The 144,179-nt window shown below is 37.1% G+C and overlaps 4 protein-coding genes across 5 annotated transcripts in view; 3 read left to right on the top strand and 1 right to left on the bottom strand.

Moving 5' to 3' along the window:
- The first annotated feature begins 11,702 nt into the window (after positions 1-11,702).
- On the top strand, positions 11,703-65,060 carry LOC121728677 (LIM domain only protein 3-like). The gene is made up of 7 exons (XM_042116902.1): positions 11,703-11,997; positions 45,931-46,014; positions 60,285-60,519; positions 60,772-60,897; positions 61,281-61,422; positions 63,327-63,497; positions 63,890-65,060. Exons 2-6 carry the CDS (start codon positions 45,969-45,971, stop codon positions 63,465-63,467), a joined length of 690 nt encoding a protein of 229 aa, XP_041972836.1. The 5' UTR covers positions 11,703-11,997; positions 45,931-45,968; the 3' UTR covers positions 63,468-63,497; positions 63,890-65,060.
- LOC121729065 lies at positions 24,469-28,792 on the top strand. Its single transcript, XM_042117453.1, has 4 exons — positions 24,469-24,903; positions 24,994-25,218; positions 25,724-26,547; positions 28,705-28,792. Exons 1-4 carry the CDS (start codon positions 24,610-24,612, stop codon positions 28,790-28,792), a joined length of 1,431 nt encoding a protein of 476 aa, XP_041973387.1. The 5' UTR covers positions 24,469-24,609.
- Positions 65,061-128,468: 63,408 nt separating the features above from the next.
- Positions 128,469-129,262, bottom strand: LOC121728766 (general odorant-binding protein 28a-like). Its single transcript, XM_042117018.1, has one exon. The coding sequence runs from the start codon at positions 129,096-129,098 to the stop codon at positions 128,571-128,573; it is 528 nt and encodes a 175-aa protein (XP_041972952.1). The 5' UTR covers positions 129,099-129,262; the 3' UTR covers positions 128,469-128,570.
- A 4,769-nt stretch (positions 129,263-134,031) lies between these two features.
- LOC121728884 (ankyrin repeat, SAM and basic leucine zipper domain-containing protein 1) overlaps positions 134,032-144,179 on the top strand; it is a 10,514-nt gene continuing 366 nt past the window's right edge. The window contains exons 1-8 of one of the 2 annotated variants that reach the window (XM_042117206.1): positions 134,032-134,171; positions 134,331-134,445; positions 134,857-134,982; positions 139,591-139,817; positions 141,249-141,502; positions 142,304-142,555; positions 143,070-143,298; positions 143,890-144,179. The exon at positions 143,890-144,179 is cut by the window's right edge and continues 366 nt beyond it. In XM_042117206.1, the coding sequence (XP_041973140.1) occupies positions 134,094-134,171; positions 134,331-134,445; positions 134,857-134,982; positions 139,591-139,817; positions 141,249-141,502; positions 142,304-142,555; positions 143,070-143,298; positions 143,890-144,033 (1,425 nt within the window). In that variant the 5' untranslated portion in view covers positions 134,032-134,093 and the 3' untranslated portion in view covers positions 144,034-144,179. The remainder of the gene's footprint in view (positions 134,172-134,330; positions 134,446-134,856; positions 134,983-139,590; positions 139,818-141,248; positions 141,503-142,303; positions 142,556-143,069; positions 143,299-143,889) is intronic. The other variant, XM_042117207.1, reaches the window with a different exon arrangement.

Below are 144,179 nucleotides of genomic sequence, written 5' to 3' on the forward strand. Positions count from 1 at the left end.
ATAATTAAGGGTTGGTAAGTGTTAAGTCTGGTAACACTGACTTAGCGGACCGGTTCGCAGTTTATCTGAGATAGCTGAGCCGGATTTTATCTAATCATAATCTTAGTGATTATGATAATGTAGAAAAACTGATTTAAATTTGTTAACCGGGATTATCTTAATAGGGCCATTAATCTGCTTAGCCTATGTCTCCAGTTTTAGTGGTGATTAAGGGAGATTACATTTAGTCGAGACTCGAGGACATTATGAGAAGATTCTGAATTTGGTCACGTTACTATTTTCTGGACATCAATGAAGGGTCTAATGACTGCGTCATTACGATACAAATGATGATGAGTTTCAAGCTCGTAGTGTCCATTCCGTTTCCGTTGACTGTGGCATAAAAAGTTATTAAACTTATTAATATAGCCTGGTTTCTGAGATATCTGAGATATTGACTGGCAAATAAACGCCGAAAGATTGAGCAACAAGCAACGCTGTTGAAAAGATAAACTTCTTTTAAAAAAACATCAGAAAACAGGCATATTAATATGTAGAGTGCGCTCTATCTATTTAATTTTATTACATGTGTTATTAATTGTTATTGAACCAAGGATACAACCAGTGTAGAAAGAAATTATACATGCAGCGTGGTTGCTGCAGTATTTATTCTACAAGAACAATGTTGTGGTCTTAATCTTGTATATTATAAATTATAATATTTTATAACATTTGGCATACTTCGTCCCGTAGCCGGCTAATAGATAAATATAAAGTAGAGATAGCTTCGGAATATCTAAGAACCTTAATATTGATCTCAGATATTGATCGAGGGCCTAGACAAGCGGCAAGCGATTATCGTAAACGCCAACGCCACAAAATGTATTGGATTTGACATGAGTATTCGCCAGCGAAGCGATGACTTATTGTTAAATCGTTTGTTAGCGTTTACGATAATCGCTTGCCACTTGTCTACAAGGGCAGGAGTAAGGTTCCTAAGGCTAGCGCCTAGGTACATAAACAACCTGAGCCTTTACGCAAGATTTATAAGAATGACAACTGTCATAGAAACTTCGTAGCAGCCATTATGTTATTTATGGCTTCTGCAGTCTGCTACCAAATGGCATATTGACAAATCCATAACTTTTACAACGATGGCATGATGACCTTCTTCAAGCGTACTCTTGAATTAAGCCATATTTTATACTTTCTTGGATATCACGGTTATAAAACTAAATTACCCGCTTAAAGCAATTATTGACATAACTTTAAGTACATTTCACATTTAATGGCGTTTTGTAAATCTTGAGGCACAGTGCCATACTTTTCTCGAAGCGGTTCGCGGCTATTTCACACCCCCTTTATCTTCGATGTTAACAAAGCTAGGGATTTAGAATTTCGGTCACTAGGAGAAAGTATTAAAACTAGCTTAATCTCCAAATTACACGAAATTTCGATAAATAGTTTAATGGACTATTTATCGAAATTTATAACACTAGGAGAAAGTTACGGATGGTCAAAGTTACTACATTTTGTCACTTACTGACTGACAGATTATCAAAATTCTAAGGTACTTCTAGCAGACTTAGAACCTTGAAATTTGGTAGGTACCCGGATTGCCAAGCAATTATAAAATAAAGAAATCTATTGATACATTTACTGAATGTTGATTTAAATTACAAAATAAGTTGAAGGCTTGGCTTAAATGTAATCTGAAAACTTTTTACGACAGAAGTATTGAATAGCTATGCATTATTTTGCTTGGATCCTTTTACATTTCATGTTATGGTGAGATTGAGTATTATTAAACATAGTATACCCATTACGATGTAAATGATATTTCAATAAATTGTCTCGTAGTCTTATCCCGGCTAGATGGTGCAGTATTTCCAGCACTTAATGACTTGATTACACCTCCTCCAGCCAATTACCCGGCCTATTGATTATTCATCACCATTAATTTATAGTTTCCGTGTAACCCGATTACGATGTAAATATCACATGAAGTGGTATCAGGATGGAAGAAGTTGTTTCAGACGTGTAGAGTCCATAAAGGCCACGGACTGGGCTCGTGCAATTAGTGTTAATCAAAAAACGGGTACAGTCAGGTCGACAAAATGTATGGAATTGACATAAGACGAGTCGAACCGCGAACGTCAACGTCATATTAACGAACGCTTATGTCAATTCCATACACTTTCACTACTACTTTTGGCTCACCCCCGTTCTACATTACGTCGTCGTTTTGAAATGTGTTATAAAATTTTGGAGTTCGACATGGAAAAAACCTTCGAATATTAGTTCGGTTAACTCCATTTACTGGTACTAAATTCATAATAAAAGACGTGAGTAGAAGAACCAGATAAGTGATAACTAACATTTTACAAAATAAGGATATTTTTACAATTTTTTCCCCTATATTAAGACGGCGACTAACCCCAAAAATCAAACATCAAATCCGCTAGGTCGATCTCTCAATGATAGAATTTTATACAATGTGTTAAAATATTAACTTAGTTCAATGCACGGTTATGGCAATAAATGAAAAATTCGTGAAAATTAGATGCATTTTTGTGATTTTTTTCTATCGAGAAAATTTTAAGATATCGTGTTTTTACTCAGATCGAATTCTCGGAAATATAATGTAGTATCTAATTTTAGAAAATGAAACAACTCGCTGCTTATTTTCAAGTACAAAAATGAATTATAAAATCGACACTTTAGGGTTAGTCGCCCCCTTAAACGAACCTTGTAACTTACCTTTTTTTTTGTTTTTTGAGGAGGGGAAATGCATTACGCATCCCCCGCCCCTTCGGGGGAAGGGGCAGGGATATGTCGGACTCCCTCCGCAGAGGTTTACCGACTAAAACCCTCCCATGCCCTCGTCAACGCTACACGCGGAGGAGCGGATCGCTACGCATTCTACCGCGTCCTCCACAGCGCTTGCCGCTTCCGGCATCTCTACGGCTGCTGCAGCCTTTGCCGCCGCCTGTCTGCACCGAGAGGCTCCCCGGGCATCGGGGGAGCCTTTCTCCTCGAGGCCTATGTTGTCCCCCGATCTACCGCCCACAGGCCTAGGCTTCCACCTTCATGGCGGGGGCGGTTTCACTCGTCCCGGCCTTATCGGCTTCAGGCCGCTTACGCGGCCGAGACCTTGTATATTATATAAAACCTACGAATAATAAAAACTAAGGAAAGGTAACTCCGTCAAAAAACATGCTCCACAATACTTGTCAAAAAAGTGTACCTTAGGTACAAATTTCAATACATTTGCAATATTTAGGTGACCTTGAGCGGTACTAGGCTGACATTACATGGCAGATCAAAAAGAATCAAATTTAAAACGGTAATAGTATGGGAGTTACGATTCCTTAGTTTTTATTATTCGTAGTATAAAACCCACATTTTTTTTATTTCAAATCATTTTCCCGGTCCTAAAGCCGTAAATAATTGCCGTTTTTTTTGCATAAATGGAGGCATTTATGCAAAAAAAAAAAACGGCAATTATTTAACTGTTACCTGTTCCATCCAGTCATGTATTCAATTGTTTTACAGAGCAACATAATCTCTTTCGTTTTCTATTTTGATACACATTACTTTGAAATGAAATTTGAAACCAAAATTAAAATGCAAAATGTGCATGTTAATAAGGAATTGTTTGACTCGCGGTTTCACACATAAAATGTAAGTTCGTAACATGATATTATTTAACGTTTATTATTACGGTTTAAGAACACTATTATTTTATTTCTAAAAAGAAAAACAATCTATCCGAACCGCGTTCAGGGTAACAGAACTGGCAAGCAAATTAACAATATTGTTAAATATTTAACTTGCGTTGACGTACTTTACAAAATTTTACTACATCACAACGAATACCATACACAAAAACAGCAATTATGCTGATTTTTAACTTAGCATAACAGCTAGCATTTTAACTAAGAAAAATATCGATTATTCAGAGCGATTTCAAAACTTTATCCAAAAATCCTTGTAACTACGAATAATTTGAATTATATTTTTTAAACTATTTTTTGCTGAATTAACGTTATTATGTTGTTATTATGTTTATCCACCGGAAAGTCACCTAGTTAGTTAACAAACTGTGTAGCAAAATTCAAATACTAATAAGTATAATAGTCAATATTAGATATTAACTATTGGAAAATGCTTATAAATATTCAAAATGTTAATTTGAGTTTTTCATATAATATCATTGAATTTAGTGCTTTTGCATAACTAACTATGCGTGTACGACGTACGTGATTGTTATGTTTTATTGAAAAAAAAAAAATACACCCGTGCCTTTATGTTTTACAAATTACTTAAAATTGTACTTAATTATTTTATGGCAGGATTTAGTAAAAGAGACACATAATTTATGTTATCATACTTTTCAATATTAATATTATTATTATTGTCGCAAAGTTTTTACCAACTGAGCATTATTTTATCACATTGCATTGCCTTAAATCTAAATTAAAAAAAAACACTATTCGAATTTGGAACATTATTCTCAGCAGTATAGTACGGCGCAACTCGTAAGTGGCTACAATAAAGCTCTCGGTACATTAGGTTTCCGCCATCGCCGGCTAACGAGACCCAGTGCCCGCACCACACATAATTTATACCGGCCGAGCTCGTTAAAAACTTATAAAGATGCACATTGTTAGTGAGACCAATATTCGCGCTATCCCGGGATATACGACCGGTGTAACGACTCCCTATGCCGGGAAGATATTTTAATAGGGACACCACTTATCTGGCCAATCGCCGTGTTCTACGATCTACTGACTACACAAATTCTGATATTACTACCTCTTTTTATCAATTCGAAATGTTTTGAGTGGGCGAAGTTATGATTTTGGCAGTCTATGCTCTAGCGCCTAAACTGCCTAACTTATTTTAATAAATCAGCTTATATAATTGTTGTAATATAATATGAGATAATCGATCCGTTTCATCCAATCCGAAACTTGCACTTACAATACAATAAAAAGCTTTACAGCGTAAATGTAGCGAATAATGTACTTTTGGTGTTTTAGTGTTGGCCGTAAAGCCTTTAAAACTTCAAATATCAAAAGTATAAATATGCACAATGAACGTAATGGAAAAGCCGTGTGCTGATCCAATCTACCGGCGGGCTTTTAGGCCGACGATTGGAGGCTTACTTACCTCATGTGAGGGTAATTATAGCCTGCACAAAACACTTTTATTGCATTATCCTATTTTCATTTGCATTGGAGTTTCTACTTAAAAAATACATTGTAAAACAAGGTATACTTTTTGCTTTACTACGGTTTTTGTTTATCTAATTACTGCAGTAATTACCGGTATTTCTACAAATGCACAGGTGTAAAAAAAAAAAACTAAGTAGACGTTCCACGTGGCTTCGCCCGCGTAAATAGCTAAGTATTATAATATTTCAGGGGGCCATATATTTTCACACAAAAAGTAGCGAAATACAAATATAATTTTCACCGTTTTCCGACATTTTCCTCAGATTATTCGGCCCTATTGGTCAATTATGGTTGAGCTGTGCTATTATATTATAGTCTAAAGACTCTAAAGCCTCACTCAATAAATCGACTATCCAACACTAAAATAATAATTTTCCAATTTGAACCAGCAGTTACTGAGATGAGCGCGTTCAAACACACCAACCAACTTTTCAGTTTTATGATAAAAGTATGGATTATGATTTGGAGTCAAGAACGAAAGGAACGAAATATAATAGAGCTGAAATCGAATTATCGAGCCTCGAATCGAATTCGTATCGATGTCAAGTCTGACGTACACTATTGCGATGCGCGAACACAGTAGAGTTAATCTCTACTGTAGTAAGGCAACGTTAATTAATGAATTTATTTATGTATTTAAAGACCAATTAACGGCTAATACAGGATATTTATACAACTATCTAGTTATACCAATAACACATTTTGCATTAAACACACCATGCCGAAGTGCGGCGGAAGTTCGGAATGATTACGTCAGCGATGTCAAACGCATACAATAACGCGACGTAATTTCGGCATGGTGTGTTATCGGTAATTTAAAATACATTGCCGTAATCGTGCTGAACTTCGGCTGCGTTTTTTCGGCCTATTGTATTTAGACACTTTACATTGCTGACGTAATCATGCCGAACTTCGACCGCGTAACTTCGGCATGGTGTGTTTAGACACTAAGAGTTGTGAAATTAAGGGCGACGTTCCCTGTTTAGTGACAGGAATTTTCTGAAACGTTTCATATTTCGGATTATTTCAGTCTAACTTGTTTCTTCTCTGACAAATCTACCAAAGATGACGGCTAAGCAATAAATGTAGGCAAGAAGGTATAAACTATACATTCTGATCATTAGCAGTGAGTTATCTTAAGCTGTGACCTTTAAATAAAATAATCATAAGTCACTTGAATGTTTCTGTTCTAGCAATAATTAATGATGAATAATTGCTTGAACTTTACCTTTAACGGGCAATTATAGACTTAACTCATTGTCTTGCAATGTCTTAGATTTAGTGTTAACACAAAGTAATGTAGTGTTTACGTTTTAGTAAAACGATTTTACATCTACTAGCATATTAAAACAATTTTAAAAATGTCGCATCTTACTCTAAGTCAAGAACTGTAAATGCGAATAGCAAATAAATACCAAAAAGCTGCACTTCAAAATATATTTAAACACGCAAAAATACTTCTGGGGAAGGAATATAAATTAGTGAAATCTGTAAGTCTAGCACCTATTTTAGATAACGTGTTGCTAAGATAGAGAAATAGAGCGCTGTTAGCCGTATCAAAAGCAACTAGCAAGAGCTTTTAAGCACTGCTATACCTACAACTTAAGTACTTGAGTGTTGATTTACCTACTTTAGGACGCTTGCATCACTGCAGGGCTCCAGTGCTGGACCAACAGTATACAGAGTGTAACAAAGCAAAATGATACCTAAATGGTAGAGCGTCTATGACCCTCTGTGCAGAGTTCACTGTGAAAGTAGCAGCGCTGAAAGAGTAACTGTCTATTTCCTTTTGTATGGGCAAATTTAGGAAGCTTAATTGCTTGCAAAATATTACTGTTTCCGCGTTGCTATAATTTTCACAGTGAATTCTATTTACGAAACACATACAAACCCTAAAGTGTAATTATCACTTTGTTTCGTTGTAATTATAGTCTATAACAAACATATTAAGTATTAACTATTATATTTTCAAGCGAGCCCAGTATTAAACTGACCTCACGTTGAACCAGCGCAACTTTTGCTTGCGCCGTGTAAGTCACAGCACTTAACAAATAACTGACATCTTGAAAAATTGGCAATAGCGTATCGCCATTAACATTTTAATTAATAATGATCACCGTCCCAGATAGTCGGGGCGTGGGCCGCGGATCAGACTCAACGCAAATCAACACCGATTCTCCATTTGTTAGACACGGGAATGTAATTATGGCAACACTTGGCGGGAGTGGGGAAACTGCGGGGGGGGGGGGGGGGGGGGGCAGGCCGAACGTCATTCCGGCTTTTAGTTCGACGGTGAACAACGATCGTTACTTTGGACTAAACTATCTTTATACGCCCGATAATTAAATATCAGATTAATTTGGGAGATTTGTATCAGTACTTATTTGAATACAATAATGGAAATTGCTCTAATTGACACATGGAATGCTAACCAATTAACGTATTGTAATTTGTAACGCGCTTTAGAGCCCCCGTAGACTACAGACTTTTAGTCGGCCGATAGTTTGACCAAATTGGAGTTTCAGTACATTATTATCGGCCGATACAAATCGTTTACTGTGCGCGCCCTCATACACCTTCGTTACGATTAAGCTTTCGATCAAACTATCGGCTGACAGACTGCGGGGGCTCTTAGGATGCTGGCTTTATAAGTTTTAATGCGATTAATTACAATTTTATAAATTAAATTATGTTAGTTGTAGTTCTAAATTTACAATTATTGTTAATTGTTATGGAACGCATGAGATATATTACAAATTATAATAAAATACGAAAGGTGGTCTTCTACTACTATTTGAATCATATGCCTGCAATATTATGTACAGTTAAGTTCTTACAATGTAATATTAAGTAATTAATTGTCATAATGTGTGTGACATTTTGTGTCTCGTCGCGTCGCCGTTTGTGGTAGGTATATCACGTGCTAGTTGCTAACTATTAGTAGAGGAGGGGAGGCCAGGGTGCATCTTTTTTAGTCACTCGAGCGTCATGGAGACTTAGTAGGTTTTGTACATTAGATAAAACTGATTAAAAATAATAAGAGCGTTTTTTATTTTAGTGGTGGGTTCAGGAACTGCAGCCATTTTAAAGTTTCGAAAAAGAAAATATATCTAGAAAATTGCTTATTTAAGTCAGTTTTAAATATATTTTAGACAGCAAGGACTAAATCATTTAGTTTAAGTGCAAAATAAAATATATCTGCGAAGCTTAGTTAGGAAAATACGAAGCTTTACTTTTTTATATTTTAAAATGTACCTACAGGCTTACCAAACCTTTGAATCGTCAGTGCTTTATATAAAAATGTGCCATGATGAAAACAGCAAAATTACCTACATCATGCACACAGCAAAATCGACCTCGATCATGGGTAATCAATAATCATAGATGTTATTCATTTATAATATGTCACCTAAAGCGTGCGTAATGTTTATCTGTATTGTGGTAATGGCATGCATATTATTTAGGCCGAACATGAGTAAACATGGTTTATGACAAATTACAGCTGTTCCGTTTTTAATCTATGCGCGCAGCGCGCGGAACCCTAATGAAATGAAATTATGTAACTACAAGAGACTCATTAAGGAGTTGTGTTTAAGCCCCTATTCAGTATTCAGCTATTTACTATTTAGATTACATTCTTAATTCGAAGCCAACGCGAATCGAATACTAATTTGTTATTGCTATTTACATTTAAATACTATGTCACTAAACCGGTTTCGCTTTTAATCAGTCGGTTTAAATTCCAGCGTTCAAACGACGCGAGTTAATAGGCGCTGCATAAGGTTGTATTTAAATTGATTCCATAATCGCTCGCACCGAGATATCGCCTGTCATTTATTACATTATGTCACTTTAATTAAATGAATTTTTCCCTTACGGGTAAAGTAATAAATGTGCGATGTTGTAAATCAGAAAGTACGGCGGGCGCGCGCGGCGTCGCGCGGGGCGCGCGGTGTCGTGACACGACTTAAACTAAATTAATAAACTTGCAGTCTCGGGCTTTATTAAAAAACACTCATTAAGGCGCAGAAAAAGTAGGTAAAGTCGCCGGCGGGGACAGCGCCGCTAATTGCGCGCCTTTATTGCTTAAATAAAGTTTTAGTGGGGGAACACAAGTTTTAATTAAAAATGTGAGAATAGTTTTTAATAAAGGACGGGCTCGGAGCGCGTATATTGCGAAACTTTAAGCGATACGCTTAGCTTACAGGAAGTCCGGTTATATTGCATCTTGTGCCCGCCTCGGACTCCATTCTTTCGTTCTAAACTTGGAGACGGTTCAAATTAATTGAATTTATACGACTGCTTTATGGCAGAGAGGCTAATGATGGCTATAACTACGTACATTGCAGTTATCATCGTTGCCATCTGCAGCGAGCAGAATTCTTTGGGCTATTTGGCTTGTAAATTGCTGGTATCAAATGCACCACTTAAAAAAGCTCCCACTTAACTCTCTCGTCAATACGGAATGACAAACGGCACGCGTAACGCGAGAAACTAATAATGGCCGTGATTTACCTCCTCCCCTGTTATTACGTCGCGAAATGTAATTTCGGCCGTGCACAGGACTGGCGGCGGGCGGCGGCACACACGCGAGCGGCGATGTGTGCAATAGGTTTAATAAAGGAGGGACGCGAGTAAATCCTTCAATTTCGCCGGCACAGCGGCGTTTCTCGTTAACCGTGGCAATAAGTTAAACTGCCGGCCGCCGCTCGCCGCCCGCAGCCCGCTGCAGCGTCGCCAGGAAATTAAAAAGGTCTTGAGCCACTGTTCGACCGCGGGATTTCCTATTAACTAAATTGTTTGCCCACCCTACGCGAGATCGAATCAAATCGTTGTTACGGAAAGTTAGGGGCTTTTCGTTTTCTTTTATCCCGTTTTCAGATCTCGCACTGACGGACTACCCGGGATTCGTTTGTTTGAATAATATTGTTAGGTAATTAGTAATATTATAAGCATAATATTAGCATTGACTTTAGATTGTGCACGTCCTAACTCCTGTTGAATACTTTATAGAACCTGCCCAACGTTTGGTGGTGTAGTAGGTACATGCACCCCCTAATTATGAACTGTAACAACAGTACGTGTCCAGGTATAATAATACAGCTGTAATAAAGTTGCGTCGGCAGCCTCCACTATGTTAACGAGTACTTTATGTCACCGTTACTGAGCTAGTAAGCATCCAATTATGAAGTAATTTCATCGTTATGACTAAGTTACACTAGTGACTAGTTTCTACTGGTATCTGACCTGTAGAAATGCGAAGTAGAAATGCGAAAGTATAGACAAACTGTGGAGATAAACTTAAGGTGAAGTTCCGATCTTTCTTCGTTCCGAAAAATTCAATTAAAATGCCACTTTATGACAGACTATAGTCCTAATAATTCAAATAATATCCTACTTTATGACATATATTGTAGTCTGTCATAAAGTGGCATCTTAATTGAATTTTTGTCGGTCGCGATTAGCCGCGGTAAAGATCGGAACGGACCTTATTATGTCCACAGTTTGTCCATACTTTCGCATTTCTACGGTGGCCGTGGCCCGGCAGGACTATAGGCCTAGTCAGATGTCAGTAGTCACCATAGTGACTAGACCGTAACTGAAATGCAGCTTAATCGTATTACTAATATTTAGTTTGTTTCGACGGAAATCGATGTCTTGGCTTCGAAAAAAAGAAACATATAACATGATGAAAAGTTTTTCATGCTGCTACGTTTAATTTATTGTGACAATAGCCACATACTAACTGTCGGGAAAATACGAGTATGTTTACAATTAGACACAAATTTTAATTTGTGTTTTGGGAATTCCCCGCCCTAAAATAAACTATGTTCGTCACTGTACTCGTTCACATTGGTACGAATTGAGCGAAACGATCTGCGGATCTCACACACTAATTACAGCTGTAAATATCACCGATATAATATGTGCTGTAATATCGGAACAAAGAGCACGCGTTCCCTTGCGGGGCGGGCACGGGCGGGCGGCGGCGGTGCACTTCCAATTAGATGTTCGATGAAAGTGTAATCAGACGGCCGGCGGCCGGATCCGGGACGTAATTAAACGGCGCAGGCGAAGAGTGATTTATTAATAGAAAATCTCCGGCCCTAATGAAATACTGAGCGGACAATGGCGAGGGCGGCCCGCCCGTGGAAATTAAATTCTCAGACTCCGCCGGACGCCGGACGCCGGACTTCCACTTTCTTTGGAGCTATATTGGATTCGCCGAAAACCGATTAATATGGAAAATTAATTCTATACTCTACAACGAGATAACTTACCACGGTCCCACAATAAAAACGTAATGATTGTTTCTAAACAAAGAGAGGCACTGGAAATGTAAGGTAATCTATTAATTACCGCGTTTAATTGTTATCATTTCATTATTATTGTATTAGTGTGGCACCCCGGGGGGCGGGGCGTGGGGGGCGGCGGCGCGGGGTGGGCCGCGGCGGCGGGCGCTCGGCTCACTCCGTCGTGGACCACCGTAGAGTGCACACGCGCCTCTCAGCCCCGCGACCTCGCAAACTTTACACGAACTCCGATCTCTCGATCGGAAATCGAGCGTAAACATAAACGCCAAACAAAACGTTACCCCCGACGCGGCCGTGCACGTGACGATCTCCCTGAACTGATTGCGCCCATTATCCTGTTGAAGTGACAATTGTGGACGAGGATATCTGTTAAGTGTTCCGTTGGAGCTGTGATTGTTTGGATTGAAAAGGACGACCTGCGGGATAGTCGAGTGCAGTTTTTGGCGCGAACGGCAGCTCTACTGGTAAATAAAGTCGCTTGTGCAAAATCGCTTTACACATTTTCTAAACTTTTGTTAGCGCTTTTTTATTACTTTCTTTTAATATTAACACAATTTAGATAAATCAAATATTATAATAAAATTTAAGTAAACAACGCCCGAAAAATCTACGTAAGAAAAGCTCCAAACTTAACTTTTCGTAGGCCGTAGCTCGTAGCATCGTCGTAGCATTTAATTGGATATCGTGTTTTTTTTCTAATTTGCTATTTTGATTTATTTATATCCGATTTCACAAACTATTAATATAGGCGTTCAAATCACAGATAAAACCCGTTTTCATGTCACTTAATTAAATTAATGATGCTATAAAGGTATAGAGGACGTGAGAAATAATAGGAATTTTAATTAATTTCGTTATTTAATTAACTCAGTCAAAACATAATTATGAAGTTCCGAGGTAATTAATTATGTTCATTAATTATAGACACGGAGTTTATTTTATTGTGTCGTCTTCGGGCTTGTTTATGAGCTCGGATCTAGCACACATTTATTTACATCGTCGATCTTTAAGAGGAATATTAAGCGTGAATACGTAAACCGCGTTATGGAAATTGCAAAATAATGTTGGCGATAATAATTAGGTAGGTCGCGTGAATTATTATAATTTTGAGATGACTCTACATTTTTAAAGGATATAGCTACGAATAATAAAAACTATTTTTGTTATGAAATATGGCCATAGGAAAATTTCTTAGAAATTAAGTTTCCTTACCATTATAATATATAGAATATTATTAGTCGAATTACCGAAACATTTACAACACCACTGCTTTCGTTTGTCGAAATGACTACTACCTAATTAAGATCCAACCGTCTCATGTTACTGGAAACCCTAAACCAATTAAGACAATTAAAAACTATGATTTGACAGGTTTCAATAACGTTCAGCTGGCGCTGGCGATGCAATTAAAAAGGCCGTCTATCCCCCGTCTACCCTAAATAGGTTGGACAAAAAAGCTCGTTTCAGCGACGCAGTGATGTATGCGCTCCCATGACCCGGCCGCCTCTACGACGCGCCGCGACGCTTGTTATTTTAATTACATTGTGTCTTAATTAAACCTCGCCTCATCTCCTCTCTCTGTCGCACGGTGACGTCACTCCTCGTTACTTTAATAGCTTATAAAAATATTAGAGCTGTAAAACGTTACATTACTGTAAACGAACTTTAGCAATTAAAATTCTTTGTTTACTTTGAAGTTGGCCAACGATTTCTTGTTACGACTCATTTCATGTGTAAATATAATTAGTCGCTCGCAACCTCTTTACTGTTCCTCCACTTGTACTTGACTCACTTAGCGCGGTTTCATACTTTTTCGCGGAAGAACATCGCGCACGCAAAACAAAAATATCGAAGACTTGAAATAATCAGCCAAGTGCGAGTCGGACTCGCGCACGAAGGGTTCCGTACCATTATAGAGAAAAATTAGGGCAAAATTTGTGTTTTTTGTATGGGAGCCCCTCTTAATTTTTTATTTTATTTTAATATTATTATTAAATATTAAAGTTAACATGAAACCTACGAATAACATAAAACTAAAGATTGTGTGAAAAATTCAAGTACCTACCTGTTGCTATTATTGATATAGAGCAAAAGAGGCCAAAAGAAAACGTTTGTTGTATGGGAGCCCCCCTTAAATATCAATTTTATTTTGTTTTTAGTATTTGTTGTTATAGCGGCAACACACAATCTATGAAAAAATCATAAGTCTAGCTATTGCGGTCCTTGAGATACAGCCTGGAGACAGAGAGACGGACGGACAGACGGACAGACAGACATCGAAGTCTTAGTAATAGGGTCCCGTTTTTACCCTTTGGGTACGGACCCTAAAAAGCTCACTATAATCTCCATTGAATGATACTCATGAAACGACTTAATTTTTAAGCTTTTCATTTGAGTTTTTATTTCTAAGCTCAACTAATCATAAAATATTATTGAAAACGGTTTTTATCGCTAGAAAAGTTTTCAAAGCGGGTAAAATAAAAACATTTTTAATCAGTATTTAATTACTAAGCACGATCAAAGTACGGTCTGGTCGAGTTCTTTCATTAACGTAACCAAGCGTTTAATTAAAAGTTTGCGTCAGATAATATTAATGGTGTACTCGTATTGAAATTAATTATGACGATAACAGTATTATCGGAGTAATTAAAGCATACAATTTATCTGTGAAACAATATCGCTAACTATGTTTAACCGGGTCGCGTAACTATCATGCGAGATTAGTATGTTTGAATTTTTTTAATTTTATGTTCGTAGGAGTCGTTGAGTTGAGTACTGCTTTATTTACTAGGGATTTATGAAAATGTTCAAATATTATGAAACTTGAGTTTGAGTTGGTTTTTTATACATAATTATAGTTATACGAAAGTGATACGTCCGTAATACTCGTATTATACAGGTATACACGGTGATAAGAGAGCTCTACATTTTCTTTGAATGGTGATTGCCAGTATATCCTGTTGTAATAATTATAAGTTGCGGTAAACTTTGCTCCCGTGCAAATGGCAGACCAGCGGTAACTCGAGACTCGAATATGCCAAGAGGTTAGAGAGTTCAACATCATTGTTCCCTAATCGTGATCTCTGGCTCCGCTGTGAATTCATTTTGTGCGGATTAAGTTACGCCCGGTTTAGAGTTATGGTGAAAATTGTTTAATTTTTACAATATGCTCCACGGGATCAACGGTGATGAACTTATGTTTTGTGTACATTTGGGTTTACTTCAACAAAATGTTAGTTAGGCCTGGTTTAAATAACATGGCACATTTTATTAGTAGCACAAAGAGTACCACTTAACCATAGATTTGATATTCGCAAGTCGGCCTCAAAGAGTCAACAATAAGCTGTTTTACCTGAATATTTTTTTTGATATGCAATCGGTATTAATTACCGCGTGTTTAATGCAACACAGTAACTTGCTTGTACACAACTTTAATGAGCCAGCGATGTAAGCGGTATCTCCATCTGCTAATTACGAGTATTGTTGCTGTCGGGCTTCATTACATCGTATCCCAATTATAATGGAGCCAATTAACTAAGCATCGAGTATAATTGAAAGTAGATAGTCTGCATGAAGGGTAAGGTAATTACGAGATCCAATTTAGAACTGCCGACTCTACACGTCGCTAGTTTGAAACAAAGCTTAATTAATTAAGTCGAGAACAATTTAGTTCGCTGCCGTAATATTCTCAGCTATTACGCGAAATTCGATGTATTTTGCTGGCGGTAATTGGCGACGAGCCCCGGATCAGATTGTAAGGTGTAGATCCATGTTACCTATTTTCCTTATGCCCTATCCATATTCCTTTTTTTTTTTGATGCGCAGGGGAAACCCATCATGGGTCCCCCGGGTTGGGGATGTGCCTCAGTTAAGCTGAAGCACCCCGGGGGTATGGAGACTCTTACTCACTAAAACCACCTGCGGTTGCCTTCAGCCGTATACGGAGGGATGTCCTGTATCTTTCTAACACAGGACCACCCCTATCCATATTCCTGCCGTAGTCATCAGCGATCCTACTCTTTTTAACCGACTTCCAAAAAGGAGGAGGTCATATGTTCGTCTGTATATTTTTTTTTTATATAAACATATTTCCAAGTTCCTAAGGTCTCCATCGTTCCTAATTCGTGTGCCGAAAGTTCTAATTCTGTGTTTTTTATACTTAGGTATCTATTTTTCGGTTTCATTGTAAATCTTTTATTAAAAAGGGGCTTCAAAGAACATTAACAGCACGTAAGTGTACGATATTCGGCGCGCTCGGCCGGGGGACCGTACTAAATACTAATACACCATAGTTTTCATTAACTTCACGCCAATACACACAGGCCTAATTGGAAAATCTAATAATTAATTAAAAACCTTCATATTGTTTACGTTACCTGAATTAACGATGTCATTAAAATTGTTTAATTGCAATAAATACATTAGCGTAATTAAAAAATGTTATTGTTCGTATGGCTCTCCAACGTAACGAAATTAATTGTGACTATAAATTATCGTAATTGGGCATAAAGTTTATTGTGTATTGCGAATATTTTTAAATTTATTAATTTTAATGAAAGTTTTCTAATTACCTACCTCCAGGCTCCACTGGCTGTCGAAATATTGTATTATTCACTAGTAACTTACGAGTACTTTAATTAAGGTATCCTTTTACCTTTATTGCAGACTGGGTTAACCTTTTTTAATTATTACTGAATTTTTTTTTATTTAATAAGGGGGAAAACGAGCAAACGGGTCACCTGATGGTAAGCAACTACCGTCGCCCATGGACACTCGCAACATCAGAAGAGCTGCAGGTGCGTTGCCGGCCTTTTAAGAGGGAATACGCTCTTTTCTTGAAGGTTTGCAGGTCGTATTGGTCCGGAAATACTGCTGGTGACAGTTCATTCCAGAGTTTTACAGTGCGCGGCAGAAAGTTACGCGAATAACGCACTGTGGAAGACTGCCACTCATCAAGGTGATGAGGATGGTATGTTTTTCGCGTGGGACCATAGCGAAAAGTTGCAGGTGGTCCAAGCTGTTTGAAATACTATGGCAGTCAACAATTCGAGCAGCCCTTCGTTGGATACGATCCAGAGGGAGCAGTTGGTATTTTGGCGCCCCTGCCCAGAGATGAGAACAATATTCCATATGAGGCCGAACCTGCGCCTTGTAGAGTTGTAGGCGTTGGTCCGGACTGAAGTACTGTCTCGCTCTGTTAAGAACACCAAGCTTCTTACTTATGGTCTATAGACTTATAGTCTATAGGGGAATAATAAGTAAATAATGGATCTTCCTTTAATTATAGCAATTAAAAGTAATCACTTTATTGATTACAACCGCTACCCGTTTAAGGCTACAAGTATGTAGTCACAGGAGGGGAGTATCGACATCGCTACTAGGAATAACATGTAACATTAAGCTTCTTACGGTTGACGGAACGTTTTTCGCGAGCATCGTGAGCTCCATGGAAGGGCATAACTCGTAACGCACGAAGATAGTACCGAATACCGCGAAGTGGGTTTAATTGCTAAGGCACTTACTGGTGTTTGCGAAACCCGCCGAGTCGGAGCTGTTAGGGTGCGTGTGTGAATCGATAGCCGGAGTCGGCGATCCGGCGATCCGGCGCGCGGTGCGGTAACGAGACACATCTCCGGCCGTATCCTTCCAATTAGCGCGGGCTCCGTAGTGCGGGCGGGCGGCGGGGCGGGCCGCCGGACACCGCGGCCCGCGCTCGCCGCTCGGCGCTCGTTACCCGCCCGACTCGTTACGGGAATTGTTTGTTCGAGTATGTAAAAATGTGTTTATTTGCACGTACGCCCCGGGCTAAAAAAATATATGAAAAGACCCTTTTTAAGACTTTTAATGATTTCCCGGCAAAGGGAAATTGGGTTAGTTATTTTCCCCGGGGTTGCCCCTCGTTAAGTTTTAATGGGGTAGCTGGCGACGTAATCAAACGTGCTTATTTAAGTTAACGACGTTTACGGGTCGTCAATGGAGTCGGAAGGAGAGTCGCGTTGCGCCTTTGTCGTCGGCGAGCGCCGCGTCGCGTCGGTGTAAAAAGAGTGAAAGTAGCGAGCGGGCGCGGGGAGCGGCCGCCGGCCGGCCCGCACACCGTTAATTACGGCCCGGGACACCGCCTTACGAATATGTTAATTAGTAACGAGTTAGGAGCACTAGGGTTTCCGCCGCGACCGCTGCGCTCCCTATAAGCTCCGCCTAATTGATCTTCGGCGAAATGTCGGCTCGTTTTTGCCGGGAGCGGGCTCATTAGAGCGACGAGGCACGTTGATTACATTCTGTTGCGCTTATTAGCGCGAATTCTCGTTAGGGGCCACTATTGTTGTAATTATTGTAATTAAACAGCGCGCACGTCGCGTCGAGGAGAGTCGTCCACGCCGAGACGCGGGCGCTAAGACGCCGTAATTGTTCGGATTTAATTAACGATCCGATACTCACAGCGCGAGGGGCTCTAGTGGCGTCCGACATAATTCTATTGTTATCCGGAGAGATAAAAAACAGAAAGTTTGTTTAGAAGTGACTTACACAATTACTGAAGTGTGCTCGGTTCCGGCGGCGGCGGTACGTCGCCGGGTGTGACTTTAATTGGACGAGCGGGGCGCGGGCGGGGAGCGGTCGGGGCGCGGGGGGCGGGGAGGTCTCGTATCTCCCTAACACTTCTAATTGGCTCGCTGGCACTAACAGGCTTTTCTCTAAAATCGTTCCTCATCCCCCATCACTTTGACAACAATCTCGCTGCAAACAGAATAAAACAATGCATCCAAATAATTGTGTACCTGACAGTCGAGGAATGTTTGAGAGGTTTGCGCTTGTTAACGACGTCGTGGTAGCACCCTGGTTAAGGATTTGCAATTGCAGAAGTATGTCAGTCAGCTAAATGTTCAATTTCCATGACTGTGCATACTGTGTTAGAAACTCAGAACGCTCAAGGCCCAGAAGTCCCACATTTTGCAGGACAATAATACATGTAGTCCCTTCTTTAGAATTCGCACCTCACATCTTTGCAAACCGCGTTTTATCTGTGTTAATTTTACTTTCACGATTCTTCACCACACTACGCTTGTACGCTGTACGCATAATGCATATTATGTACCTACTTGACGTAACTAGCATAAGAATATAAGGGGAACTTACAGAAGCGCATGAGTTTTGATAGGTGCGTAAACGTATCGTTATGGCAAATTAATTGTAAATTAACAATTCCCACACATTTGACATAATATAATATCACATAATATTATACGATATTTAATATTAATAACGTGAAGATTACGTGGCCAATAGCTATATTTAGTAAAGCATAATATATTTGTCATTTCCATAAGCTTCGTCCATGACCCAATAAATCATTTTTAGAAAATGTTTTTTTATTCGTGTTTTATCGATATATATAAATATGACTGTTCCTGACATCTATTGGCGAATAATAAAACTATTTCGTGAGCAACTAATTGCTTTAACAACACAACAATAGCTAAAGCTATTCCAGCAGATGGCGTTGTTAAGAGGATACACCGAGGGCTAGAGAAATGAAAAAAAGGTGGTGTAATATGTATAGACTATAGCTGTTTCCCTTACCTCAAGCCTATACCGTAGATCGCGATAGAGACAACTGCAGAAATCAACGATTCGTTGTCCCCTGATTCCTTCTCCAAAACTTAACCGATTTAAGTACTTTTTTCATTAAAGATTAAAGAAAGGCTTGAGCTGTGTTCCTATGTTTTTTTTTTGTATAATCTAGCCAAATCTGTTTTCTTGATGTTTGAACACAGCGGAAAATCTGGCCATTTTTTTGGGTTTTTAAACGTTCATATCTTATTTAATAATTAAATTATGAAAAAAAAGAAACATAGGGACATTGTATTAGTGGCCGTTGATATTCAGGAAAAAAATATAACTCTACTAGCATTATCCAGGGAGGAAACAGGGGACAACGTTTGTATGGAAAAAAGGGCGGTGTGGACTCCTCTTAAGTAACATGAAGTCAATGAGTGTCTGCTATACCGTACCGAGCAAAGCTCCAGGTACTATTATTTAAACTATAAGCCTTAAGTATATTGTAGCTATAACAATATTTTTATATTTATGATGACGAATGCTCCATTTTTTTTTAAATTAAAAATTTGTTCTATTAGCATTTTTTTTTAATTTGATATCTTGTTTTGATACAGTAATAGGTATCGTATATTATGGATATTTAGTCCAAAACATTATGTATATTTTATTCATGTGATTATATGAAACCCCACCTCATAAATTTTAAAATGTTAATATGAACTAATGTTAAATTAAATTATTTTAAATTAAATTGTGGATAGGAAAAGTATATTAATAAAAAATACATAAATGGAAAAATAAAAGAGTCAGATTCTTACGTTTTTAACTGTAATTTAAAATGTTCACACAGCTTCATATAAAGATTTGAATCATTACTTAACTTAAAGTTAGTGAAGAATTGGACATAATCCATATAATTTCTGTCAAACGTTTCATTAAATTAAATTAAGTAATTGTTAAGTTCTCGTATATAAGTACTCTACAATAATAAACGTTTAGCTTTACATAATATGTATAACCTGTAGAGCTATATTATAGTTAAAATGGTTAAATTCTTAATTACTTACTCAAGAAAGGGGTTCTTGGGAAATTGCATTTTTATTTGTTACTAGATGACGCCCGCAACTCCGTCGCGCCAAAATTCGTTTGTCGCGCGGGAACCGTACATTTTTCCGGGATAAAAAGTATACTATGTCCTTTCCCGGGACTCAAAGTATCTCCATACAAAATTTCAGACAAATCGGTTCAGCGGTTCGGGCGTGAAAAGGTAACAGACAGACAGACAGACAGACAGATAGACACACTTTCGCATTTATAATATTAGTATGGATTCTTATATCCTGAGTTATTATCTAGCTACATATTAAATTGTAAGAAAAGCTCCAGTATAACATATTCTACTTAAAAATATATTCTACTTACTACTAATAAAAAAGTAATAAGTAATAACATTCCATATGTTTTGAACTAAAACTTTTTCAATAATAATTGTACTTTCTTACAAGTGTACCTACAAAGTACATGTACGTGAAAAAGTGTTAACCACCACTTAAAACACTCAATGAAAAGGCAATCAGGTGTCGATCGGCCGCCCCCCACCCCCCGCCGCCCGACACGTCTGCCTATTTAATTTCCTCTATCCTAAATGATCATTCAATATTTACGTTTTCATTTAGTACAGTAAATATACTATATTCACATTAAGCGTAATGGAATGACTTTCGTTTTTTTAATGCATGGTCAGCTCCGAACGTGTATAAATAAGTAATTTACGAGAGTTTCCACTTAGTATTTCACGTTATTGACGGAACGTGTTGGTCGCCATAATTGGTCATTAAAAATAGTGACCTATAATACAAGAAACCCTTAATTTCAACGAAAACGAATATTGTATGCTACAAACGTAATCCATACTAAGCGGAAGAGTAGGAACACCGTTGGGGTTTTAGTGGGTATGCCCGGGCGCGGCCCTCCGCCCCCAGGGAGTCCCACATACCCCGGTAGCCCTCCCCAGACTGCCGGGGATGCGGATGCGTAAACGCATTTCCCCAACGAAAAAAAAAAAAAAAAAAGGTATAATATTGTAAATGCGAAAGTGTGTCTGTCTGTCTGTTACCTCTTCACGCTCTAACCGCTGAACCGATTTTGCTGAAATTTGGCATGGAGATAGTTTGAGTCCCGGGAAAGGACATAGGATAGTTTTTATCCCGGAAAAATGTACGGTTCCTGCGCGATAAACTAATTTTGGCGCAACAGAGTTGCGGGCATCATCTAGTGTTGATATAAATCACTTTATTATATTTTATTCTGTTAAAAGATTAGAAAACACATACTAGCAAAGAATTTAAAAAATACTTACAAGAACAAAGAATTCAAAATACAGACTCAACTTGATACAAACATTTTAAAAGCCTATTCCATGTTCATTATGAAACAAGCAGTAAAATACACTTTATAGTGGCGTATCTTGACATTTTCGGATAAAGATTATAAAAACGAAGCGAAATCGATACAAAGTATTCTCGTACGAAAGTTGAAGGTAGTCTTATGTTTTGAGTGACAAATCCAATTTTATTCTCGACTGCCCCTCCCCCCTCCGCGCGGACCGATCAGACCTTATCCAAATTGGATCTTGAATAATAAAGAATCGGGCCGATTGGATTTTATTCCTTAAATTCAATTAGCACACGAGGGTCGTGTGTGACTGCAGACGATAGATAGAGCCACATTATCGTATTAAAAGGGATTGTAGGGTTTATTGTTGCGACGCGGGCTGTGCCTGGGCGCTTAGACGAATTATATTCGATAGTATCGACAGCGAAGTTAGAAAAATGTATTGTGGTTTGATATAGAGCATCGCTAGTGTCGCGCGCTTCTTGTCAAATCCCTTAATATTATAATAGAGTTTAAACTTCGCAGTGAAAGTTATCGAATGAAACTTGACTACAGATCCTGACGCCTCACCCTTACACTAACCCGTGGATTATTCACATTAATGTATTCGGCGAACGTTTCTGTGTTTTCATAGGATCTCTATAATTCTGTGCGTAACGTATTTAAATCTTTTTATCGGATTGAATTATTTGTGGCTTCTGTTTGTTCGCGTTAGATTTATGAATGCTAAATCCTTTAGACGTTTCTTTCCTAGGGTTATATTAGCATTTAAGCAGCTCGATATTTTCGAACTTTTAAGTTACTCGGAAAGGTAATTAAAATAGTTTTCAGGGTTTATTTGTTCGAGTTAAGATTTGGAAATCGATAACATTAACACGATCGCTAACACGAAACTTAAAACGGGGCTATCGTTTTTCGTAGAACTTAGAACATAACAAGTTAATTATATAAACGTGAACCATTATAAAATTGTGGCCATCATGTTATTATGTATATTATTATAATAAATCGGTGTATTATCGCGGGCGCGTTTGACACAAACATCGAAATCTACTTAAAGTAATGGAAACGATTTAATGTGCTCACAACAGCCGGGCCGGCCGCGATAACGCCCGCTCCTACACTATACGCCACAACGCCGGCCATATTTTAATAATGAAATTAGAATATTGAAATTAAATGAATATGTTTTACTCCTAAGTCGGTTAAAAATTAACACTTTTACAACATCTACATGAGGCCTATCCCACCGGTTCAGGAACTAACTTTGCGAGAAGAACCTAAGAAATTGTAATAATATGTTATCTTAATTCTGATTTCGAGTGAGTTCATTAGTATTAATGCAATAAATGTGGAAGTGTATATATCAATCTGTTACTTCCCAACTCTTAAATTACAATTTTACTTTTATACTTTGAGTACCCTCTCCAAAGAATGTCGTCGCATCGAAGACGCGGTCTACAATATGATACATTCAGTATAGTTATAATTAAAATTCTAAATATATTTTATACTAAATCTATAGTCGTTGTATACTATTAAAATCGATATTATACGTAAATGTTTGTTTGATAATGGCCTATTAAATTTAGTTATATCTTAATACTTATTATAGTTCTCGTAATGGGTATAAAATTATCATTCGTATTAAAATAAGTATCATTAGGAGACCTCATCAATTTTAATGTTAGTTTTCAAAATGTTTTACATTTTAAAAACTAACATTAAATATTATAAATTTCGTTTTATTTTCATGATATTTCTGTTTCATGCGAGGGAGGGAAGGCTTTTAAATAATTTAATGTATTATGTTATATTTTTTATTTTTTAAGTAAGTATAATATTATTTATTAGGTCAAAAATATTTCCAGTCAAAAAAAAAAACCGGCCAAGTGCGAGTCGGACTCGCGCACCGAGGGTTCCGTACAAACCTGCGGTTTTAATTCCCTTGCGTGTAGTTGCGAGTTTCAAAATATGCGGTATCAATGGTTGTACTTTTGCGTTTTGCGTTTTTGCGTTGACTTAGAATTTTTTTTTTTTCACGGGTTAAAAGGCAATTAGATCTAAGTATTTGATATGAATTTCAACTTGATAGCTCTACGCGTTCATGAGGAAAAAAGTAATAAGTTTATATTTATTAAAAAATATATATTTTGTAATGTAACTAAAAATTTAAGGTTTTCGGAATTTTTCCTTTATGTGTGCTATAAAACGTTGCTTCATGCCAAATTTCAAGATTCTAGGTCGACTGGAAGTACCCTTTAGGTTTTGATTCCCTTGCGAGTACTTGCGAGTTTCAAAATATGCAGCTTAAATTGCTGTTTCTTTTGATTGCGTTGACATAGAAGTTTGATTTTGTTACAGCTTAAAGGTATTATAGACCTGAGTATTTGGTATGAATTTCAATTTAATACCTCTACGCGTTTATGAGGAAATGGGTAGTAAGTTTAAAATTATTAAAAAAATATATTATGTGATGTAACTAAAAATTTATGGTTTTCGTAATTTTTCCTTTATCTATGCTATAAGACGTTGCTTCGTACCAAATTTCAAGATTCTGAGTTCACGGGAAGCACCCTGTAGGTTTTGATTCCCTTGCAAGTGTCGGGCACTGTCCACTTTCGGCCATCCGTGAACACGATGTTATGAAAAAAGTAAATTAATGGATATTTTTTATTTATTTTTTGTTAATCTTTAGTGACAAACAAATTGTGTAAATAAATACGACAAAAAACACAATATTTGCAAATATTTTCGGGAGCCGGCAAACGGTTCCGGTGTTACCATTATCAAGCGCCGTGAAATGCACTAATTGACATCCTTATTAAAGTCATGCCTCTGTTTTATTATATATTTAGCTATACTACGCAACAAAATATGTTGCTAATAGACTATAGAAATGCGCAAATATTTTGCTGTATTTATTTTAATAGTTTTTTATAGTGAATCTTAAAAAATGTACGTAATTTATTTAAAAAATAAAATATGCAATAACTTTTTATTGTTATGGCAATGCAAATACGATATGTCAATTGTCAATGTATGAAACGTCATTCGCTTTGTTTTCGTGCATCGTGAATGTTGTTTTCGTTTGAGATATTATTGCAATTACTTGGCTTTTTACAATGGATTCCGACTCTTCTTCCCATTCTGACGACCCTGGCACTTCTATGGACACCGATACTGCTCTTCACATTGACACCGGCACACCTATGGGAACCGAATCTCGCTCGAACGATAACCCTGGCATGAATATGGACTCTGAACTTCTCGTGCCTGAAGGCAACTTGTTGGCAGGAGATGAAGCAACAACGCAGCGATGTGTGAATTGTGGGACCGATTTGTTGCAAAGGAGACGTCACACTTTAGTTCTAATCGATGTGCGGTCGATCATACAGCAGTGGATTGCTCCTCGTTTGGTAAGCGATTATTTACACTAAATCCTTTAGGATTAAATTAATAATATAATGTTTTAAACTCTAACAAAGATTTTTTTTTGTTTTGTCTAGATTGAAAACGATACTTTAGTCTGTCACTCATGCTGGACCTTGGCTCTGCATCATTCGAGGACACAAGCATCAAATGACGGATCATCAACTAGTGGTCACCGTCGAAATACCTGCGTCAACTGCGGATGCTCTTTGATGAGAACAAGGTCTCATACACTTAATTCAAACACGGAACGAGAATCTCAAATCCGAGCCATTGTGATGGAACAGATTGCTCCACATCAAGTAAGTATTTTTATATCAGTTACAAAGTGTCAAGGCAGTCATTTTTAGTGAGTTCATAGAGAAATTATAGGCACACAACATAATTATTGCATGAACATAGAAAAAAAAGGCGGACGGAGTCTTATTATACACAGAACTGTGTCTTCAGAGTCGGCCACGCACACATTCTGACGCCTGTCAAATGGTATGGACTAGCGTAATAATGTGTGCGTGCGGACCGTGTACATACAGTCAGCTGGCAGACTCTGAAGTACACAGTTTTGTGTATGGTGGGACTCTGTCCGCCTTTTTTTATAGGTCCATGAATTATTGTAAATCAAATCTTAAAAGTAAATCATTGTAATCGCAACATTGAGTTTTGATGAATATGATCCATTTTATTTTATGTTTTGTCCCACAACTTTTAAATCTGAGGCTAAATAAATGTGCAGTATTGTGAATTATAATAGTGAAATACAAACAAACTAGTTTTTCAAGACTTTTGATATTGATTTTTTCTTTACAGTTACATGGATCTGATAAAATCTGCCATCCATGCTGGCAAAGAATTGACCGAGCTGCTACTCGTTCCACTGAAGTAAGACATCCCAACAATAACCAACCCAGTATAATCTTGCCAATGTACACTAGAGCTTCAGGTTCTCAACAGTTTTGTTTTTATCCTGATTGTCATTCAACCCAAAGACTGGCTGCTCCTAAGTGGCTGAGAATAAAATTATTCACTGATTATAATTTTTATGTACCACAAAACTGTAGGATTTGTTCCTTCCATTTATATAATGATAATTGGGAGGTACTTAGTAATATACAGCAACCGATTCATAGTTTTAATGCAGAACACATTCAGGACTTTGCAACTTTTGTCAATGAAAGACAAATGGTCTTAGATTTTTCTAATATAGAAACATTGTCAAATGAGCTTACTCACTATTGGATTGGATTAAGCAAAGAACAATTTCAGCAACTTTATTTAGAGGTACCAGGGATGCAAGCTGTCCATAGAAATAAATTAGCACTTGCCGCTTATCTCATGAAATTGAGAACTGGTGATAGCGATCAAAGAATTGCAACACTTCTTAATATACCTCGCACCACATTAATGAGACTTATGGGTAAAGCACGTGATGTTTTAGAGAGAGCTTTTGTCCCAAATAACTTGGGAATCAATCATTTAACCCGGACTGAAATATCAGAAAGGAATTTATTAATTCCCAATGGGTTATTTGGAGGAGTGAATAGGCAGCCAATTATTATAATTGATGGAACATATTTGTATGTCCAGAAAAGTTCCAATTACATGTACCAAAAAGATACATATTCTTTGCACAAGTATAAAGCCTACCTTATAAAGCCTTTACTTATAGTGTGCTCGGATGGATACATTGTAGATGTGTTAAGCCCCTATCCAGCTACAACATCAGATGCTAACATAATACTAAATGAATTTAATGAAGAAACTAAACCATTAAGAAGATATTTTCAAGCAGGAGATTTTTTATTCTGGATAGGGGTTTCAGAGATGCTGTTCCATTGCTAAGACAATGTAATTATTCAGCCAACATGCCTGCATCCTTACAGCAAGGTGAAACCCAATTATCAACGCTTGCTGCTAATAAGTCAAGAGCTGTGACTGTTTGTCGATGGGTGGTTGAAATAGTTAATGGCATTTTTAAGCAGTCATTTAAATTGCTTAGGCATGAGTTTTTTAATCGGGCATCCTTACATGCAATGACTGATTTTAGAATAGCAGCAGCGTTGATAAATAGGTTTCATCAACGAGTAAGAGACAGAGAGGATGCAGCGCAAATACTAGAAATAATTAATGAAAATATGTATTTAAATAATAATCTGGCTGATTTTGTTATTGAAAATAATTTAAATAGAAGGCGAACAGACTTTGTGTCAATTAATGTAAACACACACAATGTATCTTTTCCAAGGCTTGAATACAGTGAGCTGATTCTGATTGCATGTGGAACCTATCAACTAAAACAAGCACGCTCTTATTATGGGGAACATATTAGAGGCGATGGTATCTATACAATAGAATTGTGCAGGAATAGTGACAGCAACCTACTGGACGGTTTCCCTCTCCCTATACTAAATTGCAGATTATTGCATTGCAAAATAAAAAGTCGCCATGTAGGCAGAAAAATATATTTTGTTTATATTATTTATGATGAAACTACTGAAGGGAGAGGAGCAATTAAAAATTATTATTGCAATTGCATAGTGGGCCGTAGAACAGTGGGTTGCTGCGCTCATATTATGACCATTTTATGGTTTTTAGGCTGGGCAAGGCATCAAGATCATATTGATCCCCCTGCCCAGTTTCTTGATCATGTATTACTTACTTATGAAGCAGAGTAATAAAATATTAATTAAAAATATGTTGTATTATTTGATTATTTACCTTTTCCAATAACACATAGAAATCTATCTAAATATAAAGTCTGATACAAAACTAGGTTTATATTCTGCTTTTTACAGATCTGAAGTATTTAATTCATATTACATTATTAGCTTAATGAACTGTTCACGAATGGCCAAAGTGTCTATACAAAGTGGGCAATCCCCTTTGCGGCATAAACGGCTGTATCTTTTGATTGCGTTGGCTTAGAAGTTTGATTTTTTCACAGCTTCAAGGGACAGTAGACCTGAGTAATTGATATAAATTTCAGCTTCATACCTCCACGCGTTCCTGAGAAAAAGGGTCTTGACAGACGGACGGACGGACAGACGGACAACAAAGTGATCCTATAAGGGTTCCGTTTTTTCCTTTTGAGGTACGGAACCCTAAAAAGGTCAAGTGCGTCTTGGACCAAGGGTTCCGCTAATTTTTGATAATTTTGTATGGTCCATGAATGTACATATTTTATAACGTTTTTTACACTTCTAACAATATCATCTCAGTTATGTTCAAAGGAATTTGAACGAAAAGTTCCTTTATACTTGACCTTTTTATACGTGCATTAAACTAAGTTAATATTAATTTAACACATTGTAAAAAATTCTATCATTGAGACCTGGCGGATTTTTAAAATGTTGTACATTTATCGAGTTATTAAGAAAAAACTAACTTGGTGATGATTCTGCATCGTCCTTTTTCACCAGGCATATGAAAAACCGGCGTGAGTGTAAAAAGAGAGAAAGACGTTTGATTTTTTGGGTTAGTCGCCCTCACCGTTTAGGTTATTATACGCCTGCTCTACATTGCTCTACAATCTACATTGACATATTCATCCATAAACAAAATAAGTAATAACACTTATGCAATATGCATTATATTGGCTATGATATCGAGGAACTAAAAATAATAATATTATTATTTAAGCGTTTTACAGGTTTAAATCAAATTAAATGAAAAGCTAACTGTCAACTGGGATGGTGTAAAGAAAGATTACATTCGCACATAAATAACATCGAATGAACATTGAATGTAATAATGAATTAAATGAAACAATGCATCACATCACATCGTAATAGGGTGGCGCTGGTATCGCAGGCGCCGGCGGTAGCGTGCGGCGCAACCTTAAAAGCAATATCCGGCACCGCGCGCGCCGGCCGGAAATGAACCGGAAACAGCGGCGTATTAAGCCGCAGGTACGGCCCTTCAATTTATAAACGCCCGCGGCGCTGCAGCCCCCGGTACCCGCGTCCGGATAACTTAATTTGTAACTCACACTATTAACCCGCGGCCCCGCGCCTCGAGGACGTCTGGAATTGCATCCTCGGTCCGGCATACACAAACAAAAGTTTGCAAATCCAATATGATTCGGCGCGTCGGTAAACATCGGCGTCCCGGCGATATCGCGAATAACATTAAACTTTGTATGGATTGAATGTAGAAAACCAATTTCGGTGCGCGGCGAGCGCGAGCCAATAGGATGAGGGTGTCAGAACGCTTTGACAGCTCTCTGATTGAAAAATACGGAAGCTGTTTATGGAGCGAGTGAGCCGAGGCGAGGGGCAGGCGCGCGAGTCGCTCGTCACCTTGCCGTGCCGTGCCGTGTGCCGTCAGCCGTGCCGCCGCCGCTGCATCCGAAATCTATTTACATAGTAACCATATTATTTTATATTCTTTCGCGTTATCGATAGATTGGCGTGGAATTTTCGGTTTAATGTGAACAAAACACGTGCTACGTCAACGTAGCAGTATACGAAGCTTACTACCAATTCTTTTTTTAAGTAAAAGTTAATGTTTGCGATTTTTGCTGTCTTCTTAGTTTTGAAATAATTAGTTATAAACCAATTTCTCTGTTAATCATCGAGGAAAAAGGAAAATTGAGTGCAGCGTTCATATTTTGTCTCCTACGTATTTACTTAGGTCGTAACTTATTATAATAACGTTTTATATAATATCATACATCAAAGGAAAACTTACGAGTAGTCTTATGTTTTGAGTGACAATTTCATTAGCTTCAAGTGATGACTGATGAGGCATTATAATATTAAATTGGATATGATTTTCAGTAACCACATATTTACAAATTAAAATTTATTAAGAATTAAATTAGCTAATTTACATAATACGATCTCATTATTGGGAGAAACCTACGAATAATAAAAACGAAGGAAAAGTAACTTCGTCAAAAGACATGCTCCACAATACTTGTCAAAAAAGTGTACCTTAGGTACACATTTCAATACATTTGCAATATTTAGGTGACCTTGAGCGGTACTAGGCTGACGTTACATGGCAGATCAAATGGAACCAAATTTAAAACGGTACTAGTATGGGAGTTACGATTCCTTAGTTATTATTATTCGTAGGGAGAAACTTTCTCGGTCGGTTCTCATGTGATAGAGCATCAGTTTGTAAGGTGCAAGCTTATTAACGGCAATGTTTCGCCATATCGGATTGGAAACTCGATATTTAAATCTTCGGATAAGATTATTTTTGTCGACAAACTAATGTATTCGACAAGGTAAAACTATTATATAATATCTTTATTCATATATAGGAGAGCCTCATTTACGAAATAATTTCGTAAGCCCATAGTTTTTATTGGCAGATAAAGTATGTATGTAGCCAAAGCTTCTAAATTTAAATTATAGTTTTTTTTTCTGATTGAACAAATGCCTTGAACAAATCATAAGTGCCAGTTTAGAGTCACACACAGCTAATTATTGCAAATAGAGCTCTAATGTATTCGCGGCGATGTTTGTTTTGCACTCAAAAAATTCTCGAGTGCCTGTCAAAAGCCTCCATATTCTTTAAAAGTTTTACATTAGCACTGTCGCGGTCGTAGAAAATTTGTATTATAACATAATTAGCGTCCTCTAACGAAACATGTACAGATGTGAATTGGCTGCGACGCTATTTTGGACAATTTACACCGACCGAATAGGTTTATAGTTTTATCGCTATTACTTTTACATTTGGAGCGAGTTTATATTCAAATTCGTGAATATTTATCATCTAAATTCAATTAACTGTGCATTCAATTTAATGACATTATCTAATGAATAGGCAAATTATTCATCGACCATAATTTAATGTAAATCGGTCAATCTTTTCTATTGTAACATTTTCAAAGAATATCCGCAATTTATTATGTAAATATATTGTAACGTTATTGATCCTAGAGGACGATTTACACGCTATTTATATTTACAATGAAGGCATAAAATATGCATATTACAAATGGAGAAACTCGAAACGAGATATTAGAATCTGGTGTCGATGCGGCGCTGGCTGTGACGAATGACCAACAAATTATGCGCGATATGAAATATCTCATAAACAGGCGCCCTCCGTCGATATATCATGCATTTGGACATCAGCACTCCAGTATTGGAATTCTGCAGATGATTCCCTCAGAATTTATACGGGGAGCGAGCCAATCGCGGATTTGGGGGCCGGGTACGTTACGTACTAGTGTGCTCAGCGATTCATTTAAAACGGCGAAATTAAACGTCTGCGAGATTACAGCGGGACCGTTACGGGATCGCTTGCGGATAACTGAGATGTATTATATCTACATTACATGATACATCGAATCAACGTTACGACTTGTCTCGTGTATTTTTGTGATAATATAAATTACGTATTGTTTACTATAATTGCCATTACTGACGATGATTTCGCCATTTATTATCGAGTAGGCGTATTTTGAGCGCGCGTCATCGGAAGACCCAATTATTCGTTTCTGTCGTGTCAACACTTATCGACGCTCCTAATGATGTTTTCTCTATTTTTTATAGCAATATTAACGAGCACACCGATAGGACTGCATCTAGTCACGCTAATTAGGCTTATCTAATATTTAATTGCTTCGATGTTTTCCTCGAGAACACGAAAACATAGGTACTTTTCCATAATGTTCTGAGTTTTGACTTCTATGTCGGCGCGCGGCGACTCGACGGCTCACAAAGGAGGTTACGAGCCGAAAGCACAGCATTGCGCATTCAATTGCGTCTTAATTACAAAGCGGGTGAATATTTAATTAAAAACTTGGAGCACGCGAGTAATTCCTTATTCCATGTATACGAGATGGAGTCCGCCGGGCGCTCGACGGCGGGCTTTTTTAATTGAACGGCCCATTGTGCTCGTTAAACCGATTCAGAGTTAATCACCGCGTTTTTCGTCGGTAATGGAAGAAAGTAATTATCAATTAACCGTTCGATAATGGATTGTGGCCGCCCGTCCCGGGACCCCCTCCCGCCCGCGCCGCTCCCCGCGCCCGGCTTATCGCTCACCGTAATGACCTTTCCCGCGATTTTATCTTTTTATTAATAAATATTATGTATCCCATCGATCAATCCCGTGTTCAAATACGGGGTAGCATTAATTTGGAAACATAATTACATTTTTGATTAGGGCTTTTTAATTTCAATTTTATTAGGCAACGTAATTTTTAGGATTACTCGGCGGCCCCCGGTTTCGATGTAATCAGTGCACGTACTAGATTTTTGTGGAAATCGTCCTTAAATATACAGTTATTTCACACAAAACGCGTTTAAACAAACGCGCGGCGTCGAGTGAGTGTTGACGTGATATTGCGCCGTGAATTAGCATTGTAAATGCAATCACAGGTGTTATGTTGTCACTGGTGACTGCCACTAGCTCGTCCAATTTATGTGTCTTTACCCGCACCAGGGTTGCCACCTGGAAAAATTCCTCTTCAATCGATAACTTATATTTTATACGCGATCGACGCGCGAGTGCCGACCCTAAAACGACGGTCGCGAACATAAATTGTTTCATTATCTTAAAATTTATCGATACACGTTCGAAATTATACAGTTACAAAATATCGTATTCTATCCATTTGTATTATGCTAAACTGAGCATAGCAATGTTTATTGTTGTGTGATCCCGTTTTGGTAAAGCTTAAATATTTATTCGTATGTGTATTGATTTTGATGAGCGAAATCGAAGCCATAAGGGCGTTTGACAAGAACATTTAAATCATAAGTTGCACAACGCTTTTCTCTTTTATTATTCGTAGGCTTTTCTATTGATATTCTATTGTCAAAATATTGACTCTATTAAATTTGACAGAATTCCTGCGACAGGCTCTGATTAATAAAGTCAAATGAGGACAGACTGGCCATGTCAATTCGACAACAGACTTCAACCATAAATAAAATAGTACGATTCGTGTGTATAGGCTTGTCAATCAAAATCATGTTCATCATCATCAATCAGTTTCCGCATTTTTCATCAAAAGGGATCCAAAGTTTTTCGCTCGCGTGTTAATATATAGATACTGATACAAAAATTTGCAATTTATTCCTAGAATGTACGATGTTACCGAGACAGGCATCCGCATCGGCATACATCGTGGTTTGATAAATTGGCAATCGGCGATTAACCCCTGTTGACCGTAATAAACAAACTCTACAATTTGCATGCACGTAGCAAGTTCGTTGGGTAACGAGAACGCAGGCTGTTTTTCCAGACTTAATGCAAAGCTTTTGAGTATCATTAAACCTAAGCTGTCCCAATCAAGCCCAATAGTTAGTTTTGATACAACAATGAGTTTGAGGAGATCGATATGGAGGATATGTAAAGGGTTTTCCAATAGGGACTTGACAATTTTGAATTTAGTTTGTGGACGCACCCTTTCACTTAATATCGAACTGATACTGTCAGTTTATTCAGTAGACATAACATTTTTATCATGGTGAAGTACACGAACGAACAACGTCTGCAAATCTTAAAAATTTACTACAGAAATTCGGAGGCGGTGGCCGCTACTCCGATTTCCGTTAACTCCGATTTTGCCTTATCTATAGACTTATGTTAATATGTAACCACAAATACTCATGGTATTTTGCTTTGCCAATATAGAAAAATAAAAAAATAATAGTAAAATACATAGCCTGTAAGATTGTGTGTGGGGAAAACCTTAACAAAATTTTAAGTTTTCACTTTAATAACAATATGCGCATAGTGAATACTTTTGCAAATTTCGATATTTGAATATTTAATTATCGACTTGATTATACGCTGAATGGGTAATGAACCTTATTAAGGCTTAATTATAAACGACTATGCATTCCTAATACAACTCTCCTCAAATTACTGCCGATACAACAGCGCGGTAATAAGCCAATTAGCATTCCCTCTTGTAATTAGAGTGCTTCATTACAGCATTTGTAGTAATTACGAGTGGCGTAGCGTTTCAAGGAGTCATTATTCCTATGCAGGAGTACGAAGCAGGAAACGGGCGTTAAAACCGCAAAATTTTAATTGGTCGAACGCCCTGTTTTTCCATACACTCTATAATTTACTTTCGTTACTAATCCATGCTTAATCTATACATATTATAAAACAAAGACGCTTTTTTCCCTCATGTCCCTTTGTTCCCTTTAATCTTTAAAACTACGCAACGGATGTTGATGATTATTTCAGTGTTAGATAGCCCATTTATCGAGGAAGGCTATAAGTTATATTTTATCACGTTAAGACTAATAGGAGCGAAGAAATAGAGGAAAATGTGGAAAAAACGGGGAAAATTATTTGAAAGGGCTAACTTGAACGCGCTAATCTCAAGAACTACTGGTCCGTTTAGAAAAATTATTTAATTGTTAGATAGCCCATTTATTGAAGAAGGCTATAGGCTATATTTTATCACGCTAAGACTAATAGGAGAATGTGGAAAAAACGGGGGAAATTATTTGAAAGGGCTTATCTCGCGAACTACTGGAGCAATTGTTATGTTATTTGGCACAGATAAGAAGTAGACCACGTTAAGGATCATACGCTATCGATTCTAATCATTTTTTCAGTGGCTATATTTTATACCCGTGCGACGCATATATATTTGATAATGTTATAAATATATGTGAAAGTGTTTATGTCTTTCTTTCAGTTCGTCATCTCTATACGCAAGATAACCGGATTTTATTATGTTTGAAGATACTTTGAGGTCTGGAAATATCAGTTTTGTCACGAAAAATACTAAACAGTTCCCGCGTAATCATTAAAATGTATATACGCAACTTAGTTTAAGTTGCGTTATAGTTTAATCAATAAAAAAAACTATTTAACATTTACAATATTATAATAATTTCAATATGTTGATCACATTAAAAATTTAAATGGAGCAATTTACCCAATTATTGTCACTTTAGTCGTAATTATTTTTGTCATTTTGCCTTAATCTGCATGGAATTTTTCAATTTTAATTAAACTTTGAAATGTCAACCGCTGGTAAAGTGGTTTTAAATACATACAGAAAAAATTTAGATTCCTTATTCGTTAACAAATATTTTCTTTTAAAACGTTTTAAAAATTTGTATATATTTTTTTCGTACTATTTCCGTTTCATATGAATGTTTGAACGTACGCAACGCAAATAATGTAAAGTGATCTCTTAAACTTTGTAGTTAAGTAAAACATTGGAATTCCTAAAAAATTTAAATTAAAATAACCACTTTAACCATTAACCACATCGCCTGGTTGGTTTTGGTTGTAATACCAGGTTGCAATAAACTAAATTAATAATTATGTTATAATTACACTTTCTTGAAATTACAATAACTCAATTTTCAGAGGCTGTGTATAATATCAATAACTGGCAATATTATACTCATTAATCATTATCAATAGACTCATTTTGTATGTGTGTTTTAATATCTACTACTACTACGGTACCTCATATCCCGCGAAATGTGGAGAAACAGCCTATTTAAAATAATATAATATATAGGCTACTTTTAGTAGTCAACGAGGAAAAACATTGTCTTTCCTCGTTTTTCCACATTTCCACATACCAGTCGTAGTATGAGGTAAACCTATCTAGTTACTACTTACTAGTAAGTAGTAGATTTTACCATTGAAGTTTTGCGAGTAAGAGCCAGTCCACACGCTGCGTTGCGTCGACGCAGCGCTGCCGTTGCGTTGTTTTACATACAAATAACCAAGGTGTTCACACGGCACGCTGCGTCGTCGCAACGCACACATGACATACATCTCAGCCCCCGAGACGAAGCGGACTGCTATGCTGCGATGACGCAGCGCCCGTGTGGCCGGCTATGCGACAAACGGCAGCGCTGCGTCGACGCAACGCGCCGTGTGGAGGATGTGGTATTATCATATTTATTATTATGTATTCAATATGTACATAACATATTAAAATTTAAAATACATGTCTCAGACGAAGCTGCGGATAAAAATACATCCATTTTGCTAATAGCTATTATGCTCCTTAATTATTATGAGTTGTGCCTTGCGATGATGAGTTTCATGTAATTATTGAATATGTTCCACTCAATTTGTATTCTGTGATGACCGGCTCTGTTTAATAAAGACCTTATCCGTTTTTACGGTCGATATGTTTAAATAAGTGACACATAGCTTTTGAGAATTGTAAGCCGCAGAGCTTCTATTAATTTTAATTTATTTTTTTCGTACATCCTTTTCAATTAACATACTCGATAGATTAGCGGCTTGTGTAACGTCAAAGGATTTATATTTCATGGACTACGAATGAAGTGAGTTCAATTTGTTTTTTATCTCGAAAGAATCTGACACGCCGATTACTCCGAGCATAAAAATATGTAAAGTACCCCGCGAGGCCGGAAGAGCGGCGGCGGAGGGAAACGGGCGCCTAACCTATGTTCCTTATTATAAGTTGACAATATTTAATAAATAGATAGGCGGGCGAACCAATTCGAAATAGATTGAAGCGGGGTACGCCGCCGTCGCGAGGCAATAAAGGTAATGTACCTAGGCAAGATATTCGCCAATATCTTTCTATTGGCCCTCCCGAATATCTCGAGATTGTGTTCTCCCTACATAAAAATTGTTCCGAAATAGAGATACTACCCGGATAAATATTCAATTTCAGTGCGGACGAAAAAGATTTGATACCTTTGCTACGTCTAGCTTTATTGGATGATAGCCCTCGGAATGGCGTAGATAATCATATTCATAGTTTTTCGACTTGACGACTTTTTTCTATTACGTTTCTGCTTTGAATCTGTTAACATGAGAATGTTATAAGCACGGCATCTCATTGTGACTCGTTGAAGCTTACGATTATGTTTGCCGTATGAATCAAGTTAGCTGATTCATCAGTCATCACGCACAACTTTCAGAAAATGAATAACGTAGGTAATGGGAAATAAATAGAACAAAGATATCTTTATAGACTTATGTGGCCATAACGTAGCGAATAATATCAATCCATATATAAATCGTGTAGTTAAGACCGGAATAAAACGTTTAATTCGTTATAAATTTAATAGGCGATATAGATTTCAATTTAGTTAGCGCCGTTGCTAGCCGTTACTTTAACCATATATGAAATTTCACGTCCAGCTTCTATTCTATAGCCCATTACGTAATCAATGGCCATTTCGAATCGGATAAGTCGATTTGATGATATTTTTATTAATATCGCTCTTTGGCGTGTTGAATTCGTTTCAAATCTTCGGTCATTTGCGGCACTTATGCCGGGGATCTCCCTCGACATGTAGATGAAAAGGGCAACTGAAACTAATACAATCGGGAAACCTATATTGACTACTCCCGCCAGGGTTGGCGATATCAGTTTTTAAAACTGATATAACTTTTTAAATTGAACGACAAAGTAGATGTGATTTCGTAATACCGTTATCGAATGAAAGTAAAAAGTGTGATTTAGAATTGGTATTTGTATGCTCTTTCCGAAAGATTCGAGTATATGATGCGCGCCACTGGTTACGCATTTATCAGTACACGAGCTTTTGCCTGCGGCTTTGCTCGCGTTAAGAAGTATTATTATTTATTATATACAAACTTTCATCCCCTATTTAAACCCCTTGGGGTTGGAATTTACCAAAATCCTTTCTTAGCGGATGCTTACGTCATAACATCTACCTGCATGCCAAATTTTAGCCCGATCCGTCCAGTGATTTGGGTTGTGCGTTGATAGATCACCATGTCAGTCAGTCACCTTTGAGTTTTATATAATTATATAGTTAGATTACAATTTCCGAGTAACATAAACAGTTATCTGATTTTTTAAAATTTGTTAAAATTTGTGTAAACTTTAATATTAAGTAAGTACGAAAACAGAAGGAGATTTTAAAGTTACAAAGAAACACAGTCATATTAAGAACGGTAAAGAAAAATAACTTCAACTTCCAAAACACGTACCGATTATTTTAAAGTATTGCCAACCCTACTGGCGGTGATGTGGGAGTCCCAGTCTTGAATGAGATAGCTCTTACATCGGCAAATGGATCACGTAGTGGATGAGACGTCACCGTGTTTCGCTATCGTTTCGGACGACTCTCTGCCTCCTCCTCCTCTTATGTATTATAATATGCTCATATGCATCTCATACGATTGTTTACGATTCATTCAAGAAATCTATGTTGTATGGAATTGGACATAATAAATGTATTAGCACATATAAATCTTTAACCTAACAGAGAGAGAGCAAGTGCTCCCGCCAAAACTCAGACTGGCCCAGAGCCCCGAAGATCATATAATAAATGCCTTCCTCGAGTTCCAGGCAATAATAAGAGCAAACAAGACCATAAAGCTCTTGACCTGCAATAAGATCATGCAGGCCTATCAGCGGAAAAATCAAAAGCTGTTAGAAGTGAGACTCGAGGATGCAAAAGCTGCCATATACGACAATGTCACCTCCACAATAATTGCCGGGGCGATGACAGGGCAGTATATGGCGGCATTAAGTGCCGACTGCGGATTCGTGGTTCTGGACGAGGATGAGACAAAACGCACGGGAACACTCAAATTTATTACAAAATCTGAGGATCCAATAGTGGTAATAGCGGAATGTACCAGAATAATGCTGGAAGACAGGATACTAGAAATGGCAGATATCCTATCTGGGGACCCCGAATCTAGCATGGACTGGGACATATTCGCGAAACCTATCAACTACTCGTGGGTCAATGGAGTTCCTGGATGTGGGAAGACAACTTGGATCATTAATAACTTCAATGAGGAAACAGACGTTATAATAACAACTACAATCGAAGCAGCCGAGGATCTAAAGCAAAGGCTATCGCTACGAACTGGCAACAAAGTTAAAGATAAAGGCCATCTCTTTGCTGGTAAATGGGACAAAAGGAACCTACAAAAGGTTGATAGTTGACGAGGCCCTCATGAACCATTTCGGCTCAATCGTCATGGCGAATCAGTTAACAGGCGCCAACGATGTCATCCTCATTGGAGATATTAACCAACTTCCGTTTATAGAGCGTGAAAACCTTTTTAAACTTAATTACACTCGTCCAAACCTGGTAACCAGCATCACCCAGGAGTTGTCTTGCACACACAGGAGCCCTATGGATGTGGCATACGCCTTAAACATGGTCTATAATAACATCTATTCATCGAAGGAAATTGTGCGGTCCCTAAAGCTAATGAAGTATACAGGAGCGAGAATACCTAAAACCGATCTAAATACCATCTTGTCCACACACAAGAGGTACGGTATCTTGTCCACACACAAGAGGAGAAAGCAGCCCTCACTAATACAGGCTATGGATCGGGAACGGACTCTCGCGTCCTCACAATCCATGAAGCTCAGGGATTAACGAGTCCTTCGGTGATCATCATACAGACCAAGTCCCGAAAGCTGGCAATCCATGACAGCGTTCCTCATGCAGTTGTAGCTATATCCCGGCACACTAACACCTGTGTCTATTACACTGACACTGATGGAGACGCTGTGGCAAGCTTCATAAAAAGAGCCACGGAGGTGTCAACCGAACACATAAAAGATTATAATATAAAAATGGCTATAAAAGACAGGAACGATAAAGTCCTAAGCCACATGGCGGGTAGATTCGACACAGAACGATATCTTTTTAACAACCTAGAAACTCCACCCAGCTTGAGTGACCCCTCTCCACCAAGCCAATGTCACAACATCTAAAGGCAAAGGGTGGAGCAGCATAAAATCTAAGGAAATCGGAAAATGTCGGATCTACTGGCCGCCACACCGACTGGGACCTCACCGTTCAAAACATTAATATTATTATTATGCAATTTATAAAACAATAAATGTATATATTTATTTATTATATGTATAACATATTATACTCTATTCTATTAAATATACAGTGTCCATGGCGTGATGGACCACAATTAATTAAAATTCATAATATTATTTCAATTATCCTTGGTGCGAAAAATCTAAATAATAAAATAACAAAAAAAGGATATGGACGAACAGTCTATAGACGGCCCCAATTTTATAATAAAAAAAAAAAAAAAAAAAAAAAAAAACCTAACCGAGTTATTCTATTGCCTTAAATAAGCTATGAATCTGCGACCCCAGAAATCGGAGTTCATATTATAATCAAATATTATTAGTATCATATTATAATAAAAATACATAATTAAATTCCGATACAATTATTCGAATGATCGTTCAATTATATAAATTCGTTTACAGTGGGTAATTGTTGAAATTCCCGAGTTGATAGCTGGGCGGGCGGCGGGGGCGGGCGGCGATGGACGCTGAAAACAATTTAACGCCAAATCTTAGCTTGTGTTTTCCTATTTCCTTTTATTTATCTTTACGTCTTTTCTTTCCTCGAGAATCAATTTCACGGATGAGTGTTGCGATGATTTCAGTTGAAAGCGCGGGATAGGAGGCGTGTGGGCGCATGTGTGCATAATAATATTATTATTGTTTGTTGCTTTATTTGTGGATGCACTTCTAATACTGAGATATCTACTCTAGTAAAACGAATGGCTTACGAGTTACGACCTTTTTATAGAACAGTTTATTATTTCTCCGTCTTCAGATTCCAGTATATTTTCAAATGTTCAAACATGAGGTATTACATTAATCTTTATTAGTTCAACATTTTTAAATCTACTTATAAAAATAACCCGCAGTGTATCAGATTACTTTGTACTTATTTGGACTTTCAATTTACTTTTTCTGCAATCAAAAGCTTTGAGGCTGCGACAGTGAAAATGAAAAATTGTTTCATTTTAATACTGACGCTTAAACATAATATACGCAAAAAGAGCACTTTAGTTACTGTTCGGTTTGACTAAACAGTAACCGTGATTATTTTGGCCCGTTCCCAGATGGCATATTTCGCTGACAAACAATTTAAAAGGAAATGAATACTGTCTATAGGAGATTACTTTATACAGAAGAAGCACCACGTACGATATCATACCTAGCAGTCAGCACCCGTGTCAACATTTCATTAGTCTTAAAACAATATAGTTAGGAAATTATTTTGTGTAAACTTAATAACTCACATACCGCCGTACTCAGAGACATTAAAATAATATAATTAACCTTCAAATAAATGAAGAGTTAGACAGATAATGTATGGGGCTTATGTCAAAATTTTGAACTACTTAATTACATTTATGCAATTAATGTTCCACTCTGCGTGCGGCAGTAAGATTCATAATTTTAAATTCAAACGTTTTACCTAGTTTTAAATACTTTGCACGCTGTTATCTTCTTTAAGTATTATTAATCAAATCTCACCTACCAGTAACGTTAAATTTATTTTCTAATAATCGTTATTAGAATGCTAGAAACAAAGCCGGTGCGGTATCGGCACATTCGACCCGCTCGGTGCGGGCGGGTCCGTCGGAATTGACAATTTTACGGGCGGTTTGTTTCCGGACACCGAACTTCCTCGCCTGACCCTCCCCCCTTCCCCTCCCCTGAACCCCCACACCGCAAGCATCACTCTTTTCCATCAGATTAACCGACGTCCCATTATTTTCCATATCCACCGTACATACACGGCCGCGACGTATAAATTATACCGTTATAGCTGCGTTCGCGCGAGATCTGTTCCGAAGCAAATCCACTCCTCACCGAGGTGGAACATAAAATTTACATTGTATGTAAGTGTCTTAAGCGAAAGCTTCCCACTTAAAAGCTCTACAAATGCACTGAAAGCTCTTTCGCGCACTAATCCCAAACCTTTTAGCTGCAATCAAAAGCCCCGAGCACTCGGCGCGGCGCGGGCCGACGATGTGATGCTTGTGGAAGCGCCTAGGAATTTAATTTACATTTTTAATTAAGTTAAATTTTGTTCGGAAAGCTTTCACGGAATAGGAGTTTTCTTGATTAGAGTTCAGCTTTGGCTAAAGTTTGAGATTGATTAGTGAAGCTTTAATTGCTCTCTGTCAGTGAATAATGAATACGATCAGTGTCTCCCCCGCGTCCCCGCTCGCGCCCCCACCAATTGTACACAGATTGCTTTTTGTTTATTGTTCATTAAAATTTAGTTTATTAACCGTTCTTCAGTGAATTTCCTTTTGTTATCGATTGCTTACACTACAAACAGTCGTGAACTTAATACCTACCTACACATAATTATGTAATTTTTGTACGTTGTTAACAATTTTAATGAGGTACTTAAGTGATCGGAAATATCGTACAATGAAGTCACAGATGGTGTTTATCTGCGCGTTATCTGTGCGGCGTGTCCACCGCCTCCTTACGTAGTGTCAGTCGACAGCTGCTAAGTAATTGATGGCGAACAAACTCCCCGACAATTATATATAACCGATCGTTATGATACTAACTTTATGTAGAGTACCCTTTTATTATTACTCCGTGACTAACTGGTGTATTAACTTCGAGTAGTAAATGTCCCTTTATAGATAGTAGGTACACAGTGTAAGTGATACAAACAGTAGAACATTTTATATGAGACCACTGAATCGGACGCGCTAATTAGCGTGATTTTAGATAGTATTATGTGAATGTAGCAGAACAAATAACAATGTATTTGGACGTTGTAGTTGTCTTTATTTTCAAGCACAGGAACAGGCAGTTATATGCTACTGTATGATATTTTATCTATAAATTATAATAGATACCTAGCTAATGATGCTGTCATTAGCTGTTTATAGTCGTATACGGTGCAATATCCTATATCCTTATACAGCTAACAGCACCTTTCGTGATGTTTTGGTCTTTGTGTCTAAAGACTTGTTTAATTGCACCGTTAGCTATTAGTTCTATTCCCATTGCGTGAAATTAATAAACTCTATTCAAACTAAGCTAAAGGGAGCACGGAATAATAGAGGCATTTTTACGCGGCGTGCATTCTTAGCAGAATTAGCGGGACAAAGACGTAAGGGCCTGCCCAACCGGCGGAAGGGCACGAGAGTCGTTGATATAAAGGCAAATAAATTTAGGTGAAGCACTCTCATAGAACGAGTCGGAGTCTGACGTACGATTTGACGTGGAATATTTTATTCGCGCCGGGCCCGGCTCCCGGCCATCCATTCCACTTACCCTGTTGAATTTTTGACACGTCGACGGCGCTTTTTGTCTGTCCGGAGCCTTTAAATTCGCATTATGTGGAGCGGACGATCTCCTCTTTGTCGGGATCACTGTGAACCGGTGACTGATCGTCACGGTCCGCCGTTAAGACGACGTGAAATACCGCTTTTATACCCTGAAAGTTGATTAATAAGGATTCTGATAATCCTTTTACAAATGTAACCGTATGAAAGGATGATATGCTTACAATGAGAGAGATTATTTTAGCTTTTGAATGCGTTCACACGTTCGTTTCTTTGCGACACTATTCTACGGAGTTCTTTTGTTGATATACAACAGGAATTCTTAATATATAAAAAATATTTACTCAATAATGCGAGTGCCATTATCCTATCCAATAAAAGTAGCCCATAAATCATGCCACAGCGAGCGGCTGAACGCGCGTGTTTGGCCATTTCGGTAGACGCGTATCGGAGACACATCCATTTCGAACAAAGACGCATCTAAATAAACATCGAATGTATAATTTATTGCGTCTTTATACGGCGGGCGCGATGTAATTAAGCGTATGCGGCGCGAATACCTCATACGTGGAGTCCAATAATTCGCCCGCAGCTGCCTCCCACCTAATCTGCGGGAATCCGGCGCAGCGATCCATATTAGATTCGCCCGTTCTCCCATATTCCGAGATGTTCATATTTTATTGGGGCCAATAAAACGGATTCATGAATATGAGAAATGCATAATATCATATTTATGGATCGAGGATACTTCGATATTATGTCGCCGGTAATTCGATCTTTGTAACAGGTGCGCGGCGGGACGGCCCCAAATTAATAGGATATTGGTGCGCGATAATAAATTCATACAATGGTGACGGTGCCGCGTGTTACGTGTAGCGACTAGAGTAATTACATGATTATTGTTTGTGCTGTCTAATAAACCAACTATATCTAATACACCAGCAAACTCACGTACCTAAGTATACCACGATTTGCGTGGCTATTTTATAATGATCTGTTTTTTATTATCATCAAATTACTATACGCAAAAATAGCTGTGAATAGAATGGTAACGAATAAAAGCATAACGTGTAATTGATAACAGCCAACAAATAACAAAGGAAGCCATACACAATACACCCTTATCTTATCGTCAATAAGCGATTTCTTCCGGGCGAATAGAACGGGGAACAAATCCCATGTAGGGCGCACTTCAAAAGTCGATGTTAATATAAAATACTAGCTGTCCCGGCAAACGTTTCTTTGCCATATTTCGCCCGTATTATTTTATTGAAGTGACTAAATAAGCAGAAATGAGTAAGTCACCAATCACCATGGCAACGTCCATCGCTATCTCGTCGCACAAACAATGGTCGCCGTCAGTCTCGACTCTCGAGTTGTAATAATTTACTATTATTTATTCAACAATTGCACTTATCAATATAAAAAGTACCCAGTAGCTGATTCTCAGACCCACTGAATAAGCGTATAAATTTTTTTTTTAGTCATTGCTGAGATTTTCGTCAGAATTTCGATAACAATGATAACGAAAAACGAAACGGCGTAAAGCACATTTATATCGAATTTTAAGCAAAGTGTAAACTATAAATCAAATATGTGATATGAATTTTGGCAGACACTTAGCACCTCCGTCGGTATTTTTACGCTACTCGCCTCTATTTGAAATTTAACTTTGCGACTTTAAATAAAGAACAAGAAAATTGATAGGAGTTTCTTACGATCCCGTAAAGGAAATTGACTCTTATCTTTCGGGGAGGAGGGCGTATATTCGGAATGGAAGTCGCGGAGAGTATTTTGTCGAAGTAATAAGGTCTCGTACGGAGTGGACATGGGAAAGGATATCGTTTATTCTAATGAGGTTTCACTAGACGCTTGTTACTTATCTTTTATGTCTACCGATACTTTTACAGAATTCAATTGTAGATAATCCTTGTTATTTCAATACGAAGCTTTTGGATACTTTCAAGATTTAATTGCCTTGTATTATGTGTATTACTGCAAATTGGTTGAGTCCAATTGTCTATTCACTTACTAGAAATATCTCATATAAATATTGCATTCTTTAATGCAGTTTTATTGAACTAAAGTAATAAGAAGTAAGTTTTAAAATTAAGTCACATGATTATCTATTACATCTATTACATATACTTAAATAAAATTGGAGTGTCTGTTTGTAATATTAAAATAACCGTTTTTTACTACATGCATATGAATATAGGGTACTTACACCAAAATAACAATTTTTAGAATTTTTGTCTGTCTGTATGCCTGTCTGTTTGTTCCGGCGCGCGGCTAATCTCCGAAATAGCTGAACCGATTTTGACGGGACTTTTATTGGCAGATAGCAGATGTAATAAGGAGTAACTTAGGCTACTTTTTAACCGACTTCCAAAAAGGAGGAGGATATTTTTTTTTACTTTTTTATTTTTTACCTATGTATTTTACATTTGGTTGACGCGGACGAAGTCGCGGGCTAACAGCTAGTTTATTATAAAATTATTCATTATGTCACAAACAAGCTGCATTACTGAATCTTTACTTTATATTATGTTATGAAATTTTGATATTGTAATCGAGTCTCATTCCTGGAAACCACATCAAAGTTATATTTACAATAAAATAACATCTTGATCTGCTGGAGTCATAATATTATACGAGAGAAATATTACGTTTTATTTGATGACTTTTGATAGGTTATTGCATTATGCATAGAACTAAAATGTTACTGAGAGTCGCGAGAGGTACCTAATTGTAATTTCTTAATATGGGGGTGTGATTAGTAATAAATAATTTAATTAACCACACTCAAGGAGATTATAATAAGACTTAGCTAGATCATGTGTTTTCCCTAAAACCCATAAATAATTTCGGCCGTACTCTTAATACTTGCAACCTCTTTAATATAAGACAAGACTGTCAATACCTTAATAAATGTTTAAAATATAAGAGTATTATAGTACAAATATTTTAAATTGTGTGTATTGTTTCAGGTTACATGCCCGCCGTGTGATGCTTCAGTGACCTCAACATGATCCGAGACCCACCGGCGATGCACAAGCCTGACAACGGCACCAGTGAGTCCCACTCATGTAATATTTATAATTCGTTCTGCGAGGAAACCGTACATTTTCCTGAAAAAAAAAGGCCTATATCCTTGCCCGTGTTCCACTATCTGTGCCAAATTACGTACAAATCGGTTTGGTAATTCATTATATTAGCGCGTTTTAACTCTTAAGGTTTATAATATCAGTATACATATAATATCAGTGTACATATATTAAAAATAATTAATTTGTCTGAAAAACGACATGTTAGGTACCTACTCATGGTATTACCATAATATCACTACAGTTTTGTATTACTTAGGTTCTGACCGCGGAAAGCCTTTTCTGCGCAATATACACTAATTAATAAAATACGCCTAAAGTTTGTTTACAAAGACTATTTTGTACTGCAAACGAGCTTTTGCCCGCAGCTTCGCTCGCGTTAAGAAGTATTAGTAAATACAAACTTGCATCCCCTATTTTAACCCCTTGTAGGTAGAATTGATCAAAATCCTTTCTTAGCGGATGCCTACGTCATATCATCTACCTGCATTCCAAATTTCATCCCGATCGGTCCAGTGGTTTGGGCTGTGCGTTGATAGATCACCATGTCAGTCAGTCACCTTTGAGTTTTATATATATAGACATAGCTGGGCATTAACTCGTTAATCCGTTAATCGTTAATTAACGAAGTTAACATTTTGATTAACGGATTAACTTTTAAGTTAACGTTTATAAATATTAACGGACTGGTTAACTTCCGTTAATATGCAGAAGTCCGTTAATCGTTAATCCAATGGCTACTATTTACCGCACGGCACCGCGGCGCGGCGCGAAAACAGGTTCAGACGAAATAAAAACAATACTAGATATACATTTTCAGGCGCATGCGAGTGAGAAGAGATTTGTTTCGTTTCATCATTTCATTACTCAGCGCCGGTGCTTATAGAAAGAGTGATTTGTTTATTGTTATTATAAATCATTTGCATATTGATAAATAAGAGTACAGTATAATTTAGTTACCTAACTAAATAATACTGCACTCTTCTTTAACAAAATACTTCTGTAATTATTGTATTCTACCTAGAATACAATAATTATAGAAGTATTTTGTTTTGTCCCTAACCGGTTAACTTCCAAAACCTTAAACCAACAGGTTTTGTATGTCACTAACGCAATGATATAAGTTACAACAAGGCCATATTACACATATTAACGGATTAACGATTAACGTTAACTTGCGTTAATTCGTCCGAAATGTAACGCTTTAACGTTTAACGAAGCTAACATTTTTTTTTAACGGATTAACAATTAACAAAGTTAATTATTTGATTAACGGTGCCCAGCTATGTATATAGATATCAACATATATAGTTAGCACAATAAATCCTAATTGTAAGTAAATATATATTATATTACGAGGAACCCGTGCCACAGTATAGCAATATATTGCTATACTGTGCCTGTGCGGAATATTTCGTTTCCTCTCAAATTACATCAGGAATTTAATAACATTATGGCGACCGTCAATATACTTTGAAACTTTTCCGCAAAGTTAACGACAATTTTGTATCTAACGTTTAAAGTGGTAATTTGGAGAAGCTAATTTTTTTGAGTTAATTTTCGTTACTTATAATGATACAGAATCAATGTTAGGTTCAAAGCCAGTTTAGCTCAAGCAAAGTAGTAGCAAGAAAAAAATAATTTTCTTGTCATTGACTATATTATATAGCGCTATATAGGTAGCGCTAATATATTTTAATCAACAATTACTATCTTTTAATTCTACCGATAACTATAGAATCTGTTCTTGAAATTGGTAAATGTTCTTATAATTCTCGTAGATCATAGCAAAGTAATTTACGTAGCAAATAATTCTAATGTAGCCCCAGTAGAATGTTATTAAATATGTATCTCAACTGGTTTGGCTGACGTAATTTTTTTATAATATTAGGACAAACAGGTCGTGAACAAAAAGGGTTGCCATAAACCGGAGCGTCCGTCGCGATATTAAAAAAAGGGGACGAACGATATTGCAATATCACATTTATACGAAATGTCCAACATCCAGATCGTATTGATAAAAATAAGCGTTTTTTTATTGTGACCTAATATTATATCCTCCGTTATTTGACGAGAGCCACGATGCTGGGAAAACTAGATAGCGCCACGTATCTGCTTTCGACAGACCCCTCGTATAATCTAAATAGAACCGCCGCCGATCAATCTTCTAAGCCCCCTAGTTTGTATAAGGGTTCTAAAATAATTACATTAATCAACTAGAAAACTAAACAATTTGCAATATTATAGCGAGACTCGATTGCAATCTTTTCGAGTTTATAGCGCATACCTAACGTTGTAAAATAAGAGCGCACTAAATCTCCGGGGTAAAAGTTCAATTTCTTAAATAACGCTACACACATGAGCTTCGAATGCACGAGCAAGTGCGGAAAATTGGGCGAAGTCGGCGCGGGCGGGCGGCAGAGCGGGCGGCAGGGCGGGCGGCAGGGCGGGCGGCCGAACGGCGCGGTGCGGCCGAAGCCGGCGTGCACGCTTCTGATAAAATTTATGGCCACTTCCCCTTTAAAACAATATTGAGGGCTCAGTTGGGATTTATGTCTCGCCGCTGCTGCAGCGACTCAATTTATTCTTCAATTTTTCATACAATAACTCACATACGTATTACGAGTGATGGATGAAAAGGACTAACTTTCGGGCTTTAATAGGAGCCTCCAGATGCGAATCTCCAAATTGGTTGAAGTTTATTGCCCACTTATGTCAGGCTTAACTCGCCCTCGTAGCCTTTCACGAAGTAAATAATTTATGACGTCGATTGTTCTGATTCTGATATTAGAAAATTGTACTCTGTTGAAGTAATTGAAATTTACTAACGTCAGCCATACGCTGCAACACGATATTATAATGTCTTGAGGTCAACAACATTGTTGTAAATGTTAATGTTATACGTATTTAACAATATGCACTGTACAAATTACAATTGAATTCTCTATCCGTACCAAATTACTAATTAGTGTTTAGAATGAGGATAACTGTCTATTTTACTAAAGTCTACCATAGCTGAATGTAGTTTAGTAGAGCTTGGTAGTGTAAATTAAAAAAAAATGTCCATAATAATCTTACTAGTAGAGTACTTAATCTTGTAGAGTTCCCTCCGGGATCAGCTAAGCCGGGTAGGTTTCCAGCCTCACCCGGAGCCCCAATTGCATTGAAATTTGGAGGTTCGCATAATGATGCTTCCCCACTCCCGACGCGGAACAGAGAATAGCTCATTATCTTTGTTACTCTATGGCCTAATGATCGTATGCCTCGTGGCTGCTTTCCTTGCCTTTAAACCTTCCGGAACTCCCACTGCAGGCCATGACGTCCTCTCTGGAACGAAGATGAGCAACTTGGCGAAGACCTTCGTAACCAGCAGTCACGATGGATCTACCGCTAGGGCAGTAGCTGCCGCCTAGGAGACCGTACGGCACCTCCTGGTAACCCTCACTACTACATTGCGAAGAGTAGCTGCCGTCCGGCTAATGGCCGCCTTATTACTACGAAATTAGTAACGAAATCTGCCTATATTGAACCACCGTACAGAGCTAAGCTCCGACAGACTGGATTCTGGCGGCTATACTCTGGAGAGTATAGCTGCTGTGGTCCCTACATTTAAGCGTCGGACTCATTTTGACCTTCGACCCTCTGATAACAAGTGCTCCGGGTGGGGGTGCTTTTCTTCAGGTCCATGGAAGAGCAGGGCTTCAGTATGTGCTTATGTAATATATCAATATTTTTATTTTAAATGATTATTATGATATCTGTCAGATAAAGTTAAAAATCTATGAAAAATTGGGATATCAATTAAAAATTAAGAATAGATAATATTGTTAAATGATTTTGGTAATTAACACGTCATATTTTTGCTAAGCTACAGTGGAACAAAATAAAAAATATTTGATTTTTCTAATTAAAAAATGCAACCTTTTACTAAATTGTTTGATTTCAAAACCGCGTATCTTTAATATAAAGCCTACTTATTTTGTAACTACTTAATACAAAAACGCGTAAGTTTTTGACTTGACTTTACACAAAACCTAAGCCAATTGCGAACAAATTTACGTTACTAACTACTAAAGGAAAGTACAAAGAACTAGCTGTTAAGTTCAGTCGGTAATAGGAGTCAAAATAGCTAAGATATTCAGTTTTTTCTTCCTCCTGTAAAATCATCAAAAAGCAGATACGCGGTATTTACCAACTGCTCATACGCGGTATGGCACGCGCAGCGACGAATTATGTACCTAAGGCCCTATTTTGCATAAGAGCTAAGACAGTCTGGAATGTATCATACAAAAATAATATTCTACTAGGTGTAAAATATAGTAGGAAAGAAGTCAACATAATTTTGGTAATAAATTACACATTACTTATAGGTTTCTTTGTAATATCATATCAATGAATGATAATAAATAGCTTCCAAAGATACATTACGGCGGCAAAGGCAATCGGAAATGGGTTTCGGGAGGGCGAGTCGACGATCGAATACTAAAAAGAAATTGTTTGATTAAAATATGGCGCATCCATACTGCCACTGGAATCTCTGTAATTTATTTATTATTTTCCCTCTTTGATCGAACAAAAATGTTGTCCGAATAAATATGAGCTTAGTAATTACCCCGTGTACGAAACGGATAGGAATTAATTAAAATTTGGATGAAAATATTAAAAACGTAATTAATATTAAACACAGCAATGAAAAGCGATTAAGAAACCGTTCTTTGCTATGAAATAATTGGAATTTTAATTGCTCAAACAGAAAACTCTTTCTTTAGAATTCGTTTACCGCTGCCATTAGGCTTAATTCAAAAATTAATTTAAACTTTCGCAAGGTTGAGCTGGGAAGCGAGCTCCGTAAAGGCAATATCAATTTCATAATTTTAATTAAAAAAACTAAGTTCTCTGATGACAAAGTCTCGTACTTTTTTAATAACGGAAATGTTAACGATGGCGAATTTCGCCGGCGACGGCGCGCGGGACGGCGGCGTCTCGCTACTGTAACGAGCCGGCTTTGACCGTGTTCAGCTGCTGTAAACTTTGTAAATACCTCATCAATTTACTAGCTGTACTTTATCATTAACATTAATATTCATGCTTACCTAGTTTTAAGTATAGTCCGTGCAATTCACGAAGACGCGCCCCACCACTTTTTGGGTGAGCATTTTTCCCTTTGACCGTGACGCTTTTTCTTAATTGGTCTATTTATTGTAGTGTGACCATGCACTCATAGGTAATAAGTGTGTACCGATAACACTCAAACATTGGCGAAAGCTTGCACAGTCATTAGGAGTAATGGGGCGCGTCTTCGTGGATTGCGCGGACTATAATTATATATTAATACAGCATCCGATACTTCGAAAAAGTCACTTGACAGTTGACGAAGCTTTTTTTCATCATGCAAAAATGTTTATTATACCTAATAGGACTTAGGAGTTTTAATTGCGCACGCGCGTTTTCAATTTAGCATCTTTTCAGTCGCTTGTCGTTGCAAATTGCTACATACAGAAACAAGTGAACAATTAGCGAGTAATTGATTTCTGTGTAAAAATGATTAGAACAAAACCCGCATGGCGCGTAATTGCGCCCGTATATCGACGCGCAATCAGCGGCATTGTTTACGGCACACAGCTAAATCATCGGGGACGCCATTTTAATCCGCTAATTCTGTGCCAATTGTTATCTAACAGCTCCCATTAAGCCCTTTCAAATGCCCACGCCTATTTGTACATTTTGTACTGACTAGTCCCACTACGAGCACTTAATGAAGGCGTGAGCAATGCGTCTTGCGACATGTAGACGAGACAAGACGAACAACTTGCGGGCTCTATAAAATGTAGAGAAATGATATAGAGAGGATGAAGAGGATTTTTTGAAATATTTAAGTGCCGTAGGTCTTTCTCTCTTTTATGTCAAAATAATATCATGTCTTTTCTTTCGAAAATAAAATAACGAAGTACCTAGACGTAACAGGTTTCAGGACATATTTTAATCCATGTTTAACACAAACCCACACTGGTAAAAACTACAGCCACAATCGTAATTGAAAATGTATTAATATGCCGTGATTTCTTTTTTAACAATATACATAATTTATAATATTATCATGTCTTGTATAATCGAGAAACCAATGCTTAATCTGATTTTAATTACAGCTAATTCACTTTAAAATAAACGCAAGACTATATAAATAATTGCCCCAGTAAAAACAATAATTGGTGTAACAACAAAAAATGTAATACAATGTTCATGTAAGGTGGCAAAAAAGGGTGAAAATATAATGTTAATTATACTTGGATAAAATGTGCGTAACACATTGACTATTCATCAAGTTATACGCCGGCCGGAGTTAATTGCAAAGCGCAATAACGATTGTAAATTGCACGGAATAGTGATGTGGGTTCATTACAATAACCTGCCGTTTAATTGAATTCGCGGAATGTTGGTAGCTGCGGAGACTGCAGTGGAGACACGCATCGCTCCACGTGGGGCAGGGCTGCCAACATTATGGAGTATTGGACCTAGAAAGCTTTTTACTAATCTGTGTAGAAAATACTAAGAAACTAGGCTGTAAAAAAACAAGGCTACAAGCCTGTCAAAAAATGTTAAAGGGCTTATTTTATTTTTTAATATGCATTTAGTCAAAATCGGTTCTTTCAATGTTACAAACAGACACTCCAATTTTATATTTTATATGTATGTATGTATGTATAGAGTATAGATGTAAGTATTTATTTATGGACTAAATTAATGTAGGTACTATTTGTAGTTTTAACCATCAATTAATCAGGAACTGATAGTAGCTAACATCTTTATAAGCATTTCAAAGCTTAGAATGTTTTTATTGCAACTGGCAACCATTGTAAAGTGATTGCTAATTCATATTACACCTACCACATTTCATAAATAAATTCAATATCGCGTTTCATAAATTCTTCTCGTTCCCTTATAAACCACATAGCACCTGTACAGTTGTAGTGTGGGAACATTTTAAATTAAAATACTCGATAACTAGGAAAACATTTTTTAAATTGTTGTAGTAAATAGCTGATTTACTTGATCTTACATATTCGTTACAAATTTTCATTCTAATATTTTAAATGACTAAAATAATCGCCCAAAATCTCAATCTCAAGTATTGATGAGCCTTATTGCTTGTACCGCTATCACTAAAGTTCTTAACAATAATTTGCGGGAACATTTCCAAAATCAAAATGGTTGAATGCAATTAAAATAACTTCTCGTTAAACTCAAATTACATTCCTAACGAATGAGGTAATCGGAGAACCTGGGTATTGTGTTTAATCATATTTCGTGCTCACTGGAAACCGTACACAATACTCATTAGTCATAATATCGAATAAAGCGCTAAGTAATGAGTGGAAATAATTGAACGACCAATTACTGTTTTGATGTGGCACTCCGCCGTACACCGGCCTCTGCAAGTGTGTAGACTGTTACTATGTATTTCTTAGAATTTCAAATCCACATACGTGAATTTATACTATACGCTATTAACGCACTGTTTAAGTTTTTTTTTTTTTCTCCAAAATCATGCGATCAGTCTTTCAGACTATGAGCAGATGAGTTTAACGAATTGTGGCAGGCGGAGATTGTTCCCCATTGGGCACATCTCTATATTGATTATTTTGGATCTTAATCATCAATCAGTGTGTCTAAGTCCAGGATGTTTCGCCTTTTAAGGCGATTAGTAGTGTCTCTGTGTAGGAGCATTTGAGCCAGCTGATTTGGGTGGTTTTTTAGGCGAAGTTTGTACTTTGTGCTGAGCATTTTAATTTCCTCTTTCACTGTCTGAGGGCCCAAGAATTCGTGTACTTCTGAGTTTTTAATGAACCATGGGGCGTTGCACATCTGTTTAAGTACACAATTTTGAGCTCTTTGGATTATGCTTATATTTGAGGCATTTGCTGAGCCCCACAGTTGTAGGCCGTAGGTCCAGATTGGCTTGATAATTGATTTATATATAAGCAGTTTGTTGTTAATAGCCAGTTTAGATGTTCGTCCAATCAGCCATGAGAGATCTCTTGAGCGGATGTTCCGCTCTTTTCTTTTGGTTTCAATGTGCTTCTTCCAGGTTAGTCGGCTATCAAGATGCATACCCAGGTACTTAACGGTATCACTTTGGGGAAGCTCTCTTTCTCCGAGTTTTACTGATGGACATTTGTCCCGACACAAAGTGAATGTTACTTGGATGGATTTGCTAGCACTAGCATTTATCCTCCATTTTGTGAGCCGTGAGTCAATTTTTGAGAGACTATTTTGCAATTCTAGCGAGGCTATTGTTGGGGATTTATTTGATGCTAGAATGGCTGTATCTTCAGCATATGTTGCGGTTGTAACTCCTTGGGTCTGAGGCATGTCAGATGTAAAGATGGTATAAGGTACTGGACCGAAGACCGGACTCTGTGGTACTCCTGCTAGTATATTATAGAAGCCAGATGCTGTTACCTTCTTTTACTTGAGAAATTCTATCAATGAGGTAAGAGTTAAGCAGATGGTAAAAAGAGTGCGATATGTGTCGTTTGATTTTGCACAGCAGACCTTTGTGCCACACTCTATCAAAGGCTTGTTGAACGTCTAAAAAGACCCCAGCACAATACTCTTTTCGTTCCAGGGCCGCTCTTATGGTGTGACAGACTCTATGTACCTGCTCTACTGTAGCGTGTTCAGCTCTAAATCCAAACTGATGGTCTGGTATAAGGCTTTGACACGAGTCCAGGAGTCTTTTCAAGATTATCTTTTCTAGCAGTTTCGAGAGAATTGACAGTAAGCTGATAGGTCTGTAGGAAGTTACGTCATGCTGTGGTTTTCCCGATTTGTGTATCATTATGACTTGGGAAACCTTCCATATTAACGGATAGTATCCTACTCTAAGTATGCTGTTGAAGAGCATTGTGAGGTACAGCAAACCTCTCTTCGGAAGTTCCATGAGAATCTTTTTGTCTATGAGGTCAGAACCTGGTGCTTTCTTGTCCTCCATCTTTTTTATGATTCTCTTAATCTCTTGTGGATTTGTTGGTTTTAGAGGTAGGTCCATTTGCAGGGGTTGTTTAATAGTATCGTCGATGTCATTTTCAGAAAATGAGTGTTCTGCTTCATTGGGAGTGAATATTTTGGCTAGGTGTTCTGCAAAAATATTAGCTTTTTCTTGAGCTGATCTCGCCCATTTGTTACCTTCCATTCTTATAGGAGGCTTAATAGTTTTTGGCTTCATATTGGATCTGGTTGATTTCCACAGAGAGTAGTTTGTTGTCTTCGTTGCTGTGAGAGATGTTAAGAGTTCTTCAATCGTAGCATTTTTGGCCTCGGCGATGCAATGCTTCAGCTCTCGTGTCGCTCTATTTAGGGCAGTTTTGTCATTGGGATGTCTGCTGTGGTGCCATATCCTTCTTAGTCTTCTTTTTTCTAGAATTTTTTGTCTAATTTCAAGGGAGACCACGTTTTGCCTTGGCTATTATTTGTAACAGGGGGGGGTGCTACTCCAGCATGCCTCTTGGATTACCTCGGTGAGTATTTTAGCTGCGTCTTCTATATCTTCTTCGGTTTTTAAAGCTACTTTTAATCTTAAGTGATCGTCTACAATTCGTCTAAAGTTGTCCCAGTCAGTTATCTTACTGTATAATTTTGACGACTTTTGTGTGTACACAGACGAGCTCACTGTAAGGATTACAGGCACGTGGTTAGAAGGACCGTCAAGGTATGTATCTACTTTATGAAATAATCGAGCTAGTCCTTTCAGCACAAAAAAAGTCTATAATATCTGGAAGCCTATTAGGGTCAGTAGGCCAGTGCGTCGGTTCGGCTGGAGTAATCGTTTTTATTTTGTGTATAAGCACTTCTTGAGCTCCCTACCTCTTGTGGTAGTTAATCTGGAACCCCAGTGTACATGTTTGGAGTTCCAGTCACCTCCAACTATAAATCGAGTCTCTAGTTTTTCAAAGAACTCTGTAAATTGCCTTCAGTAATTTTATGTTTAGGTGGGCAATAAATTGAAGCCACATTAAAGTTTCACATTTTTTGTGTAAATTTTTACCGTGGTTGCTTGTATGTGTTCTGTTTGAAATGGCGGCATTTCATGGTGTTCTAGTGAAGATCTTACTAATACAGCTGTTCCTCCATGTGCCGTGCCGTCCGGATGATTTGTGGTATATATGTTGTAATTTTTTATTTTTATTTTGTTATTAGATGGAAAATGAGTCTCAGATACTAATAATATGTCTATGTCTATATTTGATAAAGATTTCAACTTCTTCTTTGTTTGGGGATAGACCATTGGTGTTCCAAGTTGCTATCTTGAGTGTGTCAATCATTTTGTCAAGGTGTTGACAAGTGTTGTGAGAAGCCCCATTAAGGCTGTTTAAGCACTATTTAAGTAAAAAAAGTAAAAATGTAAGTTAAACAGAAAATATCATTTCATAAAATTAAAAATTTGTACGTTTACTAAGTGCAAAGGAGAGCGTTCACGCGCCGTACTGCGTACAATAATTCTGGTCCAACGAAAAAATGCAATAATATAAAATCAAGCACAAACTCATAAAATGTGGTTTAAGATTATCATATAAGTTATGGTTTATGCTACTTATGACTTAAAAGTAGTGGTGCTGTGTAGCCAATTGTGTATTATAAGTTCATTACCATGGTACGTTTTTCTACCTTAACCCGGTAACGAGGAAAGCGGTTTTTCAAACTGTGTTCAGCAACGCTTTTTCCGTAATCACATTATGCGGACAACATGCATAACCAAAAATGGTTATAACGCACTTAGAGTTTAATGGAGCGTTGGTAGAAAATGTAGATAGTGGTGATGTAAATTACCGTTAACGGTTTTTATGTCGAAGAAATTTACACATGCGTATTCTAGGAACATCGAGAAAGCGACGACAAATCGCTCTCGACTCTCGAGTTCTCGACCTACCGTGGAAATGAAATGACATGCTGTTCTTATATATCGAGCATAGGCGCAATAAAAATTTAAATTGCTTCACACAGTATTGTAACCTAACTAGGCGTTATATTGATTGTGGTAAGGGGACTAGATTTTATCATGGACTAGAGATAGATGATGTAGCCATTGGCTAAAAAAATTGTGTTTTTAAAATACATAAAGAAATCTGAACACCGCTGCTGGGAGCTAATTTTGGTTTGAGCGCTGTTTGGAGAATTTCGCGTCTTAGGTAAAACACGTTCTTAATATTATCATAATATACGTCTTATTATTTAAGTAAAATTATATGTATGCATACTTTGTAAAGGTAGAAACAGTTCTTTATGCTGGAGTAAATTAAAAACATGCGCCATGTACCTAAACATTTTTTTCTACGACGCTGTAATCAACAGTAAAATTAACACGACAAAAACTATAAAGTCAAGGTGTTAATTATATCTTAGAGTACCAAGTACAATCTTGCTAAGCTTGTCCGACTCTTATATTACTATGCAGTGGGCACACGGCTTTATTAACTAGGAATAATTATAAACCCGTGTTAGCAATAAAAAGTTTGCAGTATTTTTACTGCGATTTCATTATTGCTAATTGATGTTAATTTGTAGATTGGCAATTATGATACATAATGTAAAGGTAATCTTACCTTTCCATACTGGTTTATGTGTATATATGTTAGTCAATAAGACTTGCATTGTTCTATACAGCTCACACGCGTTTTTTCACAATGCTTATTAATGAGTAATGACAATTAGAATAATTGCTCACATTTTTCAGTAATAGGAATTCTTTGAACTTTACTGTTCTACGTTTATTATACTACAGAAGGTAATTTATATTGTTACTAGATGACGCCCGCAACTCAGTTGCGCCAAAACTCGTTTATCGCGCGGGAACCGTACATTTTTTCGGAATAAAAAGTATCCTATGTCCTTTCCCGGGACTAAAAGTATCACCATGCCAAATTTCAGCAAAATCGGTTCAGCGGTTTGGGTGTGAAGAGGTAACAGACAGACAGACAGACACACTTTCGCATTTATAATATTAGTATGGATGTTGCATTAGGTTTTAGTGAGCTCTTTCACGCTATCATCTACGGGAGGGTGAAAATGGAAAAATATGAAGGGCCCTTATAAGTCAATTTGAACAGCTCTATCACGCATTTCTATTAACGCCATTAGTTCTTGAAGACTGAATAAGTAGCAATAGTCTCGGTGCAGTGGTCGTGTGCATCATATTTAATGGGCAATGGGCATTAATATAGTCCAATTAAGTGTACTGTCACAATGTATGGCGATGCGCAAGATCGATCGCCCTGAGTTATGTCCACCCCGTTACCCCTTCAATTGCCCTTGATTGGTTTGACGTGTTGTGTATGTTGTAATTCAAAACGGGTCGTTTCATACCCTTTGAGCTTACCCCTATAATTTGAAAATCGTTTATAATTATAAACAATAGAGCTTTTTAGATTATAATAATTGTTAACTGTCGTGTTGTTATGAAGAATATGTGCTCGTTACGTTGGGCCATGAATCTTGGTGACAATTACTTTAATTTTACAATGATTGTCATCAAGATTGTGCAGCTTTCTACAGTATGCACAGTTGACAACGATCATGGGCAATCAAAGACAATCATAATAATATAACCTATAATAATAATAGGTCCCACACCGGTTTCGGTGACGGTGGCCGGTTTCATTGAAACCAGGCCAGCTACGCAGGAGTAATTTTATAGTGCCCAAGTGTGTGCGCAGTACACAAGAGCACTCTCTATTCCTTTACTCTCATAACCCAGTGGGACGGAAGACCGACACGACCGGCGAGAGATCAGGCGCAGGACCGACTTTTTACATGCCCATCCGACGCATGGATCATCTTACTTGTCAGACAATCAGGTGATCAGCCTGCATTGTCCTAACCAAACTTGGAAATAACATGTTTCCAACGCGGGAATCGAACCCACAACCTCCGAGTCAAGAGCCGCGCTCTGTACCACTAGACCACGGGGGCAATATAACCTATACACATTCATGATCATTTGTCCATCTTAGGTCAATACGGAAACGCTAAATCGAAATAAAAAAAAACAATAAAAATTCTCGTAGACACCAACTAAATGAGAAATACTCAAAATTATAATGAGTAAGTATTCATAAACACATTTCTTGCAATAAGAGTAATAACTAATAAGACAAACTAAACAAGTGCAAACAACATGTACTTACTTTGTAAGCAATTCTTATTGTAGCAATACAAAAGAAAGATAACAATGTCTCATGGGAAACTGCGCGGGCGCATGTGACGTCAGTGATTAAGTAGCGTTACGCATCCCGGCGCCGCGCGAATTAATTGCACCAATTACAAAGAAAACAACGCGAATGTCAGCCAAGTATTAGATAATTAACCACCTTGTACCACCACCTGCTACTTAACGATATCATACACTACACTGAAATATGATGTGCTCTTCTGTGATATGGTTACGGCTTCACGCAACATTATTATGAGAAAGTAAAAAATCATTGCAAATGAAAATTCAAACACGACTTACAACAAGGTCTGTGGTGTAGGCTCTTAGCATCGAAAAGGATGTTAGTAATATCAGAAGTATCACAACACACTTCGTTATCCGCCCAGATAAGCTACAGACAGCCTTAAGAGGAGTCCACACCGCCCTTTTTCCCATACAAACGTTGTCCCCTGTTTCCTCCCTGGATAATGCTAGTAGAGTTATAATTTTTTTCCTGAATATCTACGGCCACTAATACAATGTCCCTATGTTTTCTTTTTTTTCATAATTTAATTATTGAAAAAGATATGAACGTTCAAAAACCCAAAAAAATTGCCAGATTTTCCGCTGTGTTCAAACGTCCAGGAAACAGATTTGGCTAGATTATACAAAAAAAGCAAAACATAGGAACACAGCTCAAGCCTTTTTTTAATCTTTAATGAAAAAAGTACTTAAATCGGTTAAGTTTTGGAGAAGGAATCGGGGGACAACGAATCGTTGATTTTCTGGATTTTCTGCAGTTGTCTCTATCTCGTTCTGCGGTATAGGTAAGAGAGACAGCTATAGATATTTCACGTACTTTTTTTTCATTTCTCTAGCCCCTGGTGTATCCTCTTAATATAAGTACTGCTTCTTTAGTTTGTACTGAATAATGTTATATATTATAATGTTATAATATGAATGTTACTGAACTGAAAATCTCAATGCTATTCGAAAGAGTCTTGTAGCGCTCTATCAATAAATCAAACTTCATAGAAATCTTTGTCAACAGATCAGCAGGAGGACAACAAATACGCGCTAAGCAGCACCGTAACCAGCAACCCTGGGGCAAGGCTCTGCGCGCAATGCGGCAAGGTCATCACAGAGAGGTTCCTCCTCAAAGCCATGGAGAGATTCTGGCACGAGGACTGCCTCAAGTGCGGTTGCTGCGACTGCCGGCTCGGAGAAGTCGGCTCCAAACTGTACTACAAAGCTGACTTGATGCTTTGTAAGAGAGACTACCTTAGGTGGGTGCTGGCCTTTGTAGATAGATGTTAATTTTAGAAAAGCCTCTATTAATGATGTTTTAATCGACGCGATGTTGTTATTAATTGAAACAGATTTGTTTCTGTTGAACAAATCAGAGAGAATGAAAAAGTTGAGTTACGTTTTTATTGTTATGAAAGTTTCAGATTCAGAACAATCTCAACATTCCCGGTATATTCTATTTAGACGTTTACGTGAATAGGATGTATTTTTATTTAAAACATTGTCACCAGGTTATTCGGGGCCACGGGCAACTGCGTGGCGTGCAACAAAGTCATTCCCGCCTTCGAAATGGTGATGCGGGCGAAGAGCTTCGTCTACCACTTGGAGTGTTTCGCCTGCCAGCAGTGCAATCACAGGTTACATTTTAACTGTTTCAGTAAAAACGTCCTAAGTATTGAAATTTTGATTTATTTCTTTATTAAAATCACGGCCACAAATCAGAATACAAGTTTTCGCCCTTTCGGAAATTAGTGCATACGTAAATTATACAATTAGAATATTATCCTTCTATTATTTCTAGGATATCTTACATAGCTTGTAGACAAAGTAAGCCATTAATTATTCCATAAATTTTCCACTCAAGCAAAGCCAGCTTGTCTATTTAATGAAGAATTAAATCATTTTAATATTAATCTCGCAGTATCTCCACTCAGTCATGCGATTTCTTCGACTGGCCGCTTCTTATCGCGCAATTTACATTAACGATTGGCAAACGAGTAACACGGTATCTCCTGTGCAGGTTCTGCGTGGGCGACAGATTCTACTTGTGCGATAACAAAATACTGTGCGAGTACGACTACGAGGAGAGGCTGGTTTTTGCCAGCATGGCGGCCAACCCCAGCGGCCTGGCGCACATCAGGAGACAAGTCAGCGGGTTGCAGGTGATTATTAATATACCTGTTATAGGATTGAGCACACTGAGACGGGCCGTGCCGGGACTCAGCGTGCCGGGGCTCATCGCAAAAATCCGCCTCCATACAATTTGTATGGAAGCGGATGCGCGTATCGCACACTGTGTCGGGGCGCAGCGGATTTCCGCTTCCATACAAATTGTATGGAGGCGGATTTTTGCGATGAGCCCCGGCCCCCGGCACGCTGCGGCCCGTCTCAGTGTGCTCACTCCTTTAGAGTTATGACTTAGGACAGATAGTTACGGCTAGCGGCTCCGAGTATACCGGGCGTCATGCGATGTTGCACCATGCGATAGTTACAGTACTCGACGTTATTGAATTTCGTTGTGGAATTTAAAATTGCTAGTAATTTCGCATAAAAGTTTGATGAAATTATTAATGCAGGGTATACCGTAAACGGTCCGTCCAATTTTGCATAGAGGCTATTAATAACAATTTTAATTTCACACACAAACACTTCGAGGAATTGAATAATTGAGTGTGTAATGAAATACACGAAACCCGTATTAACAACGACGTGAATACTTTATCGCGGGTGTCGGTGTATGGAGTAGGTATCATATTGCGAGTTCTCACCACGTGGCGGGCAGACCACACGCCACGTTCGATCAATTAGAGGCTCGCTGCGACGTGGTCGGACGATACCGTGGGAGACCATGGCCGACATCGATCCGACACTTTTTTACTGAAATCTAATAGCCCCGCATCACAATAAAAACGTAAATAACCGTATATTCACGCCACGAATTGTGTATTTACCGATTTATTACGGGCTCGCTTGTTACGTTCGCCGTTTGAGTTTCGAGCGCCATAATTCTCCTGTTTATGGAAGTACGTAATACAAAGGAGTTCTAGGGGCCGATGTAGATAAAAGGTACGCGAAAAAGTAGGCAGCGGAGCGAGTGACTCTCGCAAGGACACTGTTAGTGGAAGATTCTATCTCGAGTTTATTATGTTTCTTTTGTGATCATTAATCTTTCTCGAACGAACGCTTGTCGGAATGCGAATGTGGGGGAATCTATTTCATTTTATGAGCGCGAGTGGAGGAAGCCATTCAGCCGCGCGACACTTCTAATCGACTTTTTGATTGCGCACCCCAAGACCTTGTACTCTAGTCGGGAGATTGATCAAAAACGTTTTTATTCAATTACTCTATCAATTCTAAAACTATATTTACCAACTTTTTAATTTGATGATGTTTCAGTAAAAATATAAAAACGTTTGCTCCATCCGGTTGAAAGTTGATAGGATATAAATTATTATCTAAATTTTTTACAAAATATTTTAATATTTCTAGTTAATAAAGCCACAAATTTTACCAAATGCTGGTCCATCCGCGTGATTATTTCGCTCCAGAAATGAGTACATTAGATGAAGCACTCCGCTATCAATATAAGTAGAGTGCATGATCATTAATCTTTTAACTCCACTTTGCCGGGCAATTACGACGTTTTCCCCATTATGTTATCAAAGGAGCAAGGGAGAGCTTTTATTGTAGCCCTATTCTTTCATTACTTAGGAGTCAATGTAAGAAATTGTAACAAAATCTTTTATATACTAGCTAGCTTTTGTTTGCGACTGCGTGCACGTTTATTGTGTCTGTAAGAAACTGACCGTCCGGCAAGTAGTGCTTTAGATTGTTGACTGACTCAGGTTAGTTTTGTTTAACGTTCTATCCGACTTTTATCAATTGTCTATTACCTCTGATTCTTGCTCTTTATATATAAATACCATAAGTTTTATCTTATTTGCCTCGGTAATTTTCTTTCAACACAATAAAATATGTGCTGAAACTGCCCTTTTGATCCACAGTCTAATCTTCTTACAAAATGTGTCAATCGTCTACACAGAGTCTAATTTCCACGTGTTTCCAGTCCCCTAGCGGCGGTTACGTGGGTGCGTGCGTGGCCGGTCCCCCGCTGGAGAAGGACGCGGGCGGGTGCGCGGGCGCCGACGACGCGTCCTCCGGCTACGGCAGTCCGCCCGACCCCGACGTGTGCGACGCCGCGCGATGACTGCCGACGCCGCGCCGACTGATCGCCTCGGTATGTGAGGCTACTTGGTACTCTTGAATCTTGATACTTGGTACTCAAAATGTGCTCGCTAGTTATGTTACTTGAACTTGGCTGGACATGCTACCGACTGTCTAGATTTGGTGTGTTTTGTAAAAGGTTGAAAAAATTTAAAAAAGAAATGTTCATCGATAAAAACTGCAGATCGCTTCAATAGTCTGATCCAGATCAATAGGATGCAGTTGCTTCCGAACATTGCATTTCAAACTTGTCTAAAGCTCAGGCGAAAGCCGGCACTAGAGTAGAAAATTCGAGTAGAAAACATATTTCTGCCAGCCGGAAAAGTGAAATTGGTTCCTTAACTTTGTGTGTATCTTATCAATGAGCTATGTTTACAATCCATTCACGTATGAAATTTGTTTTAGGTGAAGCCTCACTGAGCGTTGGCGGAGAAGTATATTGGACCCCGTTCGGCTCGGATTTCCGAGGGAGGGGGAGATTCTTACTAAGCGATAATCTTGTTAGAGCGTATTATTTTCATCATCTCACCGAAGTACTGAATCACGCCGCTTTCGTTCATGTAAAATATTTCAACACGACTTAAGTGGATAGTGCAATTTAAATTAGACATTATTGTTGAGAATATTTATGCAAACGGATACCTAAGTGGTATACATCGACGCGTCTGCACCGTCGAGCGCCGCAGCGCACATTAGCGACGGGCCGCGGTTGCGGCACTTTACAAAATGTCCGGACGGGACGCGATAGCGCCCTCAGAACACGATATTCCCATTATGTATACGATTTGAGTCTACTTGTTAAGATAAAGTCTCGTCGGTAAGACGTGAAATCTCGCTTACTCTATCGCGTAGTCGGTGACAAAAATGTGAGTAATGTTTTGTTGATCGATATTTTTTGTTTGAAATTTTTATCATTGACTATAATATTTCGCGCTTAGCAAACTAAACCACTCCGAGTACATATTTGGGATATTTATGAGTCTTATATGTATATTTTATATTTTAAAAATGTATAATAAATTTCATACAACGAGTCAGGTCCGTGTAATATAATATCTATTGATAAAATCGATCTCATTGTTAAAATTTGTATACTCGGGTATAGAATATTGTTATCATACAAGGTATGAACTTATGTATTCTTTTATGCACTACGATTCGGTTAAGTACGATATGTTATGTTTGTACCAAAGACGATTTCATTTACATCTGATAAGTTTTCATTTTGTTTGAGTTTATATTATTATTGTGTAATATTATGCGTTAGGTACTCTGAAGCGGTGCAATGGTTGATGTAATAGTTATTATTAAGTAATTGTACATAAGAAATAATTGTAACTAAGATTTGTAAATTATATTTTTGCGATGCTAATGGCTGTCATAATTTTCCATCTCGAGCTGTTTTTCGCTTTGTTAAAAATAAATTGCAAGTTTCACAAGCATTTTCTCAAAATCCATTCTAATGTGTACATTTTACATCTGTGTAAAACTTCTGATAGAAATCACCTTAAACATTGTAATATAGACTAACCTCGAAAACATCGACGAAACAATATTTCATTTTATGGTTATTATGTAAATAAATATATTTATTTAATAATTATATACGACTTTTATTTAAAACCTATTTTTACCATATAAATGCGAGTAACAACTCACATTAGAATAATTTAAAAAATTGTATTGCTCAATAAAATATTTTTATATGGCAACTGGTAGAGTACATGAATAGATTTAAAGATTAACGTTACTTAGATATTAATTATGATTGAAAACGTCCAACACACCGAAACAAAGTGCCATTACTGTAATGTGCGCTGGCTTTTATTCTGTACATTTGAAAAGCTCTACATTTAGGGCGTAATATCCTAAAGTGAAGTAGTTGTTGTATACTTTATAAAGGCATTATGCAAATAGAGTCATCACAAGTAAAAGCTCGTGTTTTTGTAGACAGAATAATAAATTTTATTAGAGGTAATCACTTAAGTAAATCTAACGAAACAACACCCGTAATATATGGCTATTAACACTTGTTAAAGTGTTGTTAAGGAACCGTTAAAATTATCAAAGAGTGAAACTGTTAACAACAGTATTTAGTTGCGTACAGAACATCCGTATACAGTATGACATCAAATACGATAAATAACGATAAGCCGCTTGTCAGACATCTTAGTTATTTTAGTACTAACGACTTCCACACAAAACATCATTTACGTGAAGCCATTAGCAATATTCTCGCGTTTATTTTAAATATTTGAGATTTTAAATGTGTCCGGGCTTAAGGCCGCCTCTCCTCCCCCCGCGTTCCCCCCCGCGTCTTCCCGCGCCGCGTGATAATTGGCATAAGTGCTCTTTCAATCTTTTGAATCATTTAAAATAACTTTACAAGAGATGTTTTATCATTGTATGGATGTTCCGTTGGATTTGATTTAAATTAAGTAAGTATATTTATGTTACAAAATATACTGACAAATATTATAGTACGAATGTTGATTACTGTGTTTTATGGGAAAAAAGTATTTTATGAAAACCTATAATATGTATTAAGTAAACTTTACCATAATTTATATGGTACTCCTGCTACAGAGTAATATTACTTTTAAAAGCGAGGGTATAAGGTTCTCAAAAATGAAAATATAATACTTAAAGCATTCGCGTACAGCATTTAGTATGAAAAACAAACATCGCTCTACAAACAAGCACACGAGATTCTTATGCTAATGGTATCAAACTAAATAACTAATTAAAGACCCTCAACCCTCGCGCGGCTGCCATATACGGAACTGGCAGCGCATTAGTATTTTAAATGGGACGTCAATCACCAGACGATTGAAAAACAGATAATTCCGCTAAATAGGCCCGCAAAAAACCCCCCAGACGTTATAAAAATGCAACTCTCGCTAAATATTAATTCCAGCGACTCGAACAATGCTGGGATACAATTTCTAAAAGAAGCAATACGTGCAGTTTATTCGTTGTAATTAGGTGGGTAGTAAGTTTTTACGGCGCGCGGGGTATGTCCATAACATTCCCCGCGACGCACCACATTAACGAGCGTCGTTTAGTTGTTTGCTGTTTAAATAAGAGCAGTAATGTAATTTTAATGATCTCACAAAAATGTGTGTAGCGGCTAGCGCCGCGTGTGCTTATCTCGCTACTTTACTACAGATCTCTCACAAATCTCACACAACTCGGCTAGATTCGATCTCACGACTCTCAGAGTCGTATTGTTTCTTGATAGAGTTATAAATAGAGTTGATGGAATTACTTGGCTTTAGTTTTATGCGGCCAATCTATCCTTATTATGTTGTTTCATTACATACTGAAAACAGTGAAAAGAATATTTCTTCCTGTCACGAGTTGTTGCGATATTTTTCAGTATCTGAAAATTATTGAAAATAGTATTTGAATTTTGAGTTCAATGAATGAATAATTTTTGATAGATAAGTATAAAATATAGTATAATTTATTCATTATAATCGACAGACAGATAATATTTAAAATGGAAACGTGAGTTTAACTGATTGTCTGTCTATCACATATTTACGTTTAAACTTTAAATCAATGAAATGATTTTAATGAAATTTAAAAATAGAGATGTTTGATACCTGGGAAATAACATAATAATAACATTGAATAACTGCGTTGCACCGGTTTATTACGGATTTTGCGTAATAAACCGGTGTAACGCAGTCTCGGGTAACATCTAGCGAAACGGTATGTACAGAAATAAATAAACCTACTGGGAAAACAATCTTTTCGACCGGAAAATATGTACAATGATTGATGACCACTGCCGACGCAAGTTTAAAAATTGCCTCGTATAAACAATAGAATCCGCCAAGTTGGAGAACGCTCGTGGCACCCACTTTAACTTTTTTAATTAAATTTGTGATTTTTCCCCGCCACGGACAATCTGCAGGGCTTAGGTAAAATGTTATATTAATTACTCGCTGTTGACGGGGCGGCCACTGCAAATTGATTTTGTACCCACTACTTGTAACCGTCACCGTTGACTTTGTAACGTATTACTTAGTACGGTCTATTGTCCATAGTCCACTAGAATATACTTAAAATGGTTGATTAAGTTCGAATATCATAGACGTGATTTATACTATTCATTTTGAATTCAAATTATTGCAAAGTAATATTATTTTATTATTTTTTGATACAGGAGATCGTGTAGCAATATATTTTACACGCAGTGTGTTGAAGTTAACTGGTACTTGCCACAAGTTTCTGCAGATTTTAATAGAACTAGAGATCGCCCAATGGTAAAAATTCGACCTTACTTGCAACGACATTAGGACTACTACCTATTATATTTTGTAAAAAATATTGACTTCATCATAGTTTTTTTCAATTCATGTCTCTGGGACTCAGCTGATCTCAGACTGGCCGTTTAAGCATTGTCTAATAGTATCTAAAATTAAATAAAAAAAAAACAATAATCCATTTTCAATTTGTCAACTTATTGTCAACAGACTTCAACCATAAATAAAAGAGTATAATTCGTATGTATAGGTTTGTCACTCAAAAATCTGTCATTTTTCCTAGTAGTAGTGTCGTAGTGTGTGTAACGTTTTATTTGTTAAAAATATATATGATAAAAGCATCATTTTAAAATAATATTAGCTCGATGCACTCCTTCACCATATAAACTATAACTGTGCGAAATTTCATGCACCTACGTTTCCCCATTTTGCGTAAAAAGGGTTACAAAGTTTTTCTCTCACGTATTAATATATAGATAAAAATTACTGCTACTACACAATGCAATTATTATTACATTGAGAAAATTGAAAATACAACTATTAGCTATAAGAAAAGGTTCCCTGCTCCTTCCCCCCTCCCTGCTCTACCTAATTGCTTGTTAGTAAATGTAACACAAGACGATCATTAGTTTCTACGTTGTTTATTGATAACTACGTAATAGTTTCGATAAAGAGCTTTTTATAAACTAACATAATAGAGGTACAAGAAAACTTTCCGTCGAATCATTTAAATAAACGAACTCGCATCATTATGTCAGATCTAAGGATCGAACAAATTGCCAATTAGTGGCGCTCCGGCCTCGACTCCGGCCGCCGACGGGCCGGGAGTGCCGGGATGACACCTCCCCTCTCCTCCTTCCCCCGCTTCCCCTCTCCCCCTTTCTCGGACCTCCTCAGTCCCAGGTCCTCATACACAAGTCCACACCACCTCCAGATACTGCGGCTATTAGTGGATTAATTTTCTTAAAAGCAATCTCAAAGAGTTCCCATTCAAAAGTTTCGCGGGGAATTCGCGAAAAGAATATCGAAATCCGTGGAGCCTCATCTGTTTCAGTTTCGTTTCAACGTTACCGGGTTTCACTCTAATGAGGGCTCGGAGCTCGGACCCTGCGACGCGGTTATTATAAAGTCTAGAAAGCTTTTAATAGAATCGAGGGTGGAGTGTTTTGTGTGATCAATTATTAACGGAATCCATTACGGCGGCTCCGCTAGTTTTGTGTGCCACCCGGGGGCGGGCGGGGGCGGGCGGCGGCGTCCAGGCTCTCAGTATTCAGAGTATCGCAAATGTAACTTTCGGTTCTTTTCATGAGTAAAGTATGTTGGCGGCAATCCATAATGGGATCGCCATTATTCTTGCCATTAATTCGTATGGCCCGGCTTCCGTGCATTAGCGGCCGCGCTGCCTGCCAATCCAGAAGGGTCGCCCGACAATATATTCCTCACTCGATATTATAATACATTATGAGAATGCTTTTCCTATTTCGTATAATTTTTATGACTGTTGGATTCATATGTAATTTGCCGCCGTATATGATTTGCCCTATATTCCAGTATTCATAAAATTGTTACCGAACGCAGTAAATGTCCTTTGATATAAAATATAAATAATATCAGTTTGATCACCTTGGTTTACACATTGTTTTAACTATAAAACAATCCATAGATGCAGAAAACTAGATACTGTAGTCAAAAATTAAACTCAGGTGTGAGTTGTGACGGTTTGAATTGCCAAAAAGTTTTCGTATTAAAGTGCCTTCACTCTTTATATGGTAGGGATATTTCACGTCGAATATGGTAATTGGTAGGTAATAAACTTACATTAAAGCGGTATCAATACGCCTTAATTAAAATGTGCAATTAAAACGCGACAGTTACTTCTTAATATGAAAGTGACGACGATACAATATTCAGAAGGCTAGTAGAGTACATTTATTACGAGCACGGAGTTCGTAAAATTAATTAACATCGGGTGGGTATGCAGTAAATAAATCCTTCATTTTCCCGCGCAGATTGCATAAAAATAATCAAATAAGTGGCATGGACATTACTCAAAGCGTCGCAGCTGCACGCGGGAGCGGGACGGCGGATATCGCCCCCTCGCTCGCGCGCCCCCACTTCCCCCCGAACGGAAGAAAAACTCTCGAAAAACTAATTACAAGTTGTAATTGAAATTTTGCGTGTTATATAATCGGATACTTGAGCCGTAAGTAATGTATAAAGGCGATGGCGAGATGAATGGATTACGCGGACGGCCGCCGCCCGCCGCGCCGCGCCTGACCCACCAGATAAAATCCCGCATTCTTTTCGTTTTTAACCCTTGTGGAGCCTGGTGGCGAAAATTACACTGACGTGCCTAATGGGTCTGTCAGACCCGACATTATGAACATGTTTTTTTTTGTTAATCGTATTTGAGATTAAAATTTGCAATTTCTAAAACTAATCAATGTGAAAGTTAAACCACTACAATAGGAAAAAGACCAAAAATACCCAGGTTTCCACGGAGGAAATCATAGACCATGTTGTTTTCCAAGTTACTACTGGTATTTTAGATTATTCAGGTTGATGGATATTATTATATTTGGCGAGGTAGCAGCATTTTCGATTTTCAGTGGTACAGTGACAATTATTTATTAAATATTATAGTCTTTCGGTGTTTGCGAAGTGAAAAATACTTGGGATCATGATAGATATTTAATACTGCGGGCTGAGGACATCGGTGTAGAATAATATTCTGTAGTCAACTTATCGAGGCTACTGAAAACACTGTACAATTGAATAATGGATAAACCACAGACGATCAAGCGCTAGCTCGGGTCTGTAAGACCCACCAGGCTTTCCGAGGGTTAAGTTCCTTACTTCGGTAACAAAATACTACATCAATTTTATCGACATGAATTTGTAAATCCCCTTATTACAAAAAATAAATCTCCTGGATATCTTTTAAGTCAATACGAAATACTTTTTTTATATTTTGCTTTTAAACTGTAAAGTATTTAAGTGAGGATTTAATTAATTTGAATATATTACAGCCTGAGCCGAGCTTCACGATTGAAATACTTTGTATTCCAAATTAAAAGTACGCCACGTAGAGTAATTGAAGGTCGGATAAGTTACTAGTTTTAATTAGTTTCAAGTGTTTAGATGCTTTCAATACCTATTGAAGCAGTTTATTTAAAAATAAAACATTCATTTGGTGCGAACTGCGAATCCAATAAAAATATAAAAAACACTCCTCCGTTTCCTTACAGACTCGAACTATATTTATGGTTGATTGAACTTACCTTAAGTGAACTTCAACCAAAATTATGCGAGTTGCTGCATCCGTAGAGATTTAATAAACCTGTAGTCCGCATTTTGTGGTACTGCATCATCACACGCCATTTAGATATTTATTTAATTTAAAACTGTAAAAAAGACAATCAATTGGTTTTATAGTAATTCCGCCTTGCTTTCCTAGATGGCGGTGTTAGTTCGTCCGTCATTCTTTTTAGAGAGGATAAATCATAACATTTTATCATTCCGCATGTAAAGAATAGGGGCAACAAACTAAGAGAAGTGGGTGGGGTGGGATCTTAAATCTCTACGGATGCAGCAACTCGCATAATTTTGGTTGAAGTTCACTTAAGGTAAGTTCAATCAACCATAAATTATACTTCGTTGCTGCATCCTATGAGATTTAATAAACCTGTAGATGTTCAGAGCGTAATTGTGGAATGATAAAATACCAGATTAATTAAATTCAATTAATTAATTACGGAATTTAACATGATATAACATTATAGACATCATAACAATATTTTATTTTATAAAGTATTGTACTTCTAAATAATAATACTACTTAATTAGTTTGGATATGCTATGAATCAGAATTTACATTAAAAATAGCTTCAGCGAAAGCTCTTTCTTGTGCTAAATCTGGTAAAGGTAAGTTATAAAACTTAGCAAAACAAAGTGATGAGCCGGTCCAACCAGCGCATCGCTTGATGACGTCGATGGAGACTCCCGCGCGGCGCGCCGCCGACGTGGAGGCGTGTCGCGTGCTGTGCGCTGAATAAACTCCAATCTCTATGCCACTGTCCTTGAGGACACTCTTTATCCAGCGACTTATAGATTGGGAACTGGCATTATGAAAAGGCTTTTTAGTTGTTAAAATGAGCTTATCAGTAGCTGGGCCATTTCGCAGCTCTTTTGTCTTATCCAGGTACACAGATAGAGCTTTAGCTGGACAAATACAGGATTTTTCATGAAAAAATGGAATTTTTAATCTAGGATTTGATCTATTCGGAGCAGAAGTTTTAATAATTTCATCTATATTAATATCTATGTCAGTAGAGTTGACATTAATATTACACACCTTAATTAACGACAACGTCTGAACGCGTTGTCCTGTAGACAATGCGAGCAGAGTCACCAGTTTCTTAGTAATCAATTCCAGGTTTAACGATTCATTAGGGTATTGATTAGATAGATAAGCGAACACCGTGTTAGGGTCCCAAGAATTTTGATATTTAGGGAAATTAGGTCGGATTCTAAAAACACCTTTAAGAAACCTTGTGACATAATTATTTGTACAAGTTTCTTTTCCCAAGATCAATGATAATGCTGATCGGATAGAATTTAATGAAGCGAAACTAGAACCATTTTTAAATTGATATGATAAAAACTTAAGTAGCATTGGAACAGGTGCTCTAAAAAAATCTAATTTATTGTCTATACAAAAGCCGAACCATAATTTATAAGCCGAATTATACTGTTGTAAAGTATTCTTGGATAGTGAATGAATCATAATGTCTATTGTATCCTTATCTATTGATTGTTTCTCGTACGCCTTCCGGATAACTTCGCACACGCCAGGGTAAGGCTGGGCCATAAAGGATGAGGCGTTCTGGAAGGCGAAAGCAACATATTTCTATTGGGATGAAAATATAAAGTATTATCGTTAAGGATTTAAAAAGTGGGAACCACGGTTGACTTGGCCAGTAAGGTACGACTAATATGCCGGAAGCTTCATCGTTAATAATTTTACGAATGCACATTAATATTAACGAGAAGGGGGGAAAGGCGTAAAAGAAAAGCTCTTTCCAATTTAAAGTAAACGCGTCAATCTCGTAAGCCTCTGGATCCCGTTTCCTTGATACAAATTTAATGCATTTCCTATTAATTCTGGATGCGAAAAGATCGACCTCAGGATGACCAAACTTATTTACTATATCATCAAAACAAGATTCATGTAACTCCCACTCTGTGTCAATATTTGAAATTCTGGAGGCTTTATCTGCTTCGACATTATCACATGATCGGATGTACGAGGCGAAAATAAAAATATCCCTTTCTTCGCACCACTGCCATATCTGACGAGTTATATCATTCAAATGAGGGAATTGAACTCCACCACTTCAATTGATATATGATATGGCAGTGGTGTTATCAATTCTTAAGAGAATTTCCATTTTTCTCGATCCATCACAAAAACATTTTAAGCCCATAAAGGCAGCTAGCAATTCTAAATAATTAATGTGATTTTCTACTTCTTCCTTTGACCAAAACCCATTCACTGTCTCCCCATTACAAAACGCTCCCCATCCCGAAGGAGAAGCGTATGAAAATATTTCATATTATAAATTACCTAAACGAATAGGATTATCGACATAATTTATAACTTTTTCCCACCATGAGAAATCGTCACGTAACAGCCTTGATCGTATTTCCATTAGAGAGTCATAATCCGAGTTATTTAATAATGCTAAGTATTTTTCCCTCTCAAAACGCTTTGTGTACACCCAGCCGTAAGCTACGGCTGGACAAGCTGCAGTTAAAGTACCTAAAAATTTTGCAAACTCGCGGATTTTTATTGTCTTTTTACGCGATACATTACAGACCAAATCGTAGATTTTTTTACGTTTTTCTTTTGGCAATTCCAATGACATATTTCTTGAATTAAGTTCTATACCTAAAAATTTGCATTTTCTAGTAGGTAAAAAGCAACTTTTTTCGTCATTAATTATAAATCCTAGCTGTTCCAAAAGCTGAGTAACTGCCGTTGTTGTATCGACACACGAATAATAGTCGTCGGCCGTGCACCAAATGTCATCTAAAAACATACTATTTTATGTTGTAAACTGCGTAAGTAGGTCAGCACGGGTTTCATTAACTTCGTGAAAACAAAAGGAGCCGAACACAATCCGAATGGAAGGCATGTAAACTCATATAATTGGTTATCATAGCGGAACCGTAAGTATTTTCTATGAGATGGATGAACGGGAATAAAAAAATAAGCGTCTTTAGGGTCAATTGTCGTCATGTATGAATTATAGTCTATTAATTTAGTTGCAGTTCGGATATCCTCCATTTTAAAATGTTGTTGTTGTATAAACTTGTTAAGTGACTTTAGGTTAAGAATAAATCTATTTGAACTGTTACTTTTAGGTATTAAAAAAATTGGCGATATGAATTGATCTTCACATCCCGCACATAAAACAATTGAACCTATCCGTTTAAGACTTTCAATCGATTCTAACATTTGAGTTTTCGAACACGGTGGATTACTGGGTTCGACAACCTGAACGGGTGTTTGTTCAAACTTTAACTTATATCCGGAAACTATTTCTTAAATTTGAGGATCTGTTGTAATTTGTGACCAAATAAATGAGAAATATTGAAGGCGGCCAGCATGAGGTACCTGGTTTAACGTTGGTGGCCGCGTTGACGGTCCTGGGACTGGTTCCGCGGCGGGGGCGGCGGCGGTGCGCGTCGCGACGTTGGCGGCGGCCTCCTGGAGGCAGCTCGCAGCGATGGAGGGTAGAACCGCGAGGTCGCAGGCTGCGCGCGCGCTGTACTGGGCCCGCTCATCTGACGGGCCGGAGCTCGCAAGTTTCCCGCTTGCCCTGGAGGTTTACGACTTGTAGACGACTGCGGTGAAACCGGTTTCTTAATCTGGAGGCTCGATTTTTCAATCGATTTCGACGTTTTAATATTTTCGCCCAGACTGTCTCCAAATAGATATTCACCACGTTTAACGTTCTGTATAATGTTAATGAAGTTTTTGTCTAACAAAGGCATGGCTATTCTTCTACGGCCCATAGTCTCTTCATGATGAAGGTCGAGTAAAACTTGGTTTACCTCAGATATTCTTTTGATTATTTCCATCTTATCCAGGTCTTTGTTAATTAAATCTGTTGTTAAATTAACTAAACCAGCGATGCCAGAGCCTAGTTGGTTTTGTAGTTTCTCCAGTCTTTTATCTCGATTTTTAGCTGGGTCAGTGAGCACTGATGCCACTTCGGCATTTAGTTTCGGGGTCTTGACTAGCTGAAAATTCTCTGGGATTATCAAGGTCTTGGTGAGCAAGGTTTCCTTCTGTTCCTTTGCTAACCCGTCCAACAGAATATTCCCCAAACGTTCAGAGACTCCCTGCGGGATTTTCTTACCGAAGATTTCTTTAGGTTTCTTTAATTCGCCGAGCACTTCCATAATTTCAGCTGAAATCGTGTCCTCCTCAGGTTGCATGGTCGTTTCAACAGGTATGACCACGGACTGGACACGATTCGGTGGTGAAATACCTTGGAAATAATCGACCGTATTCTCATCCAGTGGGGGTGCGGGCGGATCGACATCGGAAGGCACAGGTCCCGATACGTCACGGTCACGGTCCTCTTCATCAGACGCCCTGGCGACCGGATAGTCGTCGAGCTCCACTTCGTCGCGATAATCGTATGACGAGACGTCGTCGTAATACTCCGCTGAACGACCTATTCATACAAACAAGCTAATTAGCTTTTGATAATTACTTTCTAGATAACATCACGTGTTATCCCTTAAGAAAGTAGTTAATATTATTTCCAGATGACATCACGTGTCACCCCTGAGGAAATAATTAAACTCGTACACAGTACGATAAAAGGGAAATTCGCAAAGAGAGGAATATAACATAAACAAAACACCCACTTTCGCTCTGAGAAAAAGCCGGCGGGGTAGGTCTTTTCCGGGACTCCAATTCTTCTTTTAAACGTTTAATTTTACGTTCGAGTTCTTCTTCTGTCTTGTCCCTGGTTCTTTTACCCATAATTTTGCAAAAAAAAAACTTCATCAAACACTTCACTATAACTTGATTTTAACTAATTTCAATTGAGCGCATGTGAATGATGCAACACACGTAAAAACGAATGACGGACGAACTAACACCGCCATCTAGGAAAGCAAGGCGGAATTACTATAAAACCAATTGATTGTCTTTTTTACAGTTTTAAATTAAATAAATATCTAAATGGCGTGTGATGATGCAGTACCACAAAATGCGGACTACAGGTTTATTAAATCTCATAGGATGCAGCAACGAAGTATAATTTACAATCGAACGCTCTAAAGAGCAAAAACCACTCGAGTCCGTTGTCTAAACGAGCATTTTTAATTAAAGTCCCCTTCAAAACCGCGCCAGCAAAAAACGTTATCACAATAGCAACAATCTAGGAAGCGATCTAACTGTATAAACACGGGCATAATGCGCAATCAAAAGGGCAACCGGAGGACCGAGGGCGGAGGGAGCCAATCCCCATTCTTTTCCACTCTTTACGAGTTAGTTTTAATTACATTTTCACACAATATTTGCGCCGCTACAAGAGTTTTAATTCCGTGGCGATTGTCTGAAGCACGGTGGCGGTCGCGCGCCCTATTGACTCTGAATCGTTTTTTCAGTGCGCTAATTTGGCGCTAAACGTAAAGGTAGACTCACACTGGTAGAGTTTAGGATATTACTTTTTAAAAGTTTACCCTGATTAAATTAAGGTGTTCAGTTCGAAAATAACTCCTCACGTTCAGTGAGAAAATTACTCCTATTTCGTAAATATCATGGCTCTATAATCTCTATATGTATACTTTCATTATTAATAAACTTACTAGATATTTCAAAGGTAAGAAAACTGTTTCTTTCTGTCTGCAGTCAGACGAACAAACAGGAAAATGCACATTCACGATTTTAATATTAGTAAGGGCCGATTTTTCAATCCTCAGATAAACAGACAGATAGTATTTATTCGACAGATAGCAAGATATTGAATTTTTCAATGGTCAGATAGGACTTAACCGTTGAATAACCCCGCTAACAGAGGAATAAATCTATCCGTCGCGTGAACCACCAAATAACCGCTAGACAGATACTTCGACGTTGACATTGGTAAGTGGTATTTGGCTTGAGGTTATAATTTACGTTTATTTAATAACTAACGTTTAATATGGATATTTTCGATGAAATTGATGATCTTGCAATTATTGAAGAAGAGGCCATAATAAACGAATATGAATTTTTTGGAAAGAAAAGAAAGAATCGTCAGATCGAGGCCTGCGGGGCTAAAATGGTCTCTTAGTTGAATCATACAATGAATCATTTACGATTCATTTTTAAACTTCTCTTAACGTGCAATTCATTTAATGATTCGTACTAAGCAATTCATTTGTTTGACATTTTTCTATGAAAAGTCGTAAAAATGGTCCAATAAATCCGAATTGCTTTTCTGTCAAATCTATATTTATAAAAAAATATAGATATTTTAAAAGAGCCAAAAACTAAAAGAGTTAAGAAAGCTTTAATAAATGTCATTTCCGATTAAAATTAATCAGCGACATCTTTGAGAGAATTTTGCAGTTTGTGAACGTGTTTTAAAAATAGTCTACTAGATGGTGCATTTATTTATTGTATTTTTTATTTGTTAGGCTAATTTGATACACTCAACGCCATCTATCGTTCAGATGAGAACTAAAAACTGCAGACACGCTGTTTTTTATGGGATTCAAGAGTCTTATGTATAATTGGTCTGTAGTGTGATGGTAGTGATGATGATGATGATGAATGTAATTTACATAGTAGCATAATTACAAAGTCGGTTTCAAAACTTTGAAGTTTGTATACAAACATGACTAAAGTAAAAAATGTTGCCAGCATATAGCATGGCTTCATAACGTTATCGATTACTAGAAAAATTACCGTTACGTACCGTTATTTTTATAAGGGTTTTCATTTCATAGTTTTTTAGATCGAGACTCGAGTTTGTCAAGCGATAATTAAAAAAAATCTATACCTACCTAATATTATAAACCTGAAGAGTATGTTTGCTTGAACGCGTCAATCTAAGGAACTACAGGTCCGATTTAAAAACTTATCTCAGTGTTAGATAGATCATTTATCGAGTAAGACTATAGGCTTTATTATATTATCACGCTAAGACTAATACGACCGAAGAAACTAAGGAAAATGTGAGAAAAACGGGGGAAATATTTTTTATTGGAAAATGTTTGGTTTATGTAAAATTCCTAATTTACGCGGGCGAAGCCGCGCGGGACATCTAGTACTTATATATTTTTCAAAAACCTCCTAAATAATTTAAAACACTGCTATGTACCTACACCATGACTTATAATTATTAGCTATTAAAAGGTACGAGTATATAAATTATAATATTTGCAGCGTATCATATAATAGCGGTCCTAAATACGGCTTAATCATACATAAGTAACATTTTGGTCAAGCTGTCAGTCAGAGGGGGATGGTATAGTGGCGGGAAATGGAAAAGACATTAACGGATATGTCAGTGCCGTATCAACACAGAGTGCCTGCTTTCTAATGCTGAATAAATACCATCCACCTCCCTGCATTGGGCCAGCCGCACCGACTAATATTTCTTAGCCACGGTTAACTGTAATCTTGGTTGAAATAAATGTTGATTTACGTTATTACACAGTCGTAAAATTTATTTACTTTATTAATTTTAACATAAATTTAGATGTTTCAACATCATAAAAACAATCCGAAGGCAAACTTTATATAAACTGACGATTTGGTGGAATTTCTTTACAGTTCACGCCTAAACGGGTCAACCGATTTTAATGAAATAGACCTAGTCCTAGACCCGAAAAAGAACATAGAAATTTCGGCACAACCGAGTTGGGGGCGACATCTATGACTTTAATAAAATGTTACAAAACCCAAAAACTAAATAAAATAGTTCTAGGTGTCTATACTAATCCTAGTGGTATGGTAGAGACCTAACCTTATATTAAATAAAATAATATACAAGACGATTGTCTACTCCTATTCGTCTCTAGGTAACGTTCGATGTTCAATATGTTGTCGTTAACCGTAGTTTAGGTGGCAGATTGTGTAACCGGGCTCGTCATAAGTGGGCGAGACGTCCCATTTCCCGTTTCTGCGCGGGCACGGATCGGGAATGTTTTAGCCAAATCGACTCCGAGATTAGATGGATATTTTTAAAGCATCGCCTCGCTTGATCCATTAGCGGATTTGAGCACTAAGTACGAGCATTTCATATAAAAGCTAAGCTATAAAGTAAACATTTAATGGAATTATGTACTAAATAAAATGGGTTTGAAAGACTTTTAAGCAAGGGTGAGGTTTTAAATACCTACTACTAAATATTTAAAACATTCACCCTGCCGCTATGATATCCATACTTACAAATCATTATCCTCTATCCTAAATTTACCTACTCCTGAATTATAACGTGATTAGTTATTAAAATTGAATCATTTTGCTTCATCGCATGCAAAGTAAGTAGGTTACTGCGTCATTTTGGTTCGGAATAATTATAAAAATGGCGCTATTAATTCCATTAAGCGCATAATGCTGGTATTTGTGTAATTACTTGAGAACAATATTTCACCGTCAGCGGGAATTTACACAAGAGCCCATACGACAAAGTTATGTTATTAAAACAGGCGCTGTAAGTACGCCATTTCCAGCGCCAGATAGTTTTACAAGTGTTTCGTATATTTTAAATTCAAAATCATAATTTAACACATAGAGAACTATATTCCCGAGTGGAGTTTTTCCATATAAAACCACGATTGACAATATCTGACACTTCTGTTATGATTAACGTAATTCAGTACTTAGTTTATTGTTTTTAAGAATACTAAATTATTGTAACTTAACTATTTTAGACTAAATTAGATGGTAGTTTTAATATTTAAATCTGGCCACACTGACAACGTGCAATCCCAAGGCTACGTTCGCTTTACTTGGAGTGGGGGTTGACGGGTAAAAGTTGTGTATAAATACCCCAAGAGCACAGTATGATGCGAATTTTGACGGAAGAACAATTATTGTAAGAGGAATCTCTGCCCGAAAGTGTACCACTGTATAATATTGTAGAATAAATGTATTTGAAAGTCATCATGCAGTTTCTTATCACTTCATTGTCAATCGCGGTTTATATGGAAAACGAGCTTTTGCCCGCGGCTTCGCTCGCGTTAAGAAGTATTATTATATACAAACTTTCATCCCCTATTTGAACCCCTTGGGGTTGGAATTTATCAAAATCCTTTCTTAGTGGATGCCTATGTCATAACATCTACCTGCATGCCAAATTTCAGCCCGATCCGTCCACTGGTTTGGGCTGTGCGTTGATAGATCACTATATCAATCAGTCAGTCACCTTTGAGTTTTATATATATAGATGACAAGTTTTTGACAGGGAGTCAATGACCGCTAGCGACAAGTTAGCCCGAGTGGAGTATAGTAACACCAAGAAAAAATCAGGGAAGTTAAAACTTTTGTTAATCAATAGTATAAGTATCGTAGGAACCTGCAATAAAATGCGTACCTACATCTGCCGATTTTAGCATTTTAAACTAGGAACTAAGCAAGGGCGTCGCCAGCCGATGGCGCAGGGGGGGGCAAGTTGACTTTACCTACTACAGTCTACAATTCATACTTTACTCACTCTCTATAAATGAGAAAAGTAGGTATGAATTGTAGGTAAAGTCGACAGCACATGAAACTTTTCACTTGTACTACGAGCCTTACATCTATTACCAGATTTTAATATTATAGTGGTCGTTGCTTTTGCATTATATTTGGCAACGTTTTTTAGAGTCTCTAGGGTCTCTGGCGACGCCCTTGGAACTAAGCTAATAGATTGATCATAGAACCACTTCTTTTTGTTGAAAATTATTTACTAATTAAAAGGAAAAACGACTCCGATTAGTTTAATTTCAAGACGTGGATATAAAGAGTTTATTAATTAAGTATTCAATTCAAACACATAAGCTACTGAAACGGTCGATTAATATACTTAAACGACATTTTGAATGGAACATAAATTGACTTGTAAAAAGTCAGTACGTTAGTACTGTGAGATTGTGGCACAAGTAGGAATTGTTTAGTATAATTTATTTTTACGACGAAATAAATCCAATTACACTTCGTGTATTTTCTGTTTTTCACCAACGTGCGCCGTTCATGGTTATGTTATAAAATTTTATATGCGCGGGCGCAGTTTTACCTCATGTAATGGCAGTTTCGAGTAAGGACATTAATACAATTTACTACGGCTGTAGGAGCCGTAGTAAATTGTATTAACATAATTTATAAAGGATCATTTGGCTTCGCTAAATTCTTATTCAGTGCGTACCTACGTTACTTTAAGCAAAGCATGAATATTGGATATATAGAAGTATTTTAATGACTATCAGGGAGAGCGCAGCGAGCCCTAATATATCCCAATACCTGTGGTATACTTCACGAAAAACTATCACGCCTATTGATTTGTGCTTTCACATAATATTTTTTATTTCTCGGCTTTTAGCTAGTATAATATAGAAGTCTGTGTGATAGGTATACTGTTATACCTATCACTGAGTATAACACTTACGAGGCGTGAATTCGTGAGTCTTGAGTCGTGACTCATATTAATATAAAAATCATGATATACACGTCTGACGCCTGTATTCTAATTAAAATGTCCGTACTAAATAATATGCACCTACTACTTATTTTATTACAGGGTAATCATTTGGTAATAAATTAATAAATAACATGTGCCTTCAGCCACGTATCGGGGGCCACTGTAGTGCCCCCACCAAGACGAGCCAAGCAAAGCCCTTGCGGGCACTACCTACCTCTTCACGAAGTGTTTCGTCGTTTTTTGAACCCTCATATGCTAAGTACTCACGTACGGTTTTGCTCGATAGTTTTACTCCAAATCGAGTAATAATAATTACTGTGTGGACCGCAAAACTGACAGCTCGAAGGCTCGCATCGAGCCGGCCGACTCGCACTTGGCAGTTTTTTTATTAATATCAAGCTATTTTATCTCGAAAGTGGTAGCTGTGCACTATATATTGTGTAGCCAGATATAATATTAGCGAGGTGATGAAGTAGGTAGATAATTAACAAGGTTTATCAAATTATAAGGAAAAAAATGAGTAAATATCCGTATGCAGTTCCAAAATGTTGGTTATCGTGTTCTTGCACTCACGTCTTGAATTATCATTTTGTTTGAAAAAATCAGACTAAAATATATTACTCGTAAATAGACTGCAAGCAACACAAGCGATACTTAACATATTTTATTCAGTTGCTAACTAGAAACCAATTAGGATTTGCATTTAAACAAGAAAATGCCGTAAATATATTTATGATTTATTCGAACCCAATTTGAATACAACATATTTATTTTTCAATTCGATTTATATGTAAAATAACCAAAAGTTTAATCCTGTTGACGTTTTTATAAAGGTACAGTGTGGTTAAAATAATTTTACTCTATTAGAGTTAAAGGTCTAATATATAATTAGACCTTTAACCAGCCGAGTCTACAGATAATATTTTGATCAGATAATTACGTCTACCTAGTAATGAACTAATATAACAAAAAAATATCCACAGCCGAATATAATACAACCTCCTGCTTTTCGGAAGTCGGTTAAAATTATATATTCTTTGCGAAAAAAAGCGTATACTTTACTTATTATTATAGTGAAACATTGACAGTTGACTACAATATATTAGTAATAATAATAATTATGAGTAGATTGATGATACCTTGTAAGTTACAGCGCTGATGATATTTATAGAAAAACATTTTTAAGCCATTGGGGTTAAAAATGTTTTTAGGTTCATTGTTTCTTTTTAGTTAGAGGCATACCCTAAACACGAATACAGGAAAAAAATATCAAGAAAGGATCAATTATTAAGAAAAAAATAAATTCGGCCAAGTGCGAGTTGGACTCGCGCACGAAGGGTTCCGTACCATTATATTATAGAGCAAAAATTGGTAAAAAATGTGATTTTTTGTATGGGAGCCCCCTTAATGATTTATTTTATTTAAATTTTATTATTAATAATGGACACTGTTAAGCATATGTGTCCTTAAACACAAAAAAATTACGTGTTGAGTTATGAATGCAGTTACGTTCTTTAGATGATTTAGAACAAGACTGCATTCAAAATTTAACAACAAAAAAATTGTGGGTTAGGACACTAATGCTTAACAGCGACCAATTATTAAATTATAAATAAAACTGAGTATTTTGTGAACATTTCAAGTGTCTACCTATTGCCATTATTAATATCGAGCAAAAATTGCAAAAAAAAAACACGTTTGTTGTATGGGAGCCCCCCTTAAATATGTAATTTATTTTGTTATTAGTATATTTTGTTATAGCGGCAACAGATATACACAATCTGTGAAAATTTCAGAAATCTAGCTATAGTGGTCAAGAACCACAGGCTGTATCTCAAGGAGATACAGCCTGGAAACAGACAGACGGACAGACAGACCTCGAAGTCTTAGTAATAGGGTCTCGTTTTTTACCCTTTGGGTACGGAATCCTAAAAAAACATGTAACATGTTTAAGTCCAGCCGCATGAAGTGTTTTGCCTGTGCGCATTTTCAACGACGTATTACACCACCTTTGACCTAGAAATTGAGCGGGAAAATGCAAGCGCATGCGCATGCCTCGCCTTAATAATTACTTTCTTAACTAATGAATAACTTGTTCCTTATTACTGGGCACGTTCTGCCTCTCGACTTCGCTGAGAACGCAAAAAGAAGAGACTAAAACGTAAGCTAAATACTAAGAAGTGGAAGCCTGAAAGCTGTACTTAAAACAATGTTTAGTGGATGAAACCTACTACACTTTTAATGTATTACAATAAAACGCAAAAAATAAAATTTTGGGCATGTTTTTCCTGAATATTTCGTTCAGCTTTAATTTGAAAAACATTTTCTTAAATGATGAATTGATGTAAAACTGTCTTAGAGTTTCTGATAACATTTTAAAAATTGTTAAAAACAGGTAATTTTGTGATTTTTAGGCTTTTTTTTTTTGGAAAACATGAATTACAGCATGGATGGAGAGAATATAAATACAATAAGCAAGACTTTCACACTAGATTGCCTGAAACGCGCACGTTAGCATGATTTCAGATATTTTAAGTTATCTTAAAACAAAGGAGTATAAATTCGTGCATACTGAGTTATCTACTGTATACGTTGTACTGTGGTGTAAAGGTTCTAAGAAATATAACACGTTTCCATAAAAGTATTGATATAATTGACGCCAGTTTTAGCGTATCTGCTGAAGTGCAGGCGATTTAGCCCGCGAACTTGTCACTCAAGCCTGCACAGTCTTAGGGGGCGTCCATAAATTGCATCAGTCGTGTATGAAAATTTTCGACCCGCATAAGGTCGAATAGTAAAGTAAATTTTAAAACAATAGTCTAAAAATAAGTTTGAAGCTTCTATCTGCAAAAATTGACAAAACTACCGTACAAATCTTCTTCCCCCTTTCTACCCCTTACAACCATTTTTTTATTTACTTAAAAAGTACTTAATCTGTATTCTATTACAAATAATCGCATTATATAATCCGTTGTGTAGTTTTAAAAATTAAAACATATGACTACATGTAGTCTCATTATGTTTTAATGTTTAAACTCGCTTCGAGTTTGTTTTATACTGTAGTGATGATAACACATAAATAAAAATATCGGACAAGTGCGAGTTGGACTCGCGCACGAAGGGTTCCGTTATCCGTACCATTATGGTACGGAACTACTATAATGATTATAGAGGAAAATTAGGTAAATAAAATCGGCGAAGTGCGAGTTGAACTCGCGCACGAAGGGTACCACAATAGAGCAAAAATAGACTGAAAATTGTGTTTTTGTATAGGAATTAGGATCCCCCCTTAATTATTCAATTTTTTTTTTTTATAAATTATTAAAGTACAAATATAACTGAGTATTTTGTAAATATTTCAAGTGCCTATATGTCGCCATTATTGATATTGAGCAAAAATGCCGAAACAATCACGTTTGTTGTATAGGAGCCCCTTTTAAATAATAATTTTATTTTGTTACTAGTATTTGTTGTTATAGCGGCACCAGAAATACATAATCTGTGAAAATTTCAGAAATCTAGCTATAGCAGTTCTTGAGATATAGCCGACATATATACAGACGGACAGACATCGAAGTCTTAGTAATAGGGTACCGTACCGGTATGGTACGTTTTTACCGTTTGGGTACGGGACCCTAAAAACTAACCTACTATGCTAGAATATTATATAATATGCTTGAAAAAAATAAGTAACTTTTTCAGAGAACGGTCCTCTCTCCAATTTTACTCAACCCCTTCCTCCCTCGCGTAATTTATGATAGGCCCCTTATTAATACGGCCGTTTCAACACTCATGTGTCAGAGACCATTACTGTGACCGTATATTGAGTGCGACAGTTTTTGTTAAGCACATCATTACACCGGCCTTTTAAATTGAATTAAGCATAAGCTCAGCTACTAATAGGCATAAGGTAGGCGCTTGTTAAATGTATTAAAAAACCGGCCAAGTGTGTGCGGCGACACAGAGAATAGGATTCCGTAGTCCATAATGGCACGTCGATTGAGATGGCTGATTTTGGTTTTACGCTGACCGTCGCCGCCGACACCGAAATGTAATATCAGCGCAAAACGGCTACGCGTTAATTAATCGAATGCTTTCTAGAATTTCATACATCTCATCATTTTATACATGGGAGAGCCATGCTTCGGCACGAATGGGCCGGCTCGACCGGAGAAATACCACGTTCTCACAGAAAACCGGCGTGAAACAGCGCTCGCGCTGTGTTTCGCCGAGTGAGTGAGTTTACCGTAGGCCCAATCCCCTACCCTATTCCCTTCCCTATCCTCCCCTATTCCCTTCCCTTCCTTACCCTCCCCTATTACCTTATTACCTCTTAAAAGGCCGGCAACGCACTTGCAGCTCTCCGATGGTGCGAGTGTCCATGGGCGACGGAAGTTGCTTTCCATCAGGTGACCCGTTTGCTCGTTTGCCCCCTTATTTCATTAAAAAAAAAACTCTGGCCATCGCGTCGTAATCAGGAAAACGTATTTTAAGGCTGTTATAGTTTCCCATTTTCCAATGTGTGTTTTTCAAACGACAATATTATACTTAGATAATAATAATTAGTAATAAACACTACTCTACATAAATATTATTAAAATTTTGGGTAGAGTTTTTTCTGCAGCGTGTAAATAATAATAATAATAATAATAATAATAAGTAATAATTAAATATACTTATAATTATAAATAGGCGATTAATTAATTTAAAACAAGTACTTGACCTGCCTCAACATTTTAATTTACTGATATATTTACCTTTTTCATTCGAATTATACCAGTACTTGAATGATTATTTTAATTAGTTTCAATATTTACGTAATAAAGATACAAAATGAAGTACTTAATTAAAATTATATAATAGAAATTATAGAACATAAGTACGACGCATGATTCTATGGGCACTATAAAAATTATTAAGCTTTGCGGATATCATTATAAAAATAATAAAAAGTACCGACTCTTTCTAGCAGTAATTAACGATATTTTAATTAAGAGCAATTTAAATAAAAACTAACCAAGCGCAACACGATAAGACACAAACGGGTTCCGTTTTCCTGTATTTGCAAATTGCAACATGCTTGGAAATTTTAAAGGCTCATGACGTGTCCATGAGCCTTAAAAATTTTAAGCCTTAAAAATAAGTTTAATAATTAGATTTTTTAAGGTGTCAAAAAAACAAATAAATAAGCGAGGTTCCAAGGAGTAAAGGCATAATTGAGGCTTAAGAGGATACACCAGGGGCTAGAGAAATGAAAAAAAAGTACGTGTAATATTTATAGCTGTCTCCCTTACCTCAAGCCTATACCGCAGAACGCGATAGAGACAACTGCAGAAAATCCAGAAAATCAACGATTCGTTGTCCCCTGATTCCTTCTCCAAAACTTAACCGATTTAAGTACTTTTTTCATTAAAGATTAAAAAAAGGCTTGAGCTGTGTTTCTATGTTTTGCTTTTTTTGTATAATCTAGCCAAATCTGTTTTCTGGACGTTTGAACACAGCGGAAAATCTGGCCATTTTTTTAGGTTTTTGAACGTTCATATCTTATTTAATAATTAAATTATGAAAAAAAAGAAAACATAGGGACATTGTATTAGTGGCCGTAGATATTCAGGAAAAAAATTATAACTCTACTAGCATTATCCAGGGAGGAAACAGGGGACAACGTTTGTATGGAAAAAATGGCGGTGTGGAATCCTCTTAAGGAGATGCCGTAATTTACCGTTTTAAGAGTCTTATTAACTGAAAGCTATAAAATTATAACAAAAATACAGCAATAATCTTCAGCATATTATTAATTATGAACATTTCTTTCACCGTTATTAATGTCCTGTTTTTGTTTGTTATACACATGATATCAGCTTCCAAAGTAATATCAATCTTTTTAACAACCTAGAAACTCCACCCAGCTTGAGTGACCCCTCTCCACCAAGCCAATGTCACAACATCTAAAGGCAAAGGGTGGAGCAGCATAAAATCTAAGGAAATCGGAAAATGTCGGATCTACTGGCCGCCACACCGACTGGGACCTCTCACCGTTCAAAACATTAATATTGTTATTATGCAATTTATAAAACAATAAATATATATATTTATTTATTATATGTATAACATATTATACTCTATTCTATTAAATATATATATACACATATATATTAAAAAAAAATAATAAAAAAAAAAAATGTCCATGGCGTGATGGACCACAATTAATTAAAATTCATATTATTTCAATTATCCTTGGTGCGAAAAATCTAAATAATAAAATAACAAAAAAAGGATATGGACGAACAGTCCATAGATGGCCCCAATTTTATAATAATAAAAAAAAAGTAATATCAATTTATTTAAATTCAAGATTTTGAACTATAGTAAAAAAATGGATTTTGGTGAAAAAATGAATCTCAGTAACTCGGCAAATGTATGGTCAAGGTCGTTTGCTCAGGGGATGGCCTTAATGCCGCAATACAATGACTTAATCCAAAAAATAATATGTGGCGTGTTTTAAGTGGGTAATAATTATGACCCTGATCGATTAAATAATTATAACAATCCGACTATTGTATTGTATGTAGTGCATAATAAAATCACGCAGGAACTGCGCATTCTCCTACTATAAACAGTAGCATGTTATTATGTCTACTCTGCGCCAATATTCATTAAAATCAAGTATCAACCCAACCGTTTACTCGTGATGCAAAGACCAAAGGAAAAGGGGATTCATAAAGAATATGACCCGTAAACCCTTTGAAACCATAGGAGCCCGTTATACTTTTGGCTACAAAAAAAATAAACAAGCAAGCAGGCAATAACAAACTTTAAATTTTCCTGCCACGGGTGACGGGACCCTAAAACATGCAGAACAGTTTTGTTCATTAATGAGAATAATTACTTTTAAGTTACGCTAGTTTTATGGAGGATACGGCGCGCTGCACTAGCGGCAATTCCGTGTCGGCCCCGAGCTGCTACCTAATTGATAGCAGCCACATGCAAATTAATTACGAACGAGTCTTTGCATCATAATTAAAAGCAAAGAATAATAAATGAACCCATTACTCACCCAAAGAAAACTCCGCTTTAATTAATTTACATTTTCCGTAATCATTATGTTTAATATGGAGCATTAGTACGGGCTACGGCGGATAAAAGTCACTAATCACGGCGTTATTACATAATTAAAGCGAGCTAGTTTTGGCAGAGGAAGCTAATGAGTAATGAGTTATGACACGACATTTTTCAATTTCCACCTCATCACGAGCGTAATTTTGGACTCGTCTCAATAACATTTGACCTACAACTTATGATTTGACAGCAATCTTTATAATATTGTGGCTATCGAAAAGGTAATAATTAACTAATAAGTAATAACATTAATTTGAGGAATCGATGCCCAAACGACCTACAATCGCCTCCGCGCAAGACGCAGTCTATGGGACGCCTTCTAGTTCTATTTTTATCCGTTTCTAACTACGCATATTAACTGTTACACTAATTAGATCGAGATCATCAATTATAGTCAGTTCATAATAATAATTATATTATCAATCTTACTAGTTACTGCAGGTAACTCCTGCTGACTGCTCGTTGTCCGGTGACTTGTGTAAGTTAATTTTAAACTGTAATTTAATTAAATTAGAGATCCGCAGGCAAATGGCCAGGAACACAGGCTGTAACTCTGGAACCCACAAGTGAAGCTGAACCGACTTGCTTGGACGCCGTCCAAACTCTCGGATGGTACCTATGCTGAAACACCCTAATATTTATGCAAGTCATGTTTTAAATATACCAACTCAATTTACAAGATATCTTGTTACGGCGAACTGTAATCGCAAAAATACGAAGAAAAGATTGAATCGGTGACTATCCATTTCAGATAACGTAGTTGTAATATTATCTAGGTCGACAACGGGAAAATTTGCAGTAATGTGCAACGAAAGACATTTGGTGCGCCATGAACCACGGCCCACACCGCGCGGGACGACGCGTAAGATAATTAAATTTAATTAGCAGGTATTCACATAGAATGCCAATTACGAATTTAATTTAAAACATATTGTTTACACTCCACGCGCACGTAAAATTAAGCCAATTAAATTAATAAAGGGCTGGCGCATATTAGTTTTTATGATGGAAAGCCGATCCCGGTCGGTTAGCGGCGCGGGGCCCACCCCCGGCGCCTCCCGGTGTTAATTGGGCCCCCGTAGACAATACTAATAAGGCCCGTCCGCGCCTCTATCTGTCTAATTAAACGAAACTCAGTAGCACCCTCAGCGAGAGGGCCGTTTGTCGAGCCTCCTGAAAGCTGTAATAATACCGACTGAGCGTGTTTGAGGGCCCTCCTTCGGATCTGTAGCGGGCCGTGTTGCCCCGCGTTTAATTAGCAGTATTATGCGTGGAGTGGCTTGGCTTGTTTAATTAAGCCAACTCAGTACCGACCCATTAAACGTATTGTCCAAATTTTGTTACACAGTAAACTGAAAAACCGTGGGAGTCCGGAAAATATTGACACGCGTGAGAGTTGTGACGAGGTTGAGACACACCATTGTAATGCATTGGAAATACTGTAGACTACAGCTATTGTTGGTTTTGCGTTTTTAATTAACAGGTAACTGCCGCACTCAGAGTGGAACATTATTTACTTAAATGTAATTAATTCAAAATTTTGACATAAGCCCCATACATTATCTGTGAAACTCTTCATTAAATTCAAGGTTAATCGTAATTAAATGTCTGTCACAGATCAGTTAAGACAAATAGCAGCATACATATTTTTTTTTTTAATTTAGTGGTAAGTGCCTAAAATAATTAAGGTACTTACTTATTTAATAAAATTGGTGATTGGAAAAATATGAAATCTTGAATAATCAAGGGTATTATCCGTACCGTCATTTTAATAAAATTGTCGGCGTTCGACGATTTAGGAAATTCTATAAATAGCCAGCAATTTAGAACATGATTGTTATAAATAACCTAAGACTAGCTACGTTACATAAATTTATAATTTGTCAAAACATTGTTTAGTATCTACCACAGAGTACTATAATACTGGCGTAATCTACTTTAGCCTTTAGAGTGTTACAATCCCGCCAAAAACATTTCTTGTAAAATGTTGCCGAGATGACCACATTAAAAGGTTTACCCTGTGAAAAAGATATGAGATCTCATGTAGAGTCAAGCGTCTGATCTACACAGCCTAACTCTTCTGACCCTAACTTAAACAAATTCCACATATTACCAGTAAATATACGCATCGTTTTTTGAACCCTCATAGGGTTCAAAAAAACGACGAAACACTTCGAGAAAAGGTAGTTTGTGCCCTTGCGCTTCGCTTGACTCGTCTCGGCGGGTGCACTACCGTGCACTCAGATTTGAGTCATTTCAGAAGGTTATATAAATAATTAAGTCATAACTTAGCTTCTAAGCGACGTTTCAAAATATATTGAGGTGGTTCAATGTTTTATTTTATAACACGTTTACAATCACATTTTCGTGCTTGATTTATAAATAAAAACTGTTTTTAAAATTACATTAAATACTTTTACAACTTGTGCTTGTACACAGTGGTGGTTTTATGATAGTATATATGTATCGTTATTCGGCCAAAATATAGTCGCTCAAGTCACGATCCTAATTACAGATAGCTGGAGATAACGTCCCATCTCGTTTGATTGTCGTAAAGAGTAAAGACTCGGGTGACCCTTTACAGAGTACGGGCACTTGATAGTCACAGAATAATACAAGTTATATTATGTGTAATGTGTGTCACAGTATAGGGAGCCCTAAATGGCTGACATAATATGCTCTGGTATTATTATTATTTTTTTATGAAAGAAGGGGGCAAACGAGCAAACGGGTCACCTGATGGAAAGCAACTTCCGTCGCCCATGGACACTCGCAGCATCAGAAGAGCTGCAGGTGCGTTGCCGGCCTTTTAAGAGGGAATAGGGTAAAAGGGGAGGGTAGGGATGGGAAGGGAAGGGAATAGGGGAGGACAGGGAAGGGAATTGGGCCTCCGGTAAACTCACTCACTCGGCGAAACACAGCGCAAGCGCTGTTTCACGCCGGTTTTCTGTGAGAACGTGGTATTTCTCCGGTCGAGCCGGCCCATTCTTGCCGAAGCATGGCTCTCCCACGTATGAACCTGATGACCTACAGTCGAGTTTTGGAGTTACAAAATATTATAATGACTTTATTGTTTTACGGATAAATGTTCATTGCTAACTGCTAATTACAGTAATAAGTATTTAATAAATAAAATAAGACCAACTGCACATTATCACTTACTCTGGAACCTCGTTACACTTGCGTACCAACAACAACGCCTCCGTGGTCTAGTGGTTAGAGCGTCGCTCCCGACTCCGGAGGTCGTGGGTTCGAATCCCGCGTTGGAAACATGTTATTTCCAAGTTTGGTTAGGACAATGCAGGCTGATCACCTTGATTGTCTGACAAGTAAGATGATCCATGCGTCGGATGGGCATGTAAAAAGTCGGTCCTGCGCCTGATCTCTCGCCGGTCGTGTCGGTCTTCCGTCCCACTGGGTTATGAGAGTAAAGGAATAGAGAGTGCTCTTGTGTACTGCGCACACACTTGGGCACTATAAAATTACTCCTACGTACCTGGTCTGGTTTCAATGAAACCGGCCACCGTCACCGAAACCGGTGTGGGGAGTATTATTACACTTGCGTATAAATCAAGATCCGGGTTGTAAAAACATAATTTACAATGTTAATGTCGCTCCAATCAAAATTTAATTATAGCAAACTTCATTAAAATTTTGACATTCCAAGAAATCGATATCGTGGCGAAACAGAGCGATTATAGCGAGTTAATTAAAGAAAGCTTAAGTACGAACGTGACAGTTTTTACGAGATTCGTTCTTCATGAGCAGTTGCTAGTTGCTGTGAGTTTGGCTCGAGTGAACGGGGCACTTAAACAATACGTATTCGATAATTTCGACAGAGAAATTAAAAATATACGGCATTTGATCATAACATATGGCAAGCGACATACTTAGGAGTCGTTGTGTCAAATCCCACACGGTGTAACTTTGCAGACGAAATTATCGTATACAATTATTGTTTAAGTAACGGCCACACTCAGACTAGTATTATAATGATTACTAAACTTTAATTTAATGACGAATTTAACGTAAACCATTGCCTGTCAAAAACTTCATGAAAAAATAAAGACGAGCTATTTAACGAAAGCTTAATTACGCAACGTAGTGTTCTTCGAGATTCGTTCCATAAGCCAATTGCTGTCAGTCTCGCCTCCGAGCGAACTGATTCCAGTCCGGGAGCCCGCGATTGATTCTAATTAACGATACGAGTATTTATTGGAGCAGCTCGCAGCTAATTGATTTCGCTGCCGATGTCACTGCGACCCGTCTTTGTTTATGGCCCGTTTATTCATATTCATTTAGAAACACGTTCGGGACACTGCCCCGACTCCCGCCGAACGGGTGACATTGATACCTTATACCGCAGATAACTGCAGAAGTAATAACTTGTGTTGTGCTGCTTGTGCATAACTAATAAACCGACAATACCGAATTAGATTACATTTACTTACATTTTAAATCTATTCGCCTCGTTATAATGTGCAAATTATTGCCCATTATAACGAGGCGATTGCATATTGATACTCTTAAAATATACATATTAATTAAAATATCGCCTACCGAATGATTAAAGTGAGGCCGAGTAAGATATTGAATCAATATCAACTCGTTTCTTTTGTTGAAAAATTGAACATTTTAATTAACCTAATTATTAATTAACGAAAACATGAAACAGTATCGCTAACCACATTGTTATTTAACTGTGTAATTATTTTTAATAAAGCAAATTAACTTGTGCAAAAACGGAGGTATTGCAAGTTTGATTTAGCTAGTCGCTAATTGGAAGAGTTAGGTATTCCACGATGAAGACTAATTACTGAGCTCGGGCTCTCGGACTAATTACCCACACGAACAATCGCTTTAATCGCAACATTACTGTTTACTGTTACTAATGGAGTATGCCTAATTGTTTTTATTTTAAATACAGGTTTATAAAGGGATCATTAGTGTGGTGCATTCGTTTAATTATGGGGGTGATGTGATGCTTTTATTAGTGTTGATAATTTGGCCGTAAGATTCCATTTCAAAATGGAACTCACTTCGTTTTATTCATAAAAGTGGTATTAGTCAGGCCGAATCTAATTACCGGGTTATTTCTGTATGAACACAGCACCAACTAGGGCTGTTAAACGATGCGAATGCGGATACGGAATGTATCCGCATTCGCAGAGCCACATTCGCGAAAACCTTTGGATAATTTCTTTAAACGAAATCTCATTGATCTCATTACTCTTCTTATTGACCCGTAAAATTGTCATACTTACCTCCAAATATATTTAAATATACAAGGTACTAGCTGCCCGGCAAACGTTGTTTTGCCATAAAATGATTTTCCCTATTTTCCTGCTTTTCTCTTGAAGTTTTTTCTGATTTTTTTCTATAGACCTCACGGAGCCCGAGATCTTTCCAACGAATGCAAAACCGTGGAAATCGGTCCGTGCGTTCCCTGCCTAGCATACGCCAACGAGATATCTCACTCTCGAGATAATTAAAAACTACTCGTCTCATAATGTCAAAATCTCGACATTATCTCGACAAAACTCTATAAAAATGTGTTATTTCGACGATAGTTCTACGCGAGAAAAAATGTTTGTCATGCTAGGGTCAATAGAGATGAAGAGACAAACCATCAATTATCGAGAAAACATGTAGAGTGAGATATCTCGTCAGCGTATGCTAGGCAAGCAGAGAGTTATAGCGTCAGGAAAGAAAACCCGACTTATTTTTATATATTAGATTATTTAAACTACAGTAGAGTACAGTAGTACAGATTATCATGATTTCGCTGTACAGAAATCAGCACACATATTTAACATAATATGCCTACTTTGATTCAATACGGATGCAGATAAAAATCCCTTAATATGTGCGATACGATTTCGGATGCGGATATCCTTTACACCTTTGGTGCGGGGTGTCGCTGTGCCCGGGCATGTGGTTAGTGTATTCAGGCGTATTAATTAGTAGACAGGTGGATTACCGTGTACTAATTACTGTCTGACGAAATGAGCTGGATGCACTTTGAAGTCTCATTCACATGTGAGTAGTGCTTTAAGCCGCTCGCGTGTTCCGCTTATGTAATCTGCCTCTCAATTTTGGGCTAGATACTCGTATAATATTATATTCTACTGACGATATTATTGTGTCGCTAGCAATCACAGCAAATTAACAAGAACAAAGATACTAATTACTTAGATAAAGATTTATAATTTTATATATTACATTTTTTCCATTTTCCACTAATTTGATTAGGTAACGAACTACTGTCGTTCCTCCTAAATGTAATAATCTGCCTAGGATAAAGCCAGTGTACCACAACACTCCAAATTTTTCATTGCCATCTCACCCATAAATATAATTATTGCGTTCCACTTATTGGCCATAAAAGCAGAGGAGTGCTGCAAAATTGTACAAAAGGAAAGTAATAAGGTAAGCAACTACCCCGCTCATGTTTCGGTGCGGGCTTTCAGATAAATTATTTATCAACAGCTGTATAGCAATTTTCTTTATGACTCCTCCGACGATACTGAGCAATTTACTCACGAAAACGCGTATTTACAAAAAACGCCTAAACTCCTCGACGAATTAAAACTTCGGGGCTCGTTGAAATAATTTTTAAGTAATTTTCTCGACAAGGTTACAAGGTTTTCTCTACAATTATGTTAAAGGCGTTCTTTTTAATAGGTTGGGCGTTACTTATACTTGAGAGTTAATTTTAAGCGACGCTTTAAGTATACATCTTTTACGAATATATCATACTTTAGGCCATTATCATTTTATTTTGAACTTATTAAACGAATCACCTCTTCACGCTTAAATAAATATTTAATAAAACAATAAACGCCGTTAAACAAAGTTTTAAAGTAAATCCCATCAACAAAGTGTGAGGTAATAAGTAAATTCGGTGCAATACATTGGAAAACCCAATCCCCGCTGGCGGGCGGGCGGCGCGGGCGGCGAGGGCGGGCGGCGGTTCCAATTTCCGTAATTGAGAATTCATCAAGGAAATTGACGGGCAGACAACGATCCTAGTCTTTTGCTTTTTGTGTGTTTGTATAGCTTTTCGATAGTGTTGTAGTTCAATCGAATGCTTTTCCATCTAGTCGTGAAACTTCTGTGGTTGAAATCACAATTTGTCAAAAATAGATTTCTGTGGATTTTTGAGGAGAGAAGAGTATTTAAGTTGATGGCATCTGATATAAAAATTTGACATAACCAAGATTGATACAGAGCTCTCGCCCGATAGCAGCTGGTGTAAAGCGTCGAAAATCTTTAATTAGTTTTCAAAACCACAAAGGCGCTTCGTGTGAGTCGGGCCTACCGTCTAAATAATATCACGAACCGCATTACTTTGTGCTTATAATTAGGAACAAGTTAAGCAACATCTATAATTAGCTATTTACAGTGAAAAGAATGGAATAATAGTGAATGGGTATAATCAATTTGCACCTTATTAGCTCCTGGCGGTTCATTAATATATAACAATAATGTACATTTTTAATTGTTCGAGTGCTCGGAACAATGAACAATCAAAAGGAAACAATGCTAATAAAACGTTTGAAATATGCACAATAAATTATTGTTCGACACTCGACGTAGTAGTGTGCGCCCGCGCCGGTTGTCTCTGATTATTCCGTGCCAGGGTGCGGTGATTGAAGGATTGATAGCACTAAAACCGACATTGTATATCGAGACAAGAAGCGGGACTAGAATTATTGGGTCACATCGATGTTGTAGACTGTGGTTGGCCAGTTCATTGCTGTAACTTTTCTTGAATGAAGATTTTTACCAACAAAACATACGCGGTGCCGCGTACTAAAATTCAAAATCATTGAATAAAATAGTTGTGTAATAACGTTCGACCTGCTAGAAGACAATAATAAAATAAAAGCAGAAAGGCTGCATAAACCACGAGGCGAGTCACAAAATTCATAACAAATTTTATATGACTCTTTGTACCTGGTGTTTTACATCATAGTATGCAAAGTTAGATAATTGTTTTATAAACAGCTCTACAAACTTCAAATCATCGCTGAGATTTACTTACGGGCTGTATTGATAACACCACGAAACAGGATAAATAGACAAAAAAGAAACGTGACACCTCAAAGTATACTTCCGGGAACCTCAGTTTGTACCACAAATACTTTGTACTTAAAGTTATTGCTAATAATGTTAATACACCACGCTAAGTCAATAAATAAGAGTGCGACGAGATAATAGATGGCGAGAGGCAATCAAATTAGACGCGGTAATCGGCTGAGAGCCACACCGCTTGTGGGTCGACCGTCGCCAGTCGCCACGAATACGATATTATATGTTACGAGCTTTTGCCCGCGGCTTCGCTCGCGTTAAGAAGTATTATTATATACAAACTTTTTGATAATAATATCTACCTGCATGCCAAATTTCAGCCCGATCGGTCCAGTGGTTTGGGCTGTGCGTTGATAGATCACCATGTCAGTCAGTCACCTTTGAGTTTTATATAATTTATTATATAGATAGTCCGTATAGTATGAAATGGATACCTAATGGACGGTTTACGCAGATAAACTAAGTACCACTTATAATAAATAATTATAATACATAAATAATTATAATACTTATTGTATTGTCTAATGTTAATATTCTATAGTTTTTGAGAGTGCTAGCCATAATATGGAAAAAATAAAGAAAATATTCGGCCAATTGCGAGTCGCACTCGCGCACGAAGGGTTCCGTACCATTATAGAGCAAAATTAGGCCAAAAATTGTGTTTTCTTTGCATGGGAGCCCCCCTTAATTGTTTAATTTATTTTAATATTATTATTAAATATTAATTTACAATATATAATTAAGGACTCTGAGAAAAATTCAAGTATCTACCTGTTGCATATCGATGTAGAGCAAAAAAGGCCAAAAAATATGACGTTTGTTGTATGGGAGCCCCCTTTAAATATTTATTTTATTTTTAGTATTTGTTGTTATAGCAGTAAGAAATATACATAATCTGTGAAAATTTCAACTCTCTAGCTATTACCGTTATTGAGTTACAGCCTGAAGAATACAGACAGACGGACAGACAACGAAGTCTCAGTAATGGACCCCCATGTTTTTACCCTTTGGGTACGGAACCCTAAAAAAGTGACTTTTCAATACCATGGACGCTTAGATCGTAGACGTCTAGGCTTTCAGAAGTCAAACACTAATATATCTAGTATTAGGGAGACGACTCGGTTCTTGGTATAATAAACAAGAATAATTGCGATCACAAATATCAATTAGTCGCATGTAGGGAATGCAATCTCGCGAGATCTCGGCCTTTTTTAGCGAGATTGATCTCGGATGAAAAAAAGGCGAGATCTCGCGAGTTTGACGAGATTGAACTTGAGCATAAAAAGTCTTATTCGAAGCGCGGACTGACACGGACGGAGTTGCAATCACGGAGTAAAAACAAAGTGGAGCTGGCCTAAGCAACTGTGCACTGTGATTTTCAACTAGGTCCTGAGTTTTGACTTCTCGTTGTTTTGTTAGTTACAAAAGAACTGTTTTATTACTAAAAGATTTGTGTTTGATAGTGTGTGCTTTTATAATTCTGGACGTCACGTTATCGTGGACACCGGCTTCCACGATAAAACGTTGGGTACGTTCAATGCCGTTTAGTGCGGTTCAGAAGTGTAGACGTCGTGATGTCCTCTAACGTGCACGTTAAAAACTTGTCGTCGACGGAAAATTAAAAACGTCTTCATATATTTCCATACATTGTATTTCTCTATGTTATCGTTTTACCGCGCTGCCGCACAATTCATAAACGCAGTAAGTACCACTTACTGCGTTTATGGTTCTTTTAGATATTCGAGATGCTGACGTTAAGCTCTATAATAATCAAAAACCCATTTTTTCCTATCGTTATTACAAAAGCCAAACCATATTAACATAAATGCAGTAAAGAGCAGATTTAAGATTTATGTACTTTGTATAACCGCAGTAAGAGTACTCAAAACTTAATTTTACGTGAAAACCCATGCTTACTGAATAAGCAACATAACAAATATGCAGTATGTGCCAATTACGTCATTCTTGTTATATTTCTAAAATTATTAATTTAGTCTTGCACATAGTATACATGCAGTAAGGTCACTTAACCACTAAAACAATTGTTTCCATGGTCAAAACAAATGATTAGTACTTAACATTAATGCAGTACTTTATAATTATACTGCATACATATTAAGGTTCACCGAAGTGTTGTTTTAACTGCAACATGTTACAATCGCACTAAATGACAATAACGGCATTTATAGTATGTGTGCGCATTGGTTTACCTTAAATACGTTTATTATTTTAATGACGTGAACTCAAAAATAACGGACTTAAGTCTATCTTAAATCTAATCTATTTAAGTCTTACTATTTTGAACACAGGTCTTTACACTCTAGTGGCTGTAAAAATATAATAAAAAGCATTTACAAAAGTAAGTTATCAATGTGAGATCAATAAATCAAATACCGTACTTATACCTAAATATTATGTACTTAGTTAAAAAAATGGACAATCCATTCATAATCCTAGTGAAACCCGACGAATTTGACAGATATTGAAACCTGTCCGTTTCTTTGCAGTCGAACTACTGGTAGTTATGTCTATTGTTGTAGATAAGTACTTATGTCAAAGTTTACTACTTAAAAATGATAGACAGATACGTCAAACAATCTGTGATGCATAAAATTCAATTGAAAAAATCCGTGAAAATGAATGTTAATCTTATAATAATGTGATTATTTGCAAAAAACCCACCAAACTGCTAATCTCGCGAGATCTCGAAATTGGCGAGATCTCGCGGTATTGTATTCATAAACTCGCGGGATCTCGCTTGAGCCCCAATCTCGCGAGATTTGCATTCCCTAGTCGCATGTCGGCTTAGCAGAATATAGTGGCAAGGCGCTGCACATCTGACGTCATCGCTGGACGCTGATACGGCACCCGCTGCCCGCTCCCGCTCTCAGCTCCGCTTTTATCATAATTTAAGTTTTCCATTAGCCCTAATTGACGCGAACATCGTTCGTCGCTTACGGCCGCCGGATCGCTGTACGATTGTTATTTTTGGATAGATAAATATTTTCTACTAGCGAGAGGCCTTCTCCTAATTGACAATCACATAAAAGTTTGATGAAACGTGCATTACGCTAATTTGAAATATTCCGGGGCTAATTTCAGTATAATTATCATTGACACGAATTTCACACTAATGGAAAAATAATATAATCTGAAAAATGTCTCCGGCTAAAGGAAAACTTTTTATAATTTTTTTCGCGTTTCGTTTTCGTTTCATTTCGTAATCGGTTTTTGTATAGTATTATAATGGCGGACCGCGGAGGTATGAAATACCTACATATAATAATTAAACTACTCAATGATCAACAGAAACCATTAAACTTCAAAAAATTGCTAGGCACAAAAATTCTGCAGTATACTGAAATTTACAGTGGAGCACGGAGCTAATTATGAAAACGCTATTTAGTGAATTCTCATTTCCTTGCGTTAAGCGGCCGCGGCACTACAATAGAAATGATTAAGAGTGCTCGCGTCACGGGAACGCTTTCAGAAGTAATGAATTAGAAAAGTTGCGCAGCACTCACGCGGATTGAGCGCGGCTCGCTACAACATTACTTTAATTAAATCTATTTGAACAACAAACTTTAATTAAATTTCATCCAGCAGTTAGGCGTCGCGGAGGAATAATCGCGCAATTAGTGCGGCCGTGAGCGTCGCCTTACACCGTACACGCTCCCTGTTAATTAACTCAGTCGGCCGACCCGTCGACACCCGACGACACCCGACGCCCGACGCCGACCTAACACACTGACGGCTAGTATGTTATTGTTTTTTATTAAAGTTGAAACCCTTAGATACATTAAACCTGATATAACGACGAAATTTAAGGACGGGAATCTTTTATCGGTTATAAGAACGACCAAAATAATTATTTATGACCCACATTTCCAAATCTCATTAATGTAAATTCTATGTAGCTCCTTTACGCCTCAATCTTATAGTTTTGTGCACTTAGCTCTCCTTGTTCTGGTTTCACTAACTTTTAAGATACCTAATTAACTTAGTCGGCCCGTTGACAGGGCTGAGTGCTGACATAGGATACGATAGGACGCTGTAACCGACGTAGTATTCAACGTTATTGTTTTATTCAGAATCGAATCTAATAAATATTATCTACTAAGTTAAATGTTATTTTAGTAAGTCGTATCAGCTAAACTTTACTTCTTGGTTTAAGCCCGTCACAGACTTAAGCTATAATATATATTAATATATTTATAGCTAGACATATTTTCTATACTAAATCCACATGCCACAGAAATATAAATATATTATAGCTGAGTGTGTGGTCACGCGAAATTAGTATAGAAAATATATATATTAATATGCCGAGCTATAAATATATAAATATATATTATAGCTAAGTCTGTGACGGGCTTTATAATAGAGAATGGAGTATACAGCTACGGACTCTCACCAGCACCTCAGCACCAAATGTCTCTCTAAAGTATCATGTTTTGATATTTTTTTCAGCAAACGATAAATTCACAATAAAGCTTATAAAATGGAGTAACTTGTGTACATAAAACATCTACCTCATAAATACCAATGCACAAAATACTAACTCTACATTTGGAATGAAGAAGATTAAACATTATATAAGTAAATATTTTTAACGCTCCATTTTTTCTTATAAATATTATTAGCATAATTCGTATGTGTATTGGAAGCTCAGCGATTAATACGTAGTTATTAGTAACTGCTCGGTCCCTGGTCACGCCATGCGATATTAGCGCCGACTTAATGACTGCAATTAGAACCGTTTTAAACCACGCGCTGTAAAGAAATTATTGCCTATGTGCATTCACGTTTTTATACATTTTCTATGTACAAATATGGCCATTGCTTGGAGCCAATACAAAGTATATTAATTGCTTCATGCTCCGACCACGGGATGACATACGGCGCTGGTCCGACTGCGTGGTGTCCGTCGCAATAAGTAAGCTGTAAAGTTCTACCAATTTTACTTTTCTTTGCTTAACGAATGCCACAGGTCGGATACAATTAAGGGCACCTTAGTGCCACAAAGCCGCTTTGAAATGATATAATCGCCCGTTGATTTTAGAGGATCACAATTCACAATTCATCGTAAAATGCTATAGACTGCTGAGCGAAAAACTTGTCGTATTAAACTAATAATATTATGAAATCACTGCAATTTGCAGATTTCAGTTGGCGATCGAGAAAGGTTCTTTATTTATTTACTAATTACCTATTATCATTGATATCAAGTATTCAAAAGTGTTTATAAAATGTAAACTAAATATAATCATAATAATTATTGTATCAAACTTTATTTTTCTTTAACATTAAAATATCTATGGATGCTTCACACCACGTTAGTCTGGCCCCATGGTAACTGGTAAGTACCTGAAGGACTTGTGTTACGGGTACCAGACAACGTATGTTTGAATAATTATTTATCAGGAGTATTGAGCCGTGTGAATTTGATAGAGCTATATTGTAGAGCTAACATCCACTGGAGTTACTCGATTAATACTACGAATAACAAATAACAATGGAACGGACTAGCGTGCAGTGTGTGGCGTTTAATAGAGAAACTTTAATTGTTTTTAGACACAGCTCCGTTTCACTCCAAGTCTAATTAAATTAGTGTTTCGATTCAATAACAACTTATTCACCTCAAGCTTTATGTTAAATGTATGCACAATACATACTTACCTAGGTACTTAAAAAAGAATAATATTATCTTATAAAAATCTTCAATTTAATACTAAAATCACCTACAAATGTTCATTACTATTTGTGATTAGAGTCATAGTACTTAGCGGTAACGTATTACGAACCAATTAAATACGTAAGGGCCTTCGCAGCTCCATTAAACACTATTTACTATTTAGGTGCCGTACGTGCTCGGTCAACTAGGTATATAACAGGAAATTGCTGAAATGATGAAGCTCGGTATGCGAGGAAACACTCGTAAGGTGGTTAACTGCGGTATGCGGGCAACCAACGGCGCAAAAACGTGGTGCAACAATTTTAATCGGTCCATTTATGAGCGCAAACGGGAAAAAATATTGACAGTTATAAATACTAATTACTATTTACTTGTAAACACCGACCGCTGGCTACAAACCCTAGTGTGGCTGTTTTAATTGATAAACGAAACATTTACATCAATTAGTGGCTTCTGTCAGGAATAGACGTGTAAGTGTTGATCAATAAGGATTGACCAACACGGTTGGTTTGAACGACAAAAGGTAAAATTCTAAGGAACACCTCACAAATAACACCGAAAAGAACCGCGTCACGCTATTTGTAAATTTGAGTTTTGACACATTTTGAATTCTATTTTTTATTATTTTTTTGTTTCTGGTATTTTGATTTGTTTCGGTGTAATCTGAAGGGCCAACCCACACGTACTACAACCACACCACTTCACAACGACAAAATGCTGTCAATCAGTGGTTACGTGTGAATAGTGTCGCTGCAGCTTATTGTAGTTGCGTTGTGGTACCGACACAATTTCGACGTGGTTGCGTTGTCGCCCGTAGTTGAGATGTGGTTACGTCGTGTGCAGACACAGTTCGACTCCGGCTTTTATAGCAGAAACACGTGTTGACCAAACTCATGAAAACTTTGTTATTGTTATCCTTGCGAAAGCGCAGGTGGTGGCGTACGCGGTGCGCGCACTGTCGTTGCATCGACACAAGGTTGTGTCTGCGATGTGGTCAGCCACTAGTTCGCTTGTGGTGGCGATGTGGTCGGTATCACACACGCGGTCGACAACGACTGCAAAATGTGGTACGTGTGAACAGTCTTATTCATTTACAATATTAAATTTACGCCCGACCACGTGGTGTGGTTGTAGTTGTGGTACGTGTAGATTGGCCCTAAAGATTGCAGAGTTCTGAAAGGCTTCAGTTGCGAAATCTCCGTATAAATATATACATTGGATGATGGATCGCAATTCGCGCCGCCGCCGCTCCCGCCCCGCTGCCCGCTAATTTTGAGACTGAAGCCTTATAGACACATCTAACAAGTTACAGCTTAGATGTACCTACTTGACTACGTAGTACCGAGTACGGACCCCTCTACATTTTTTTAAAGATGAATACAAATTAAAAACAGGGGAGGTAATGGTAACTTATAACGCTGATTAAATATAATGAAACGGCAAAAACCCGGGTATCTGTGAAATGGGTTATTCGTGCGCCTGCGCAGTATCGCCGCGTCTGTTTTCTAATGAGCAGCGATAAAACATACCTGCGATCATCCGTTATTGCTTCTATGGCAGGAAATGCCTATGTCAATTGTTCTATAATAACCGTCATTTTCTGGAACACTTTTTTACCAAGCATCCTACATCGCAGAATTCTGCAGCTTTGTTCATCCGCGACAGTTTTTAGTAGCGAATTTCATACTAAATGTATAAAATGTAGCTGGTAGGTATTAGATAATATTAAATAATATATTTTTATGTATCTTTGAGTAAATGCCAAAATTTTCTAGCTACAATACATTTAATGAATCCGGGGTAGACAAAAATAATACATAGGATGTAGAATGAGAAACTTTATAAGTTTTCCTCTATGTGCTCATGAGGTAAATCTTACTCGTTTTAAATCAACTGTCCCTCAAGTCTCAACAGTAGAATCTAACGTGAAACTTGATTAGGTACCGTATATCTCCCAATAATAATAAATATAGAACATATTAAAATACTAAAAGAATATATTTCATTGCCTGCTTAAAACGATGCCTCTAAAGGCTGCCGTACCGAAAAAGCGTAATAATAGCTTGCATAAATAAACCTGACCTAACCCAACCATACATCGATGCAGCAAGAAACGAATTAAGAATTCGGTACCTATCGACCGAAACTCCTCGAATCGCTCGTAAAAAGCGCTAAATATATAGAGTGTATTATAATGCAGTTCTCGCGGAGACAGTTCAGCACCAATTAAACGGAGGCCAAGGAAGGCATTGTTTTTGCCGGGCTGCATGGCTGGCACGCTTTGTGCAAGCCGAAGATTTTCGACGACCAAAAATATTTGGCTGCCGTCTTTGCTTGCGCGTGCAATTTTACTCCAAACGCGCTTACTTTTGGTAAAGGGGAAATAAAAAACAAGCGGGATTCTTAGGAGCCCGAGAATTGTTCTAAATGTAAATTAGACTATTCAAGTCTCGGCCAATTTTATAAGCTTACGTTGCGAAATGCGATGCATGTAGCATACTCAATGGCAGCTTTATTATTTGACAACAATGTACTATCAAGAAGTTGATTCCTAGGCAGATGGGGGATCTACGTAATTTGGTCGCATTACGTCAAACAAATCACAATTAACAAATTGACATGATCCGACCAATTAACGTTGGTCTATCAACTGCCTTGGAATTTCGTTTGTCACGCAGTAACTGTACATTTTTCTGCGCTGAAATCAATCCTATATCTTTGACCGAGATGTAATTCTATCGCATTCATTATATTAATTATTAAGGATAAATGCATTTTACTTGCATAACGTAAATCTTATTACACCAACATTTTAAAATTGAAACATAATGGAACCTTTCAATGATATTCAAGCGATGGATTTTTATTATAAAGAGAACATTTTATCTCTTCAACCCTTTACAGCTATCGTATCGTATCCGAAAAGATGATTAAACCGGGATGAAACAGATAAAAATCAAACAAAATATTGCATTAATAAAAATTAAACAACGTTTTGGGGAAGGTAGGAAGGTAAGTGTGGGTGTAATAAGAGGGAAGCGCATGATTAGCGGTGGCCGGCGGGGGAGGTGAGGGGCAGAAGGGGGGACTGATTGCCAGCCCAATTGGGTCTTATCCGCCCGCACATGGGAAATATTTTTAATCAACACCTCCATTGAACTTACGAGCGGTCGTACGTGAGCTCGGCGCGCAGGTCCGGATTTGGCAACACTAAATAAATCATACATCCCAAGAAAATATGTAATGTGAGAATGGCATTACAATAATTATTATAATTCTTGCAGCCTGAACCCTGATAGGCTTTGGTAACACCAACGTAACGATGTATACACACACAATTCAATGATATTCTAAAATAGCACAAAACTATTAATAAACTAATTCAACAATGTCCAACACCTATTCTTACAACAGCAAATATTTTTCTTGTATCAGACAGACAGACAACTGTTATGAAATTAATGGTTTATAGGGAATCCCCCAATCCTATCATCCATCACTAAATGGGTAAAGTGAGCGTTGGTTTACTAACCCAAATAATAATTACCGTAGTTGACATTTTTATAACATCCCAATAACTGTTTTATCCAGTTTTTTTATTTTTTTATATGATAATGTAGACAAAAGAAAAGGACTTTATCGTATGTAACATCCAGTTACAAAACAATCGCGGAAGTCCGTCCCTGGCGAGGGTGGCACAGGAGCGGCGGGGCGGTGCTTGATTGGCCGTATGAATGTGAGTAGATTGCACCGCTTGGCCCCACGCCGCGCCGCGACCACGCGCGACCGTTTCGCGCACCTCAATCGCCTCCAATTACATGCAGAAGTTCGGTCATCATCATCACCCCCCGACCATCATCAACAGACGGGAGTCTTTCACTAATCGCATCTCTGACGTGTACTAAGCTACAGGAACCTGAGGAAATATACAGCACCTACTTATGTCAACAATAACAAGATTTCCAATCTCAAAGAATGACTTTAAATATTTAGTGTATGCGAATTGCGACGCTCATTAAGCCTTTCGAGAAATACACTTTCTTAACTATGTTGTTAAGACTTGAGAACTCGTTAAAAATTTTGCAACAATTTGCGTCATTAGATTTTAAGGGCCCGCGAGTCGCCGCAAGTCGTCTCCTTTTGTCTTCGAGCTCATAGAGGACCGCAATATTCTCGAACTCCTAATAACGACCCCACCGAGTCACAAAATCACTAGCCAGAATTTAATCCGGGTGTTATTATTTTCTTCACATGACCTATATAAACGTATGTCACGTTTTCAATAACCTTCAGTTTTAGCTTCATAATTTCAACCCGTCCTGTTATGAGACTTCATTTTGTTACGAAATTGGCTAACATAATATACTCGCGCTACGTTATAAAAGTTTCATGAAACGGCTGCAAAATGCGACTCACACGCCTTATAGGGTGTGTAATTGTGAGGGGAGAAATGCGGTGCGACAAGGGAGGGGCAGGCGGCAGGCGGCAGGCGGCAGGCGGCAGGCAGCAGGCAGCAGGCAGCAGCCAGCAGCCAGCAGCAGCACGGCTGCCGCAGCCCGCAACTCATCTTGTATTATTATTAACGACGTGTATTGTAATCACGCGGGGCGATCGCCGCCGAAGGTAGGGCGGTATTAAATTCCGACAGCTACGTGATAAATCGAAATTGGAAAAGTTTAATAATGTTCGGTTGCTCCGAAAGCAATAAAACCGTTTATAAACGGGCACAGGCGAACTAGACGGGCAGCGGGGACGCCCGCCTTCGAGCCTTTTAGGGACTCCTGGGCGAGTCCGTTTTGCGTTACGAGCTTTAAATTGATTTCGCTCGTATCTAGATTAAGCGATAATGTGCCTCGAATGGAATTAGCCCGCACAAATAATGCCTTACATGGCCTAATGGAAGTTCGCCAGGTATTGACTTTGTTTCGACATCATCAGCATTGTTCTGTTCGGCTTGTTCCTGGACTTTACTATAACGATGCTGGTGCGCAAGATAAAAATTATCTTGTATATTTAACTTTTGGTAGAGTCGTCTAGTAACCAAAATGGTTATTTTGGTTACCAGACTTTGAATAATATCATACGAGCGAAAGACAAAAACAGCACAAAAGCTCCACAGTTTCCCTGTTCTAAAGCTTATATTGCTCTAAATTCGGCCCTGCGTTCGAAACAGTCTGAGTTTTAAAAAATCCAGCAATCGTTTTCAATATTTTATTATAAAATAAGTGGCATTTATATTTCCTATAAAAATACTACCGAGTCCAAAACTGAGAAATTATAATGGGTTCGCACAGCGAGACCTAATTAGGCGCATGTGAGTTCCCACAAGTTATTATAATAAACACATTGACGTGATACTATCTAATTAAGAGAAACATGCTCATGCTGAAGCCGAGGATGCTGATCGTTAAGGAAACGAAGCCAGTTTTTAAGTGGTTCGAGTTAATTCGAGCGATATATTTACGCCAACAAATATTGTTAATGGCATTACTCACATATCCCCTTCGGGGCGAATAGTTCGTGAGATACATTTTATTAGACGAGATAGAATTATGCCTAACGAGATCGAGTCAATCAAAAGTGATTTATCTATGATCTCTTATTCATGTGTCGCTTCCGGTGATTACCGAGATAGGCGTCATTTGATTATAATAAAATAATAATTTATAATGTAGAGCTACAATTTGAATGAAATAATCACTCAGATTTTGTCGCTGTGTACTTTTCTTAATCCCGACGTTTCGGCTGACCAGTGGCCGTGGTCACGGGTGAAGTGTGAACTGAGGTCAAATCTTATCTTACTATCAAATATAGATATCAAACTTACTGAAGTTGTTCAACTACCCGAAAAATTGACAATTATTATTATTTGTGTTCCGATCTACGCAAAACGCACTAATAGTATCTTGAAGCCGCAGTACGCAATATTTTGAAAATTTTATCGACAATAAGAGATTTTAGATTTTAGTCTCAATCTATGAGATCATTCTGGTCTCTGGATAAAGATTGACAGTCAGTTGACCTGGCACAAATTATGTAGGTACTATCAGAGAAGTTGATTCCTATGCAAATCGGGGGCCTAAGTAGTTTGGTTGCGTTACGTCAAACCCAGCTGACAGATCACAATTAACATTGAATTGACATATTCAATCAATTTCCTCGATGGTACAACCCCTTTTTATATTACTTGTATTTTAGTATACGTATACCACTATGCCCCAAAGATGCTACTTAGAATAGTAAAGTTATCAATAAATAACAGCACTAAATATAATCAAACTAACCAGCTTATATAAATTAATGACGGAAGTAATATTTATGATAATATGTGGTGTATGGGATGGGGTAATAGATTAATTAAACTTAGTGTTCAGTGGAGCGTTTATCATTATTTGCACAGCTAATGGAATAATTACCTCCGGGGATAATTGTAGAGACGAGCGACGTACTGAATCCCAAATCATCCTCGTTCCGTTTGCACAGCTTACATGCCCCCTAAAACGTTTAAAAGGAAAAGAGAGTTACACTAAGTGTGGATTTTTAAGGCTCATCGAAGGCTAATTTCGAACACTGAAGTCGTTATTTACATTCACTGAGTTAAATAAGTACTACTTACTAGTAGTAAGTACTACTTATAACTCATTGTTTACATTTAGATTTTTAAATTGATTTCGTTGGATGTAAAAAGCTTGTTCGTCAAGCAATTTTGAAATGTTTCAGACAGGATCGAAACATTGTATAGTACAACATTTTGGTTCTTTTTATTTGTGGATTTGTGTTAATATAGAAAGATTAGGTATTTATTAATAAATTACTAGGCATAATTTCCCAAACATACACAGTAACAGTATTGGAACAATTTATCCTGCGACGCGACGGTATAAAATATTTAGAATGCAATAATTTTATTCCAAGACCCAAGTTCAACGTATTCGAGAAAAAGTCAATTAAATTTTTTACCCGTAATACGATGGATATTATTTACATATTTAAATTACGTCTATACAAAACTTCTGTTTTTAATTATAAACTTAATTTCGTTATGATAAATCTATGGAAATTTTTACCTCGGGCTCCCTCTGGAACGGTAAGGGTAGAGTAATTACTTCTTTTCTTTGTAATAAAAACGGATTAAACTTTACTTAGGGAGGCCTATTCATTTTGTTTACTATTCAAATGTTAGCGAGAAACTAATTTTCGTCCTTATCTTTTACCTAATTAAAATTTTTCATCCATACTAATATTATAAGTGCGAAAGTGTGTCTGTCTGTCCGTCTGTTACCTCTTCACGCCCAAGCCGCTAAACCGATTTTGCTGAAATTTGGCATGGAGATACTTTGAGTCCCGGTAAAGGACCTAGGATACTTTTCATCCCAGAAAAATGTACGGTTCCCGCGCGATAAATAAATTTTGGCGCAACGGAGTTGCGGGCGTCATCTAATTATTTATTTATTATCTAATCGTTATAATAAGAGATAATACTCAGATTAGTAATAATACTGTTTTGTAACAGTCTGTATAATATTAACCTAATATATTATTTTATTTACGATTGTAAGTAGAATTTATTTGATTATGAATAATTACAGTTTACTATATTTGGTAGGTATACCTTTTAAATACAAAAAATAACTACATTTATGGGACTGTAATTCTCTAGTTAATCCGGTTTCTGACCTCCTAATTAATAGCTATAGTAAATCCCCATAATATTAATTTATTAACAAACAAATTTTCAACGTAGAAAATTGAAATCAAACATTGATATCAATTACAGAGGCGGAGCTAACACACGAATTGTTCCATAAGTCGCTAATCCCGACCCCAGCGAACCACAATTTGTCGAAACGGTTATGTTAGTACGGTCTGTAAGCCGACATGGCGAACAATGTGATTTCTGCTATTTGCTCTGCCCTAATCAACAATAAACCTAATAGAAAACTTATTGTTAACATGCGGAGAAAAAGGTCCGAAATTACCTTTTTATTCGTGCGCGTAAGATTCCACTAGTTTATGATTACGAAGGTTAGACTGGCCGCATACACACGGAATAAATAGGTACAGAAAACGTGTGTACGCGGCCTAAATGCTGCCAGCCTTAAACTTGATGACGTATCAGAGAAATTAATTTAAAAGCAGATGGTAGAATTTAACAAGAATCAATTGGAAAGCTCCTGTGCCTTGGAATTGGTTTGGTGGTCCTTGATACGTTAGATAGTGATAGAAGTCAACTGAAGCACAGTATTACAATATAGGGTAAATATTGTAAATACTGTGACTGAGAGTTGTCATCTTTCACTCTGGAATTGGATAAGTACTCTAAGAACATTATTTCCCACCACCTGCAAAGATGCTCGATCGTATACCGTAGGAAAAATAGTTTTCAATTTTCATACACTTTTTCATATTCACAATACTGAAAACACAGTTTTCAGTGTCAATTTAAGACCTCAGTAACCTTAATATTGTTTTAGTAAACAATCTTAAAATACCTTACAGACTTTTTTTACTTATACCTACCTAATACCTATTATAAATTAAAAATTTCAAACTAACCACATTGTTGGTAGCTTTAATGAAACGAGTGAAACTCATCCGTTTTGTAGCTTCAATGTCAGCAGACTCAATTTGTCCAAACTGTTATTGCACGGACAACCTCCGCAACTAGTTTTGTAGAATCACCCATTACGGACAGCTACGGCCGCTCTATCCGGGAATGGATACTTGATTAAGATACCTACTTTGCTTTGACTCATACGCGGGTAATACCCCGTTAACTCCCTTTATTGCTAATTTGAAGTAAATCTTTTTTATCTTACTGCGAAATGTCGGGCAAAAGGTTTCGTAATGCTCGCGTCGTAAACACCGATACTTATTAATTAATCCAGCGGAGTGAAAGCCGTTTTAGTCGGTAGGTAAATTAAAAATAATTGTCGTTTGCAGCTTATGCTCAGATTTCCTTATTTATATTGTCGGTTGTAATTAAAATACGTCAATTATAATTGAGTTAATGTAAATAGAAGGTAGACGAGTATCTCACTGCCGCTTTACGATATTTTATCACTCTCGTCGTGATCGTGAAGTAATATTGAAGGCTGAAAATATAAATTCATAAATATAGATAACTATGTTATAAATTATAATCCTCAGGTCAGAAATTCTAGTCACAGACCCGATTGAACTTTATAGTATCGGGCGAAAGCTACGAAAACATATTAAATTCCCTGGTTACTTTGATAAGCGTCGATATAACGTAGCAGCAAAAATTTCAATTTTATTGTTTAATAAGCAAACAATATGAGACATGTGGTCGGAAAGTGGATCGAAGATCGTAAGAGGGATTGAAGGATTGTGGGGAGGGTGCGGGAAGAAACGAGGGGGTAGGAGGGAAAAGGGGGGAGCCGGCTACCCACGCACCACGTCCGAACCGTAATGAGTTGAAAGCGGATACTTGTAGCGCACTCAGCGAGCGCGTGTCCGGTTACCCGCCTAATGTTGCCCGGATAAACAATGACGTCCAGCCTTTTAGCGACATTTGTGAACCCACTCAACACTGGACATAAGCCTAAAGAGATTTCGCATTTTTACTCCGTCCTCCTTGGACGGCAAAGAGGAAAACGTGATAAAATCTAGTCGGTCCCTTTTTACAAAACAAGACTTCTAAGTTCTATTGTGCGATACAATACATTAAGGAGCATTATATAATAGGCATGCGTAAATTAGGTGCGCACCTCTGTAACTCAGAATCTGTTTTCAATTCAGTTCCTTAGTCCTAAAAGGCTAGATCTTGATCCATGGCTCAGGTCAAAGGGCGAGAGTGGTTTGCCTGTTTGCCTACTTTCCTGGCTAACACCACTTAGCACGATCAATCCTATTATCATCCGAGTAATTGGCTAACCTAATTACTGGTGGATAATTCAATAATAAGTACATTAAAACCCGTAATACATAACAATATATCATTGCACAATTGTACATGCTACAATGCGATCAGCATTACCCTATAGCTTATAAAGCTGACTTAATGAGTAATATATTTCAGTTCATCAATTTCCAACTCAGGACGTTCCAGGGAAAAGCCATATCCATAATTTCCCAGCTCTCGTGTTTAATGTATGCAAATAGATTAACCTAATACGGAGATTTCCCCGAGGAGAAATCCGTAATTAATTTATTGTATCATAAATGATCATCAGAGTGATTCGTGGGTATCTAGTATTGATAGATGGGTAGTGTGTAAGCCCGGCATTACGTAAGTGCCGCTGTGAAAGCCGCCTAGTCAAATGTAGAGTGACGGACCATCAACGCTAGTCCATTAAGGCTGATTCGCACTTACAAGTTACGATTTTCCTTTTTTCAGTTTTTTTTAACACAATCCTTACTATCTATCTTCTATCTATCTATCTATCTATATATATATATATATAGTCAAAGGTGACTGACTGGCATGGTGATCTATCAACGCACAGCCTAAACCACTGGACCGATCGGGCTGAAATTTGGCATGCACGTAGATGTTATGACGTAGGCATCCGCTAAGAAAGGATTTTGATCAATTCTACCCTCAAGGGGTTAATATAGGGGATGAAAGTTTGTATATAATAATACTTCTTATCGCGAGCGAAGCCGCGGGCAAAAGCTCGTAAACTATAAAGCTTTTTATAATAGCATTGTAAAATGAACTGAAGCTATCGTTACGTGATAATTATGTAACTAAAAAATATTAATAGGTATTTGTTTATGAAATAGGTAACAAAATATTTATAAAACAAGTATTTCATTTGAAATGTTAATGTTAGTAATTTTAAATGGTTAATTATAATTTATATTAATATGGGTCATACAAAATGTAACATGTATTACGCGACAATATGTATGTTATTTTCCTATTTAGTCTGGTACGCAAAAAAGGTAAATTACTAGCTCTTGTACTATCTATTCTGTGCTCTTGTGTGCTATAATCTATTTTGATTTTTCAAAGAAGTGTAGAGACTATATCTAAAATATTTCAAGTCTTTTTTAACTTAAAGTAATATTTAATAATTATTATCTTTAATGTACAGGTGCACCGTGCACTAAAAATAATTACTTATGGTAAGTTCCAACGGAATATCTATAATAAGAAAAGTCAGTAGCCGCGTAGGCGCGAAAACTTTAGTCGAGATCACCGACATATCGTATCGTACTCGGATCGTGTAAGTGGATTGTTTCGATAGCACAGGAATCGCGAGAACGGCGGCGAGGGCGGAGTGGAATGGGAGGTTTGATACGCCATTAGTTCATTATTAGTCTTATGTGGCTGTCATAAGCCGATTATTGCTCGTAGCTTGTGACAATACCTGTCAATTATCGAGTAATAGTAAGATTTTCCCTAGTTCAACACTTTAATTTAAAACTAATATTTGAAAAGGTAAACAAACGTCGCCTTAGTACATTAGGGCTAGTTCACACTGGCTTAATTTTTTTAATTCTTATATTATTTATTCTAAATTAATGTTAGGTAGATCGAGAAAATTCTTCATCTGCAGATGAATGAACAAAAGAAGAAAGTTCTAACTTCTAAAGTTATTTGGTAGGGTTACATCAAGCCCAGCTGACAGATCACGATTAACATCAATTTGGCATAGCTCGACAAGTTCACCATCAGCTTACGAATCAATCTTTCTGACAGTGCGTTGTCAAGTTTTAACATATGTTTCCACCACAAACAATATTCCTAGCTACTACTTCGAATTAGACTTCGACGAGGTTGTCATACGAAGTCGTTTGTGTGTCTCAACTCTCGGCTAAGTAAATTGTACGCCGGGCAGTCCATTATTCTGAGGTGAGGCCGTCAGAAGACAGTCCGAGTTTATGACGTTATCTCTAACAGGTCTCAGGGATGCCCTGCCGGAGCCCGCTGATAATTGCCACTAATGGAAAAGTCTAGTCACTCGTGGAGTGCATTCCGAGTTTTCGCTGTTGAGATATAAGATATTAAATCTTATAGACAACAAACTTATCGCTTTAAACTTAAACAAAGGGCGCTTTTAGAAGTGGCGTGCAAGTTTGAGGTCTACGTTTGTTAAGTATGGAAAAAATGCTTACATAATTGTAAACAATATTATAAGTATTCCATACTAATATTTTAAACGCGAAAGTGTGAATGACTTTCTGTTACCTCTTCACAGTGGACTTAATTTGCTGAAATTTGGTATAGAGATACTTTGAGTCCCGGGAACACAGGATACTTTTTGTCCTGGAAAAATGTACGGTTCCCGCGCGTCAAACTACATTTAGCGCAACGGAGTTGCGGGCGTCTTCTAGTTAATTATATAATATATTATGTTCTACAGCGACTTTTATAAATGTAGAGTCTCATGTCTTTTAAAAAGTAAAAACCTGGGAGGCACAATAATTTTGAATGGGTTTTAAAACGTAACCCACTAATTCTTACAAATAAATATTGTATCAAGTAGCGTATAACAATTTAAGGTTGGCTGTCTTTGTCTTTCCTACGAGTTTTCCATCATCTTAACAACGACATGCATACAGACCGTGTAAAGTTATTTAGACTTCAGAGTATACCTAAATAATATGTATTTTGTAATAATGTGACCTGTGTATTTTTATTTGTAAGAGCCTAAGGGGATAGATAAATAATAATTCATAAAAACAACACTTTTCTTGATTAAAAAATAAAAACAAAACAAAAAAATAATACGAAGAAATGTAGAGCTAGATACATAGACCACGAAGACGTATTACTTATACCAATTCCTTAGCATTAAGTTAATATTCTAAGTTTATATTTGGCAGGATGAAAAAGCAGGCAGAATGTAATACACTTAGAGGCACCTAACAGCGCATACATATTTAACGCGCATATTTACCGATTGGATGGGGAGCTGGTCATTCAATGAGATTGCTTCTTGCCACTCCGAAGTAATGGATCTCGCCGAAATAGACCGACGCTCCGTAATGTACCGCCGATACATTGTCGGTAAGTTGGGTCGGTCATTTGCGAAAGACAGTGTTGCCACACTATTATGAGAGAAAGATGGTGTTGCCACTTGCTACACTATACCACACTATTATAATAGGGAAAACGATAATGTTGCCATGCTATGTAGTTTCGTTTAATAATAATTCAATTAGGTTGTAGTCGTCTAAAGTGTCCAAATTCGTTTACATACCATGTTGCAGCAGACTAGCAGTGCATCGTTAATTAAAATGTAAATAAGTCGGTATCTAATTTGTTTTAATAGCAGTTGAACACGGAACCACCTCCATCTCAATTACGACTCAGTGGGCTTCTGGTTCATTATAATTTGATTATAATTAAAATTTAATCAAAAATAATTACGAGCTGCAACTTTATTACCTTGATAAATGATAATTATAATGGAAATATCGCACGCAGTTTAAATACAGGGTGCAATTTAACCTTCCTGCCAAATTTGGATATATTAAGCTTGTTAAAAATAAAAATACACGTATTTCTTCTTTTATAATCACTCAGTACTAAAATTTTGAGAAATAGCCTCCGAAAGTTATCCTATCAAACACCACAAAATATGGACACATGCGCGGCCCGGCCCCGCCCCGCCCTTCCATTGACATTCTTGCAGTGACGGATTAAGTCGAGTAAAATAAAAAATAAACACTACATTTTTTAACTGATAGTTGTTAAATACCTAATAGAAAACTAATTACCTATTTTAATCTGTATAATCATTTTGTAAAAATCAAAATTGTCTGAAACAAGATGGTTGCCGATAACAGGCATAAATCATAATATTCATCCTACAGCACACATACATACTACATAGTAATTTCAATGTCCATTACTATTACTGAATTCTGATGAATATAATTTGCACATTAACATATACTTTCCGTTCTTAAAACAACGCTGAAACCCCCAAACTTGTATCTATAATGGCGGCTCTCGACATAGGCGAACGCGTTGGCCAACGCGTCTGCAGACGCGTTGGCCCAATGTGTAGAACGGGCGTTCGCGCGTTGGCCGTAGGTATTTAGACGTTGGCCAACGCGCGAACGCCCGTTCTACACATTGGGCCAACGCGTCTGCAGACGCGTTGGCCAACGCGTTCGCCTATGTCGAGAGCCGCCATAAGGAATCAATTCCGTCAGCACCTTCTCAACCTTGATGCAAATCTTACTTTTCGCTTGCGCACGGGGTGGCAACGTCGCGCGCGGCAAATTACCGGTTAATTTTCAATACCAAAACCGAAATTAAAGAAATACCGGTATTCTGCGTTTACCGCTTTTTACCGGTAAAGTGCAACCTTTAACCGAAATCGATTTCGGTTTGGGGTCAATGACCGAAACCGGTTTTGTTCTGCAACCGGTTTCCGAGCCGTGATTGTAACAGACACTAATTAAAGCGCGGGGGCCCGGCCGGGGGCGCCGTGACAAAATAATTACGTGTTATGGCGGCTCTCGACATAGGCGAACGCGTTGGCCAACGCGTCTGCAGACGCGTTGGCCCAATGTGTAGAACGGGCGTTCGCGCGTTGGCCGTAGGTATTTAGACGTTGGCCAACGCGCGAACGCCCGTTCTACACATTGGGCCAACGCGTCTGCAGACGCGTTGGCCAACGCGTTCGCCTATGTCGAAAGCCGCCATTAGCTATACAACTACGCGCGTGGTACTAAACGGTCGCCGGCGACCGGCGCGGCGGGCGGCGGGCCTCCCGCCTCCCACCCCGCGCGTCACCCCCGCTTTACCCCTACGCAGAACCGGTCTCGACTGGATAGCTGTGCGGCGTGATGTACTAGCTCGGTCGCAATATCGCAATTATTATTAACTTATGAAGTGACCATTGTGCATCGATTTTTTTTTTGGGATGAAATATGTTATTGTAAAAAAATTAACACCCTATTTTTTTGGTTTAATGGACTCACCTAATAAAACCTAAGCCCCAAAAAAAATTTGGCAGGTAGGTTTAATTGCACCCTGTACATATAAAATTAAGCAGGTAGGTAAGTTAATTATAAATGACTTTACTCATACATTTGTTACTTCAAACTGCAATAGAGAAATTGCAATATCATAATTTGAAATTAAATGAAATAAAAAATGTGAGTGAAATTAAAATATTTAAGTATGTCTAAATAGAAAATATTAAATTGTAGAACGTCTACATGAGGCCTCGAGGCTTAGAAGCTAGCCCTTTGAGATTCTTCTCACCGACGGCATATATTCGATAGCCGTCGAATATTACAAATTACTAGTATAAAGCATCTACTTACCTACCTATTTAATGTCTAGGGATGATAATTAGTGGCCCAAAGCAGTCTGCGGGCTGGTCCTCAGCATGCACTGTAACAAAAGTTAACTTTACCTTCCAAAAACCTACAATGGTTTAAAATGTTTCCTGATATGACTAACTTATTTAAGCTTACTAACAACTTTAAGGCTCGGGGGTGTAACGTTCAAAAATTCTGCAAATCATGTTTTGTAATAAGTGAAAATATTGATTTTCAATTAAAAATAAGTTTCCATCGGGTTCGAGTTAATTAAGACTTCCAAATTGTAAAAACTAAAATAATATTGCATATGCGAAATCATATCATATTTTGTAACGACAGTCGATATTATAAATATCCTGCCGCAATCAGAGTGGAACATTAATTACTTAACTGTTGCTTCTCAATACATTTTGGATAATGTATTGTATGTTAGAAAGAATTTAACTAAATTTAAAACTAAAAGTGATAGTCACGGTAGAAACACTAGAAATAGGCACAAGCTGGAAATACCAGACTTAGCAAAATAAGTAAATCTTTTAAAGGTCAATGTATACGCCTTTACAATAAAATCCCGGAAAACGTTCAAAATCTATCAATTAATAAATTTAAAAAAGTAATTAAAGAACGTTTGTGTGCCAAAGCCTACTATACGGTCAAAGATTTCCTAAACGATAGCACATCTTGGGAGTAGGATGGCTGCTTGCAAGGCTGCTTCTACATTTATTATATGTGACTTACAATTGTGTATTCATATTGTATAGATTAAGTTATTTACATTGTAAATTTTATTTTTTTAAAAGACAAATTTTCCACTTTTTTACTAAAAAGTGGCCCCGTGCGAGTTTCTTACGCCGGTTCTTCTCGCCGGGTTAGTTCCCGAACCGGTGGTAGGCAACATGTAGTTCAACATTCTGAAAATATTTGATTCAAATTTATTCAGAAATAAAACAATTTTTATTTTATTTTATTTTTATTTTTAACCTAAATGTGATTAATTCAAGAATTTGGCAAAAACATTATCTGTCAAACTCTTAATTAAATTGAAGGTTAATCATCTATATTATAATACTAGCTATTACCCGCGACTTCGTCCGCGTCAACAAAATGTGATAAGTTGCATAACAAAGACAGAAAATTTTCTACGCCATTACAAAGACAGCAGCAGCCTTTCTGTATGTCCGTCTCTAGGCTGTATCTCAAGAACCGCGCTAGCTAGATAGTTGGCATTTTCATAAACTACGTTTTTCTATTGCCACTAAAACTTCATTATAAAGAAAGTAACGTAAATTTTGAATTTGAAGGAATACAATCAATGCCTTTATTCACGGATTTTTATGCACTTTTCACCAATCGACAATGATTCCTCAATGGGAGGTTCAGGCATATTTTTGTCGAGTTTCTATGTGCATTTGAGTAAAAAATATTAACATTTGTCAGTGGTGTCGAAAAAAATTAAGCCATCTTTTGACGAAAACGCTGCCTAAGCCCTATGAGATGTGACATAACAAAATAATACAGGGAGGAAAATATATTCCCCTTTTCTAGATCTACAAAAAAAAACGCTCGCTATTATAGAATACTATTTCTTTCCTTGTGGGTGAACTTTCTATGCTTATTATAGAAAAAATAGAAAAGAAAAAAAAATCCTCCTCCTTTTTGGAAGTCGGTTAAAAAGTAACCTAAGTTACTCCTTATTACATCAGCTATCTGCCAATAAAAGTCCCGTTAAAATCGGTCCACCCATTTCGGAGATTAGCCGGAACAAACAGACAGACATACGGACAGACAAAAATTCTAAAAATTGTTATTTTGGTGTAAGTACCGTCTAAATATTCATATGCATGTAGTAAAAAACGGTTATTTTAATATTACAAACAGACACTCCAATTTTATTTATATGTAAGTATGTATGTATGTATAGATTTCAGAAAATTGGTTATTGTAAATATAATGCGGTAAATTGCACATAGAACTTACGCTGCCGCTGAACTTAGCTGGTACCGAGTACCGACTAAAAAAATATGAAGATTGATCAAAGACATAGTTGAGGTGTCTATGTGTGTCCCAAAAAAGATCCAGGAGTTCCAATCAGATCACCACTTTTGTAAGCATGGTACCAAATTCAGGTTATACCCTAATTACAACAAAAAAAAATTGAAAATCAGTCAACAAACGGAGGAATAATAATAAAGGCACGCGTTTTGAAGTAAAAGTCTATGAGAAATACCGTCAATAAGGCCATAATGTGACGATGCATGGCATAATAATTATAGTGATGATGATGATGTATAATATAATTGATACATCATAATATTAGGTAATATGCTTTTAGTTGTTGAAACAACACCGAAATTCCTGAACATCAGTCTATAAGTATTCAATAGTTCTAAACAGCACCTTCGGAACCAGGGTATACTGAAGTATACCCTGGTTATGTAAATTCTTATTTTTTGGTAGTGTATGCTTGAAGTCCTTCTTAAAAAATTAAAATCATGCTATGTTTCCATATAAATTTCAAGGAGTCCCCTCGATTTCTTATAGATTACATCATCAGATCACCACTTTTATGAACATGGTATCTAATTTGGACCATATCTTATGCAACAACAGAAGAATTTTGAAAATCGGTCCACAAACGGCGGAGAAAAATACATAGGTAAAACATAAAAAAAGTAAAAAATATCCTCCTCCTTTTTGGAAGTCGGTTAAAAAGTAGCCTAAGTTACTCCTTGTTACATCAGCTATCTGCCAATAAAAGTCCCGTTAAAATCGGCCCAGCCATTTCGGAGATTAGCGGGAACAAACAGACAGACATACAGACAGACAAAAATTCTAAAAATTGTTATTTTGGTACCTGTATCGTCTAAATATTCATATGCATGTAGTAAAAAACGGTTATTTCAATATTACAAACAGACACTCCAATTTTATTTATATCTATAATATAAAAATGAGTCGCTGAATGTGTTGCTAAGCGCAAAACTCGAGAACGGTTGGACCGATTTCGCTAATTCTTTTTTTAAAATATTCCTTGAAGTACAAGGATGGTTCTTACGGAGAGAAAAATTCTAAAAAAAAATTAAAATTTTCTGAAAAAGTCTAAAAACAACACTTTTCTATACTCCCATACAAAAGTTGAAGAATCGACTGTTAGGCGATACGAAGTTCGCCGGGTCAGCTAGTTATTCATAATTAAATGTTTCTGAGTACGGCGGAGAGTTACTATACGCTTTTCGTCGACATTAATCATCGTAATGATTTTTTTATATGAAATAACTATTTTAAACATAGAAAAATAAAAGCTTGAGACAAACATCGCTTTGGGGTTAAATAAATACGTCGAGCGGAGCCTACCTCCAGTTTCGAAATATTTGATTTATAGGTATCAATAATATTATGCTCTTATACAGATCAGCTATGCTAGGAGTTTGCGAACTCTAAGTGTATCACAGTTCGATATGGAGTGAGTTATGGCGATGGCGGTGGACGACATGGGGGGAAATGGAAAATGTGTGTCGCCAAGTTCGGCCTAGCTCTACACGATAATGGATAGATCAGATACACCCGTGTTTAACTGTATATGTGGTGTAAATTCTGTATATACAGTATAATATACAGAATTTACACCACCTAAACGGATTGATTTGGCTTTGCTCTATCCAGAGAACTAGAATTGGCTTTGTAAGCTCTACATTGTTGAGGATATCATTATAATTAATATTCTATCGTTTATATTTCTATAATAAACACAAAACAAGATAATTTATTATGTATTTAATAAATAAACATTTTTGGCACTATAAAGTTTTGTATTTGAACTAGTCACGTAGTTTGTACCATGGTAGGATGTTAGTATTATTTTCTGTAGCATACTAAAATAAAAATAACATTAACTCCTGCAAAAAATATTGTTTAACAGACAAAATACATTTGTACCCAAATACACAGTGAATCGTATTTCTTCTACTTATCTAGATTTGCGTTAAGACTTAGGGAGATGTATGTGATGTAGCGCTTAAGATAATATTTTCCGCCTATTTGTATAATTAGGTTAATACAAGTTAATTATACTTAACTGATAAATAGCTACTAATATAGTTTAAGCGGCGATGAGATTGTTAAAAAATTAATAAAAGCTTGCACAACTTAAGAAAACTTAAATATAACGTTACATTAATTTTATGCTTGTGGTTATATTCATTATTTTGATTTTTTTTTAAACCACTAGATGTGTTCCGCAGTAACGTATGCCCATAATGAAATCAATTGAAATCCCACAGAAATCATAATGGAACCACGGATCAATTGCCCCAATATTTGAACCAGATTTCATCGAAATTAGTCCAGTAGTTTCGCAATCTCGTGGACGCAAAGAAGCTAATAAAAAACTTTATCTTTGTAATATTAAGTGTAATATAATTTTAAATACTAAAAAGTTGATTTTATCGACTTAAATAATTATTATTTACTTAAATATTATGTATTAAGTATGTTACAATGCATAACTATATAAATATATAAATTTTACGTATTATTATATTTAAGTACTAAAATATAAATAGACATGTTAATACTATATTTTAATTATAATAAAAAAATTATAATACATATTTGATACTATTTTAATTACGTTTTTTAATTTATAGAAATTTATAAAACGTACTTAATAATTATAATAGTATCAAATATGTATTATATTAACCTAGTAATGATTCATTAGGCTCAGCTAAAAGTACCGTAATCAGCGAGTCCGGGCTGGCGATTATGAATTACAATTTCTTCTCCCTTACAGCATGAAATAATAATCAAGGGGTGGTTTACTAATGACACAGTAATTATTATTATTGTAATAAGCTGTAATTTTTGGGTTAATGTAATTGATTCTTAAGTGAACAATTTAATATTGTAAGTGTAATATTAATATGATTTTTTACAGAAGATGCGGCAACGCTGGGCGACCGCCCAGGGCACCGGATAAAAAGGGGCGCCGCCTTTTTTACCAACCTACCAACGAAGAAATCTCACTCAGGGCGCTGGTAATGCTAAAACCGGCCCCGACTATGATTATAAGACATAACTAGACATCGATTATATGCACGATCAAAGTGCCGAAATATGCATGCAAGTATGCACGATAAATGGCCGAAATATGTACAAAATATGCACAATCAAAAGTCACTTATGTAATATAAAAAAAAAATTATAAGTACATCACCAATAATAATTTTCCGATTGCAATCTTAAAGCCCATGGATGTTTAAGAAATCGGTAACTACTTCATTCAAATTTTTTACTAAATATGCCGTCAACTACAAAGAAAAATTTAGTTTCTAGAAAGATATTGTACCTATCGGGTATATTGCATTCTTTTAATGGTGATGGGGCCACATATTTGAAGTGTTTTGATCTATCCTACATCTGTTTTGTTGACTACGAGAGCATAAAACTACCGAAATATGTACTATCAACGAAAAAATGCCAAAATACGTATCGCCTAAAAAGTGCCATTACTTATATGCATTTGCATATGCAAGTATTCTTATGCATATAATCCGATGTCCAGTCATTACATATCATGGGAAAAGGGTTGTCCAAATTCTTTTTAAATCTTTGTTTTATGTTTTATAATAATATACTTAAGTAATTGTAAATCCTATGGTCCATACGTTAAATATTCCATGAGACAGCACAAACTGTATCAATTGAAGACATACTCGTAAGTAGCTATGAAGTGGGTAACTAACATTTTAAACCATAGGAGCAATTATTATTATCTTTCTTACCTTATAATTTGACCAAACTATAGCTTATAACTTACCTACCTCCACATCTAGCTCAGGGGTTTCCAAACTTATATTGTGTCTCAGAATAAGATATTATTTTTTTGCGCCCAAAATGGTTTTTGTCGCGTAATTTAAAAACCATATATACATTTCATAAAAGCTATGGCCAAACTAAAGTGTATGCTTGAACCAATTTATGTACAAATTTTGGAAGCTTAAATCACTCTCCTCTGTTGGCTCCTCTGTTGGCAAAATAGGAATCCCTTTTTTACAGAGGTCTTTTTGATTGATTATTCTGTGTTATAAAAGTTGACCAATCGTGTTATGCTATGGGTAATTCAAAGACAAAGACATGATGAATACTGACAATGAACTTTAATTTCTTAGCTTTAGTCATTGCTGAGAAAAATCGATATCGCTACAGCCAAATTATCAAGGAGTCGCCTTAAAACCTGAGCACAACAGCGACATCTGCCAATGAGAATGGTTATCCTAAAGCTAAATGAAATTACAAATTACCCCCCAAGCCTCTACACAACGCCCCCATTTTTATCTGGGTCTCTTACTTTTAGGGCCTGTTTCACCACTTTCTTATAAAGTGCCGAATAGGCTATTCACTACTTTTTTGACAGATTCTCCATACTTGATCTGTCAAGTTAATTGTTGGATAGCCTATTCTTCACTTATCAGGAAGTGGTGAAACAGCCTTTAGGCTTATAAGTTATAAGCCTAGTAAGCGCTATAGCGCTTACTAGGCTTAGGGGTGTTATTGCCCACTTTAGTAAAGACTGATCTAGCTAATATATCTAGATATACATAGCATCCACATTTTTTTTATTTCAAACATTTTTCCGGTCCATTTAAGCAAAAACACGTCAGTTATTAAATCTTAAGTTACCCACATTATCCACTCATGTCCTCAATTCACAAGCATAGTTTAATTCTGGCTATATCGCACAGGCCATACAATAAAAGAATCCAGGGAGGCCAGTCGCTAGTTCATTATCCAAATGGAGTACAGCTATTTGATCCACTTATGAGATTGCCTGCGAGCATTATCTCTCCTCCGACGAATGGGAGCCATAAGTCTACCTCGTAACTCGTTCCTTACATTAATACTTGCGAATATGCACATATAAATTGAATATCGAATTTATTGATGATACATTAACGAATACGATATCTTCGAGACTATGTTCTCGAGGACAATACGTAATATAAGTTTATGTTTATTTTCGCAAACTCCCATAGGACTCTTTAGCTGAATTACGCCAAGTATTTTATTGGCGAGGTCGCGAGAGCCGTAGTATTGTGCGTTTATTAAATAAGCGATGGGATCATAACGTTCCTACCGATAGGTATACCATCCGATACAACGATACGATCGATTGAGGTTATTCAGCTAATATAATCCGTTCTAATGTAATCCATCCGTTCTGGTTGTAGGATCTCATTGAATCAATTGCACTATTGAATATAAGTATAGGTAATTAATAACATAATTTATTATAAATTAATGGTACAAAATTGAAGCAAAAGTTTAATAATTCCTAAATATTTTAGCAAAGTGGATGGTAGAGTCTCACTCATGAGTTCATGACTCGTAAGTCGTAATGCCCGGCAGAAGTTAAGTAAGATAGAGATCACAAGGTTAAAGGTGCTGGCTGCCGAGGCTGACTATCATATCACATTTGGCTTAGCTGGTTGAGAGAAGGAATAGAGAGAGTAGAACGCCTTAGCATTCAAATACTACATTATAACAGATATTTTTAATAAGGGAATGCCCTTCAGCTCTAATTTTGTAAAACCGAACATTGTTCTCAGGAACAAACCGAAAAATCCATTACTCTGTTTAAAGTAAGTACAAAACATCAACTGGAGCTTGAGAACATATTGAAACGAGATCTGGCAGACAACTGATACAAGATAATGGTCGAATCCAATCACTTAGCCCTGCAGTGAGTCGCGCTAGCAGCTATTTCTCTAATTTATTTACGACTTTTCTTACACTCCTATCTTTTTCGAGATATTCTTAGTAAAAACGAGCTAGTGTATCGATATCTAATAAAATCGGACCGATTTTAGCCCAGAAATAAACTCAATCAATTAGTCCGAACGGCGGAACAATATAAAGCGAAGTTTGAGTCGAAACAGCTGATTTTATGGTCGCAAGAAGCGGGCGGCGGGTCTCGGGCTCCCGCTAGCTACTACTTAGTACTTACAACGTAATATCAAATCGCTTTCGACTTATTTCGCAATTGCCGTCTTTGAGTTTCGCTTTGTAGGGGCCTCCGACGTCGGTCCGAGGCAACAATAAAATGTATTCGTCTCCGGAATGTTTAATATGGGGAAAAGTTTAATAACGCGTCGGGCGGGCGACTGGTCAGCGGGCAGCGGGCATTACTCGACCCGCTGCGATAAATCAAATCTCATACCTTCAACGTTACACAAAAATCCTTATTACATTTGGAAATATTTCATTGACCATTCTCGAAATACCCTGCGCCGAATGTTTGCTGTTTCTGATTTTATTAAAGTTAGGTTTTCTAAGTGACTATGTAATGTATTGACTGATTTTTATGTATTTTTAAAGTAGGTATTCGTATGTTCTCAAAGAGGTACATGCAGTGATTGTTAAGAAAGCTCTCGTTTGTAATTATTACTTAATAAAAATAATTAATAAATAATATTTATACGTGGGAGAGCCATGCTTCAGCACGAATGGGCCGGCTCACAGAAAACCGGCGTGAAATAAGTAACAACGCTTGCGCTGTGTTTCGCCGAGTAAGTTAGTTTACCAGTCTCCTACCCTATTCCCTTCCCTACCCTATCCTATTCCCCTCCCTTCCCATCCCTACCCTCCCCTATTACCCTGTTCCCTCTTAAAAGGCCGGCAACGCACCTGCAGCTCTTCTGATGCTGCGAGTGTCCATGGGCGACGGAAGTTGCTTTCCATTTCACCAGTTTGCTCATTTGCCCCCTTATTTCATTAAAAAAAATAAAAAAAATATGTATTAAGTATCTACAACTTCCTCGTCGCTGTAAGACACAGTATCATCCACGCAAACTTGTTTAAGTACTTTGTTTTCTAGCTTCACATGAATCTCATAATCCAACGTAAAATAAATGAAGCGCGCCTTTGACAAAAAGGATACTTACAAGAGTACCAATGAGTGTCCTCGTGTCACGCCGAAGGTGCCCTCCGGCATCGCATCATTAGCAAGCGGCACCTGTGAGAGACGCCTACCATAAAAAAATATACGACTCTCGCTCCGCAAGGATTTCCCGCCCCTGTAAATTTATTCGCACATTGCTGCACACGCAAAAAGTGCGACGCGCTGACGAATAATAAAACGGCAATGTAGAGCGCTGCGGCGATTGTTTTTGAGGCTTAGAGAGTGGCGGCCGATGTTTCGGAGCGCTGCGACTTGTGGGCTCATCAAGACGCAACAGACGCAGCGAGCAGCCGGAGGCCGGCGACACAATAGCTCCCTGACGTTAATTAAATGTTAACAAACGCCCTCGTCGTCGCTTAATTGGAACTGGTGCCTATTATCCTTACCTTCCGAACGAGAATGGGTACCACGTATATAATACTTTATTTTTTTAAGGCTCTTTGAATATTTCAAGCATTTTTCTTCCTTTTTTATTAACTTTGTAAACTTTGTTGTTCAAATATTTGACTTACTGCTTACAACAAATATTGCCCCGTTATAATAAATATTTTGTTGGTAAAATCTACCTACGTTGAAATTATGCAAAATATTAGTTCCTTACATAATTTGAAATTGGCATTTTGTTATACAGGCCATAGAATTAGAACGTGGTATTTTGATATCGTTGGTACAGGCCACTTTGATTAAGAATTCCAAATTTAAATTTAAGTATTAAGTATATACTTAATATTAAGTACATTTGAGTTTAGAAAACAGTCATTCATTTGTTTGTTTTATTTTCTTGATTATTTTTTCTTTGGAGTCGTTCATATCGCACAATGGAAAAATTGAAATATCGCTTTATTTACGAATATGAGTTCTACCGTGGCACGAGGGCTGCAGAAACAGCTCGATGAATTAACAATGTGTATGGCGCTGGTGTCGCAAAAGAAAACACGTTACGGTTTTGGTTCCAACGTTTTCGTTCTGGAAATTGCGACCTTCAGAACAAGCCCCGTGGGCCGTGGACGACCCGAGACCAAAATGAATAATGAAGAATTAAAGCTTATTGTGGAAGCGGATTCCATCGCAAACCACTTCAAAGTTAGCAGCAGGCTTCGGTGTAAGTGATGAAACTGCTTTAATCCACTTGAAGCAAATTGGGAAAATAAAAAAACTTGAAAGGTGGGTACCTCATGAATTGAGTGAAGCAAACCAAAAAACACGCGTCGACTGCTGCGTTACATTGCTCAACCGACACAATAATGAAGGTATTTTAAATAGGATCATTACTTGTGATGAAAAATGGATCCTTTACGATAACCGGAAGCGTTCGTCGCAATGGCTGTCCCCTGGAGAATTAACCAAATTCTGCCCCAAGCGAAAATTGACTCAGAAAAAGTTACTTGTGAGTGTTTGGTGGACTAGTGCCGGTGTCATTCTAGTGAACGACACCGGCACTAGTCCACGATACATCGCTAGACCAGACACTGCACAACAGACAGGAAGAGCTGCAATTGGAATGTCTGCGACATCCACCTTACTCCCCGGACCGAGCTCCGAAAGATTACCATTTTTTTCGGAATTTGGATAACTTCCTACAAGGAAAAAAAATCAACTCTAATGTGGCAGTCCAAACCGCATTCAAAGAATTTATTGACTCTCGTTTCTCCGTTTTTTTTAGTAAATTGATCAACGAACTACCCTTAAGATGGCAAAAATCTACGAAATGCAGAAATAACAATGAATGATACTTTGACTACATTTTGATTAATTAAATATAGTTAATATACAAAAAAAACGACTTTATGTATTCCTCCCATACAAAACGCCAATTTCATATGTAAGGACCTAATAAATTATATAATATTATATTTTAATTGGAGACCTACATCTAATAACACACTAAAAGTGGATTTAAGATTTTTTTTTATTTAAATCGTACAGAACTTGCAAAATCATTATCAAGTTAAAGAATTTAATATGAGTCAAAAATCAACGTTTCCCTTCCGCTCTAAAGTAGATCTGGTGATATGCGATGGTACGGCATGACTTTCAGCAACTCATTAGCTATTTCCTCGGGGAATCTGAACTCTCTCATATTGTCGTTCAGGCAGTCGTTGTACTTCGAGCCGAATTCACACTGGTCTTTGTAAACTTCTTTCGTAACGACTCTAAGGCACTCCCTGGAGGCGTAGCTCAGGCTTTGTACCACGCGAGAGTTCCTTCCGTTGATGAGACTGGCGAGCTCGACCAGCATATCCGTGTCTACCCTTCCCCTGTCGAGGACGTCACTGGACTCCAGCATGCAGGCCACGAAGCACTTACCCCTGTGGGTAGTCGCGGGGGAGTTGGTAAGGTAGGCCCTGACGTCCGACGGCGGTGGCTTGGTTTTGACCACGCAGGAAACTCCCATACGTGCCAGAGACTCTATGTGCGCCAGTACCCTTGGATTGGTAAAATCGACCAGGGTGCCTCGTAACGTGCCACCAGCTCCGGCGTGTACTGAGCTCAGAAGACATACGCAGAGTAGCAGCAACATGATATTTTTGGTGTTAATTCAAAACAGGATGACATCGACACGAATCGCGGTCGGTCGGACGGTGTTTGAATATACTGTAATTTAGCTGCAGCGCTTATAAAATACAATCGCAGCGTCAACCGAAACCCATTGTATTAAGGTAATCTTATTTTGTTTTTAGCAGCTGCCTATAAACGTGGACTTTTTGCGATGGTTGTATTATATAAGCAATAGCCGAAACGTGCACTACTGGATAGTATCTTAATTCAGTTCCAAGTGAATACTAATTTCAAAAATAATCTTTGTAACATCGAGGAAACATCTTAAACTTTTAAAAGAGCAATTCTTATTATACCTATAGCCTAGTAAAGGAATGATTCTGCTTGGAAAAGTCGAAAGCAGAAATTTTGACTTTGGTACCTTGTTTAGACTAGTTAGGAGATAAACATACAAGAAGTCCTGACCCCATCCGAGGTGAGCCCGATGGAGGGGGGGGGGGGCAAAGAAGGTCCCGTTTTTTAGTTTTTGCTTACTCATCATAAACGGTGCTTCGTACGAAATTTTCTTGTACTACATAATAAAAGCTAAATAAATTCTCTACAACTTTGTCCTTTACACTTTGTATCTATATCCAATTATTGCCTCGCTACGAGCTTCTACAATTGGCCGAGTGTGTGTTTTTAGGGTTTCGTACCCAAAGGGTAAAAACGGGACCCTATACTGAGACTTTAATGTGTGTCCGTCTTCCTGACCATCTCTGTCTGTAAATCTGTCTGTTTCTCCGTCTGTCTGTCCGTCTGTCTGTCCTTCTGTCTGTCCTTCTGTCTGTCCGTCTGTCTGTCCTTCTGTCTGTCCTTCTGTCTGTCCTTCTTTCTGTCCTTCTGTCTGTCCTTCTGTCTGTCCTTCTGTCTGTCCTTCTGTCTGTCCTTCTGTCTGTCCTTCTGTCTGTCCTTGTCTGTCCTTCTGTCTGTCCTTCTGTCTGTCCTTCTGTCTGTCCTTCTGTCTGTCCTTCTGTCTGTCCTTCTGTCTGTCCTTCTGTCTGTCCGTCTGTCTGTCTCCGGCTTTAACTCAAGAACGATAATAGCTAGAGAGTTGAAATTTTCAGAGATTATGTATTTCTGTAGCCGCTATAACAATAAATACTAAAAACAAAAGAAATTAAATATTTTAGGGGGCTCTCATACAACAAACTTCATTTTTTTTGCAATTTTTTGCTCGATATCTATCATGGCATAAGGTAGGCTGAAATGTTCACAAAATACTTAGTTATATTTGGACGCTGTTAAGCATTCGTGTACTAGCCCACACAAAAATTACGTATTGAGTTATGAATGCAGTTATGTTCTGTAAATGATTTAGAACAAGACTGCATTCAAAATTTAACAACAAAAAAAATTGTGGGTTAGGACGCTAATGCTTAACAGCGACCATTTATACTTTAATAATTAAAAACAAAATTTAAATAAAATAAATAATTAAGTAATAATTATTTTTTATAGAAAGAGGGGCATATCCTCCAAACTAATGTAGCACTTTGAGACATACGCCAAATGAAAGGGCTTGAAAAGTTGAACATTTTATTGTATGACGAAAAATCTCTAAACCACGGGAGAAAAAAGTTAATGAGGGTAGAAGGTAAGAAAAAAATCACATAAAAACACCCTATATTATTGCACCAATTTATAGTGTTGTTGGTAAGGAATGACTTCTGGAAAGCAATCGTATATGGCAAACTTGAGGAAAGTGTTGTATTGTAGTTTATTGTTTCTTATTTTTAAGAAACGTATGGGAAAACAATAAAACCTTAAAAAGTAAGTTTTTGTGATGTTTAAGTTAAAAAAAAGCATTTTAATGAATTAAATAATTACTGATTTGCTTTTATATAATTTTAGAGTTCATATTGTACGTGCTGAGATACATAAATTTTAAGGTGTCATGTAAAACTACCGACTTTTACCTGCCCAAAGTGAGTGTAGTGTCGGTCACGTTTTGGGCTGTAGTGTCGGTCACAATTTCTTTTGCTAATAAATATTTTTTTAAATAACTTACAGAATATAAGTAACCATTTTATAATAGTTTGTTTCATGCACTTTCCATAAAAATACAAAGTAGAGTTATTTAGCACATAGAGAGGAAGATTATTGGTGTTTACAAACACTCTCGGAAACGACTTCCTTTTGCATGTAGTGTCGGTCACGTTTATGTTTGACTAAATAAAAGCTATTTGAAAACAACAGCGTATACCATTTTTTCTGCATAAGTTAGCTTGTTTAATCTGCTACAAAGCCATCTTAAAATTGATATTAACAACATGATAGTAACCATAATATATTACAAAATAAAACGCAAGTCGTATCAAATGTAGAGTCAGTCACATATGGAATTCCCATATGAGGTGGTGAACTATTCACAAGAATTGAAGAATTTTGAATACTTAAATAAGATTACTGTTTTGTAAGCGTGTAGTTACTACACGTAGTATCGACTAGAAGAATGTTATTTTTGTTAAAAATAAACCTAATAATTTACAATTATATTTTTATTTCAAAATCATCTCTTGTTTAATGGAAACAGTGTCCATATCATTCTACCGCCAGACGGGCATAGGGCATATAATTACCACTTACTTAGGATAATGATTTTTCCCAAAATGAATTTTTTGGTAAAAAATTTTTAGCTTCATACGAAAGATACAAATTTAATATTGGTAATCAAAAAAAGGTTTTTTGAATTAAAAAAAAAGACAAAGATCACTATTAAACTTTAATTACCTAGGTGGTTGATAAATCGTACTATGCCTGATTAAGGGTTAATTTATTAGTTGTACTTAGTTTATCACAATTATTTTCATGGCAATTCTTAACCTAATAAAAGTTGTAAGTACTAAAATATGACAAAAAATAAGTTGTACTAAAAAATAAATAAAATATAATATTATTACTAGAGATGAGCCGACTAGTCGCCGACTAGTCGGTGAAGCCGACTATCCGGCCACTTTTGTAGTCGGCGAACAGTCGGCAAAAAGCGCCGACTAATCGGCTTTTTACTTTATTTGCTATTATTGAAATTACGTTAAAGAAAAACCTTGATTATTATATTTTATAATGTGTTTAAGTATATCACACTCGATCAGTGTTACACATTTTAAAATTAAATGAAGTGTTTCTGAAAGTACTTGTTAGTAAAGAAATTATTTTTGTAAATATAACCTTAACAACAAATTAAGTATGTATTATTAAATCGGGATTTCATGTACATGAAATAGGTATTTAATGAAGATCATCAACTGTATCATCGAAACAAAATAAAGTAACGTACACGAAGTACCTAAACATAACACGATTCGACACGTTTGCAGGCGGCATGTGCGACGCGAAACAGCAGTAAAAAAGCGTTACGGAAACTTCCGAAACCATGATCGGCTTGGCCGACTAATCAGCCGATTAGTCGGCTTCTTTGCAGCCAACTAATCGGCTAGTCGGCTAGTCGGCCAAAGTCATGATCGGCACATCTCTAATTATTACTCAAAGAAAACCTGATCTCAATTATTTTAGTCATAAATTAGTACAACTTTTATTAGGTTAAAAATTGAAAAATTCTTGTGATAAAAAAGTACAACTAATAAAAGCAATAATGTACCGGTTCATGGTTTGCTATGCATCTATATTTTAAAGGTGTTTTCTTTTATGTTCGGTTACAAAAAAAATGAATGTGAGCTGATCTTATCATTCTTTGCTAGTAATATTGAACGTACAGTTCGACAAGGCTTTAAATGAATGTGTCAATGATGTCAATGGGCGCTGCTGGTAAAGGAGAACTGTCAAAAATTACGTTTTTGTATGATAGCAGCGTTAGTTCCTTTTCTCGCCACGTTCATTTAAAGCCTTGTCGAACTGTATGTGCAACTTAAATGTAAGTAATTCCCATATCTTTGCTAAATATAAGCATCACAATAATTGTGCATTTCCTAGATATAAACAACGCAACTGTCACACATGCGTTGGTTATGCTTAGTATTTCATACATCGAAATTCTAAGTAAAATAGTCATAAAAAACGCATGTTTGGTTATGATGTATATTACTAGTAACAAGTTTGGAAAATATCACATACGCTGTTTATGACTTACAATAAAATGAAAACTATAGAAGATATTTAAAAACGTGTGATAGATCCTGGTAGATCTTGTTTCAGCGATTCCGAATATACTAATAACTCAATTTCGTAAAAAATGTCGATTGCGTTGTTTATGCTTAGGACGGCAGAGTTTTTAAATTAACTTTATTAAACAAATATTTTGAAAAAATTAAAGTTGTATGTACGAAGAGTCATAGTGACGTCATAGCGACATCTTTGGAGTGTCGGACACTCCAGACGCAGCGTGATTCTTGTCGGACAAGTTGACCACAGTTTTTAAATTAACTTTATTAAACAAATTCCAAAAAATGAAAGTTGTATGTACGAGTAGCCATGGTGACGTCATAATATCGACAATTCCAGGAGTCAAGCATTCGAAAACGCAACAGCGCCTAAATTTTTCCCATAGAAAAGTTTGTCGGACTCATTGTAAACAAGGCACTCACAAAGTGGTAAATTTGTATGTATCAGAAAAAAGTTAGTTCCGTGTACTGGGGACTACTTGTCTTGTCCTTTCGGAGTTAGTCGTCCATGAGCCGTCGGAGTTATAATTAAATCTGTGGACGAAGTTTTGCCGGGAATGTGAAAGTGTGATGTTGTGTTTTTGTATTATTTTCCTAAAATTGTGTTAACTGGGTTTTTTGAAAGTGATACTGAGGTTTTGCCGCCATTATAATATGTACTCGACACTGGCCGTGGTTATATAGCTGAAGTGCCATAATAAGAAAAATAAATCCCTTGTCAGCTGTCAAGTCTCTCATCAGAAACGTCATTTTGTATTTAAAAACAAAAAGTTTTCTGTAGCTTTGTGTAAATAAATAAAACAAAATAAGATATTTTCCATAATTTACATAATTTATATACAATACTCAAATTTACAATGCCGATCGCACGACCGGCAGGTCTATCTGATGAAGAATCAAGCGACGACGACTATGGATACTTCGAACGTAAACCTGTAAGTACCTATTATTCCCAAATCCCAATTAATTAAATAAAAGCTCTTACATTGCATAAATAATGGCTAGATAATAAATATAATATCCAGATTTATTGTTTTGGCTGTAACATATATATGAGCTACCTCAACTTTCTACGCAAACCCTTATTTTTCCAGAAACAAAAGTACCAACAACATGACCATATAAATGTGCTTCGGCAAAATGAGGAAAAATTGAAAGAAACTGCCATCAATGGAGATTTAGAAAAATTTAAGTCCATTTTAAGTAATGGTTAAGTATTTTTGTTTTCTATTATCATTACCATAAACATTTATAACTATGTAGGAAGATTATTGAGAGCACTGGCTATTGTGTTTTAAAAGTATTATTTATACTTTTAAAACACAATAGCCAGTGTTGAAAGTTATTTATCAAGTCACTAGTGTTTTATCAAATATAAAAGTATTCTTACATTGTTGCTAACCCATCAATCCTCAAGTGGCACCCGGCTGCCCCATAACAATTGACAATCTATTGTGTATGCGATTCCCACGATCAAAGTATTAATTTTAGTAGCTAAATCTGGAAATATGCCAGTTAACCATATTATGGAAAATTCTAATTTGGTACTGTTATTAATGATTTTTTTGCCAAACAACACCATAACATCATTATCTGATATTTAACTGATTTATTTTCCAGATCTCAAAAATGTTAATGTAAAACTTGATAGTGGATGGACTCCTTTGCTACATGCCTGTTTCCATGGTCAGGAAGAATTTGTGAAATATTTACTGGAGGCAGGGGCCAACCCAAATTTAAGTGCTGGTAAGATTAAAGATATCACGCCAAAAATATCATTAAATGTTTGAGTCACTTCAACTAAAATTCTATATATTATATATGTCGTAGGATGATTTGATAAATCCGTGTTTTCGCGAAATCCCTAGAATTTTCGCGAAAATTCGATTTATCAAATCATCCTACGACATCGTAGGATGATTTGATAAATCGAATTTTCGCGAAAATTCTAGGGATTTCGCGAAAACACGGATTTATCAAATCATCCTACGACATATACATAATAAAATTGTTTTAACAATTAATTAGTAACAGTGTATGTGTACAATATGAAATTGTTTTTGATAATATTCCGTCTAAACCAGCTATCCCAAACCCGCGGCCCGGCGGGACTTTATCTGTGGCCTGCGTGATGTTAAACTTTTTTAAAATTCACACCCACCGGCAAAATAATGTAAACTCGTCGTGAAAGTCGTGATTTTTTTCCACTTTTAAATTGTTAATTTTGAAGAACATTATTTTTTAACCCAAAAAATTTTTGTTGTGGCCTGCGAACCCAGATCAAAACATGTTTGTGCTCGCTTGGAAAAAAGGTTGGGGACCACTGGTCTAAACTGTATAAATAATCAGTTTTATGTTTTTGTAATGACACTTACTATAAAGCCACAATAAATTTAATAATAACTGGTTCCAAATTTCTAATAACTTTTTAAAAACATTGCTATAATAATATGTTATGCCAGTCCCATTTGCCGGATCTTCCACAGTTCCATACTTCAAACTTCATGACTAAATAGACATTGCCTAAATATGTACATACATATTTAGGCACATACCATTGTACTAATTGATTCATAAGTCTAATATCTGCCTATGAATCAACTTCTCTGCTAGCACAGTGCATGAATAATACATAATTAATACTTCTAATACTAATAAAACATGTGTATTATTTGGAACGCATAGCAATTTTAGAACATGATGAACAATCAAGACCATCCATCCAGTTTAAAATATTATTATTAATAGGGAACAAATATAATAATCACCAAAAAATGCGCTGATACCCTAAACTTGTTTACCAAAAAAAGATAATTAACACCAAAAAAATAAAGTCTAAAATTGCAATACTACCAGCTATTTTAGTCATGACAACACTTCAAATTGTAATCGAACACCAAATATAGTAAATGATCACAAAATATAGTAAATGATCACCAAATATAGTAAACGATCACCAAATCCTTGTGAGCAAATCAATGCGATATTTCTGTCCAAATAAATCACTACGATTGACAAAACATGTAAGCATATTATTAACAAAATAGTTGTCCAAGTGTGAGTCGGACATGGAGGGTTCCGTACCGTTATAGAACAAAATTAGACCTAAAGTTGTGTTTTGTATGGGAGCCCCTTTTAAATTATATTATGTCCAGAATAAGTATTTAAACACTAAATTACGAAAGAAGCTTTATTGAGCTAGGTAGCAAAATACACTGAAAATATTTCTGTACCCACATCAATCAAACAACCAACCTAACCTATTAGATGTGTATTCTACATACGGGAGGTATGTAGAATACACATCTATATAGAATACATATCTATATCCTTAAGTATGTACATAAGTATAGCATAAAAAACAAACTAATAATAATAATTGAACTTTTCACGTCATCAATAATATTGAACCCAAAAAAGTAATTTTCTAAACAATACAATGTAAGCAGCATTCAATAAATATAAATCAAAATAACTCAAATGCAATTTGTTCCGTCCACTGCCATGCCTGTGATTTATCCAAAAGCTGATGTAAAGGCTCAAGAATTGTAGCTTTGTGAGTGATAAACCTCTCGTAAAAATTATACAGGCCGAGAAATGCTTGTAATTACTGAACATTCTTGGGCTCTGGGGTGTTCTGTATGGATTCAACCTTGCTCGGTGACGGGTGGATGCCATCACTATCAATGATAAATCCCAAGAATTCAACTTTTTCTTTTGCAAACTTACATTTCTTTTTATTAAGACGTAGTCCCGCTGTTTCGATGCGTACTAGTACCTTGTCCAGGAGTTTCAACATTTCTTGTATGGTGCTACCAGAGACAATAATATCATCTATCAAAACTGCTACTCCTTTGATGCCTGCCAGTAGAGCTGTCATCATTCTTTGGAAAATGCCCGGGCAGGCCTTTACGCCAAATGCTAGCCTGTGTACGGAATACAGTCCTTTGCAAGTATTCAAAGTCAAAAGTTTTGATGTCTCGTCGGTGACAGTAACTTGGGTGTATGCCCGATCTAGATCTAGATTCACTAGAACGATCTATCAAGTGTTGTATAGAATTTCTCGCCACCTATCTCAGCGAACACCTCATTCGCTGTAGGCATAGCCCATAGGATAGGTATCTGATTCAGTGGCTTCATTGACGGTACTACGGTAGTCCCCGCAGAGTCTGACTTCAACAGATTTTTTAATAACTGGTACGATCGGTGTTGCCCACTCTGAGTATGCCACTGGTCGTAGGACGCCTTCAGATACCAGCCTGTCAATTTCATTCTCTACTCGTTCCTTAATAGCGTATGGAACCGGGCGAGCTTTCAAAAATTTTGGTACAGCGCCTGGTTTCAAATGTATGGTGACAGGTAGGTAGGTAGGTACCGAGACCTTCCTTGAACACTTCACTATGTTTAGTGATAATACTTTCCAGTGCAGTAGAATCTCCATTAGAAAGAAAATTTATGTTCATACTTATGCCAAGATGACCGAGCCAGTCTCTCCCTAGTAGGTTAGGTCCAGTACCCTTGGCCACTAGCAATGGTAGCTTGTGGTCGGCGTCCATGTATCGAACAGGTACCACTGTCCGCCCGAGCAGATGAACAGGTGTGTCGGTCCACGCGCGCAGTGCCAGTGGCGCAGGTTGGAGGCGATGCGGCGGCGGCAGGCGGGGCTGCACCGCGCGCCACGTGCGCTCGTTTATCAGCGTGTGGCATGCGCCCGTGTCCACCTGCAGCTCCACTGACGCGCCCACAAGCACCACCCGAATGATGAAAGGCGGCACTCGACTTGTACTTTGTACCGCATAGATGCCAATCAAATTTGCAGTTTCCTCCTCCTCCGTAATGTTCATTTTGTTTGCATTTTTCTTGGTCATACAGATTTTTTCCAGGTGTCCGACTTTCTTGCAGAACCGACACGTCGTATTGATGAAACGGCATTCGCCACCGTGCCTGTCTCCACAGCGATAGCACAGTCGAAAAGAATTTCGAGGAGCAGGCCGCAGTGCTGCAGTAGGTGGCGCCGACGTTCGCGGAGCAGGGCGCTGCGCCCCGGGCGCAGCGCGTTGACATCCAAGTCCATAGGTTCCGGCGGCGGCAACGGCGAAACAACGGGTGCAGCAGCCAGCGCGGTTGCTCCTGTGGGCGCCTGCGCGCCACTGTAGCTGGTGCTCCCCACTATATGTATCATACGCATGTCTTTTACGGCACTTTCAGATGATAACATGGCGTCGACTACGTCCTGGTAAGTAAGATTGTCTTTTTTTAGCAACTCGTACTGCAACTTCTCGTCTTTCATGCCACACACGAGTCTGTCCCGCAACATTCGTTCTAAGTCGCTGAAATTGCAGTTAGCACTTATCCGTCGAAGTTGAGCTATGTACTCGGCAGCGGATTCGCCGCGATTTTGATCGCGTTTATAAAACTTGTACGACATAGATATCTCATTTGGTTTCGGACTATAATGTTTGGTTAGAATGTCTATGATTTCATTGAATGATACATCGGTTGCTTTTCGCGGAGTAATTAACGCCAGTAATGTTTCGTACACTTGCGGACCGCACACCGTAATAAAATTGGCACGTTTTACATTGTCCACTATGATTCCATTTGCTTCAAAACAAAACTTTAGTCTATCGATATAGTTGTCCCAATTGTCTGTTTGTGTATTGTCTTGATTATTTAATTTTATTTTGATATATTGAAGTCTCAGTAATAGAGTCCCGTTTTTTGGGTTCCGTATCCAAAGGGTACAAACGGGACTCTTTTACTAAGACTTCGATGTCTGTCTGTCAGTCTATCTGTCTTCTTCTCTTTAATAGGATATTTGCTAAATAAAAATATATTTGGTTATAATTTTACATTAAAATGCCAAGTGCTAACGTATTTAATGTTGGTGATCGTTTACTACTTTTGGTTTAAGTAACAATGATTAATTTGAAGTCATTTTGCATAAATAGGATAGCGAGATAATAAATCTTTGGTGATCATTTTACATTAAAATGCTAGTATAATGTTGGTGATCATTTACTAATTTTGATGATCATTTTACTTTAAAATGCTAGTATAATGTTAGTGATCATTTACTTATTTTGGTGATCATTTACTATTTTTGGTTTTAAGATGTTAAATCTTCGGTTATCATTTTACATTAAAATGGTGGTCTGTATTTTGGTGATCGTTTACTATTTTTGTCTGTGAAATGTTACTATTTCTGGTGATCAGTTAATAATAAGCCTTATTAATATAGTAAAATACCTGAAAAAGTTGTGTGCATGCAGGCCTATATATTATGAAATTCTTTTAAAATAAACTTATGACCTACAACATTTTTTTCTAATGCCATTGTTTGTTACCTTTCAGATTCAGTGTCACCAGTGATGATGGCATGCTCCAATACCAGCGCCAGTGATACCGCTGTCTACAATATAGTGACCATGCTTATAGAAAAGCATTGTATATTGAATCAAGGAGACAAATATGGTTTGACCCCTCTCATGAGAGCTGCCAGCAGTGGACGGACAGGACTTGTACAATTAATACTTACAAAACCAGTCAATATTGAAATGAGAGATGAGAAGGGATGGACAGTAAGTGTATAGTTAGTGAGTTGTAGATTGAACAGTTAGGAACATGAGAATAATGAGATACAAAATTAAATAAAAATTTTGACACTAAGGCTTAGGCCAAACTTACGCGACCAAAGCGACGCTGCCCATGTAATCTTATGGCGCTGTGCACACCTTTGTGACCGCAACGCCGGATGTTCGCGTCGGCAAAGCGGGACGTGCAGTCGTGCATGTCAAGTTGTCAGATATGTGTCTTGTTACTTGTAGTGTACATAACTAGACTTCTTTTTAAACCTTTTTTATATGATTTTATACAACTCTTTAGTTTATGATTTTTTGATTTGTTTACGTTTTGAATAGTTTTGATAGATTGTGTCATGATAATTTTAGGCGCCTACCACACATGCATACTTGACCACAGTTTTGCTGGCGCACACGGCACAATTATGCATGCGCAAGCCACATTCTTGCCGAGATCGTCGGCGTATAAACAATGTTTCTCAATGAAGAGAGATATTTCTATCTGCTTTTATTTTTCCAGTGTTTGTTAGTGACAATTAATAATGCAGAAATGAAATCATTTTTTTATTCTTGTCAGAATAATCTTTCGATTTGATCTTCCACAGAGCGAGCAGAGATTTTTATAATTCAATGAATTCAGTTGCGAACTGATGATTATATGTACGTAAATCCGCCATTTTATAGCAGCGTGCGCGCATTTTAACATCATTTGACTGGCTAAGAGCGGCTTGAACACTGAACGTCCAACCACACACGCAGACAAGTTTATACACGAAGGCTTGCGCATGCCAGAATTTCAAGTTAGTACCGTTTTACCAACTACACGCACAATGTTCAGTGTACACTGTACAAGCCGGCATGCGCAAGCAAAACTGTGGTCAAGCATGCACGAGTGGTAGGCGCCTAAATTAATTCGACTTGACCATTGTGGACGTGTTTTATTCCTTTGCACCTTCCAAATCAAAAGCAAGCATACCTTGTAACCCTCATGGCCGTCCGTCCGACTCTGATGTTAAGTATGAAGATGTCATTACCACAACAATTTAGCATACACCAGATGAAGTCGCGCGTCTTCAGTAACTGTTCATTAACAAACGAAGTTTGACGGTTCGCACCGTAGTCTAAGTGTGACTGAAAGAGTTATTATATTTTTGTTCCTTCTCATTTGCTAAGATAGATCCCAAAAATCAAAATCAAAAAAATCAATAATATTAAAACATTATGATGATGCCAAAGATGGGCCCAACTACCTTTAAAATATAGTTGAACTAATACACATAAATATTTTTTATTGTAAATGTAAAGTCAATAAGTATAAAAATTTGTCTAGTAGCTAATGCTTTGTTGTAAGTACATATTAAAAATTAAAAGACTCCCCTATTATGCCCCTACTTTGATCACATGTAAGAAGTCAATGTTTTATTGTTACAGGCATTGTTTTGGGCTATACACTGTAATCAGCTTGACTGTGTGAAGATTTTACTGTCGGAAGGTGCCAATGTAAAACTTATTGATAGACACAGTCGTACGCCACTCGAGATAGCGGAGTCCCATGGGTTCATGGAAATTGTTGACGTAATTAAAAAACACTTGCATTGTGACGATGAAAAGGAATGTCAGGATGATGATGATGTACCTGATAATTGTGATTGGGAAAATTACTATCCAGATGTGAAGAAATCTGTGTATGTACCATCAAGAAAATTGATTCATAGGCAGTTGACAGACCTACGTCATTTGGGCAGATTATGTTAATTCAATACTAGACTAGTTATGATTATGAACTGTTCAAGTTCAATCTTTAGTAAAAACCCCCAATTACAGTAAGTACAATAAGGTACAATCCATATCGATACAAATATTATTAATACGAAAATGTGTCTGTCTATCTATCTGTCTGTCTGACTATCTGTCTGTCTATCTATATGTCTGTCTGTCTATCTGTCTGTCTGTCTATCTGTCTGTCTGTCTATCTGTCTGTCTGTCTATCTGTCTGTCTGACACAAATGGCGATTTTTACTTCCAAATATCTCGGAAACGTGACACTTTAGGATACCTTAATATATAACATTTATTGTTTGTATAAGTGTCCTCTATCCAAATATATCATTTTTATCGTGCTCGGAAAAAATCAAAATGGCCGGCGGCTAGATATGCCAGGCTCCATACAAAAATGTTCGAACCCCTTTGGTATAAAGATACATTGAACACCGGGAAAGGACATAGAATACTTTTTATTTCCGGATAAGTTTACTGCTCCCCCGAGATATATGAATTTTGGTACAACGGAGTTGCGTCGGCTGAGTTTGACTGTTGACATAAAGCGACCAAATTACGCAGGTTCGCAATCTGCCTATGAATTAACTTCTCTGATAGTATTTATAACGAGGTCAAATTATTTTTTCGTTTCTTTTTTTTACGATGGCAAGGAAGGTAAAGAGTTAAAATTTAAATTAATTAAACTGTACATGTTTTGTCTTTTACAGACCGAATTATTCCAATGAAGTGTTACATTTGCTGGAAGGTATGAATTGTAGGAGATTAAAGAAGAAATTTCACGAGTGCAACATAGATCTTAGAACATTCCTTCTGTTAGAAGATAAGGACTTGTTGAAATTGGGTATTGAAATGCCATACGAGAGGCAGAGGATAAAAACTGGAATAAGGAAATTTCACACTAGAAGCTGGACATTGAATTCTGTTGCTGGGTTGTATGCTGAGAAATCCAAAAAGTACACGTAAGTACAACACAAATGCCGTGTATTTACATGTAATGCAGAGGAAACGCTAACACTGTTTTCCCATACAAACGTATTCCTCAATTTACTCCCTTGACAATGCATCCAGAATTTTTTTTTATACAATATTGTTTGTATTGTTAAATCTATGAGGTATAGCTGTTTGATTTTTTCTAAATTTACTAATAAATAAAAAAATATGTCCCTTCAAAAATCGCAAAAAATTAATCTCCCGTATCCGGCCAATATGGCCAATCCACTGACCATAAAACAAATTTGAAAGATCTTTAAGATGTAAAATAAAAATGTAAAGACATAGACTCACTCTTCCTAAAGATATTAAAAAAAAATTAGATAGGCTCTATTTTGAAGGAGAATCAGAGGACTACATTACCTCGATTTACTGTATCTGTCTCTGTCACAATACACGTGCCGGCGCAGGGTGAATCGTGATTGCAATAGTTTCTTCGTTTAAGTTCTACTGCGGTAAGTGATATTTCTTCACTTATTTCAGTATTATAGAATGTTTAGCTGTACTGGGGAGCCATCTGCAACAGTTGTACATACTGGAGGCGACGCTAGCTTATGTACTGCGGGATTACAACAGACTCCGTGATCAACTGGACTCCGAGCCCCCGGACTCGCCAGTTATAAAACAGCTCAATGACGCTGTAAAGAAGATGATCACGAACATTAACAATATCAGAAAAGAAGTAAACAATATGAAGGTTCTGCATAAAAAGGTATTAAGCTTTTTTTAACGTAAATCTTGCATATGTCCTAAAAATTATTGTATAAGTTTTATATAGAACCTTCTCCAAAATATGCTAATTTGATTTTACAAAACCTTTTGTAAAATCAAATTTGCATATTTTGGACATATAATTGCTCATGTGTAGACGATTAGAATAAAAAATAATCTCATGTATGGGTCAACGCAAACTCGCCCATTTAACATTAATTCTTTTATATTGAGCGGATGATGATATTCTAAAGATATTCGCCGTTAATTATTTAATTATGCTTTATTTGGACTAAAACTTGGTCAAAGTTTTATTTTAGACTAATCCAACTGCACCTCGAATTCTTAATTACTTTTATTGAGCGGTTCTCAAACTTTTGCTGGCAGAACCATTTTTGACGGACCCCCAAAAAAAAAGAATGTTTTGTCTTTGAATTAATTATTGTCTCCATGCTGGTGTCTGACGTCAGTTACAAAAACGATTTAAGTATCGCTCGCGGAGCCCCTCCTGGTACAAGGCTTTTTTGAGAATCGCTGTATTAAGGCATCTCACCATAACATGGCACATGGTTAAACCTCTTTTTTTTTACAGATAAAAGACGAGAGTTTAAGGCCAGCAGATTTAATACGGGCGAAAACTTCATACGAGGTGGCAAAGGAGTATGTAACTAAATTAGCTATTATATGCGGAATGGGCCTATTAGCCAAAAGTTATATTCGTAAGATGTTTACCTAATTATTATTATTGTAAAGGCAAATTAATTTGACTAGGCGCCTACATGCTCTCTTGATACCGTACATGTAATAAAACCCTTAGTTTTGGAACTTTTGGAGAAGCCAAAAGTTCCAAAACTAAGGATTTTAAATGTGCCACACGATATT

Source organism: Aricia agestis, chromosome 7 (assembly GCF_905147365.1).
Source record: "Aricia agestis chromosome 7, ilAriAges1.1, whole genome shotgun sequence".
NCBI classification, from domain to species: Eukaryota; Metazoa; Arthropoda; class Insecta; order Lepidoptera; family Lycaenidae; genus Aricia; species Aricia agestis.

Coding starts and splice junctions, on each gene's coding strand:
- LOC121729065 (XM_042117453.1), top strand. CDS start 24,610: ATGGATTCCGACTCTTCTTCCCATTCTGACGACCCTGGCACTTCTATG. Junction 24,904..24,993: donor AGTGGATTGCTCCTCGTTTG/GTAAGCGATTAT, acceptor TGTTTTGTCTAG/ATTGAAAACGATACTTTAGT. Junction 25,219..25,723: donor AACAGATTGCTCCACATCAA/GTAAGTATTTTT, acceptor TTTTCTTTACAG/TTACATGGATCTGATAAAAT.
- LOC121728766 (XM_042117018.1), bottom strand. CDS start 129,098: ATGTTGCTGCTACTCTGCGTATGTCTTCTGAGCTCAGTACACGCCGGA.
- LOC121728677 (XM_042116902.1), top strand. CDS start 45,969: ATGATCCGAGACCCACCGGCGATGCACAAGCCTGACAACGGCACCA. Junction 60,898..61,280: donor TGCCAGCAGTGCAATCACAG/GTTACATTTTAA, acceptor TCTCCTGTGCAG/GTTCTGCGTGGGCGACAGAT. Junction 61,423..63,326: donor GACAAGTCAGCGGGTTGCAG/GTGATTATTAAT, acceptor ACGTGTTTCCAG/TCCCCTAGCGGCGGTTACGT.